The sequence below is a fragment of the Chlorocebus sabaeus genome, chromosome X (assembly GCF_047675955.1).
Source record: "Chlorocebus sabaeus isolate Y175 chromosome X, mChlSab1.0.hap1, whole genome shotgun sequence".
Lineage (NCBI taxonomy): Eukaryota > Metazoa > Chordata > Mammalia > Primates > Cercopithecidae > Chlorocebus > Chlorocebus sabaeus.
In genome coordinates this window covers 52,512,594-52,656,772 of record NC_132933.1, presented here as the reverse complement: position 1 = coordinate 52,656,772, position 144,179 = coordinate 52,512,594, and the positions used below count along the sequence as shown (strand labels likewise).

General features: G+C 41.1%; 4 protein-coding genes across 11 annotated transcripts; 2 read left to right on the top strand and 2 right to left on the bottom strand.

The window, feature by feature from the left end:
- The first annotated feature begins 2,423 nt into the window (after nt 1-2,423).
- TNMD (tenomodulin) lies at nt 2,424-18,090 on the top strand. The gene is made up of 7 exons (XM_007992236.3): nt 2,424-2,554; nt 2,719-2,850; nt 11,641-11,781; nt 12,008-12,109; nt 15,709-15,862; nt 17,225-17,391; nt 17,713-18,090. The coding sequence occupies exons 1-7, from the start codon at nt 2,507-2,509 to the stop codon at nt 17,920-17,922; spliced, it is 954 nt and encodes a 317-aa protein (XP_007990427.1). The 5' UTR covers nt 2,424-2,506; the 3' UTR covers nt 17,923-18,090.
- Nucleotides 18,091-43,064: 24,974 nt separating this feature from the next.
- On the bottom strand, nt 43,065-50,416 carry TSPAN6 (tetraspanin 6). 3 transcript variants are annotated; one of them, XM_007992246.3, is made up of 8 exons: nt 50,023-50,416; nt 48,965-49,153; nt 48,587-48,661; nt 47,314-47,412; nt 46,788-46,922; nt 45,868-45,951; nt 44,128-44,235; nt 43,065-43,357 (listed from the first exon to the last, which is right to left on the bottom strand). In XM_007992246.3, the coding sequence occupies exons 1-7, from the start codon at nt 50,107-50,109 to the stop codon at nt 44,167-44,169; spliced, it is 738 nt and encodes a 245-aa protein (XP_007990437.1). In that variant the 5' UTR covers nt 50,110-50,416; the 3' UTR covers nt 43,065-43,357; nt 44,128-44,166. The 3 variants fall into 3 exon arrangements, with proteins under 3 accessions (XP_007990437.1, XP_007990438.1, XP_037844867.1); XM_007992247.3 differs by having other exon boundaries at nt 50,208-50,412; XM_037988939.2 differs by lacking the exon at nt 50,023-50,416 and adding an exon at nt 49,604-49,928.
- A 5,761-nt stretch (nt 50,417-56,177) lies between these two features.
- SRPX2 (sushi repeat containing protein X-linked 2) lies at nt 56,178-85,311 on the top strand. Of its 3 annotated transcripts, XM_037988937.2 has the most exons (12): nt 56,181-57,553; nt 58,242-58,282; nt 59,233-59,444; nt 63,784-63,864; nt 75,136-75,327; nt 78,040-78,216; nt 78,520-78,646; nt 78,813-78,934; nt 80,036-80,215; nt 80,549-80,682; nt 82,526-82,647; nt 84,082-85,311. In XM_037988937.2, the coding sequence occupies exons 3-12, from the start codon at nt 59,363-59,365 to the stop codon at nt 84,260-84,262; spliced, it is 1,398 nt and encodes a 465-aa protein (XP_037844865.2). In that variant the 5' UTR covers nt 56,181-57,553; nt 58,242-58,282; nt 59,233-59,362; the 3' UTR covers nt 84,263-85,311. The 3 variants fall into 3 exon arrangements, with proteins under 3 accessions (XP_037844866.2, XP_037844865.2, XP_037844864.2); XM_037988938.2 differs by lacking the exon at nt 58,242-58,282 and having other exon boundaries at nt 56,178-57,553; nt 59,362-59,444; XM_037988936.2 differs by lacking the exon at nt 58,242-58,282.
- A 2,442-nt stretch (nt 85,312-87,753) lies between these two features.
- SYTL4 (synaptotagmin like 4) lies at nt 87,754-143,834 on the bottom strand. Of its 4 annotated transcripts, XM_007992237.3 has the most exons (19): nt 143,695-143,834; nt 143,103-143,196; nt 116,630-116,722; nt 115,267-115,446; nt 114,797-115,012; nt 114,559-114,668; nt 114,236-114,338; nt 104,793-104,894; nt 104,248-104,323; nt 103,756-103,846; nt 103,543-103,646; nt 101,969-102,064; nt 100,348-100,526; nt 99,959-100,061; nt 99,270-99,431; nt 94,481-94,589; nt 92,576-92,675; nt 91,642-91,850; nt 87,754-89,420 (listed from the first exon to the last, which is right to left on the bottom strand). In XM_007992237.3, exons 4-19 carry the CDS (start codon nt 115,374-115,376, stop codon nt 89,272-89,274), a joined length of 2,019 nt encoding a protein of 672 aa, XP_007990428.3. In that variant the 5' UTR covers nt 115,377-115,446; nt 116,630-116,722; nt 143,103-143,196; nt 143,695-143,834; the 3' UTR covers nt 87,754-89,271. The 4 variants fall into 4 exon arrangements, with proteins under 4 accessions (XP_007990428.3, XP_007990429.3, XP_007990430.3 ...); XM_007992238.3 differs by lacking the exon at nt 116,630-116,722; XM_007992239.3 differs by lacking the exon at nt 143,103-143,196.
- Nucleotides 143,835-144,179: the final 345 nt, after the last annotated feature.

Sequence of the window (144,179 nt, the reverse complement as noted above, 5' to 3'; positions counted from 1 at the left end):
CATGGGCAAATGTCCTACAGTGTGAAGAAGTAGGGCATGTTCATTAATAGGGTGTACAGTGTGAGGCAGGTGTCAGAGGCATAGAGTGAAGAACATCACTGAGGGGAACCATCTGACCCAATAAACATAAGTTCCTCCATGAAACTGCTCTTGTGGCTTTTCTTTTTTCTCTCTTTAAGCTTGACCAAAGAATTGTAGAACATATAGAATCGTGACATATTTCATAATTTATGTAATCAATTTAACGCACAATCATGTCTCCAACAATTAGAAAATTATTTTCCTTGAGACATTAGGATGTGGAGGTAGTCATATGTACATGCCCCATTTTCCTGCCCAGCTGCGACCTCCCAGTTGGCTCCATCGCTATAGAGAAAAATTGTCCAAAATCAAGGCTAGAGAGTTGGACAGAGTCCAGATCATTAAATGCCTACTATGTCACAATAAGTGGCTTGGATTTTATAGACAATGAATAGATACTAAAGGATTTTAAGCAAGGAAGAGATTATCCCAGATCTGAGTCTTAGAAAGATCATCTTGAAGACAATGTATGAGACACAAGGAAAACAGAATTCTATTGCAATAGTAAAAGTAACTGAGAACCCCAACTTAAACAGTGGTGATTGACAATGGAGAGAATAGGATTGCAGAGCTAATTCAGAGGCAGAATTAACTGGACTTAATAGTTGATTAGCCATGGGGATGAACAAGACAGGAAGAAATCAAGGATCATTTGGAGGTTTCTATTCTAGAGACTGATTATTGTGTCATTGAGTGAGAGAGGTAATATCAAAAAAAAAAAAAGAGTATGTTTGAAAGGAGAGATAATTAAGTCAGTTTGGGACATATGGAATTTGAGGTGTCTGTTGGGTATTGGAGATGTCTAGCAGGTTAGATGGACATATGGGTGTGGAGCTCCAAGAGAACAGCCTGGGTAAAAGGTATGGATGTGAGACTTGTCAGAAAGGATGACAAACTAAACTGGGGTGTTAGCAGTGAGCATAGGGAGGAAAGAACAGCTTTCAGGGACATAAAAATTTAGAATACATAGGATCTAGTGATTGATTGGAATAGATAGGATCTAGTGATTCATTGGATAAAGGGAATGTGACAAAGAGACAAAACCTCAGATTTTTGGTTTCAAAGACTGGGTGTGTGACAATTCCACTGTTATAAGCTGAGTTATGTCCCCTCAAAATTCATATGTTGATACCCTAGCCCCCAGTATTTCCATATTTGACTGTATTTGGCGATAGGGTTTTTAATGACGTAATTAAGGTTAAATGAGGTCATATGGATGGGCCCTTATCCAATGTAACTGATGTTCTTATAATAAAAGGAGATTAGGATACAGGCATACATAGAGGGAGAATGTCATGTGAATGTGGAGATGGTCATCTACAAGCCAAGGAGAGAGGCCTCAGAAGAAGCCAACCCTGATAACACCTTGATCTTGGACTTCTAGCCTCCAGAGCAGTAAGAATATAAATTTCTGCCATTTAAGCTACTCAATCTGTGGTATTTTGTTATGGCAGCCCTAGCAAACTAATATAGCCACCAACTAAGATAGGGAATATGAGGGGAAAAGTAGGTTAGGAGAAGGTGTTGAAAGAAGACTTTGATATAGAACATGTTGAGCTTGAGATTCCTGAGGTCTATCCAGGTGGAGATGTTCAAATTGCCTTGAAATTAAAAGATAGAACTGGGTTACAGGTACAGATGTGGAAATCATTGATATGTAGGTGATATTTTCAGCTGTAGGAATGAATGATATAATCTAAGAAGTCTGTGTAAAGTGAGAATGATCATCAAGAAAAGAACCATAAGGCATGTAAACATTAAAAAGCAGACTGAGGAAGAGGACTCAAGAAAGGAGAAAAATCAGAGACAGAATATGAAGAGAGAGAGCTCAGAATTAGTCTTTATTTTATCCTGTTTTCATTATAATTAGTTAAGTACATATTGATAGCAGCATTTAAAGAGCTTTAACTTAGTGAAGGAGGCAATATCTTTTCATTTCTGAATCTCAAACACCAAGCACAGTGCCTGACATTTAATATCCCTGCAATAAATATTTGCTGAATCAAATGGAATTGAAAATAGGACTTCGTTCCCTTCTTTGTTTTGTTTGCTTATTTCTGGAGTGTGCAGCATGTATTGCCACTGATATTTTAAGTTCATAGTGAAAAATCATTTCAATGTGTCCTAGGTTTGGTCCTCTTCCAACCCAACCCCCAGGACAATAGTTTTCATTATAACCTTCTGTCTTTGCCATTCTGGATGGAATTCGGTGCACAGAAGTTATATACATATATGGGTATATCTATGTAACAAATCGCAGCACAGGAGTCCCCTGGGCTCCCTCAGGCTCTGGTATGACATATTTGAGCCATATAAATTCAGCTTCTCCTCTGGCATCTGTTAGCCGACTCACTTGCAACTCCACCTCAGCAGTGGTCTCTCAGTCCTCTCAAAGCAGGGAAAGAGTACTGTGTGCTGAGAGACCATGGCAAAGAATCCTCCAGAGAATTGTGAAGACTGTCACATTCTAAATGTAAGTTGATTCATATTTTTTCCCTTTTGAGCAGAAGCATGGTTTCACAGATTTATCATATTGCAAAGTGAACATTAGAAAGTGGAATCAAAGGTGACTTTGAATTATGGCTTGCTTATTGAGGTTTATTATGTATTGTTTTATTCTCTTTGTTCTTTGGTTAGGCAGAAGCTTTTAAATCCAAGAAAATATGTAAATCACTTAAGATTTGTGGACTGGTGTTTGGTATCCTGGCCCTAACTCTAATTGTCCTGTTTTGGGGGAGCAAGCACTTCTGGCCGGAGGTACCCAAAAAAGTAAGTAAATACACATCATAATCTGATGCTTCTGTTCTGAGTTTGATTGAATTTAATTAGTAGGCATATAAATTACTCTGAAAATGAAAATCGTGAAGTCTCTTTTGTGTTTATTTTCTGGTGGTGTGAAAAACTGAATCAAGATTTTTCTCTCCTTCATTTGCCTAATTATTTTGGTAAGGGGAAAAAAACTTGTTTTCTGTATTTTGGTTAGTAATGATACAGTGTAGAATTACCCATTCTTCTATAATGCTTGTATTTGAGGAGTTAAGACTCCTCCTAGGAGCAAAGTTTTTACTTTAAGAAAAAAATACTTTCCATCTTTCTTTCAATTATCTGGGCAGAAACTGATGGAAAAGTAATTAGACCACCACATAAGGAGAAACCACCCAAAGTGGCAGCAAAGGATTTTCAGGGATTATGTTTCTGACTTAATGCATCTGCAGTGAGAACAGGCAGCAAGCTGCTTTTCAGGAGGAGCAATTCTCATACCTGACTTCACATTTATTTATGACTTAAAAAAAAAAAAAACAGAGCTTTTCAGCTCCTTGCCAGCTGCAATCATCACTGTCCCACGGAGATAGTAATGCCACAAGGTAGAAGCATGCGACCCCAAGTCATTAATCACAGATAACTCAGAAAGCTTCTGATACTGGGGTCATTTGGTGAAGCTTGGCTAGCCACTGTAGTTTGTATTTCTGTACCTTAGTGTTATTGTTACTCCTGGGCTCATATGCAATGGGCAAGTTTAGATATACAATACATAAATAAAACCATAGTCCCAAATAAAACCATAATCCCTTCATGTTCACAATTTCCATTTGAAAGATAATCAACAAATATACAAACTACAAGTTGTGAAGATAGTTTTCGGGCTTTGCCATGTTTTTCTGTTGGTGTGTGGATTGCTGCTGAAGTTATTGTTATTACTGTTGTTAATTTGTTGTCATAAGATGCTCATTTCTATTTGGTAACAGGTGTAGGGAGGAAAAAGCACAAATCCAGGAAAGAGGATGATACAAGAAAATGGGTTGGCATGGACCATTAGGAGCCAAAGGAGCAATAGGAGCAGAGAGAAAAAGATATGGGTCAGTGGGGAGAGAGAGGCAGAGGGGGAAAAGTAGAAAATAAGCTGGCTAAGTGTCTGAAAGAAAACAGAGATATAAGGCATAACCACCCTTGGGTTCTCCACCTCTGCTGTCATACCCACTTTCATTTAGTCCCAAAGGATATCTTATCAGGTTTACGTAGGAGGGAGAGCAAGCCAGCCTACTTTGTTTGCCTTTTTATTTATACCTTGTTCCAGAAAGGATTTCAGGCATCACCCAATGCCTATAGTTAGCCCTATCCCCTCCTCCTCCCCTTACTGCTCCTTGCTTCTGAACTACTTACCGTTCAAATGTCTTTCTAGAGAAGCCACCTGTGTTCAGGCCGGCAGGGTGGGTAAAGCCATAGAGATCAGGAAGAAAACAGCAAATTAATAAGAGTGCCAAAATGCATTCCAATACAATTCTGGTACCACTTAGCTAATTCCCAAGGTGATATGTCACCCCACAAGTTGAATCTTGGATCCTCTTGAAAATTATACACGAGTTAAAGGGCCATAAATCCTTTTGTTCTCCATAGCCACAATGTACTTAACTGGGCATGGTGGATAGCTAGTCCTTTTGAGCATCCTTAGAGGCTTGCCTAAATAAGGGGCCAGATGGCCTTTCTTGTTTTATTGTTGTCGTTGGTACTGCAAATGCTATTCCAAAAGAGTGTGTGTTTTTATAAACTTCTAGTGCTATTTGCCTCAGTGCAGCTATAAATGACTAGGTGGAGACCTTGCATTTATATTGCAAAGTGTCAAACTCACTAGCAGGTCCATGGTCTCCTCTGTTTCCCTATTATGTCACCTTTACATCTCATTCTAGTTCTGTTTTTAATGATTATAAGGAGCAATCCTATGATACCTCAAACCAAAAGTAAAACTTGGTCAGTGCATGCACAGAAGAGGTGGGATATGCTGCTGAATAAAGTTTATCAAAAATCAAACCTCTTTTGAAGTAATCCATTTTGGGATGTCACTTTCAGCAAAGAGACTCTCAGAAATGAACAAAGCTATTATGAAGTAATCCAGATAAAGACAGCAGGTGTCCCCTAGGGCAAGTTTCTCTACCATGAACAAATGTTGTTGGTTTTCTGTTCCAGTGGGCAGTTATGATTTATTGTCTTTGATATTTAAGTCCTGGCCTTCACAAGACCAGGTTTGGTTCATTGAAAACTAAGAAATCAGCTGGAAATGTGGATGTTTTACTTAGTCCACTACTACCTTCAAGTCCCAGACAAAGAGCTCAGGAGACCATCTCTGTTTCCAATGGCTGAGACTGTCAATAAGCCTGCCTTAGAGCAGACTTAAGAATTCTGGGAAGAGACTAGCAGTCAGGTTAGTCTTGGAAGAGCTGCACAGGAAAAGGATCCAGGTATCTTACACAAATTAAAGACTCTCTCCTTAATGGTATGGCCTAGCAAGAAACAAGAGTTAGCAGATTAAAATCCAGTCTCTTTGGGCTTTCCTTAACAAGTCTGTGAGACTTGTGGGGACTCTGTGGCCCTTGGTAGAGAGAGCTGTGTATGCAACTGTGCTTACTGGTGGCAGTGATTTGTTTGCTGTCCTGGGAATTCCTCCAAGCTCTTAGTGTTTGCTCTCCTAGCCTCCACCACGCCTCCGTTTTATTTTGCCTTTCAACATCTGTGTATAATAAACAGTATTTATTTAACATCCCACATCTGGTGTTGACATTTCCATGCCAGTAAGTCCTTCTCCTCACTCCCGCTTTGGTGTGTACAAAAGATCCAGATTCCTGTATCCAAATTGAGAAAAAGCCATGCTTGACCTCCTCCCCTCACACACCTCAGGTGTGTGTGCACACAGGTGTGCACACGCACAGACACACACACACACACACACCAGAGAGAGAAAGAAATCAAAATAAAGTGAAACAAGGATGACTAACTCTGGGTGAGCTGCTGCATTTTCTTACAGGTCCCAGGCCCCTGACCCACAGCCACATATAGGAGCCACCTGAGCTAAATGAAAGCCAGGTCCATCCAGCTCTCTATTCAGCTTTCTTAAATAAGCAGAAGAGACCTATTCAGTCCCAGCAATTTTGAGAAAGCATCGTAATGAGGCTTCCCTTCCAGGCAGTGATTGCCCTGGGATCACTGAAGCAGAATCGCCAAAGAAACATTCTTGCTTAAAGCCCCCTGTATTACACATTTTACTGGAAACAGTCAGAAGACAACTCCTCAGCTAATTAATCCAACATGAAGAAAACAAATCAGAAAAATCCTAGCCTTTAAACCAACAGTTTAGAAACATAGCACAGACCTTGTAGCCCATCCCTGCCAATCCTTTGTGGAGTGAGGCAGAAGAATCATACATTTAATAAATAAAAGATGGTCCTTATTGCCTTACATAGGAGCTGCCTGGTGACTTTAGGGTTGTTTGAAAGCCATCAGGACCACACAGCAATCAACAGATTTGTGAGGATGTTCCTTCAACTTCTACATATTACCAGAGCAATGAGGAGTGGTAGGGGTAAGCGGGCGTTTTTCTGCCCTACTGCCACACCTCATTTGCAGGTGATCATTAAAACAGTCTCCCACAGCGTTGTGAGCCCACTGTCATTCTAGGCTGAAAATCCTTTGCTCAGAAGAAGCACTTTCTTGATGAGTCTGATTGCAACTTTTTATGCGTGCCTATTTCTTGGCACGCACAATTGGGCATTAGCCCAATATTAACTTTTTTCACTCCTCTCTAGGCACACAAGGAAAACAACTTTCCTCCCCAGGTCCTCTGGGCTTTCCTACACCACAGTCTGGTGGGTGAAATGTGGGTCTAGAGAAATATTAATATACCCTCAAGGAAAAAGTTGAAGACGTAACTGGAATATTTTTTGACAGGGAGACTGAGCTTTACCAGATGGTGCCATGTTGGCATTCTTAAAAAAAAAAAAAAAAAAAAAAGACCTCCCTTCATTTTCCTCCTAATGCATTGTGAGACCCAGGGCCACCCTTGTACAACTCTCACTGGGTCAGCTCTTACTCTGGGCTACTCAAGGGCAGCTCCCAGCAATTATGTGGAGCCAGGCTGTGGCTGTGATGGCATGTTCTTCTTAGTCAGTCTCTTCATTCTCCTAAGGCAGCATTTGCTGAACAATTTATATGCACCAGGATGAAGAGCCTAGGCCTTCAAAGACAGCTGTTCTGGAGTGGTTGGGAGTGGAATTGGGGCTGTAGAGGAAGTAGCCTGGATGATCAACAGATAGTAGCAGTAGGAGTAGTCCAATGATCAACCTGACAGGTCGATCTGAGCAAATCTCGGCAGACTTTGCTAACTATCTAACGTTACAGATGAAAAGGAGTGAAGGATTAAAATAGGAACTGAGTCCCTAGAGACACTCAGTGACTTGCCCAAAATCACGCAGCTTGTAAGTGGTGGGGTTAAGGTTAGAACTAGAGGCTAGTCTGAAGATTCTTTCCACTATTCTTCAGCTGCATTTAAGAATCGGGGATGGGGATAATGGGTAGGGGAAAAACTTACTGGCCAGCTCAAGTCTGTAGATAAAAGAAGTAGCTTTTTCTTGTTGAAAAAGAATGTCTGTACTGCTTATGCCAATATTTTGCATATTGCCAAATGGTGATTGAAGATGTAGAACTCTAACTTCGCATAAGGAACAATCTGTCTGCTCTGTGTTGGTAAAGAAATACCCAGAGGCCCTTTAATTCCCCCAAGTTAGGTTAATAATAATATGGTACAGTGCATTCTCTTCCCTTCCTTCCAGCCTAACACCTGCTAGCCAGCTATTCTGAGCATATATTTCACCTTTGGAGAGTGTACCTCATAAACAGACAGTAAGGGATGAAGATGGAGTGAAGAGCAGTTAGATTAATCACAGGCTTCAAAAAACAAACCTAAGCCAAATACCCTCAAATCCCTGTCAGGACAGGCTAAGGCTTCTTGCCCCCAAAACAGATCCATCACACTGAGGTCTGAGATAGCTTTACTTTTTATAAAAAGCTTTCTTTTCTGATCTCAGGGACTGCCACAGAGGCAAGAAAACAGGGAAAACCGTGAAAGAGGGATGTTAGGGCTCATTTGCTGCCTGAATGGAGGATTTAACAGAACTGAAGACAGAATTCCTGGGCAGGAAAGAAAAATGGGTTGTGTCCTCTACATGTTTTGTCAGTGTGGTCTTCTTACACCTCTCACTGCCTGGACTTAATCACATATCTGTCTCATTTCACTTCTGATTCCTATTCCACTCCATTGGCTTCCTTGTTCCATTCCAATGTTCTGGTTCTTATAGCTAAGGCCAGCCTTATGTGTGGGTGGAGTAAGAGCCCATTTGAGTGGTGCTGGAAAGATGCCCTTGCCCCCAAATATCTCCCATTCCTCGTGCCACTGTGCCTATTAGATTGGTGCAAAAGTAATTGTGGTTTTTGCCATTGAAAGTAATGGCAAAGTAATAAAGTAATAAAATCGACCATTAGTACTTCATTCCTCTGAGTGAAGTATTGCACTCAAATTTTTAAACAGACAAACATTCATCACTAATATCTAAGTGTGAAATCATGGGTCAGATTGATTTCTTCTTTGTCATAAGGTACCTGAAGCACCACAAGATTCCTAGATGTCTAGACAGGAGACAAAGGGACAGACAGAGATGGGAAGAGAAGGGAGAAGGGCTATGAGGATATAGAATGAATATGAAAATAGAACAGAAAAGGAAAGCTAGAAGCACCAAAAATTAACTCTATTTGCCAGTGGGGCAGGGGTGTACTTCTCATCATATTCTGTCCTTGCCTTATCCTTCCTGGAATAAAGCTGAGTTGGAGGCAGCTGAGATGAGCTACTTGTAGCCCACTCACACCTCTCTTCAGGCCAGTCATCCTGTCTCTGTTTTAGCTTGCTCCTGGAGAGGACAAAGCCATTTATTCTTTCATCTCCAGAAAGACCTTCAACCCCTGAGCCAGGAAGCTTAGTAGAGAGCAAAGTACTTGTGATGCCAAAGGCATGAGCTCAGTCTTCATATGGGCCAGTGAAGCTTGCATAGCCATTACCCAAGCAATGTGCTCCACAGGGACCCAGGCGAGACAGTGTGTCTGGATTTGCTCATACCCATCTCCAAACAGTCCAAAGTGGGCCACCAGCATCATCTTCCTAGACGAAGAATGGTCTGTTCCAAAAGGACACCTTGATAGTGAAATTCTGTCTGGGTGAATATATAGCTTCCCACTCCTACCCCCTACCAAGAAGTCACACATAAACGAAGTCATTCTGTTCCCACTCTATTTAGTAACTTATCATTACTAACATAAAGTCAACATGTTGGTTAATGAGCACAATCAGAATGGACCCCTTCTCCCCTACCAAAAAAAAACTCTTTGCAGGAATGTTGAAAATAATCAAGATCTGCTGAGCTTGGCAGTTTCCAATAGTTTTCATCTAGCAAGGTGTCCAAGTAAAGTGCATTGCCAACAGTGCAGGAAAACTCATTCCACAGAAACACACTGAAATTCTAAATGTCACCAGTAGGTTCCATAGTCTTCTACCAGTGATTGAAAATACAGCCTGTATTTTTTCTTTCGCCCAGGTAGGCAGTGTTCCAGCATCCCCTAGTCTCTAACCTCATTTTTCCATACAATAATCCATCAGTGGTGCTACTGATGAAATAAACACCCCACCCCAGCCCCCAATGGCTAGTGGCATCAACATTTGTCTCAAAAATGGATAGTATTTCTAACAAAATTCCCCCGTTGGGAGAGCTGACAAGACTGGATCTGAAGTGTATGCCTCTCTCCTCTACTTAAGTCAGACAGACTGAGAGGTCAATTTGTTGCCATAGGTAGACGTTTCTCTTCTCAAGCTGGCTGCAGAGCTGGAACTAAGGACATATTTATTGCTAGAAGCAAATAACAAACCTAAAGGAATTTGCTAACTATCACAAACCAGGCCAGACTTCCTGAGTTAACTCTGCAGTTGCTGGAGAGTTCTAAGTATTATTTTTCTTTCACTTTTAAAATGGTTTTTTAAAAAGACCTTGCCAATACTCAAAATCTCTCTTTAGGAAGATAAGGATGTGCCATTGGTGGGGAAAATTTATTCAACAAATACTTAGGTTCCAACCATGTCCAAGGCACTGTAGAGCTACCAAGGGGTAAATGACATTGACTCTTGATTTTCTCTTCAGCAGCTACATTAGACTTGCCACCCTTGAAGTAATACTTGCTTCTACAAATGGTTCCAATTTGTTTTTCTCTAGTTGAGTTGGTGAATATTTGACCAGGTTAAACTAACATTCAATCAATGGCATCAGCAGACACTAAAAAACGACCCAACCTGGTGTAAGTTCTCTACAAGGCTGCCACTGGGAACCGTATCATTAGAAAGCAATGTGGGCTCTGAAGACTTGCTTTTTAAGGCTTTTAGTTTTCCAAATTTTTTTCATAAGGAAAAATGAATATGAAGAAACTTGATAAACAAAGGTCTCCTAATGACAGAGATAAGATAGACTTCCAAAAGGCATCATCAGGTCTGGCCTGGTTTGTGACAGATAACAAATTCCTTTATGCTTATTTGCTTCTACCTATAAATATGCCCTAAAATTATAAGATAAGGGCTTACTCCTAAACTGCAGTACCATATGGGACTGGTCCTCTTGGTCTTTAGAAATACAATTGCCTCTTTTAGAGCACAGGAGAAAATCTGGGGTTTTGTTTTAGCCACTCAAGAAAGACCTGATGAGCAGCCTTTCTTCTTGGGAGGCTCCACGTTACTTAATGCAGGACACTTGGCTCAGCTGGCTTAATTCCATATACACAAAAGAATCTGCAGAACTTGAAAACAACTGAATATGGCTTGGGAAACAGAACCCAGGAATAAACTGGGTGGGGTTGGTTGCCCTATAAAGAGAAGACTAAGGAAAGGTATAAATGTTTCCTGGAGTTTAAGGTGCAAAAGGAAGCAAACAGAGCAGGGTAGGACTAATATTGGCAAGGAGAAAGTCTTCAGATTCTAAAAGGATAGACTCAAGGCTGTTGTGGCAATATTAAAGCCCTGGATAGATAAGGAGACAAACAATACGTAACCATTTTAAGTGTATTCAAATCTCTTTCTCAGACCTAATGAATTTCATGGGCGAGGGAAGGGGCAGTGTGGGGGGATTGGGGGGCGTGATTACTTAGCACTTGGAAAGGGAAGTGGTAGCTTAAAGAAGCAGCATAGGTTTTAGGTGATCCCTCAGCTTAACACAAGGGGAAAATACTTTATAGGCTGGTTTGCAAACTATCATTTGCTATTTAGCCAAGGCTGCCAAGAAAACTGTTGGAATTCTTAGTAATTAGCTCAGCAGCTTGGCTTGAATTCAAAATACCAGCTCTGAAGTGATCTCCGTATCAGCTGCAGCACCAAAAAGCACCTCACTTTAGGGACACACTGAGTATCCTTTTTTTTTTTTTTTTTTTTTTTTTTTTTTTTTTTTTTTGAGATGGAGTCTTGCTCAGTCGTCCAGGCTGGAGTGCAGTGGCAAGATCTCGGCTCACTGCAAGCTACGCCTCCCGGGTTCATGCCATTCTCCTGCTTCAGCCTCCCGAGTAGCTGGGACTACAGGCGCCCGCCACCTCGCCCGGCTAGTTTTTTGTATTTTTTTAGTAGAGACGGGGTTTCACCGTGTTAGCCAGGATGATCTCCATCTCCTGACCCACACTGAATATCTTAGAGATTGTTTTCCTCTGTTCTCCCAGACCTATGACATGGAGCACACTTTCTACAGCAATGGAGAGAAGAAGAAGATTTACATGGAAATTGATCCTGTGACCAGAACTGAAATATTCAGAAGCGGAAATGGCACTGATGAAACATTGGAAGTACACGACTTTAAAAACGTAAGTTGGATGTTTTCCCCCTAAGGCTTTCCACTTAAAATATTAGAGCAGTTGAGTCAAGTTAAAAATAGCCTCCATCTAAAATTTGAATTCAAATGGAAACCTAGAAGAGGCTAGCATTCCATTATGAATTCAAATTTTGCTAGTCTGGTACCCCAACAGATCATGGAACTTACTAATAGTGGGTCTTTTGGGAAGCTTTATTGTTGTTTTGTCTGTTTCATAGGGATACACTGGCATCTACTTCGTGGGTCTTCAAAAATGTTTTATCAAAACTCAGATTAAAGTGATTCCTGAATTTTCTGAACCAGAAGAGGAAATAGACGAGGTATGTAAGAAGAATAATTGTGGTGGCAAAAGGCATCATTTATTGGATGCTACCTATGTGCCAAACATTGTACTAAATGCTTCACTTTTCTTTGATTCTCCGACAACCTTATAGATAGGTACTATTATTATCATCATTTTCAGATCAGGAAACTCGAACTCAGAGCCAAAAAGTGACTTGCTCAAGGTCACACAGCTAGTGAGTAGCAGACTGGGGTCTTGAACTTAGGCCTTTCAAAAAACTGAAGTGCATAATTTTAGGTGCAATGCTATACTTTTATACTAGGGCACCCATTAACATTGTGTTGATTTTCTTTGAAGCCAAAGATTTCTAGTAAGAGGGATGAGCCAGAGAAACAAAATCTTGCCTCAGATAAAGCATTTTTAAAAAAGAAAGTTCCAAAGCCACCTGGGGTTCTTGCCACTTTTGTCACACTTCAGTATTCACCTATTTTAAAGATTGTGGTTCATTCACCTTACCATTTTATGCTGGGCTGCTAATGGAATAATTCACTTTTTTTTTTTTTTTTTTTTTTGAGACGGAGTCTTGCTGTGTCACCCAGGCTGGAGTGCAGTGGCCGGATCTCAGCTCACTGCAAGCTCCGCCTCCCGGGTTTACGGCATTCTCCTGCCTCAGCCTCCGCAGTAGCTGGGACTACAGGCGCCCGCCACCTCGCGCGGCTAGTTTTTTGTATTTTTTTTTTTTAGTAGAGACGGGGTTTCACCGTGTGAGCTAGGATGGTCTCGATCTCCTGACCTCGTGATCTGCCCGTCTCGGCCTCCCAAAGTGCTGGGATTACAGGCTTGAGCCACGGCGCCCGGCCAATAATTCACATTTAACCTCACTAGGAAAGGCAAAAGCAAAGAAGGTGAACACTGAAATGTGATACAAACTCTCTAAAAACACCCTGCTAGGCCAAAGTAAGGCAACCTAGGGTGCTGGTGCAATCACTGAATGGCCCCTGAAAACCTAATGGGAGATGGATGTTATTGCCTATAATACAACTATCTGTAAGGTCCCTGAGGCTCTTTATTGTTTCCTGATATTTTGTCTATAATTACAGTATGGTTTTATTAGTGGGAGAAGGGGGACCTCGGTTAAGGTCATATTGTGACAACATATCCCCACTATAGCAAGAAAAAAACAAGCATTGGATTAGTTTACTGCTTAGCTGGCAAATCTAAAGTGGAATTATGGCAATGTCAGAGTGATCCTTCTTCTTTATTTATTTATTTATTTATTTATTTATTTATTTTTTGAGACGGAGTCTCACACTGTCACCCAGGCTGGAGTGCAGTGGGGCGATCTCAGCTCACAGCAAGCTCCGCCTCCTGGGTTCATGCCATTCTCCTGCCTCAGCCTCCCGAGTAGCTGGGACTACAGGCACCCGCCATTTTTTTTTTTTCTTTTCTTTTTTTGTATTTTACTAGAGACGGAGTTTCACCATAGCCAGGATAGTCTCAATCTCCTGACCTCGTGATCTGCCCACCTAGGCCTCCCAAAGGGCTGGGATTACAGGCGTGAGCCACCACGCCCGGCCATGGCAGAGTGATCTTTCTACAAACTATAAAAACCTCTTTCTTTCTTCTCTCTCTCCCTGTTCTTTTTCACTTTTCTCCCACCCAACTCCCTCCATCTTGATTCTCACTAACCCATTTCTTTTCCTTTATTTTTTCTTTATTTGGTGGTAGTGGGTGGGGAGGACTATTTTTCCTTCCCTTACCCAAGTCTTAGAGCTGTCATTGGCTCCCATTTTACTCTTTCATGCTACTGGTCTCCTCAGGGCCAGAGAAGTTACAGACCCTTGTTACTAGAATTTCCAAGAAAACAAAGAACGTTCTGCCAAAGATGATGCTCTGCTCCCAAGGTCTATGGTAGTGACAGAGTTTGGAGACTTTTTTTTTTTAAAGTAAGCATGAGTTAGATGCATCTGAGGAATAGATCAACGTTCAGGATATTAGGAATGACTACAGTAGGCAAAGGTAAGATAAAAGGAAAATCAATAGGATTAAAAAGCTACTATACACAATAACATATGCTAATTACATTCAGAAAATAATGTAAGCATTTGAGTAGGCCAGCCAGCAATAAGAACCTGCAGTGATATAATAGGATTTATTTTTCTGAAAGATTAAGGCAAAGGGGGCCGGGCACGGTGGCTCACACCTATAATCCCAGCACTTTGGGAGGCTGAAGAGGGGGATTACTTGAGGTCAGGAGTTCGAGACCACTCTGGTCAACATGGTGAAAACCCATCTCTACTAAAACAAAACAAAATTAGCCAGGCATGATGGCGCGTGCCTGTAATCCCAGCTACTGAAGAGGATGAGGTGGGAGGATCGCTTGAACCCGGGAGGTGGAGGTTTCAGTAAGCCGAGTTCGCGCCACTGCACTCCAGCCTGGGCGACAGAGCGAGACTCAGTGTCAAAAAATAAATAAACAAATAAAAAATAAAGGAAAAGGCTCATAATGTCTCATTTTGGCCCTAATTTAGTCTTCAGTTAATTTCACCAAATATTTTAAATAACACAAATATTCATTTCATGATAGTAAGAATATTGTACCTTCAAGTAAATCTTATTTTTTATATACACACCACAGATTTTTTTTTTTAATGAGACAAATTTGTGGTCCTGAATGACAAAACCCTCCTGTCTGTACTTCCCTCCACACTGTATCCATGGCATGTGTATTTTAAACATGCAGAGCAGGTATATAAATAGCCCTGATTTTGCTAACAAAGCTAGTCAGCATACCAACCTCATTTTATACAATTCCTTTCAATGCATCTCAAGGTCGTTACAGACTCAAGGACAAAGGTGCTAAGACTTTAGAATTGTAAATGATTCCGGGAGAAATTAGTAAGAACTAGGTATACAACACAATTACCTCAATAATAGAAACTGAAGAGAAAGTGGCGTCCTTCACAGTATACAAAAAGCTGCTTAAAGCAAAAACACTGTGAGATAAACTCTAAGCATCTACAATGAAAGGAATGCAATAGTAGGAAGGCCAATGAAGTCAAAAACTGGAGACCTCACTTTAAAACATAAAAAGACATCTTTTGTACGATAACTGGCTACCATCAACAGGCAAATTTTGTAAAACCCAAATATTAGATCCCATTGTTATTGAATTGATCTCACGAGTTTGGATTATAGGAGTTTTTTCAGCTTCAGATCAAATCCTGCTTGCCACCCAAGATGCAAGCCTAAATAAGGCAGGCTAACAAAATGTATTTATAAAAAAGAAAACAAATGTAAATCACTCAGGGTTCCAGAAGCTCAAGTTAAAACATACACAGACCCAGGACATGCTGAAAATAATGAAGTGCCTTTCTGACTTTGAGTGAAATGGTAACAGAGAAGGCTCCTAGTTTAGTAAGCAGCCTTCCTGTTAGACCCAGGAGGGAGGAAGGATCAGTTGTTAACTCCCCCAACACCCACTGAATGCAAGGCACAGAGCTAGTTCACCAGCAGCACTAGGATTAAAATTGTTACTCACACTCAAAATATGTTGTTTTCCAGCATCCCATAATGTCTCACTTGTTCTATTAATTTCTCTGCCAATCCCCACCCTAAGCTACTTTCTTCTTTCAGAATGAAGAAATTACCACAACTTTTTTTGAACAGTCAGTGATTTGGGTCCCAGCAGAAAAGCCTATTGAAAACCGAGATTTTCTTAAAAATTCCAAAATTCTGGAGATTTGTGACAACGTGACCATGTATTGGATCAATCCCACTCTAATATCAGGTATGACATCCTTACCCTCATCCTCCTCCTATTTTCTAAGACAGTAACAGGTTAACATTCCCAGCATTTAGAGGCTACGTTTCTAGGAAAACAAATGCTTGGTTTATACCTTCTTGGATGAGTCTATATATGCTGACTGCCAGTGAGGAGGGAATTTTTCACAGCCAAGTTATAAATCAGATAAATTAATGTTGACAGGCTTTTAAATATCCCAGCAAAGGTAACACCATCCTAATGTGACTAGTGATAGCAAAAAACTAATCTATCTTTCTTTGCACATCTATATTCATTGCAGTCGTTATACCAGACCGTTGCTCAAACCACTGTGGGTCCAACCCAAGAATAGAGGAGAGAAGGGCAAAAACAATACTCTGCTGTCAAGAAGGATTCCCTATGTCAAATGGTGGCATTTTCCTTAGAAAATAAGACAATCACTGCAATACAAATTTCTTTGTCGCTCTTTTAGGAATTACTATAAAAGTAGTTGAGGGCTAGACGTCCAGAGTAGAAGAGTCCAGCCCTCAACTTCCAGTCAGCCCATAGAAAAGATAAAGGCCCCCGGATGTCTTAGTCTGTTTAGCTAACATGCAATTTGGCCTCCCTCATTCTGCACAGCATAGATTACTCTATTACCCAAGAGAGGTTATTCTCACCAATGTAAGCATCTGTGGGTACTCTTTAGAGATATAAAAAAGGTGACTAAATGCAGTGTGGTATCCTGGACTGGATGCTGGAACAGAAAAAGAACATTAGTAAAAATACTAATGAAATCTGAATAAAGTCTGTAGTTTAGTTAACAACATTGCACCAATGCTAACTTCTGATTTTTTATCATTGTACCATGGTTATGTAAGATAACATTAGGAGAAACTGGGTGAAGAATATGTGAACTCTGTACTATTTCTGCAACTCTTCCATAATCTAAGATTACTTCTAAACAGAAAGTTTTTTTAAAAAATTTTAAGACAAGAAACATAAGGAAAGTGGGAGGACAGAGGATGTCAAATCAATTCAGGCAACCAAGAAATATTTATTGAGCATCTACCATGGGTAAAATCATCACTGTAGGAGATACAGAAGTCCCTTGTTCTCAGTTTTTAATTTAGTATGCTGGTAAGGCAAAGCAGTAAATGTTTGATGCCAAAGAAGCAAAGAAGTTTGTGTATGTAGAAATGATCAGGCTTGCTTTGGAAACTACTCTAAAATATCAACTGAAGGAGCTTGGAAAAGTGGTCCATGCCTAAATGATGCCAGTTTAAAGACACAATGAAAATCTCTATCCCCAGCTGCTCTTCCCCCAAGCACTTCTTTCAGGAACATTTGCAAAGCAGTTGCATCACAACTTTGCATTTATTATCTTAGTTTCCGAGTTACAAGACTTTGAGGAGGATGGAGAAGATTTTCACTTTCCTGCCAACGAAAAAAAAGGGATTGAACAAAATGAACAGTGGGTGGTCCCTCAAGTGAAGGTAGAGAAGACCCGTCACGCCAGACAAGCAAGTGAGGAAGAACTTCCAATAAATGACTATGTGAGTTATGTTTATGTAAACTCTTGATAGAGGAGAAAAAAAGAGCCCTCACAAAACTTACTACCCCTCAGATCACAATCGTTGGAAGGAGAATGATCATGGCTTTAACAAAAAAAAATGTTTAAGCAGCTTGAAATCTCCGGGAGGCTCATTCAAAATCAATCTCAATCTCTGTAGATATATCTCCATGATCAGGCTAAGGAGCTTAATTTCTCACAAGCCCCCAACTCATACAGTCTTCTAGTTCTCCCCTGCTTGGTGAGAACTCTTGCTAGTGAACCTTCCTCTCCCACCCCCAACACTGGCTTCTTCTTCTTTCAGACCGAAAATGGAATAGAATTTGATCCCATGCTGGATGAGAGAGGTTATTGTTGTATTTACTGCCGTCGAGGCAACCGCTACTGCCGCCGCGTCTGTGAACCTTTACTAGGTTACTACCCATATCCATACTGCTACCAAGGAGGACGGGTCATCTGTCGTGTCATCATGCCTTGTAACTGGTGGGTGGCCCGCATGCTGGGGAGGGTCTAATAGGAGGTTTGAGCTCAAATGCTTAAACTGCTGGCAACATATAATAAATGCATGCTATTCAATGAATTTCTGCCTATGAGGCATTTGGCTCCTGGTAGCCAGCTCTCCAGAATTACTTGTAGGTAATTCCTCTCTTCATGTTCTAATAAACTTCTACATTATCACCAACAGCCTGATTGCTGCTGAACACACTGGGTAAGTGTTTGCTGAGAATATTCCCAGCAGCTGAAATGGAGCAGACCTGTCAAACATAGATGACTATGCTGAGGCTCAGAAAACAATGCCCCAAAATGAAAGCGTCAGAAGCAAAAGTTTTCCTCTGACCTTCCCCTAACTGCCAGTCTCTCAGTCCCATTCTCCCCCGAGGATAGCCATAAAAACTAGAATCCCTCTTCCTCAAGGCGTGTCATAGAAATCAGAACCCCTTTTTTCCAAAGTCAGTCATTAAACCTAAAAATATCACTCTGATTTTTCCTCTGCTTTTCTGGGTAAAAGCTGGCCATAAGGAAATTATCTGACCTAGCTTGTTTGACTGTAGGTCATAAGACTCCCTTTCCAGAGAGGATCCAACAGGTTTGGAAGTAGAAAAGGGCAAAGCATAATGATACCTAAATATCATATTTTACTCTGCTGTATTGAGACAGTGGAAATAAGGGGCTGATGATAAAATGTCTCCATAACTGATGCATTAAAAACATATCCTTTTGTGCATAGCCCCAGTGTTTAATTATATGAAGGACATATTGTGAACTTGCTTAAGTATCAATTAAGCTGCTGGACAGGCAGTGTGTCACAGCGGGCTAACACTAAAATATTTCAAATGTGCAGACTCAGCAAAGGAGAAAGCTAAACTAGCAAAAAGGGTCTCAGGCTCTCCTCCTATAAACAGGAACTCAACTTAGGACAAATTCAACATTCCATAGCCTTCCCATCTGGCTCCTCTTTATATCAGTATTTGATTAGATACATTTCCAAGGCAATTGTCTAAAAAACAAGAACTCATAAATACCATTCGCAGAAACAGGCATCATAGGAAATTGTTGAGGTGAGGAATCAAATGAGATTTTCCCTCCCAAATCACAGGGAACTAGCACTATACCACTTTCTTAAAGAAAAGGTAAGGGCCTACTTCCCAATCACTCCATACTTTGCTTGGGAAAGGAAAAAGGGGAAAAGGGGAAAGAAAGAGGTTAAAGGGTAACGTTAACCTTGATGTCCCAGCCAGTTTCAGTTTCAAAATTCGTGCTCTACCAATCTGTCACCCCTTCTAGTTTCATTTGAAGGTAGCATACTTCATTGCTCAACTTCAAAGTTATTGTGTCATGAAAATGTCTGTCTGGAACTTTCTATCAGAAAAGTATTTTCAAATAAATTCTTCACCAAGATGCCTGTGGGCAGGAGTCATTTTCTCCCAGTTAATAGTTGAGGAAATCCATAGAAAATGGCTTTGCCCAAGGTTGAGTTGCGATTAGTCAGTCATTAATTGGTAATTAGCATATATGCCATACTTGGATTACCAATTTTCACAGAATGAGAGCACAATAAAATATATCTAACAATGCACATTACTGAAAATATTTTTAATTGATGATTTAGAAGACATCTGATTGTTTTAGAGTACTTCGATTATCATAACAAGCATTAATTTATAGTTGAAATAGAAAAACGTAAAAGATGTGAAATTACTTTGAGGTTATATGAACTTCATGATGTTTCTATCATTTTTTTAAATAAGACTACTCATTTTTAACATTGCTTTTTTAGATCAGCCAATAATTTTATTTATTTTTTCTATTTTTTATTTATTTTTCCATAGGTTATTGGAGTACAGGAGGTATTTGATTTTATGAGTAAGTTCTTTAGTGGTGATTTGTGAGATTTTGGTGCACCCATCACCCAAGCAGTATACACTGCACTCTATTTGTGGTCTTTTATCCCTCACTGCCCTCCTACCCCGACCCTTTCTCCCAAGTCGCCAAAGTCCATTATATCACTTTTTTTTTTTTTTTTTTTCTTGAGACGGAGTCTGGCTCTGTCGCCCAGGCTGGAGTGCGGTGGCACGATCTGGGCTCACTGCAAGCTCTGCCTCCCGGGTTCACGCCATTCTCCCACCTCAGCCTCCCTAGTAGCTGGGACTACAGGCGCCCGCCCTCGTGCCCGCCCTCACGCCCGGCTAATTTTTTGTATTTTTAGTAGAGACAGGGTTTCACTGTCTTAGCCAGGATGGTCTCGATCTCCTGACCTCAGGTGATCCACCCCCCTTGGTCTCCCGAAGTGCTGGGATTACAGGCATGAGCCACCGCGCCCAGCCCATTGTATCATTCTTGTGCCTTTGTGTCCTCATAGCTTAGCTCCCACATATCTGTGAGAACATGCAATATTTGGTTTTCCATTCTTGAGTTACTTCACTTAGAATAATAGTCTCTGGCAGGACGCGGTGGCTCAAGCCTGTAATCCCAGCACTTTGGGAGGCCAAGGTGGGCGGATCACGAGGTCAGGAGGTCGAGACCATCCTGGCTAACACAGTGAAACCCTGTCTCTACTAAAAATACAAAAAAAAAAAAAAAAAATTAGCCAGGCGTGGTGGCAGGCGCCTGTAGTCGCAGCTACTCGGGAGGCTGAGGCAGGAGAATGGTGTGAACCCGGGAGGTGGGGCTTGCAGTGAGCCAAGATCTTGCCACTGCACTCCAGCCTGGGCAGCAGAGCAAGACTCCATCTCAAAAAAAAAAAAAAAAAAAGAATAATAGTCTCCGAGCTCATCCATGTCACTGCAAATTCCGTTAATTCATTCCTTTATATATTCCTTTATATGACTGAGTAGTAGTCCATCATATATATGTGTGTGTGTACATATATGCATATATATGTGTATATATGTATATACATATATGTGTGTATATATGGATATATATGTATATGTGTGTATATATATCCGTGTATATATGTGTGTATACATATGTGTGTCTATATATGTGCATATATACATGCATATATATATATATATATATATATAAAAGTTTCTTTATCCACTGGTTGATTGATGGGCATTTGGGTTGGTTCCACGATTTTGCAATTGTGAAGTGTGCTGCTATAAATATGCGTGTGCAAGTATCTCTTTCGTATAATGACTTCTTTTCCTCTGGGTAGATACCCAGTAGTGGGATTGCTGGATCAAATGATAGTTCTACTTTTAGCTCTTTAAGGAATTTCCACACTGTTTTCCATAGTGGCTGTACTAGTTTACTTTCCCACCAGCAGTGTAGAAGTGTTCCCTGATCACCACATCCATGCCAACATGTACTGTTTTTTGATGTTTTGATTGCCACCATACTTGCAGGAGTAAGGTAGTATCGCATTGTGGTTTTGATTTGCATTTCCCTGTAGATCAGCCAATAATTTTAAATTCCTGAGACACTCAAATTTATGCAGTCTACAGTATACTATATATACCATGCTCTATAAGGGACATAAATGAAGTAGAAAATATACTCCCTATTTCCAAAGAAAGATGAGACACCCAAAATACATAAGCCCTAACGTAGGAACTTATACACAACTAACTACAGTTGTATATGCTGTGTGCATGTGCACACACACACACATACACTCTAAGAGGTATAGATGATTCCATATCACATTTTAGGACTCAGAGTTCCTACTCACATTCAGGAAGCATTTCTTGCTCAAATGAGATACCTCAACCTCCAAATAATTTCACAGTGGGAAATTGTGATCCTCTTAATGAGCCAGAATGAGTTCAAAAAAAAATACAAGGGCATGCTGAAAGAAGCATTCAATCCTGGGCACAGTAGCTCACGCCTGTAATCCCAGCACTTTGTGGGGCCAAAGCAGGGGGATCACAAGGTCAGGAGTTCGAGACCAGCCTGGCCAATACGGTGAAACCCTGTCTCTATTGAAAATATTAAAAAAAAAAAAAAAATTAGCCGGGAGTGGTGGTGCATGCCTGTAATCCCAGTTACTCAGGAGGCTGAGGCAGGAGAGTCGCTTGAACCTGGGAGGCGGAGGTTGCAGTGAGCCGAGATGGCACCACTGCATTCCAGCCTGGGCAACAGAGAAAAAAGAAGAAGAAGAGGAAGAAGAGGAAGAGGAAGAGGCATTTAAATTATCACATGCTTAGAAGGGGGGAGTTGCAGGGGGAGGGGAACAGCACAGCAAACAAACAAATCTAAACACACTCATCTGTCACTTCAATTTAGGTCCAGGCTAGGTTGGAAAGGAAAAAGTATAAATACCTCGCTCATCACAAATTTTTACCTTCATGTGAATCCTGTGTAGAGATTCCTTATTTGGTGCCTTAGACTTCTTCACATTCAACCCACTTAAGCTAGAGCTGCCTCTCTTCCTTACACCCTTCCCTAAGCCCAGCCTCTTCAAAGAGCAACATCAAAGTAACTCTGACCTCCCAAGCCAGAGACCTTGCAGTAATTATAATGTATCCCTGTCACCCACTCCAGCTCTTTTGTTGCCAAATGTTTTCTCTTCTAAACCTTCCCCACTGGATTATTTCTTAGATCATTTGTTACAACTTCCTCCCTGCTGAAGTTCCCAGGTTGGAGATGGAAAGTAAAGTAAAAATGCTTACACACAAAATTTGTTTTTCACTCATAGATTTCATTAATGCCATTTCCTTTCCTGAGAGTCTACAATAGCTACTTACTTACTACATTAAGGATCAGGCCTACCTCGCATTCAAAACATCCTGATTCAAACAACCCTAAACTACCACCTTGTCGCTCTTTTCTCCTCCTACTACCCTACCTACCACTCTTGCTTTTCTCAGGCATTTTAGTTTCATTCTCTGTTTGTCCAGTCATCCCATCTCCTTTACAGACTTGTCTCTCACTATTTGAAGAGATTTTTCAAATCCCGTTTTCCTCTTCCCCAAACATGGAATCTAAATTCTCTCTACTTCATTCTATGCCTGTATGAATTAATACTGTCGTTCCTTGGTATCTGTGGGGGATTGGCTCCAAGACCTCCATGGATACCAAAGTCCTTGAATGCTCAAGTCCCTGATATAATATGAAGTAGTATTTGTATATAACCTACACACATCCTTCCTTATACCTTGTCATCTCTAGATTACTATTTATAATACCTAACACAATGCAAATGCTATGCAAATAGTTGTTATATTGTATTGTTTTTTATTTGTATTATTTCTTACTGTTGTATTATTTTTTGCTGTGGTTTTTCCACATGCTTTTTATCCACGAATATGGAGAGCTGACTGTATACCATTCAATGCACATACTCCTTATATATGATTTTAATGTGTAAGTTCAAAAAGAAAAGGGCCCATATCCTCTCCCATTTTGCTCTGTCTAGAACCCGGCACCATATCTAAAGCCTATACGTGGCCTTTAGATGTTCTGCATGTGTGTTTTTAATTGAGTCCAATGAGAAAGAAGACGGGGAAGAAGATAGAAGAAAAAGAAGAGGCTGTAAAAGAGCACAGTTACAAAGCCCAGTCAGAATATTATTACAAAAAGTTGGCCTTGAGTTCTGTTCAAATTTAGGATATAAGTTCTCATTTTACTTAAATTCATTTTTTTATTCTTCATCTTTTGACACAGTTGAATTCCATAAGTGTAAGGAATTCCTCTAATCCCAGAATGATCAAAAGCATAGATGATTGCCCACAGCTCGATTATTTCCATTATATGAATGCAGACATTTGGCATTTTCATCTCAGTTTTCAATGATTCTATGCATAAAAAAGAAAAAATGCCAAAAAGCACATCTGCCATGAAATCACAAGAAATACCATATTACCTTTCAGATTCTTTGGGGATCTAAATTCCAATCAAGAAAAGTCAGGTGAGGCAAAGCCATTCATTGCTCCCACTCAGCATAAGGACACTATGCATTAGTGTGCTCAGCACCTTCCTGCACACCTAAAATGGCTCTTTGGCAGGACTAGGGGCAAGGGAAATCTATTTTGAGTCTTTATATATAAGGCTCACTGTCTGGCTGAGTCCAAAACTGTCACTTTGGCTCCTAGAGTCTAACGCTGAAAGCTTACTGAGATAAATATGGACCTTCTCATTCAGGCTGTCAGGAAATGCGTGGATCTATTTTATTTATACCCTTAAAAATGATTTCATTTTGGCTTTCCTTCTTTGAAGAAGTTTAATTCTGGGGCTTAATTTTGCTGACAGAATGCTGTTCCCTAACAAGAAAGAAAAGTAGTTCCGTATTAAAAACCAGGTATAAATGTATACACAAAAAATACTGTCCCTGGCATTCCAAAGTCCTGCTCCTAAGTCTCCTCTACTATCTCTAATCAATTTGCATGAAAGCTCCTTACCCAATGACTGCATTGATCACTTATTTAGACCAATATTCAGTTCTGGCATTTGTAACCCAGTGACTGGATAGTCACTTGTCTACTTACTGCTTTGAAATTTGTATTCCATTGTCTATCTTCTCTTCCATTCTCTTAACTTCACACTCAGGCCTATTGTCCTTGCTAAAAGGGGGTCAGAGAGAGGCAGAATGAACCAAAGGAAACAGAGTAAGCCACAATAAATTCCTCAAGCAAAACAAACTAACAACAACAAAAAACCCAGCCTCTCCATAGTCCTGAGATGATCTCTGCCTGACAGTGATATTAATATATTGTTTATATTTATCCTTCTCTGCTGATGCTATCATTTGCCATTCTGAATTTTCCACTGACAGCAGTATTTCTACTGGTCTTACGGAGATGTTGCTTTCTAAAACACAATTCAGGCTCACACCCATATCAGTCACCAGTGAGCCAAAAGCAAGACACCTGCCAAGGGCAAGGGATTTAGGGTACAGGCCCCAGCCATAGTTGAGCTGCTGAAGTAGAGAGTAAAAAAAGCAGCAGTGCGACTATTTAGAAATAAAACACAAGGATTTGAGCTTGTTTATTTTGCAAAGGATCCATGTTGCCTATCAACTCACAAATTCACTGTGTCCACTGAAATTTGTTCTTAAAGGTAAGGGTTGTCTCTACACAGCAATATTGCTCCAGCCTTGTGTATCTGGTGAGCCACCATGATGTAAATCTTCCATGTTTCCAATAATAGCTTTCGATGTTTGGGTTATGCTAAATCATATCATGCTGAAATCAGAATGGTTTGTGGTTGACCTTTTATATTTCCTGTTCCTCCAAACTACTTCTCTTTTTGAGAGTTTCTTGTTACCAGGGCATGTCAATATAGGGTAACTGGTAAACTAATATGATCAACAAGATATGAATAACCCAGAAACCTGCTAGAAACTGTGGCATGGCAGATAGAAAATAGGTTATCCTCTTTGTTGTATAGTCATTTACAAAATACTTGGCATGATAAAAACTGTGCTTTTTAAACAATTAAGAAAGTGTAAGACAGAATTATTTTCAGAAGGATTCAGGAGAACAAGAATTCTTCATATGCTCTCAGAGACCAAGAACTTCTGTCCCTCAAAAACCAACAGTGCTGGTTTTCTCAGAATCAGCCTATCAGTTATATCCACTCAGAGATCTGCAAAGCCCTGATTTCCCAAAGATATTTGTCTTACTGTTAAAATCAAGTTCAGCTGCATATGAAAGGAAATCCTAAAATGATGTAACTTAAACAAAGTAGAAGTAGATAGTCTAGGTTGTCCAGTCAACTGACCCATGTACCTATCTTTCTGTTCTTCTATCCTCAGTATGTAGTTTTCATCCTCAAGGTCGCCTCATGGTCAAGGATAACTCTAGTTCTAGCCATCATGTCTACATTCTAGATTGGCTTCAGAAAGAAGCTGGACACCACAAAAGCACACCCCTAACTTTTAGGGAGACTTCCACTTATACATCATAAGCCTGAACTTAGTCATATGGCCAAACATAGCTTCAAGGGGTACTGGTAGCATTCTTTGTTCTGGGTGCATTATCACTTCAAATGAAATCAAGATTCTGTCACTGAGGAAGAAGGCGAGAAGACATGCTGGAGGAGGTAACTGGCAATCTTGGCAACATCTAGTAACTTATCACAGGATCTAGGATCCCTACTATTAAAAAGTTATCCCTTTTGTATTAAGTTGCTGTCTCTCAAATTCTCCGTTAAATTTAAATATATTACTCCAAAAGTGATCAAACATTAATGAATTAAGGCCCATTCTCATATGATCAAAAACCAATCGATGAGGTGAACTTTTTCTCTGAAGAATGAGAGCATAAATAAAGAGAACTAAAAACCCTACTTGAAAAATAAATAAAGGATAGGTTAAAGGAAAGCATCTAGAGGACTCTGTAAAGTCAAGACACTACAGGTCAAAAGACTGAGGGTGGGGAGAGAGCCAAAACCAATTTTGCTTACATCACAATTTTGCTGCAAACAGACCCCACACTTATGGGTTGATATAATGGTATGGAATTGCTACAGTCAGCAGATAATACCCAAAGATAGTATAACACAAGGCAAACAATTCCATTTATTATCTTTTGCAAGATTTTTGTTTGTTTTTCATTTTTACCAACCAAGAGGGAAAAGTGGTACTAGGAGATGTAGGACTGGTTGGAAAAAGGAAAGAAAAAAATCTTTCTAATAACTATAGCTCTTGCTGTTGAATCAAAATAGAGCACCATTTTGAAGAAAAGTATGAGGACAGGATTTTCTTTTCAAAAATCCTCGTTAGTTTTTGGAGTAAGACCTTTATAAAATGAATATTATTCATCAAAAGGATTTTGATTTGACAGACTTAAATTGACTAGAGAAAGTTCAAGTTCTACATTATGGAGAATCAAAATGTCTCTAGCAGAGCAGAGTAAATTTCACGACACATCATACACAGAGCAGATGTGAGAACAAGTTCTATTTTACTGTCACCCAGGGAAATTTCCCTTTTCTTTCAAGTAGCCAATAATCCACACTTATTTTTCTAAATCTTGATTTTTTTTGCACCATCAGTGGATCCCATCAGTCATGGCAATGAATATGGCTTTAGAGATAATAAAAGGCTGTAACCAATTTATAGACCAATCCCAAGAGCATAAACTTTTATATTCAGAGAAACTACAATGACAATTTAGGCCACTAGAGAAAAAATAAAGAAAAAAAAATATTAGTTTGAAACTTGTTCACAGTTTTCAGGCCAAAGAACACAAACTGATTCCCTACAACACATTCATTCTGAGCACTCAGTAAATATTAACCAACATTCCCCAGTGTTTTGACCCAGTATTACATTTAGGCATCTTAAGAATGAAGCCCACTTTAAGTACTGAGAGATTGCTTCACAGAAATTTTATTTGTCTTGATATTCAATCAAATTATTTTTATGCTAAACCTTCTTTACCCAGTGTCTACATTTTATTAATCAACTGGTCCTTCACTTTAAGCTTATGAGAAGTTGTACAGAAAACACTGAGAAAAGTTTTCTTTCATTTGAGGGTGTTATTATCATGGTCGCAGATATTTTGACTTTGGGGACTTGAGGGAAGGTAAGGGAAAGCTAATCCATGTTTTAGCTTTCCCCAAAGCCTCCAAATTATTGCCCATCCAGTTTCCTTTTAGATGATAACTAAGCAGTCTGCTGGAGCTGAGAAAAAACACCTCAAACTGCAGAAAATTGAAATCTATGTTTTATCAGGCATGCAAGTATTTCCCTCCGGGTGTCTAATTCCACATTCCAAAGCACGTTGTTTTCAAAAATAGAGTAATTCAACGTCTCACAATTTTTCTTACACATTTCTGTACATTTCATACCCTATTCCAAAGTGTTCAATTGGAGTGCAGGTTACTCATGAAAGAAGTGCTCTATTTCATTTCATGGAGTGACATGTCCAGGAGACCATATTTTTCAGTTATAAAAGTTTTAGATGGGTTTCATTCTCTGTCATCTTTGAAAAATGAGTAATCCCACCCCAAGGGTCACATTCCTACCCCACACAGAAGTGGCCCTTGTCTCTAATTATCCAACCAGAAGGATAAGATTTCCATACTAAAGAGAAAAAAGATCATCACAGACTTCTTTGTTATACAAAGCTTAACATCAATAGACTGACTGTGCTCTCTACTGGTAAAATCAAGAGCTACAACCAGCATCAAAAATTTACTTTATGAAACCCTCGTGGAACTAGGAATTCAAAAATTGTTTACTGTGCCCAGAAATAGGATATCTTGCCAATTGAGTTCAAAAATTACATGAAAAGATTATTCTTTAGCCTGAGAGTAGAGGCAAGTGTAGTCAGAGCAGCTCCAGGATCAAGGTGAATACAGATTCATATACTAGTACCATTTGATATCATTGTCAATGTGTTATTAGTTGCTTAATGTGTTCTGACCAAACACAATGGTCCAGTGGTTCTCAAACTTTAGTCTGTATCAGAAGCTCCTGGGTTGCCTGTGAAAAATACACAGATTTAGATCTGAGGTACAGAAATTCTGATTCTGCAGCTTTGGGATGAAGTTCTGGAATTTGCATGTTATAAATTCTTCCCTCCCCTGATGATTCCGGTGCAAGTGGCCCAAGGAATACATTTTGAGTAACATTGATAAATTTTGCAAAACACCCTTGTCAGATGTGTTTGAACCACAGGAACTCCATCTGGAATAGGGACTGTGTAAAATAAGGCTAAGACTTGCTGGGTGGCATTCCCGATAAGTTAAGGCATTCTTAGTCACAGGATGACAGAGGTGGTCGGCACAAGATACAGGTCTTGAAGACCTTGCTGATAAAACACGTTGCAGTAAAGAAGCCGGCCAAAACCCACCAACACCAAGATGGCGACAAGAGTGAACTCTGGTGTTCCTCACTGCTACACTCCCACCAGTGCCGTGACAGTTTAGGAATGTCATGGCAACGTCAGGAAATTACCCCATATGGCCTAAAAGGGGAGGCATGAATAATCCACCTCTTGTTTAGCACATAATCATGAAATAACCATAAAAATGGGCTACCAGCAGCCCTTGAGGCTACTCTGCCTATGGAGTAGCCATTCTTTATTCCTTTACTTTCTTAAACTTGCTTTCACTTTATGAATTTGTTACAGGAAACGGTCCGGATCCAGACCCCAAGAGAAGATTATTGGATCTTGTGCAAGAAAGAATCCAGGGCGAGTCTGTAGTGCAAAGTGAAAGCAAGTTGATTAAGAAAGTAAAGGAATAAAAGAATGGCTACTCCATGGAGAGAGCAGCCCCAAGGGTGGCTGGTTGCCCATTTTTATGGTTATTTCTTGATGATATGTTAAACAAGGGGTGGATTATTCATGCCTCCCCTTATTAGACCATATAGAATAAATTCCTGACGTTGCCACGGCATTCGTAAACTGTCGTGGTGCTGGTGGTAGCATCGCAGTAAGGACGACCAGAAGTCATTCTCGTCGCCATTTTGGTTTTGGTGGGTTTTGGTCAGCACCTTTACTGCAACCTGTTTTATCAACAAGGTCTTTATGACCTGTATTTTCTGTTGACCTCCTATCTCATCCTGTGACTTAGAATGCTTTAACCGCCTGGGAATGCAAGCCCAGTAGGTTTCAGCCTCATTTTACCCAGTTCCTATTCAAGATGGAGTTGCTCTGGTTCACACGCCTCTGACAGATTCATCTCAAATTATTTATTGTGCGAGATCCAAGAACTCTCTTGGGGTCTAGATCAGGAACGCCCCCTTCCAGTAACACCCTAATAGTGTGGTCAGAATAATTACAAACTAGTATGTCAGCAACACCATCTTCAGAACTATGATCTCTCTGGTGGGACTGGAGGAAAGCCTTTGGTTTCCTTGCTTTCATAGGTGCCAGCTCTCTGCCTCCACCTGTCTTACTGACTCCTGTTTGGTGTTTAAGCAAAGGAAAGTATTTTTAATTAATAGTGATAATAAAAGCTAACACTTACTGAATGCTTACTATTTGCCCAGTACTAACTGCTTTTCTTATGTTAATTTAATCCTCATAGCACTCTTATGAATGAGGTAGAACTATTATTATTCCTATTTTACAAATACAGAAACAGAGACATTGACCAAGATTATACACCCTGTTAGGTGGCAGAGCCAGGATATGAAGGCAAGCAGGTCTGCTCCAGAGCTCACGTACCTAGCCATTCTCTATACTAACTATATACATTTCAAAGGGAAAATACGAGCCTTCTTTTCTTTGTGATTATATTTTGACTCTACCCACTAAGGCACAAAATTATTGAGTAGAAAAAAGGTTTTGGCCGGGCGCGGTGGCTCAAGCCTGTAATCCCTGCACTTTGGGAGGCCGAAACGGGCGGATCACGAGGTCAGGAGATCGAGACCATCCTGGCTAACATGGTGAAACCCCGTCTCTACTAAAAAAAAAATACAAAAACTAGCCGGGCGCGGTGGCGGGCGCCTGTAGTCCTGGCTACTCAGGAGGCTGAGGCAGGAGAATGGTGTAAACCTGGGAGGCGGAGCTTGCAGTGAGCCGAGATCGTGCCACTGCACTCCAGCCTGGGCGACAGAGCGAGACTCCGTCTCAAAAAAAAAAAAAAAAAAAAAAAAAGAAAAAAGGTTTTAAAATGTAGTCCTTTATCAGTGGCTTACTTGATCAAGTTCAGTTTCCCTGAATAGTGTGTGATCACAGCAATATCCACCTATGTCAGAGGCGTTTAAACCAGAATAACTCCATCTTGAATAGGGGATGGGTAAAATAAGACTGAGGCCTACAGGGCTGCATTCTCAGGAGGTTAGGTAGTCTTTGTCACAAGATGAGATAGGAGGTCGGCAGGACTGGTATCCTGCTGATAAAACAGGATGCAGTGAAGAAGCCAGCCAAAACCCAGCAAAACTAAGATGGCAACAAAAGTGACCTCTCGTTGTCCTCATTGCTCATTATACATTAATTATAATGCATTAGCATGCTAAGAGACATTTCCAGCAGCACCATGACCATTTACAAATGCCATGGCAACGTTCAGAAGTTACTCTATATAGTCTAAAAAGGGGAGGACTCAGTTCAGGAAATTGTTTGCCCTTTCCCTGGACAACTCATGAATAATCCACCCCTTGTTTAGCATATAATCAAGAAATAATAGTAAGTATAGTCAGTCAAGCAGTTCATGCTACTGCTCTGTTTATGGAGTAGCCATTCTTTTGTTTCTTTACTTCTCTAATAAACTTGCTTTCACTTTACTCTGTGGACTCGCCCCAAATTCTTTCTTGTGTAAGCTCCAAAAACCCTCTCTTGGGGTCTCGATCAGGACCCCTTTCTGGTAACAGCTACAATGCTTTTGCAATGCTTTTTGTGTTCCCTACAAATTCATTGCCTCACTTAGATTTAGAAACTGACACATTAAGCAACTTTTCTGAAATCACCAAGGAGTTGATGGCAGCAATGAAAGAGCCCAGGGAATTTCACTTCAAAATATGTCACCCTGGTATGTTGATTATTTTAAATTAAAGGCCCTTGAAGGTCAGTAGATGCTGGAAGAAGTTTTATTCCTTCATCTGAATTAAGACAGGACCTGCAAAAAAGAACACAATTGCCTTCCATTTCTTCCCTGAAATTTCATTATCTATCCCAGAAAAGAAGACTGAGGAATACAGCCACACCTGGACAGACTTTTTCACAAAATGTCTGTTTCTCAGGCTCATTCAAACTCCCAAGAGTCATTTACAAGTTAATTTCTGTCTCCCAGGCTCATTCATTCTCCCTAATAATTATTTACTACCCCTCAAAAGAATTGCCTATGTTCCCTATCTCCTCCTCCCTTATGAAGAAGGGTATATACACCTCTGGGCCTCATAGGTTATTGGGTAATCACGTTTTGGTGATTTCCCCACCCTCTCGTGCATGTTAAAGAAATTCTACATGCCCTTTTCTCCCATTAATCTGTCTTTTATCAGTTCATTTTCTGTGACCCTTCAGATGGCTTTCCCTCTTCAACCCTACAGCAGTGTAGTAAGACCTCTACTCATCCTCCATGTTGGCCCTCCCCACCCAATCCTTGCATGCTCACCACTCAATCCCTTTACATACTGGCTTAAGTAGCATAATATCCATAGCCTAGGAATGGCCATATATGAAAGATACAAAAGAACAAGCTGTGTATTAAGCAAACTTGTCCTGGCTTTTGGAAACCATGCTAGTGCCCAAAAGACAAACAATGTAATTGAAGACGTCAGCATAGACAAAAGAGGTGTTCTCTTTACGGTTGTCATAATAAATCTCTCTCTGAACTTTACTTGGCATTTAGGTATATTAGACCTTCAAGTGCAGACCTTTAATTTCTTCCCTGTCTTTTTAAACCTCACATTAAATATCACTATTTTCTTCTCTATACCTCCCTCATAAAATACTTTTAAAGCAACTTGGACACAATAGTATCCTTCTCCTGCCCTCTACAAACAATTCATGAGCCCAAAGCATGTGCAGTTCTTTCTAGTTGCAACTATGAAAGAAAAAGGTTAGCAGTAGCTAGCTAAAATGTTTGTGAGCAACTGTAAGTTCCAGCCAGGGTTTATCAATGCCCCAGAACAATTTGCAAGAGGGGGCTGCATTTATATCCTGAGTCATCATGCCAAATTCCAAGATGTAGAACTTCATCCTTCCATCAATTGCCATGAGTCTTGAGAGTGTGAAATTACCCAAATTCACAAAACAATGGTAATAAAAGGGATTGATTGATAGCTTTATCCCCAGACTGGTTTTTACAAACCACTGGACAAAAACCATGTTGGTAACAGGGTATGCTCTGTGATGGTCCCCACATCTAAAACCATTTTTTTTCTCTCCTCTTGCTGTAGCAAAGCCTCAATTCAAAGCAGTTTTCAAACCATGTGTAAGGTAAATAGATATCCTTATCCTAAGGTAAATAAGTGAATTAATGGAATAAGGCACTATTTTATGAACTATTGAGTTAGCAAAAATCAAGATTTTCAGTGTTGGTAAATGTATGTGAAGAAAGACACTTTGATATAGCAGTAAGAAGAGTGTAATTAGTGTAGCTATCTTGAGGGCAATTTGGCAATATCAGTCAAAATTAGAACTGCATGTACTCTTTGACCAGCTGTTCTTCAATTGGGAATGTAATCTAAATATATATACTTTCAATATATAAAACAATATAATTCAAAGGGTATTCACTGCATTGATTCTCATATGAAAAAAATTGGAAAAAACCTAAACTGCATTGATTATGGTAGAAAAACAATCTCATGATAGGGCATGGTTAAATAAATTATGTTGTTTCCCTACTCTGGAACACTACAGAAGCTCTGCATGACCTGGTGTTTAAAAAAATGTAAGAGGCATTTTAAAATGAGGAAAAAGCAAGGCAAGGAACAGCTGGTATAATAAAATAATAGCTAACCAGGTGAGACTTCTGGAATGGCAGAGTAAGGATCTCTGTAAATCCACTCCTCTATAAAATCAATGAAAATACTGGCAAAATTATAAAAATCAATTTTTTTTTTTTTTTTTTTTTTTTTTACAAATCTGGAAATTAACCAAAGGTCTAAAGCAATCTGAGGAGCATTTAGTCAAGAAAAACCACGGCACCTATGTAAGAAAATTTTACATTTTTAACTTAGCCTACTCCCATGTTTCTCTCCCCAGCTCCACAGTTCCCTTGAAAGCCTGAGGAGCTGTAAAAACAAAACAAACAAAAAAACCAAAAACAAAAAAAAGCAACAGCTTTACAGCCACTAGAGGGGGCAGACTGGGTTTGGAGCTCCTCAAAAAACTATCCCACAGCATTGCTACTGTTTGACTTGTCTCATATCTCTCTGGGAAAGCCCCATTTATACAGTGTTTTCATATGTGACCTGACTCTGAGCTTGCTCAACAAGAAAAGCCCTATCTTTAGTGCATTTATCAAAAGTGATCAGCTGCAATTGTTTAACATCACAACTGCCTGAGGTGATTATACCAGTTTGGGCAAGCCAGGGCCTGTCCAAAAACTTAAAAGAAAGATCTAAGGAATGCAGTGTTTGTAGTGGACTTTAAAGAGCTTGAGACCGGCCTGGCCAACATGGCGAAACCCCGTCTCTACTGAAAATACAAAAATTAGCCAGGTGTGCTGGCGCATGCCTGTAATCCCAGCTACTTAGGAGGCTGAGGCAGGAAAATCGTTTGAACCCAGGAGGCAGAGGTTGCAGTGAGTCAAGATCATGCCACTGCACTCCAGCCTGGCTGACAGGGCAAAATTCCATCTCAAAAAAAAAAAAAAAAAAAAAAAAAAAAGTGTTTAAAAGATACAAACAGAAATTATGGAGTTGCAAAGTACAGTAATTGCAATGAAAGATTCACTAAAATTGTTCAATAGTAGATTTGAGCTGGCAGAAAAAAAGAATCAGAGAACTCAAACATAGGTTAATTTAGGTAAGTCAGTCTGAGTAATAGAAAGCAAAAAGGTTCAGAGACCTGTAGTATACCATCAAGCATACCAATAGACATACAATGTAAGTCCCAGAAGGAGAAGAGGGAGATGTAAACAAATAGAAAGAATATTTGAAGAAATAATAGCCAAAAATTTCCCCAATTTTATGAAAAACTTTGCTCTACACAGCTAAAAGTGCAACAAACTTCAAGTAGGGTCAACACAAGGATATCTACACCCAGTCACATCATAGTCAAACTGTTGAAAGACAAAGACTCTTTAAAGCAGCAAGAGAAAAGCAATTCGTCACATATAAGGGACTCTCAATGAGATTAACAGTGGACTTCTCATCAAAAAGGACAGAATGCCTTCTTGCCTGCATGGAGGACAGAATGCATTGGGATGGCACCCTCAAAGTGCTGAAAGGAAAAAATTGTCAACTAAAAATTCTGTATTTGGCAAAACTATCCTTCAAAACTGATCTACAAGTGGTTAATAAGCACATGACAAGATGCTCAACATCAGTCATTAGGAAAATGCAAATTAAAACCACTATTAATACCATTTTGCACCTGGCAGAATGAGAATGAAAAGTAAAACAAACAACAACAAATGAACAAATGTTAGTGAGATTGTGCAAGAATGCAAACTCTCATGAAATGCTGATAGGACCGTAAAATGGTACAGCCACTTTGAAAGCAGTTTGACAGTTCCTCAAAATGTTAAACATATAACTTCCATACAACCTGGCAATTTCATTCCTAGATATCTATCCAAGAAAAATTAACACATGTGACTACACAAAGACTTGCATGGAAATGTTCACAGGAGCATTGTTCGTAGTAGTCATACACCAGAAACAATCTAAACGTCTATCAACTGGCAAATGGACAAAGTGTGGCATAATAGAATACTACTCAGCATAAAAATCACAGACTACTAACACATGCTGTGTCATGGATGAACCTCACAAACATTTTGTGAAGTGAAAGAATCCAGGCAAAAGAAACCACATATTGTATGATTCCATTTACATGAAATTTCTGTAAAAGACAAATATTTGGAAATGGAAAGTAGACTAATGCTTGCCTAGGGTTGGGGGTGGGAACAGAGATTAACTGTAAATGAGCAGGAGGGATCCTTATTAGGAGAGTGAAAATGTTGTAAAACTCATTTATGATTGTACCACTCAGTAATGTTACTAAAAATCATTGAATTGCACACTTAAAAGGGGTTAATTCGGCTGGACGCAGTGGCTCATACCTGTAATCCCTGCACTTTGAGAGACCCAAGGCGGGCAGATCCCTTGAACCCAGGAGTTCGAGACCAGCCTGTGCAACATGGCGAAACCCTGTGTCTACAAAAAATACAACATATTAGCCGGCCATGGTGGCGCGTGCCTGTAGTCCCAGCTACTGGAGGGGTGAGGTGGGAGGATCACCTGAGCCTTGGAGGTCGAGGCTGCAGCGAGCCGTGATCACGCCACTGCACTCCAGCCTGGGTGACAGAGTAAGACTCTGTCTCAAAAAAAAGCGCTGAATTTTATGATACGCAAAATGTATCTCAATAAAGACCCTTTAAATATTAGACTGACACTTATATAACACTGTCTTAAGTGTCTGGCATATAAGCAACTCATTTAATCCTTATAACAGCCCTATGAAGCAAGTAATATTATTTATCTTTTCATAAATGAGGAAACTGAGGCACAGATAGATTAGGTGACTTGCCAAAGAGCTCACAACCAGTAATTGGTATAGATGGAACTCAAACCTAGTCAGTCTGGCTCTAGAGTCTGCGATCTTAACCATGGCTTCCATTTGTGGGAAGAAAAAAACTGTACAAATACACATGTATATGGCAATGTGTGGAAGGAATCATAAGGCACTTTAATCAGTGATCCTCTCTGGGAAGTGGGAATAATGAGGGTGGGCAGCAAAACAAGACTTTCACTTATTACTTTATACTTCTTTGAACTCTGAAATTTTTATACATTTTTCTAATAATTCATGTACTCATTTTGTAGATAAGAAACTTCTGTTTTTAAATCAAAACATTGGTTATCTTTGATTTGTTACATTATACACTTTTAATTTCCCTGAACATTTTTACAATTTCCATGTTCTTTGGGATATGTGTGTCTTCGGGCCAAGTTCTCTAATAATTACCATGACATGTTTTCTGCTACATTTTGTCTAAGACAGTGTCAGAGTCCCAAGATGGGGCTGAGGCCAAGAAGGGTCGGGTAGGAGGCTAAGGAAAACTTCATGAAAGAAGGGCCTGTATTGCTTGCTCTGCTTGGGCAAGACTGTGATTGGGCTGGATTCAAGGCTGTCCTGAACTGTAGTGTGCAGCTCTGAACTCCCTGGATTCCCTGGCGCACTCTAAGGTGGGGCTAGCTGCTTCAGAAATTGCTTCTGTTCTGTAGGGGACTAGATTATCTGCATGCATGTGCACATGTGCGAATAAACCCATTTAATGAAAGCGGGAGTTTGGACTTGTACCTAAAGGGTAGGAGTGATTCTGCCCCCATGTGTGAGTGTGTAGCACAGGTGTTTTCGTTCTTGTTTGTTTCACTTAATATTTAAAGATACTCAAATGGGAATATGTTATGAAAGCAACTAAGTGTTGTGGAGTATCTTTCCTAACATAGGAAATATTAGTTTATAAACTTTAGGAAGCATTAGACTGTCAAGATGCTTAAAAGAAAATGGAAAGAGTTGATGTTTAGACTGCTATTAACTCTTTGTAATCATTCCCTTGGTTCGATAATGTTGTGGAGCTGAGGAGTAATAACAAGGTTGGTTGGTTTGTTTTTAATATGTAATTATTGTACACTAACACCCTACAAAGGGCATATTGTGAGAGAATAGGATATTCTTTCACGAAGGTTTTCTCTTTAAAGATTTCACATTCAATAAAGACTGATTAAAAGATATTTGGAGAGGTCGGGCGCAGTGGTTCATGCCTGTAATACCAGCACTTTGAGAGGCTGAGGTGGTCAGGAGTTCAAGACCAGCCTGATCAACATGGCAAGACCCCCGTCTCTACTAAAAATACAAAAAATTAGCTGGGCGTGGTGGAGGGCGCCTGTAATCCCAGCTACTTGGGAGGCTGAGGCAGGAGACTTGCTTGAACCTGGGAGGCGGAGGTTGCAGTGAGCCGAGATTTTGCCACTGCACTCCAGCCTGGACAACAGATTGAGACTCTGCCTTAATAATTTTTTTTTTAAAAAATGATATTTAGAGAAAATAATCTTTTTGTTTCTTCCTTCCATTCTCTGGCTATGGGCCAGTGTCACACAATCCCCTTTGCTATTAAGATGCACCAAAATCCAATAAAAGAAGCATAGGCTTCAGAGTCAGATTTCAGTTAAAATTCCAGATCTGCCACTCAATAGCTACGTGACTTTGGGCAAGTTATTTAACCTAATCCTCAACTTTTTTGTTTTTAGGGAAAATGAGGATAGCACTGCCTCCCCACACAAGGTAGTCTACTGAAGCAATTAGTAAATGCTCAATACACATTAGTTATCTTATTTCCCCACTATAGGAGAAGAAACTGAAGAGGGGGCTGGGCGCGGTGGCTCACACACGTAATCTCAGCACTTTGGGAGGCCGAGGCGGGCGGATCACCTGAGGTCAGGAGTTCAAGATCAGCCTGGCCAACGTGGCGAAACCCCGTCACTACTAGAAATACAAAAATTAGCTGGGCGTGGTGGCGGGAGCCTGTAATCCCAGCTACTCAGGAGGCTGAGGCAGGGATAATTGCTTGAACCTGGGAGGTGGAGGTTGCAGTGAGCCAATACTGCACCAGTGCACTCCAGCCTGGGTGATGGAGAGAGACTCTGTCACACACTCTCTCTCTCTCTCTCACACACACACACACACACACACACACAGGAGAAAAAGGGTCTTTTCAAATGGCCTACCTTCTCTTATATGCCACTTTCTTTTTGTTGTTGTTGTTGTTGTTGTTGTTTTTAGACTGTGTTTTGCTCTTGTTGCCCAGGCTAGAGTGCACTGGCACGATCTCAGCTCACTGCAACCTCCTCCTCCTGGGTTCAAGTGATTCTCCTGCCTTAGCCTCTCAAGTAACTGGGACTACAGGCACACACTATCACACCCCACTTATTTTGTATTTTTAGTAGAGACAGAGTTTCTCCATGTTGGTCAGGCTGGTCTCAAACTCCTGACCTCAGGTGATCCGCCTGCCTTGGCCTCCCAAAGTGCTGGGATTACAGGCCCTTATCTGCCACTTTCCTGCTGAGGAAGTGCATGGCCTTTCTGGACAGGAAAATGTGTGCAGAATCTCTTACGCTGTACCCTAGGTTGCCCTGTGTACATAATGTTGCCCTGTGTACATACTTTACCTTTCTAGTCATGATTCTGAGTAGTTGTGTACCCTCCTATATACGCTGTATATAGCCATTGCTGAATTGTCTATATCCAGGCAAGTGCCATGTCAGTTTGATTTGCTTTGTGGATGTTGCTAATAGGTTTGTGTTTTCCCGGAAAAAAAAAGTGGTAAGAAACTTCGACTGGAAGAAACAAGAGCCTTACCAACTCACCACTTCACTTTTTTTTAATGAAAATTTTGAGGATATGGTAATGAGAACACCATCAGATGAAGCATGACAATCCCAAAGAACTGATGTGCACTTGATAAATACTTGTGGTTAGAACAGGTGACCCATTTTCCCCAGTTTCCATAAGCCATGTCATCCCTGGTGAAAGAGCCAGGTAGGTCAATGTCAAATAAGTACTTACTGTTCATGTGTTAGATGTTTACAGGAGGAATATTTAAAAAATTTAAAGAGTTTGGAATGCTACTAAACTTTTAGGTATTGGAGAGGGGTAGGAATATAAGCAAGCTGCTATGACCAACACATAACTAAAGTGCATGTCCCAAGAATAAGAGGTTAGGCCTGATGATCATGTACATTTACTTCCTCAAGGTAAGGTCAGCATAATCTAAGAGCAAAAAGCTATATATAAGCCCTTGGGGTCAGCCACACTTGAAAAGGAGGAGGAAATTCAAACAACAAAGTAAACTAGAAAGAGCAGTAAAAGGGAAGAAAATCAGGATGTTACACAGTCAAAACAAAAAAAAGAAAAATATTTTTAGTGGTACCACATGCAACAAAGACTTCAAGAAAGAGAAGCAGCAAAAAGCGATTTGACCAGGAGGAAGTTAGCAGTGGTTTCTGAGGTTAAGTGGTTTCTGACTGGGCAGGTGGTTTCTATTATATAAATGGTGGCTTACATAGAATGAGATGTTGAGATCATCTTATTTCACACAGAACATTAAAGGGCCATTATAATTAGACTCACTCATTCATTCATTTATTCCATTAGCATTTACTGTGCTCTTACAAGTGCCTGATGCTACTAAGCTCCATGGGGTCAGGGTACCTAATAGAAAAACCATAATTAAATCATAATGGCTTCTCTCTCACAAGCAATCTGGGTGAAGTTTTAAAGCAATTACTTAAAAATGAAAGTCTTATTTCCCTATAGCTGTTTCAGTTTATATATTCATTTCTGACACATTAGCCTTTTGTTTTCCTTTTTAAATTAGTAAAGTTTGGTTTGCCACATCATAAAGTGTCAACCTAGAAAAGTAGCAAACTTAAAAAAAAAATCAAATCTCAAAGTATCTTATATATGCTGTGAGGAAAAGCAGAAACGGCATTAATATCTTAGGTTAATTTTTTTTTCTGCAAACACAAAAACCCTCACAGAATAATTCAAAGGAACCAAAGTTTACTGTTTCACGAGAAAATGCATATATGCTTTGTGTCTCTTTTTATTTATTATATATTTTTTTGAGACGGAGTCTTGCTCTGTCGCCAGGCTGGAGTGCCCATCTAGTGATCCCTCCCATCTAGTGATTCCCCTTTCTAACCAGCTACTCTAATTAGCAAACTATTAAAGACACGCGATCTCTGCTCACTGCAAACTCCGCCTCCCAGGTTCACGCCATCCTCCTGCCTCAGCCTCCCGAGTAGCTGGGACTACAGGCACCCGCCACCATGTCTGGCTAATTTTTTGTACTTTTAGTAGAGACGGCGTTTCACCGTATTAACCAGGATGGTCTCGATCTCCTGACCTCGTGATCCACCCACCTTGGCCTCCCAAAGTGCTGGGATTACAGGCGTGAGCCACCGCACCCGGCCCTGTATCTCATATTTTAACAGGTTTGCTTGGGTGCATCACCAACTTGGATTCTGACAGGAGGCTGAAAACATCAAGTCCCAGAGATTCTTTTGTGAGCTCTGAGGAAAACCAGAAATGGTATTTATACCTTGTATTAGGTATTTATTTCCACAAAAGTTTGATGCTTACAACATAAACCCAACAACCCACTGAAATCTACCAAGCTTTTCACACTTTCAGAAGATATTCCTAGAGATCTCTGCTTCTCAAAATGTCACCTTGCAGTGAGGAACCTGGTGCCTGGAAATAAGGCAACCCACATCAATTTTGGGACATCAAAAATGAATTATTTTAAACATGGATACAAAATGAAGTAAAATGTAAAATTCTCCAGATTTCTATAAAATAAAACTCAAAAGCTCAAAACCCCCAGCCTGTGCCACTAAGGGAAACTCACCCCCTCTGCCATTAGGATTGTCACCATGGAAACGAGCAGACCTACGGCCTCCAGTGGAAACTGGATCTCTCTCTCCCATCTAGTGATCCCTCTTTCTAACCGGCTAGTCTAATTAGCAAACTATTAAAGACACATGAACTTTCCTTTGTACCTGTTATCATCAGGTGAAATGTTTCCTCATTACTTTCAGAATTAAGTATACAATTCAGCACGCATATGCACATATCAGCTGTGAGTGAGTTTTCTAACTGGCTATCCAAAATAAAACCATCTTAAAAATAAACCAATCCACCTGAAGAGTGATGTGTGGTGTTTTCCCTCTTTCTACATTCTATATTTTAATTTTCTATAATTTTTCCTTTTTAATAATGAGGGAAAACCTTTTTTTTTTTTTTTTTTTTTTTGAGATGGAGGTTCACTCGTCGCCCAGGCTGGAGTGCAGCGACACGATCTCGGCTCACTGTAACCTCTGCCTCCCAGATTCAAGTGACTCTACTGCCTCAGTCTCCCAAGTAGCTGGGATTACAGGTGCTCACCACCACACCCAGCTAATTTTTGCATTTTTAGTAGAGATGGTGCTTTACCATGTTGGCCAGGCTGGTCTAGAACTCCTGACCTCAGGTGATCCACCCACCTCAGCCTCTCCAAATGCTAGGATTACAGATGTGAGCCACCATGCCAGCTGAGGGAAAACTTTTTTTAAAAAATTCTAAATATAACTTTAAAACGTTCTTCAAAACCACTGCAGTGAAAAATAAGTATTTGAAAATTGCTGATAATCCTTTAAATATTTGCTTCTTTAATCTCAGTAGCCAAAAATCTGATTTGCTGTACTTGAGTCACTATTTTTCAACTTAATTTTCTTATCACCTTATCTTACGTCAAAGGCCACACGTCAAATGTTCTAATGGAGAATATCCTTTTTCTGCAATAACTCCAAGCATTTTAAAACCCATACTCAAAATTCATGATTATTTAACTAGTAGTTTTTGCCCAGGTTTTTTTTTTTAACTGTAACTAACTCCCCCTTACCATCAATTCAAGGACTGTGGCTATCAGACTAGATAGGTTCTACTAATGGATGTATAAAAAGACTCAAAACCAAAGAAATAATTCCCTGACTTCAACTCAAATTTTAGTAATTATTATTTTCCTTATTTCCTTATTATCCTGAAGATACAGGTTACATCCCTCCCTATACAACTTTTTAAGGCAAACTATACAATCAAAAAAGTCTGATCTCTAGGAGAACACTAATCATATGGTATTTTATAACATGGAATATAATTTTTTCACAGGGAACAGTTAATATTTGCACTTTAAGATTTTTTGTTTACATTAAGTTCTGGGATACATGTGCAGAATGTGCAGGTTTGTTACATAGCTATACATGTGCCATGGTGGTTTGCTGTACCTATGGGAACAGATTTTTTAAACAAGAACATTAATTTTTTTAATACAGAGTTAAGGCCTCAGGCTTATATTTCACATCTAAAAACAGTACTCTGAGTAGAAATGTAGGGCTTAGCGTTCTCAGTGGAAAACAACAACCATCCCAGCAGATTTTCTACAAGTTAATTTAAACACGATCTTTTTAGAGGAAAACAGTATTTATTGTATAAAAGAGTTATACTTATTAATCAAAGGCACAAACGAAAACTAAGACTTAAAATTGACCATAATATTAACAAGTCATATCAACCTGGTACCAGCTAAATTTAATGAAGATAAGTTCCACTGAAATCCTAAGGAAAATACAATAATTCCGACACCATTTAATAATTAGAAACTTTCAAACAAGAGGGAAACTATGAACATCATAATAAATGCCTCAATTTGGAGGCAAAGAAATGTAAGTTGTGTGCTGAAACCTGATGTATCACAGAACATCAGTAGTCCCTTACTAGTATCACCATCTGGCACCTTGATGAGGGATGCCATCTATTGACTGACTGAAATTAAATCACACAATGTGACTCTCTGCCTGTCATCAGAACAGAGAGTAATAAAACATTTTAACTTCTTGGTGCGAATTATACAATCGAACCAGATAACCTTGACTGGGAAGGAGCCAGTTCAGAGAGGTCAATTTTCTATCACACTACATCAATAGCAAAGTCAGAGGAATCAATTTTCCATCTTGTAACACTACATCAAAATAGCAAATTCACAGTGCCTTCCAAAGACCCCCCACTAAGAAAAATAACAGTCAAGAGGAACACAGGATTACTTCATTTACAATTTACTAGCTCTTCCAGTGTTTCAAAGGGATACAGGGTTTCAACGATCTAACATGAATGGGACAGAAGGTGGACTTAGAACATAGCAAACACACATCTTGATTGAATCAGCCTATTGCGAGCACAAATCTTGATTGAATCAGCCTATTGGTGTAGTTTTCGGTCTACATACATCTTGATTGAATCAACCTACTGGTGTAGTTTTTTGATCTATCAGTAAGTAGTGTCGTCAGTTCTCCAACCAGGCAATTTCTAATTCACGGGGGGAACCTAAATGTCCTAAAATTAAACAAAAACAGTTAATGTACTTGTTACCCAAATTTCAACATCCGTATTTGCTTACATACATTCTAATCTATTCCTGCTAATGAAGGCCTTCCTATGTGCTCCTAGTCAGTGGCTCAAGTAAAATGCAAAGTGTGCCCTAAGGATCAATTCAGTCAACAACAGTTCTCATAGTATTTTACCACTCAAATACTAATGCCATTGAAACACACGTCTTCCCAAAATCTGGTTCCTTACTAGACCAGATGAGCTTACGGCTTGAACGATAGCCCACCAAAAACATCTTTTTACCAAGAAAGCCACAATCTCAACGACTGATGGACTGTGGTAAATGAAAACTATGAAAAGGACTAGGGAAAACGTCAATATTGGTGATGAGCAGAGTGCACCTGCCAGGGAACCTCACAAGTAAGGTTATTATTGGGATTCTTTGCTTCTCTTCTCTCTAGGTTGAAACATGTTAGAAAAGGGACCACTTATGATCTCTAGGCTGACATGTATATGTAAATATATAAACCCACACGGGGACTCTTCTGTTGCATAAAAACAGAGAGCATGCATAGATAAGCTGTAGCTAAGTCATTACTTTCTGACCATGCCCTGTGTATAGAGACCTAACCTGCCTACACAGGGCTTACATAGCACCAGCTAGGTTTAAATATACTACTAGACAAGACGTTCTTGGCAAACTCAGTCCATGCATCATATACACAGGCTAGAATAAATATCAACACTGACAGAGCTGAGGACCAAAACGAACCCACCTTAAAGGTAGAGAGGAATAGGCCCGCAGATACATTGGGTTACACTATCTCATACTGGTTATTTGTTATGGCACGAGAGAGGCAGTAGGCGAGAAAGATTCCAATCAGCTAGAAATAAAATAGGAACAAAATTAAATACATACACAAAACAGCTTGAAGACCTCAAACTATATTCCCCTCTCACTTGTAATTCGCCTATAAATTTTCTTCCTTGAGTTTTTCTAGAGTTATGTTTAATACTCTGCAGCATCTAGATCACATTCAAAGAATGTAAGTGAAGTTTTATTGCCACTATGACCCAGAATTTCACAACTCTCACCAAAGGAAAATCCAGCAAACTGTCACTCAAGGAAGATTCAGTGACAAGTTTTGGAGAAACTTTTCTTACTCTCATTTCCCAGAAAAAAACAAAGACATGGTTTTCAGTAAGTATCTTAACAAGTGAAATCTCCATCAACGAGGGCAGAGATTTTCCTGGAAAGATCCAGAGCAGTATTACAGTAATGAAAACGTTCTAGAATCCCTGTACTGTCTGATATAGTAGGCAGCAGCCACATGGTTACTAAGTATTTCAAATCTCCAGTAAACTGAGGTTTTAATTTTATTTAATAATTTATAACAACTCAAAGGTGGCTAGTGGCTACTGCATTAGCATAGATTTAGATATAGCTTTGCTTGTTACTTTAAAAATATATCAAGACTAAACTTGAATTAGTCTTATTTCTAGTGTTTAATCTAAAAAAGAAAATCGTTCAGAGCCATAAAACAAACTTCATGCTACAGTGAGAAACACAACTTGAGAAACATAATTTGATCTACAACGTGGAATCAACCCAAAACAACTGGTGCATAATGAATATGGGGGTAGCATCATCTAAATTTTAATAGGTTGGAACTTGTATGCAACTCATCAGGCAGTTGCAGCCCAGGAAAGACCCTGATAACGTTTCAGAATCTTGACTGACCGCAGAGAGAACCAAGGTTCCTATCTAATGTTTTGTTTCATGAACTATGGTACTGGAAAGTTGCCATAACTAAGAGGGCACTGAGTCTTTCCACAGTTAACTGCTTTCAAAAGATATGTACTGCTGCCAGTTAATTCTAAATCTTACATTTTTTCTTCTTTTTTTTTTTTTTTATTATACTTTAAGTTCTGGGTTACATGTGCAGAACGTGCAGGTTTGTTACATAGGTATACACGTGCCATGGTGGTTTGCTGTACCTATTAACCCGTCATCTACATCAGGTATTTCTCCTAAATAAAGTATTTTTATACTGTGACCAGTAATTGAGAGCTTTGTGAAAATGCAACTTCCCTAAAAATGTCCTCACTATCCAGGCCCCTGAAGCAAAAACTTTAAGCCTTAAAAGTGAAAATCTTGCTGCATGCAGTAGCTCACACCTGTAATCCCAGCACTTTGGGAGGCCGAGGTGGGCGGATCACTTGAGGTCAGGTGTTCGAGATCAGCCTGGCCAACATGGTGAAACCCCATCTCTACTGAAAATACAAAAAAATTAGCCAGGCATGGTGGCACACACCTGTAATTCTAGCTACTCGGGAGGCTGAGGTGGGAGGATTGCTTGAACCCAAGAAGTAGAGGTTGCAGGGAGCTGAGATGGCACCACTGCATTCCAGACTGGGCAACAGAGCACGACGCCAACTCAAAAAAAAGTGAAAAAATTTCTAGCTTACACCTACAAGAGGGATGAAATATTTCCTAAGTAACTACAAAGACTTACTTGGAAGCAAGCAACTCCAAAGGAAATTCCTGCAACGACTCCCATTTCTGACTCTATAATGGTCATCACCTTTATAAAACAACCCTAATGGGAGGAAAAAAACAAAGATTAAATACAGTACAAGCAGCCTGTGCTTTTCTTTATGGTAATAAATACTTTGACCATATACCTCTGCAGGAAGATATATTTAGGGTAATAAATACTTTGATCATATACCTCTGCAGAAAGATGTATGTATCAGAGCCTTTGATTTTCATTTTATTGAAATCTACTCTCTTCCGTATGTTCTCAACAGAACAAATAATTATTCCCAACTATTTCCACCTTTTGGATTATATATTTAAAAGTGTTACTTCACTTGAACCCAGGAGTTCAAGGCTCCAGTGAACTATGATCACACCACTGCACTTCAGACTGGGTGACAGAGAGAAACACTGTCTTTAGAAAAAGTACTAAACAATAAACAAACAAAAAAGTGTTACTTGCTAGCTGTCTGAACTCAAGTCTTACCTGCCTTATTTCAGCTTATATTTAAAAATTAAAAACTGGCCGGGTGCAGTGGTTCACGCCTGTAATCCCAGCACTTTGGGAGGCTAAGTCGGGCAGATCACAAGGTCAGAAAATCGAGACCACCCTGGCTAACACGGTGAAACCCCGTCTCTACTAAAAAATACAAACAATTAGCCAGGCGTGGTGGTGGGCGCCTGTAGTCCCAGCTACTCAGGAGGCTGAGGCAGGAGAACGGGGTGAACCCTGGAGGCAGAGCTTGCAGTGAGCCAAGATCGCGCCACTGCACTCCAGCCTGGGCGACAGAGAGAGACTCCGTCTCAAAAAAAAAAAAAAATTAAAAACTGGGTCAATTTTGCGTTCAGTTAAGTCCTCAAATATTGTCAAATAGAAAGTTTTAAAAGGCACCTTACTTCATTGTTTACTTTGTCTGCATCTCTCTGTGGAGTACAATCTTCACGTTTACAGCAACTCTTAGGAAATCCTTTTTCTGAGTAATAATTAGTATCTGTCCAATCTCTATAATCGGTGACACCACAACAATGTAACTGAAAAACCCAACAAAAGCATTTACAGTTCGTATTACAACTTTGTAGTCAAACATTTAACCTAATATCCTCTATTGCAATTTGTGCTCAAAACATTTACTAATCTCAATGATCTCTCTCCTGAATTGATTCAAGAGATGAGCACTGGGTCCTTGATTAGCACCATGCATGACAGTTTTGTATTGGCTTTACTTTCCTGCTATAGTTGGTACTAACAGTACCCGGACTATGATGTAAGCAGGGACAGAAGAGAACAGGTGCACATGTAAGGAAAATGAAACACGTCGCACTTCTTTCCCCTACAAGTGGATAGCATCTAGTAGCCAGATTCTACTCTTTTCTCTGAGGCAGCAGGGAATGTGTTCCCCTCTAGGTGGTGGTTACCACTTACCGTACTTTGGATCTTGTCTACTGCATGGCTTCTATAATCTCCTGTAGAGTTATACTGCTTCAAAGCCTTCTCATAATTATTCTTAAAGCTGTTCTTAATCTATAGCAAAGAAACACAATGTCAGTAAGAAAATCCTCTAGAAAGTTCTTTTGGTTTCAGGTCAAGTAAGTTCTTGAATCTGACCAATGGTCATATCTTTGACAGCAGCAACATGTATGGTAATTAACTTCCATGGTACAATCCTGTCCTCTAAGGGATATAGGTTAGCTGAGGGGACTACTAAGCAAAACATTAAAATATATGATGAGAACCACTACAAGTTCAAAGTGCTGTGGGAATATGTATTTATCTGAGTGGCCATGCAGTACTGCTGTATTCTGCACCCTGCTAATCTTTTTCCACTTTAAACTGAGTACAAATTCGATGCCTATGGAATTTGTAAGCTACAAAACCTTACTTTGGGAGACTGTGCTACCACTTTATAAGAACTCTCATTGATGAGCCTTTGCTACTCACCGAATGATATTTGAACTACCCCAAGTTTACCTGATTTCTAATTCAATATTAAACTTTTTTTTTTTTTTTTTTTTTTTTTTTTTGAGATGGAGTCTCACTCTGTCGCCCAGGCTGGTGTGCAGTGGCGCGATCTCAGCTCACTGCAAGCTCCGCCTCCTGGGTTCACGCCATTCTCCTGCCTCAGCCTCCCGAGTAGCTGGGACTACAGGCACCCACTACCATGCCCGGCTAATTTTTTTTTTTTTTTTTTTTTTTTGTATTTTTAGTAGAGACAGGGTTTCACCATGTTAGCCAGCATGGTCTCGATCTCCTGACCTCGTGATCCGCCCGCCTTGGCCTCCCAAAGTGCTGGGATTACAGGCGTGAGCCACCGCACCTGGCCCAATATTAAACTTTTGATGATTTGCATTAAGTATATCTAATCTTTTCAAAATGCAAAGCATAAGAAGGTTATCAATTTTGTGCTTTGAATATTTTCCTATCAGTAAAGTTATAAATTGTACTATCTCTGTTTTAATAGGTACTTACACACAGAAAAATGACAGGAAATACAAGTAATTTTCTTCTGGTGACTATCAGTCTTTACAATTTTCTAAATTTTCTTTTAAATTAGAAGTGAACCAGAATGTTTACAAGAAGGCCATTACTGTCAGCTACAGGTTTAAATACAGAGGTCTGACTCTTTTACTTAAATAAATCCATTTTTATCTTTTAGAGGATAAATTTAACATGCTAAGCTTCCCTAATTCAGGCTTACCTCATGTCTGAAAACAAATCCTACGATGGCAGCGACCAGTTCGACCAAAAAAATGAGAGTCAGAAACATTGCATACTGCAGGATAAGAAAGAAAGTCCAAGTCAGCATAAATAAGATATAGCACAGCTGCAAAGGGACTCAAAGAAAAAAATAATGGTCGTCTTCTCAATTGGTTCATCATGTTTTCATTGAAAAGGGCAGGGAAAACAACATGTCTATTTTGAAAGTGGAAACTGGCAGCTGAACTGTTACTTGACAAGTTTTCATAAGGAACAGGAAAAATTGTAAAGGGCCATGGCCAGTTCCAAGAAAGGAATCCTATAACATACAAAACTTTTCTAAAACCAAGAATCAATTCTAATGAAAACAAGGACTCACCAGTTTTAGCATCCATGCAGAAGCTCGGCAGGTAGCAAAACAACCAAAGGTGCCCAAAAGAATAATGACGGTACCAGTACCAACGAGCACGAAGGGGACATTGGTGGCCTTCTCATTTAAAAGAGAAAAGTAATTCTCCAGGCTCACCTTGCCCCAAATGCCAACTGCAAGAAGGATAACGCCAGTGATCTATGTGGGAATTCAGAGAATACAAACAGTTACGCACTGTGTACAGCAGCATCTTCAAAACACAACGCATGAGGTATTTAAAGCACAATAGGTGTGATATGCTGGGATATGGCAGATAAGGGGGAAGAGTAGAAGGGATTAGGAGCGGAGCTGCACACAAGAGTAGGCCGTGGACAAGGCATCTTATCAAAATTCTTAAAATTCATCTTTTTGTGTGTAAACACTAGCCCAGGGCATATTTTACCCTAGGGATCAAAACTTCCTTAATTGTCTTACTCCAACCTTAGGAAGAAAACCTTGAAGGTGAAAAAAAAAAAAAAAGTGATTTTATGAATTCCAGAAACTTCCCCCGTCCTCTCCAGTTAGGGATGAGCACAGAGTACAAAGGAATGGTACACAAAAGCAAGCCCAAGGATGGACTGGCGGGAGTGGAGGCATACCCATACTTACCTGCGAAACACTCCTCTCTTATGAAGCAGTGAAAAGAAAGACACTATTATGCAAGTGAGCCCTCAATGGGGCCGGGCAAGCCTTGCTTGCCTCTGCAAATGTCCAGGGTCACCGTCTGCTTGCTCTGGGGGCTTAACGCCCACCTCGCCTCCCGTATCGAACTCGAACGCTGGTACGCCTGGGTCCCAGCTCAGCCTGTCGGCTACCTTCGTCCCGCACTCCGACCCCAGCGCCGGCGAGATGCCTGAGCTCTCTGCTCGAGGCCCAATCACTGGTCGTCAGCGTCAGGGTCCCAGGCGCGATGGCCGCCCAAACCCCACCCCATCCCCGACCTGAGCTCCCGCCGCTCAGGGTCACACCCCCCCACACACCTAAAAGCCCGGGATCCCCTGCCAGCCCCAGGCGCCTTCGTCTCTCACCCAGAAAATAAAAGTGTAGATTAGTAGGACGCTCTTGAAACAAGTAATGACTGGTTTAGTCTGCAGTCTCCGAGATGGGGACGCCATGACTAGCCCGAGACCCTGCACCACCGCACCGGGAGATCGGAACACAGAGAGCGAGACGCGGAGTCCCCGAGTCTCCCCGGAAACTGCCGAAAACTTACGAGCGTCCACAACTGAGAAGGGCCGGAAACACTGTACAATTTTCTAGAGGGTAAAGTACGGGAGGCTGTCCGGAAAGTGGCAACAATTTCCAAGCGCCCCCTGCCGAAGGTTACCGAAAACTATATACAAAGGTTCTAGTGTCGGAAATTTCGTAGGTCTTCTAGTGGAGCTTTCTTCATTTTTTTTTTCTATCCTAAGGAATCTTTCCCGTCCCCCCCACCCCTCCCCTCTCTTTATAACTTCACCATATTGTTTATATCACCAGCAGAGCCCGCAGCGCTCTGAGATTGGGCCTCCCTGGCCCCTGGTGCCCTAGAGAGAAGAAAAAGAATGAAGAGGTTAAAAGTGACCTAGGAAAATACATGGGAAAATACCCACAAGAAATATATTTGCAAAAAGAAAGCGGATTGCAAAGCAATACATACAGTCACGTGTGCTTAGACAAAAACTGAAAGGAACAGTGAAATTTACCTCTGGTGGAATTAGGCTGATTTTTTTCTCACTTGTGTGCTTTTCGGTTTGTGAACATTGTTTTATGGGGTAGGAAGGGGAAATATGAATGAATTGAGGAAAATAATCACCACTTGTTGAAAGAATTTCTAAGCTAGGTATTAAAGATAATAATGACTTTTAGAATTTCCCTGTAGGACTTTGCAAAACCCCAGTATTCCTTTCCTCTTTTATCCCCTAAGTAATTGGAAAGTTGAAGGAAAGTATTTTTACATAATAGTGAAATGTAAGTCCAGCTATTCGCTGCAAACTTTTAAAAAGAGAGTGCTATGGAAATTTCATCCCTGGTGAGTGTGACCTCCTCTTAAATGTTAAAACAGAAAGGCACTGTATATTCCAGCCACCTGTTTTTTCCCATCAAAACTCAGCTGATTACAGAGAGGTTAAAACCTAATGTTATGTATTGTGAACATATCGGTTTATGTTGTTACAGCACAGGAGGTGTGTTAAGGTCTGATTTCTCAACAAAAACGTCAGCTCTTTGAGGGCAAAGACTGAGTGTTAAGTGAGTATGTGTTCTCTAGAGGAATGGGGTTAGAAGGCTATATCAGTTCCCTATGCAATCTAACCCTTCATCATTGACACCAGCTTAATATCACAAGTGGCTATTTACTTTATTGCCATTGCAAAAAGACCTGTATTTGTGGAGGAGAGATGAATACTCAGACTTTTCTGCTTGAAACGTTGCTCTGAACATACATCTCAGGACCAGAACACGGGAAAGTTCCATTGACTTGGTCACACAGAGCTTCCCTGTGCTTCGAATATTGACCTAGGACCAGATCCTATAACATCTTGCCAGACGTCTGAGGTGCAAGGCAGCAACTATTGGAAAATTAATTATTGCACTGCCAGCCTTTATACTAAAATTTTTTACTAAAATTTGAAAGGCGTAATACACAAATACATGGAGAATGGATAAATGTACATCTACATACACCTTCAAACACTTTGAGGTAAAGTCGTTAGGAAATAGCAGATATTCAACATGGTGGAGGGGGGGTGTCTAAGTACATGCAAAGATTTCTCCCTAGGCTAAATGACCCCAACTGAGGGGTTCTTATACTAAAAACAAGGATCAAGGGAAGTCTTGATAACTTCTTGTCATCTTAAAGAGAAGTTTCTCTGAAATTTAGATTTGTACTATGTACTGGAAGGGATTTACAATGTGAGCCCAAGAGCAAAGAAATATATCTGTAGCTGAAGAAAAAACAAAATAGCAAAGCAAAAGCCACATCTTATTTCCAAGAATGTGTTGACTTTCCTCCTCTCCCTTCCTCTACTACTCACAACGCTGCTTTGTTTGAATAACACTCGGTGCCAAACTAAACTAAATGCTGACCTGGAAATTCATATTCCTATGGCCACAACACCTTGCACCATTGCCTCCTACTCTGCTACACCCACTTCCATCTCCCCACGCCCACCATGGCACCAAACCCAGAAATTCAATTTAGTTCAAACCTAGGCCTGGGTCTGGGTACAAACCCAGACCAAAGGGGCATCTAATCCCATTTAAGGCAATTTAAGAAGTATTTCCCTAGGCCATTAGATAAATGTATTCTTTAAAGTATTAATAATGACTGTGATAATGAGCATTGACTACATACCAACCACTATCGCTAAGAGCTTGATACACGTTACCTCATATGCACGCATCACAAAAACCCTATTATGAGGTTGACACACCTAGCACCTTCATTTTACAGATGAAGAAACAGACTGAAAGAGGCTAGGTAAGCTGCCTAGGACTAAACCTGGGTAACTTCTGTGTCTTTCATCAGAAATGGGGCCCACTTTGTGATGAAACATAGCTGCTGTTGTATACACAGCTGCCTCCTCTCAGAGTAACCTGAGTAAAGACTGCTGTTGCACAGACATTAACCACAAAAAAGGGCTCCTCGGAACCTCTGAAGCTTAAGAACCTCAATGATTGCCCCAATTCTGCCTTGCACTTGGGGTTTTTTGGTTGAGTTTGGCTTTTGCCTTCACTCCAATAGCCCAGTCACCTAGGAAGTAACCCTACCTGCCCCAGAGTGATAAGGCAGAGAGTTCAGTACTTTTTCTTGTTCAACCTCTTAATTTCTCCCTCTTTCTGAGCACAGAAACACAATTTGATGTCAACCACGTAGGAAAAAAAGGAAAATACTTTAAGTATTGTTACTGCTTGTTTTACATTGAACATTTAGTACTCTCCCTTCCCAATTAACTTCCTGTAACCTTCAAGATTAGGTGTAAATGTTTTTCATTGCTAGACATCAGGCAAGCGAAATGACATAAACAAGGGCTCACTGTTAGGTCAGACCTCCCTTGTGCCACCTCCAACCTCCCTCCATCCCTACCAAGCCCCTCATCCCAATACAATCTCTACTGATTTCCTACTGCTTTTCCAATGTGAATTTTCTGCTCTGTACCAGGTAAGTACGATCAACCCCCCAATAAACAAGTCCTATTTCCTAGTCCCTGCCCACCCTCTACTTCACTCACACTTTCTGCTTCTACTGAATATCCAGCTCAGTCCCAACTCAGTAAAAAGCCCCTCCTCCCTCACCTCTTTCTCTAACACCATAACTGTCTAAACTACACACTCACTCCCATTAACTCAGCCCTTTAGTCAATTACTGCAATATCTGCTTTGCATTTCTACTTACCTATTCTACATCCTACCGTCTAGATGTTCAGAAACTACTGAAGAGCTAGTGTGGCAGGGCCCCTGTGTCCCCTTTTATACTGTCCTCAGTACCCTAGGACATAATGCCCTATTGATGAGTTCATTTTCTGCTCGGCCAATCCCTGTTGAGCTGATTGCTCACTGAGGTCATAACTGGTCTCTGGGAGTAACCACACAGTAATTACTCAGGATTGATTGTTAAAATTAAATGTCTAAGCCATCCCAGTATCACACTATCATAAAACAAAAAAAAACTAAATTGAGTACCTAGATAATGTCTTGGGACATTCCTACTGTCTCTCTTAGGAACCACTAAAAAAAAAAAAAAAAAAAAAAAAAAAAATCAGCTGTATCGCTGAGAATACATCTTATCTCTTATTCACATAATAACTTTACCATTTTAATTTTCTAATCTGTTTTCTAGCATCCCTTCAATTACCTTTGGCTAAGTGACTATCATAGAATTTAAAGGCACATCCTACTTATTTTCTTAATGTCTCACATTTTGTATTACAGCCATCAGATACCTCATTATTTAAACAGCTAATTCATATGTCAGTTTTAAAAATCCGTTGCGTTAATGGAATATCTCTTTATTTCTATTGTCTCTTGTGTATTCCTATTCTCCTTCTCTGAAATTCTATTCTTTGTCTATTTTTATTCCTTTTTTTCCCCATCCACTCCTTTCAGATGCTCTGTGAAACCTTTCCTCCCTTTCCATCCCTGATCTTGCCTTCTTCAAAAAAGCTCAAAATATACAGTTTGGGACACACAGACATGATAAATACTTTTAAATAGTATTAAAATTCACAATTCTATGCCCATTTTCTAAGAAAGTTGTTTCTAGTCTAGCCCGGTTGAGCTTTCCTGAGATCTCAACTAGGGAAGTCAGTTTCCATATCTAATATTTCGTAAAACAATACCTTATTTACTGCTGAGGGGCTTCATATTAAAAGTCTTAAAGTTGAAAATGGTACTGAACTTTAAGAAACTTAAGAAATTGACTATGCCTGGATGCTGTCAGTCTCCTTATCTACCTTTGTCTTATCTTCCCAACCAAACCATAGGGAGAGGTGTTTTATTTCACTTTATAGCCTTGCAGTGTCTAACATTGTGTTTTACACACTGAGTACATGCTGCAGAAACATTGGGGTTATTATAATTAACCTCACTTGTTTTGGGTGAGCTCTTTACATTATTAATCCCAATGCTTCACAAGAATGCTGTCCCTCTCCTCTGACATATCCCCTTACTTTGATCTCCCTATGATTTCCATATTCTCCCCCTTCACTTTCTTCTTTAACCTCTTTCTGGAACCCCTCTGTCCCACTCCTTCCAGCTTTCAGTGGGATTGAGGCCTTACGCAGCATCTTCACCCCGGCATGTGCTAGGTTTTGTGTTGGATGGCTGGGGATATGAAGAAGACTAGGATAAGGTTCTTGCCCTCTAAGCACTCATAGTCTAGTAGGAGTCAGAGATAAGTAAAGAACAATGTCAGTAAGTGTGAAAAGTCCTAAAATGGAGATATGTACAAAGTGCTGTGAGAGAAAAGGAAGGCAAAGTTAACCAACTTGGGCTGGGATGGGCTGGGGGAAGCTTCTCAGCAGCAAGGGTGGGTAGAGCTCCAATAAGCCAAGAAAGGAGGGAAGGGACTATAAAGCAGAGTGAACACGTCTGTGCAGAGGCTCTGGGGTGCGAAAGGAAGAACAAGAAGCTCAAGGAAGAGCATGAGGCAGAGTGTGTCCAGAATTAGGAGGCATGGGATGTGCTTAATACTAGGCTAAGGACATAGGTGGGGTTTGCTTGTGAAGAGCATGGTATGCAATGCTAAGGAACTCAGACTGTACGCTATGCCAAGAGGGAGCCAGTAAAGGGGCGTTTGAGAAAGAAAAACTCTGGTAGAATGTATTACTTTACTTGTTCTCTCTCTCTCTCTCTCTCTCTCTCACACACACACACACACACACACACACACTGAAACACACAGACACACACATTTAATATATTCACTATTTTCTCACATATAAGTTTAAAATAACCTCCTATATCAGATTTTTTTGGCCCTACCCTATTTATTCAACTTTGTTTTCTGTCTCTCCCTGAAACCTCTTAGCAGTTGGCCCCTCCCTCCTCTGACTTAACAGTGAGTTCTTGTTGATGGCATTTCCTTTGCCTGAGACTAGACCAAGGCCCACCTCTTCTCAGATGCCCCCCTCCTCTGACCTCCTCCTAGCGTCCTTAAAGTCTGTAACGCAGCTTTTGGTAGTTTATTACCATAGGGAGTTGTATTGTTTTATAATTGATTGTGTCCCTCTTCTCTCCCCTACTAAACATAAACTCCGGGAGCTGGAGAGTAAGCTCCATAAGATCAAGAATCACACATTACTTGCTCACCACTGTATCTTCACTGCTTAGCTTATAGTAGATGACCAATAAGGATTCCCTAAACACACGCAATTGTAATTAAGAACATGCTTGTTTGATGTCTGTCTCCTCTGTTCCATGAGGGCAGGGATTTTTGTCTGTTTTGTTCACTGATGTTTCTCAAATACCTGGAACCATGTGTGGCACATAATAGATGCTCAACAAGTATTTGTTGAATTAATTATGAATTACAATGCCTGGGATTTTGTCTGTCTTGTTCACCACTACATCCACCACTCTTGACGTGGTAGATACTTGATAAATTTATGGAATGAATAAGGCCATGACGATCACGTCTTTTTTTTTTTTTTCTTCTGAGATGGAGTCTCACTCCCTCACCCAGGCTGGAGTGCAGTGGCGTGATCTCAGCTCACTGCAACCTCTGCCTCCCAGGTTCAAGCAATTCTCCTGCCTCAGCCTCCTGAGTAGCTAGGATTACAGGCACCACCACACCTGGCTAATTTTTTTTTTGTATTTAGTAGAGATGGGGTTTCACCATGTTGGCCAGGCTAATCTTGAACTCCTGACCTCGTGATCTGCCCTCCTTAGCCTCCCAAAGTGCTGGGATTACAGGCGTGAGCCGCCGCGCCCACCCACATCTTCTTTACATAGGTATTACTCTGTTAAGCACATGGTAGATACTCAATACATATTTGTCACAGGTGGATTGGAAATGAAGCAGGCTCAGGCTTGCTTTTGAACTTTGTATTCTCATAAGTACAATTCTTCCCATTATGACTGAGAAGGGGTTACCAATTTGCTTGCATACACAGGAGAAACACCCTTTCTACAGCAGCTTAAAATTCTTCCTTCTATAACCACTGATTTTCCAAGAGATGGAAACGTCAACTGTGAGGGGAGGGAGATTGTAAGTAGCTGGTCTGTGCTATGGCAGAACAGTCTCATTATCAGATACTAAAATGAAAAAATCTTGCTGAGTGAAATGTAACCCTCCATCAGAGACCACTGGGATGCAGCTAGATTTGCTCAAACAGCCTCCCACTAAAGCCTCTCCAGGCATGCTTTTCTTCCATTCTTAGTAAGGGAAATCAGTCTTGATTCTTCAGGCAACTACATGTTCTTTTTGTAAACAATATAATCTTAACAGAAACTGAAGTCCAGAGAAGTTAGGTCACTGGCATGAAGGTTTCAAAGTGTATCTGACCTGATACCATATAGATTGCAAGATAATTCAGAGTTGGGAGCCTAAGGAATTACAGGAGAAATCTTAGGGAATGTCAAAATCAGCTACAGTCTTCCCCTCTCTTTGGTGTTTGTGTTTGTGAAATTCCTTTTCATTCAATTCTTATGTCATGCTGAGTCATAAAAAGAAGTGTTCTTCAGTGCAACACATCTCTGGAGGCCGCTTAAGCCAGCCTCTGTGTTAGTCATCACTATACTCACAGGCTTGGAGCCAGTGCCATTCACACTTCCCCCTCTTCTGCAGCAGACAGACTGAGTTCCTCTAATCCCTGTGTTCCTTCTCCCCCATCTTTCTAAAACCTTTCTCTGAGAGAGGAATAACTATAGCTTCGGGGATAATATAGCTTTAAGGAAACTTTTGGCAGATGCGGACGTCGTAACATCTGGGCAGTGTTAACAGAATCCCGGAGGTCGGGACAGACCAGGAGCCACTCGTTCTAGGAATGTTGAAGTAGAAGGTTTTTTCCAATTGATGAGAGGAGCAGAGAGGAAGGAGAAAGAGGAGAGAGAAAAAGGGCACAAAATACCATAAAACAGGTAAGATCTGCAACTAATCCCTCCACACTCCACTACCCCAATGCACAATTGTGAAGGGGATAAGGAGATCCAGGACTTGGGCAACATGGCTGGGGGTGGAGGTCGGGGGAGAAGTTATTTTATGAAGCTGGATCATATGCTGCTTTTCATTTATGCTGTGACCTGACTGTTAACACATGCTCCCAGCAACTTCTTGGCCCACAGCAGAGGGATGGGATGGTTGACTCTAGTGAGTCAAGTATTAAGCCTGAGATTGGGGAGAAGCTGGACACGTAAGAGGTCACAGGTTCAGAGTATTGGGTCTGAAAAAGGAATGCCTCTGCTCCAGAACAAAGGCACTAGATGGAGGCTAGATGTGGGAGAGGGGTCGGTGATTAGTTATCTAACTGTTCGTTTTCCCAGATCTCTCTTTAATCTCCTCTTTCTCCTTTTGTTGCCTCTTTCTGTGTTTATCCATCTCCTTCCTTCAGCTCTGTCAGATTTTCTTTCCTTCCATCCCACATCTTTCTACTTCCCTTGCCTCCTTCGTTTACTCTTTTTCTCCATCCTGCCTCCCTGTCACTTTCTAGACAAAGTCTGAAACCAAGTAGCAATGAATTAGAAAATAAATTTTTCCCTTTCTTGGGCTTTGCATGTCCCTTAGGAACTCTGGACAGAATCTACCACCTTTTTGTTTCTCTATTTCTAGGACTGACTCCTCCCCTGAGCATGGCATTTCATTGAAAGCATGTGAGTGAATGGGTGCCTGCTGAAATGCCCAGTGGCCAATTTATACCAATGGGCAGCAAATTTTAATACTGTCATTTACAAAGTGTTTGCCTACTGGGAACCACAAAACTCTCATCCCATTAGGGTGAGGACAGGGCAGGAAGTGAGAGGGCAATTGGAGCTTGTTCACCCTCTCCTCATGTACCTCAGCAGGTCCTCCTCTACCTCGCTGACTTCCTGCTGGCCCAGCAAGGTAAAACTAGAGGGTTAGGCTGGACTTGAAAGCCAGAAGCCACTACCAAACCACTAAGCCTTAAAACCCAAAGCTAAGAACAGAGCCAGAGTATAGTTACTGCCTGGGAGACTAAAGAAGGGAAACATTCAGTCCTGTCCAATACAAAATTGGTAATAATATTGTCTAATATATAAATTACTTCCCTATATGACAGGCAATAATCAATTCATGAGGTAGAGAGTATTATTATTCCGATTTTACAGATGAGGAAACCGAGGCTCAGAGAAGTTAAAAAATTTGTCCAAGACCCCATAGCTAATAGGTGACAGAATTGGATTCACATCCAGACCTGTGTAACGTCAGTGTTCAAATTCTTAGACCACATATGCTAACACTTTCCCAGATTAGTGGCTAGGAAATGTTAGTTGAATGAATGAAACCTAATGGTAGCGTTTAGGTCACCAGGTTCCCTACTGGTCCCATGTAATTTTATGTTGGTCTTTTCCTAGTCTCAGTACTTCAGTGTCCCTCTCTATAACTTGGACCATGGAGCATTTGCATCTGATCCCACCAGGGTCAGTTGAAGATTGGTTGTTTTACGTCCTCCTCCTCCTGGGAGGAAAAGGGACCACAAATAACAAACAGAGTCTTGTTATTCTATAACATGAAAGATTCTTATGAGGGAGATAATATAAAAAGCATTCATTAATTATAAAATCTCTCTTCTTCCTCACAGATCCCATATTTCTGCTTTCCCACTTTTGGAAGTTAATTGATGGCTGACTTCTGAAAGTCACTTTCCTTTACCCTGGTACTTCAGGCCATACATACATCTTTTCTTGTCTCCATAATCCTCCCTTTCAAGGATGACCAGTCAACTAACTCAAAGAGGAGCTCTCTCTCTGCTGTTCTTCCTGACTCCAGCAGTGACACCAACATGGTATGCAGGTAAGTTCTAGGAGCTGTTGTCTGTTATTTCCAGGAAGGATAAGTCCTAGACCAAGACTTGGAGAAGAAAGAGTTAGACTACAAAAAGAGACACTTATTTTCTATACAGAGAAGTATTAAAGGACAATAAAGATGGTTAAACATTGCAACAGACTACCAAAGGAGGCTTTTAAGGCAGTCTAACAAGAGCTATTTGAAATAGGCCACACTAGTACAAACATGAGAAAGTTGGACATCACCTTTGAGGCCATTGTCTCACCTGCTTGTGTACTTAGCTTCCTGAAAACCATTTTCTAATATGAAATCCTTTATGAGTCAAATCTTTATTAATATTAATCCTTTTATGAGTCAAATACCCTTGTCAAGACCACAAAAATGGACTTAGACCACAAATCTCATTTGGGAAAAATAAGGGAGCAGGCAATCTATTCAAGGGAAACAAGAATCCATCAGACTTCTTCCCTCCCTCCCTCCCTCCTTGACCTTATTTATAAAATGAGATTTTTATAGCCCTTTTATGCCAAAGCTGTTAGTGGTAATATAGATCACATCCTTTTAATCAGGAATTTCCCAGTTTCTTTTCATTTGTTCTTTACTTCAGAAGGGATGGAGTTTTCTGGATTCCTGAACATTTCATTCTTCACCCAGAGAGCCAGAGAACAAACTCAGTGAGAAGAGGGAAAGGGGAGAGGGAAGGGATGAGGGCAGGATAATGAAGTGGCATACAGAGGTTTTATATGGGGCCCAGCTGGCATTCCAAGTGCTAAGAATATTCTGTGGCCTGCAGTGTCTGCCCTCACAGGGGCCAGTAGGGAGGAGTGGGGGAAGGAGACAGGCCCAACCAATGGGGTTAGGAAAATATCCAGAGATGAGTAAATAACAAACTGCTCCCATCACAGCCACAGTCATTGCAGCTAAAATTTTCCACATGCCCTTAGCTCCTGGTGGAGGCCTTTGGCAGTAGCTCTGTTTGTCTGGAACAGCTGCATCAAGTTTTCAAACAAATATGCAAACTTCTTCCCCTTTTTGGCTTAACCTGGCTTTGTAGGGGGTGAAGCACAAGGACTGACATTGAGATGAAAAAATTCAAGTCAAGCCCTTGGCAGAGCATATCCTGTTTGGGGTTAAAGGTGCCCCAAGTCTCCAGGAGATAAATATGTGACTGTCCTCCCCAACCTCCCCTAGCTTCAGTTCATTTACAGAGACCAAAATCCAGCCAAAGACCACAGGACTAAAGCAGTGGAGATTACATAGCTCGAAGCCCAATTCTGAACACCTGTATGAAACCTCATGGCATGCAAAGGTCTTTACCTTTCCCAAAACAGAAGCCTGAGCTGTTGGAGTGGTGAGCACAGAGCAGTTTTTTAAAAGTTAGATTCAGTTGAGGTTCTCAAAGGGCTATTTGAAAAGGTGGAACTCCCCACTTCCACATGAATCACGAGTCACCACTCCTGAGGAGCTCAGATTGGTGAGGCCTCCGCCAGCCCTGCAATCCCACTCATTCTTCCCTCTTCTATCCTTAGGAGACCGCATGATGAGAGACATTTCCCCTACACTGCTAGCTCAGCTGTTGGGCTTGCCTTCATGCATTTGTTCATTCATTCCTTCAACAAATATTTATTGAGCACTCTTTATGCATCCAGGACTGTTTTGTTTACTTCTACAGCCTTGTCTTCAAATGAGCATAGCACAGAAAAGCAGCCAAATGTGGATTCAGGGCTAATCAGAAAAAGGGTCCAGGAATAATCAGCAGTGGTTGGGAAAAGTTAAGAATATAAATAAAGCAAAGAATGGGTTAAAAGTGTGTGCTGGCGTATCTGTGCAGCCCAGAAAGTCAGACTGTATTTGTCATCATAAACCAAGGATTAATATGAATCTTGAAATAGTCTTTTAACTATCAATTACATGTCTAACTATACTTTTGTGAAGGGCAGTGTTTAGAGGGCCTGACTGTACTATGGAGGTTGGAGGAGCCCAGTAACAGACCACACAGTAACCAAGCACTGATTGATCTAAAGGAACTGAGGAATGCTCCCCAAGTCCTTCCCCCAGGGCTAAAGAGGGACAAGCAGACAGAATAATGTAGGGAGTGTTCCCCTTTAATTTCATTCTTATACCCATCTAAGAATTCCACCATTTGCAAGAAAGAAAAAAATACTCAAAGATAGGCAAAGAGGGGAAATGGGAAAGTGGAAAGGTGTAAAGTGGCAAGGTGGTCTGAACTTTCTCCACACAAAGCGTACTTCCGCACCCTGATGGAGACTGTAATTATCTTATTGAGTCTTCCCCCACAGTTTTCCTACATCCCCTGTAAATCTGGAATGATGTAAAATGGTTGGTGGCCTTCGATCCCACACACACAGTAAAAAAGCTGGATTGCAAAAGAGATTTTGGACTTTTACCCCAGTTGGACATTGTCAAAAGCGCTCCCCAATCACCATCTTCAGTGGAGTGTCTGAGTTTGGTATCTAGGGGGTCAAGCAGACCTGGGCTGGAATGCCCACTCTGCTACTTAATAACTGGGAGACCTTGGACAACCCCCTTGGTTCCTCAAGCCCGTTTCTTCGGCTTTATATTGGAGCACATTAGTAATACCTACCCTGCTGACATGATATGGTGACATAATGAGCTAACATATGTCATGTGCTTAACACAGAATGTGAGCTGAGAGATGTTAGCAGCCATTGTCATAGTTGTTCTTGTTGTTGTTACCATTATCAAGCCACAGGGCTTTGACACTCCTGTGTTCTCTTCTGGTAAACAGTCCTTTGCTCCCTGCTGAGCATTTCTTCAAAAGCTGGACTCTGTAACCGGAGCAGGGAGACCTAATACTTTAGGGAATCACACACATCTGGCCTCCTGTTTACAAGACCTATAAGGCTTTGAGGCTAATACCGAACTGAAACCGCTGACGAGAATTCCATGACCTCCCCTCCTCCCCCGCGCCCACCAATGAAACCTCCCGTTACGGGAGAAAAGAGAGCAGGGGAGATGAGGCCTGAGAAGAAATAAACAGAAGCCAGAAGAACTGAAATGGGAAAACAGAAAAAAAGAAAGAGGGGAAAAAGAAAAAATGAACTCTTTCCTTTGGAATGAGGGCAAACCAACGAGGACATGATTTCATAAGGCAAACTTTCAATTGATTCATTCCCTTGTTCACTAAATTGGACTGGTTTCCCAATACCTCACCTCCCCCACCCCTAGTCTGGGCTTGTGGGGAATGGAGGAGCTTCATCATCTCGCCCTCTGCTCCGCCCTTTAGTGCAGGGGGCCCTGTGCCTCTTCCCAAGAGGAGGAGGCGAGCTTGTGGCCTGAGTGTTTACACAGGCCAAAGGGCTCCAGCACTAAAACCCAGCCCTGTCCTGGAAGCACACCCTCTCCTGGAAATACGGAATTGTCTCTTGACTCCAACACAGCTGGCTACGCTATTCTTGTGCGTGCGTTAGGGCTCAGGGAGGCTGGAAGGAAGGCTTCCGGAAACTTTGCTCCGGAAAGGACCAAGTTGTTTTCCAATTAGTTCGTATTCATGACCGATTTCCTGCCGTCTGGTGGAACACACTGTTTAGTCTCCCAGACAGCCGCAGACCTGCCTCCACTAGGGACTGGGCCACTTAACTGGATGGAGATAGATTAGGAATGTTCCCTAGCTCAGCAGCTCCCTGTTAAAGTTCCTTGTGATTAGAGAAACAGAAAATTTATCCGAAGGACTCTGCCTTCTCTGTTCTCCAAACCAGGGCAAAGTGCTCACAAAACTGCTTTCATTTCCTCTTGCCTTTTAAGTCACCCCTCTCGGCCTTGGCACGCCACCCCCAGCAATGGTAATCCAATGACAAAAAGGCCCGTGCCCTGTGGGCTAGTGGAAACCTGAGTAACTGTTTCTCTTTGAGGACTGTGAGCAGGACTGTCACTAGGGGGAAGACACAGGTTCTGTTTTTTTCCTCCTATCTGGGACCACAGTCCATTCTCAGAGCTTAGTCCCCAGTGTCTTACCAAGACTCATGTGTTGCTTCAAGGAAATGGGTCATTTATAGTCCAGATTGACAGGATTGATGTATGGTCAGGTTCAATTTTTTTCTTTTAGATGGAGTCTTCTAGTGCTCGCAGTAACTGGCCCCACAACCATGAGCCTGCCCTCTATGCAACTGAGGTGCTGAGATTCACCCACAATAGTTCTGCTGCCTTACAACACAGGATTTCCCCCACTAAATATCCACCTGGCTCCCCACCCATGGAATGCCATGTCCTAAGGAAGTGACAAAGTTGGATGAGAGGGGGAAGGTTGGGAAGGACTTGAGTGAGAAATCAAGACACCATCTTGATATTGTCTTCCTTATTCTAGGTTCTGGCTACTATCCAGATGAGAGCTACAATGAAGTATATGCAGAGGAGGTCCCACGGGCTCCTGCCCTGGACTACCGAGGTAATCTACCCTGCTTCTCAAGCCCAGAAAAGCTCTTTTCTGGCCTCAGACCTAGGCCCTTCCCTGAAGCATCCCCATCAGGCTTGGCTCACATGTGCCCAAACTGCAGCACAGGGAATCAGGGGCTGTGATTTCTCGTCATGAACTTGGGTTACTGACTTACTGTGTGACCTCACCTCTCCAGCCTGAAGGTTCTCCATATATTATTAATCATTAAGTATCGACTAGTTACTCAATGCCTAATCCTGTACAAGGTAAGCCTGTGGGTGATACAAGGTCTCAGATAGGGTTTTGTCCCCATCATGTACCTGACATTCTGTTGGGGGTGATGGGGGGGTATAAAATTAGCACATGTAGGGCAAGTAAGTGTGAAGCTATGTGATAGCAGTAAATGCAATAGGTTTGAAGATAAAGAAGTCAGGAAAGGGGTCATGAAAGATGACATTTAGGCTAAGCTTAGAATGATAGGTGGGATTTTGAGAACTAGAAAGGGGAGGGGAGAGCACCCAGAAAAGCAGATGGCTAAAAATGTGGAAGTAAGAACAAACCTGGTAGAGGAGGGAGCTAAGAAGAAACCGGCCTGATTGGAGGAGATGGAAGGTGGAGGGAGTAGTATCAAAGAAAGTTAAATATAGGTCAGCTGCAGTGGCTCATGCCTGTAAACCCAGCACTTTGGGAGGCCGAGACAGGTGGATCACTTGAGTTCAGGAGCTCGAGACCAGCCTGGTCAATATGGTGAAACCTCATCTCTAACAAAACTACAAAAAATTAGCCAGGCATGGTGGCACGTGCCTATAATCCCAGCTACTCGGGTGGCTGAGGCGGGAGAATTGCTTGAACCTGGGAGGTGGAGGTTGCAGTGAGCCGAGAGCTGAGATGGCACCACTGCTCTCCAGCCTGGGTGACAAAGCAAGGCTCTGTCTAAAAATAAATAAATAAATAAATAAATAAATAAATAAATAAATAAATAAATAAAAATTTAAATACAAAGAGTGAGACCAAATTAGGAAAGGCTCCATGATCTAGGGACAATACTAATGAGAGGCAGGAAAACTGTCTGTGATGAATGCTGCACAGTAAGTAATTCCTGCATTAAAAGGGAAGTTAGGCCAGGTGGTATCTGATATCCCTTCTATTTCTGATTCTTTGTTTCTTTGCTTTGCAAGCCAGGCAGAAGAGTTTAGCTGTTGTACTAGGATCTATAGGGAGTCCATCACATGTTTTTGCACAGGGGCATGACACAATAAATTGTCATTTTAGAACATTAACCTGATTATTCTATGCAGAAATAGGGGTTCAGTGGTTAGGCCTGAGTCAGGGAGACTCTCCAGGAACCAGCTACAGTAATGTTGGCTAGAGATGACTGAGGGTGGTGGCAAAGAAATGGAAGGTACAGATGAACCCCATAAATGTTTCAAAGAAAGAGACGACAAGACTTAGTACAGACTTGATGTACCAAGAGGCTAAGAAACAAACTGATGTCTGAAAGCACTCAGTCTGTACACCTGGAAGAATTGTAGGACCCCTCTCAGAAAGACAATGTTAAAAAAGAAAACTGGTTTGGTAAAGATCCCCTACAGGCAGCTGAAAGCGAAGATGAAGTTGTATGAGTCATCAGCTTAGATAGATGGGTTGTCTGAGGGAGCAGAAGGCCAGGGTCAGAGCTTTAGAAGACATATGTAGACATGAGTAGGAGAAGAGGAACCAGCAAGGGGAAAAAAAGAGAATTAGTGGTCAGTCATGTAGGAAGATATTTGGGCAGTACATGTCGTATTACAGAAGCCACAGGAGAAGAGAGTTTTAAGGAAAGGAAGGGGTAAGAGATAAATTGTGTCAAATATTGCAAAGAAATCTAAATGAGGGTAGAGAAAATATTTTATTTGGCAAGAAGGAGGTAAACCTTTAAGAAAAACAGTTTCAACTGAGAAATTATCAGAGCTTTGAGCTCCTCTGAGCTCCTTTGTAGCTACCTTCTACTCATGTTCTTCTCACTGCCAAATGGTCCACACCCACTCCCTCTCTCTCTCAGCACCCACTAACTCCTAAACTCTCTACAGTCTGTTTCTCACCCACTCACAAATCTACAACCTGAAATGACATCTCTTGAAGAAAAAAGTTTTCTCCCATGAGAGAACCAATTTCCATGACCCTTTCTTGAGCTTGTCTCTCAGTCTCTCTAGCAGCAGCGAACACCTTCCTGTCTTCTTAATCCCCCTTCCTTGGGCTCCATGGCATTTCACAATTCTGGTCAGAGCTGAAACTGGGAAAGGAGATGGACTCTCTGGTGGTGACAATAGAGAGAATGAAACTGGGATCTGAACTTGGGTCAACCCTGACCTGTCTCCTGAGCTGATGGACTACATCTCCAACTGCTGCTACACACTTCCATTTGGAGATGTCTAAAACAAAAATATTCCCTCTCTCCTGAAAAAGGTTCTACCTACTGACCTTCCTACTTCTGATAACACTACCATCATTCTCTTAGTTACTTGGACTTCAGAATACCTCAATGTCACCTCTAATAGGTCCTGTCACCTTTAACAGCTCCCTTTTCCTCATCACTTCCTGCCAGTCAGTCACGAAGACCTGTCATTTCTTTATTAATCCAGGGGAATAAAACTTTGACCTCACACATGGATAATACAGTTGCCTCTAACTGGATTATCTGACTCATGTTTCCCCCTCCCCCAAACCTAGTGACCCACAATGATCATTTTAAATCAGAATCTGGCCTCGGCCTAGCTTCCCAGACTGACAACTTCCTACCTGTTCTCCCCACACAAAATCTGCACTTCGGTCAGGCTGTGTTCAGTACTGTGTTCCCAACTGCTTTAGCCCACACTGAGCTTTCCCTTGCCCACTTATTCGTTCATTGAATATTTATTGATACTTACTAGGTACCTCTTCTGAAATAAATGTTTACTGTCTAGACACACTTATTTGGCCTTCATTATGCACTGCCTCTTTGGTTTACTTTTCATTACCCTCAAGAAAATAGTTCTGTATTTAACTGTATTTAACTATATTTCTGTATTTAACTGTATTTGTGTATTTAACTGTTTTTAACTGTATTTAACTGTTTTTAACTGTATTTAACTGTTTTAACTGTATTCCTGTATTTAACTGTTTTTAACTGTACTTGTGTATTTAACTGTTTTTAACTGTATTCCTGTATTTAACTGTTTTTAACTGTACTTGTGTATTTAACTGTTTTTAACTGTATTTAACTATATTTAAGGAGTCATGTGTGTTACTCTCACAGAGCCATGGTAAAAAGTAGATGCTGACCACTAGCATCCTGGGAGCAGAAGCCAGATTATGGGAGACTATAGTTTGGAGAGGTGGCTAGTAAAAAGCAACAGATGCAGAAGGTACTTTCACAGAGTCTGCAGCCCTATTATTAACATTAACCTTCTTCATTGGTTCTTCTTAAATGAGCATAAAGCCCTTTGGAGAAATATAAGCTGCATAAGGGCCTTTGGTTTGGAGGTCTAGTGTCTCAAAGCTCCTTTTAGGACTTAGTCTTGGCATAAAATGAATTGAGTGAAGTTAGCAATGATGAGGGGGAGGGAGTGTCCAGGAAAAGTAAAACCTGAGGCCCCAGCCTCCCATGTAAAGTCTTTGTGACCTTATAATCAATAGCTCTGCAACTGTAGTGCTAAAGAACTTTCCATAATTTGGAGATGGTGTCTCCAGATGGCAGTCGTGTGTCTCAGTCACGTGCTCAAAATGAATGCTGGGAACCACAGCATGTTGCTGCTTCAGGAAAGATGGGACACTGGCTCAAACCCAGACACTGACTTAGGGAAAAACATTCACAGGGTTAAATATTTTACACATGAAATTTCGTTTGGTTCTCACAACCAGCCCTATGGTATGGTTTATTATCCCCCATTTTACCAACCAGGAAACTAAGCTCAGGGAAGTTTTAGATTCAGAGAGTCACAGAGAATTTAAACTCAGATCTGTCTGACGCTAGAGCCATGCTTAATCCATCTCTTTCATCAAAAATATAACTCATTGTTCTAGAAAAGAAGACTGGAAAAAAAAAAAACAGAACAACCAGATCATTATTTCAAAGCAAATTGGCATGTCATTTGCTATCATCTTCACTCATCCTGCACTTTCTGTCATTCCCTTATCCTGACTCCTAGCTTGGAGTCAGCTGGGCTGTTGCTTTCCTTGCAGCTTGCCTCATCTGTGAGCAAGCTAGTCACACTGCCTGGGTTATCTGAAGATAATAGAAGATAACAGAGAAGGCCCTTTCAACACTGTTGTCAACACTTTATTTTCTGCATACACCTTAAAAAGAGATAGACAGATGAATAGCTACAGAAAGCAGAGACAATGGGCCTGAGTTCAAATCTCAGCTTCTCCCCCTTCCAGCTCTTGGACTCTGGACAAACACCTATTATGTGCCAGTCACTGCTATGTATTTTACAAATGTTATTTCATTTAAATAAATTGCACACTTACTATGTAGTGATATGGAAAGATCTCTAAATACAACTGTTAAGTTTACCAAACAAGCAATGGAGGGAAGAGTGGACATAATATGCTACCCTATGTATTAAAAAGGAAGGAAAAATAAGAAGCTATACCAACATTTGCTTTATTTGCACAAAGAAACTATTAAAAGTAGTTCTTTGGGAGGGGACTAAGTCAGGGTGGGCATGGGAGCAGGGGTTGGGGGAAGACATTGTACTTTGTAACTTTTTATACTTTTGAGGTTTTGAGTGATGTGGATATATTATCTATTCAACAAGGTCAGTGTTTACTTCAAAGTAGTAGCCTATTTTATATCTGCAGTGGCAGACACTGCGGTTACATAGGACATGGGGTTTGGAGCAGACAAAGCTTGGGTTCACATTTCAGCTCTACCCACTACTTGCTTAGGGATCCTGGGCAATTTACTTCCTCATCTGCGAAAGAGGGAAAGACACCTACATACCTTACAGGGCTGTTGGGAGAACTGTATGAGATGATATATGTGAAAAGGAAAACATGTAGCATGGTGCCTAGAACACAGGAGATACACAATAAAGACTTACACATTTCCCACCAGACAATTTTGCCATACAATATTTTTGGGTTTTTTTAGGTGGGGCAGGGGAGTTTTTTTTTTTTTTAAGACAAAGTTTTGGTCTTGTTGCCCAGGCTGGAGTGCGATGGCGTGATCTTGGCTCACTTCAACCTCTGCCTCCCAGATTCTAGCAATTCTCCTGCCTCAGCCTCCCAAGTAGCTGCTGGGATTACAGGCACACACTACCACACGCAGCTAATTTTGTATTTTTACTAGACAGGGTTTCACCATGTTGGCCAGGCTAGTCTCGAACTCCTGACCTCAGGTGATCCGCCTGCTTCGGCCTCCCAAAGTGCTGGGATTACAGGGATGAGCCACCACGCCCAGCCTGCAATACAGTATTTAACTACATTCTTTTTTCTTTTATCGATACGTAATACTTAACATATTTATGGGGCACATATTGAGTGTCATGTGCATAGACTGTAGAGTAATCAAGTCAGGGTATTTGCGGTATCCATCACCTTCAGTATTTACTATTTTTATGTGTTGGTATCAAGTCCTCTCTTCTACTTAATTTGAAATATACAAAACGTTGTTGCTAAGTACAGTCACCCTATTCTGCTATCAAACGTTAGAATTTATTTCTTCTAACTGTAGATTTGTATCCACAACAAACCTCTCTTCATCCCCCCTGCCACCTAGTTACCCCTCCCATTCTCTGGTATCTATCATTCTATTCTCTATGTCCACGAGATTAACTTTTTTAGCACCTACAATTAAGTGAGAACATGCAGTATTTGTCTTTCTGTGCCTGGCTTATTTTGCTTAACATAATGACTTCCAGTTCCATCCATGTTGCTGCAAATGACAGGATTTCATTCTTTATTATGGCCAAATACTATTCTATTATGTATATGTAACACATTTTCTTTATCCATTAGTCCACTGATGGATACTTAGGTTGATTCCATATCTTTGCTATTGTGAATAGTGCTGTGATAAACACATGAATGCAGATCCCTTTGATATATTGATTTCTTTTCCTTTAAATAGGTACCCAGTAGTGGGACTGCTGAATCATATGGTAGTGCTAGTTCCCTCCCTTCCTTCTCTCTCTCTTTCTCTCTTTCTTTCTTTCTTTCGATGGAGTCTCACTCTTGTTGCCTAGGCTGGAGTGCAGTGGTGTGATCTTGGCTCACTGCAACCTCTGCCTCCCGGGTTCAAGTGATTCTCCTGCCTCAGCCTCCTCAGTAGCTGGGATTACAGGCACCCGCCACCATGCCCAGCTAATTTCTGTATTTTTAGTAGAAACAGAGTTTCACCATGTTGGCCAGGCTGGTCTCGAACTCCTGACCTCAGGTGATCCACCTGCCTTGGCCTCCCAAAGTGCTGGGATTACAGGTGTGAGCCACCACGCCTGGCTAGTTTTCATTTTTTAAGAAATTTCCATACTCTTTTCCTTAGTAATTATATTAATTTACATTCTCATCAACAATGTATGGTTCCCTTTTCTCTGCATCCTGGCCAGCATCTGTTATTTATGTCTTTTTTTTTTTTTTTTAAGACAGAGTCTCACTCTGTCCCCCAGGATGGAGTGCAATGGCATGATCTTGGCTCACTGCAACCTCCACCTCCTGAGTTCAAGCAATTCTTCTGCCTCAGCCTCCCGAGTTGCTGGGATTACATGTGCCCACCACCATGCCCAGCTAATTCTTTGATTTTTAGTAGAGACGGGATTTCACCATGTTGGCCAGGCTGGTCTCAAACTCCTGACCTCAAGTGATCCACCTGCATAGGCCTCCCAAAGTCCTGGGATTACAGGCATGAGCCACTGCACCTGGACTTTTTAATAATAGCCATTTTAACTGGGGTGAGATGATATCTCATTGTGTGATTTTGATTTGCATCTCCCTGATGATTAGTGATGTTGAGCATTTTTTCATATATCTGTTGGCCATTTGTGTGTCCTCTTTTGAGAAATATCTACTCGTGTCATTTGCCCAATTTTTTTAGTGGAATTATTTGTTTTTCTACTGTTGAGTTGTTCGAGTTCCTTGTATATACTGGACATTATTAGTCCCCTGATGGATAAGTAGTTTGCAAATATTTTCTCCCACTCAAGAGGTTGTCTCTTCACTCGGTTGTTTGTTGTTGTTGTTTTGCTGTGCAGGAGCCTTTTAGTTTAATATAGTCCTCTTGGTCTATTTTTGTTTTTGTTTCCTGTGCTTTTGAGGTCTTAACCATAAAATTGTTGCCTAGACCAATATCCTGAGGAGTTTTCCCTATGTTTTCTTCTAGTAATTTTGTATTTCTGGGTCTTACATTTAAGTTTTTACTCCATCTTGAGTAAATTTTTGGATATGAGAGATGGGGGTCCAATTTCATTATTCTGTAAAAGGTTATCTAGTTTTCTAAGCAGCATTTATTGAAGAGAATGTCCTTTCCCCAGTGTATGTTCTTGATGGCCTTGTCAAAGATCAGTTGGCTATAAATAAATGAATTTATTTCTGGGTTTCCTATTCTGTTCCATTGATCTATATATCTATTTTTATACCAAAACCGTGTTGTTTTGGTTAGTATAGCCTTACAATATATTTTGACGTCAGGTAATGTGATGCCTCTAGCTTTTTTTTTTTTTTTTTTGCTCAGGATTGCTTTGGCTATTCTGGCTCTCTTTTAGTTCCATATGAATTTTAGGATTGCTTTTTCTATTTCTGTGAAAAATGATGTTGGTATTTTGATAGAAATTGCATTGAATCTGTAAATTGCTTTGAGCAATATGGTCATTTTAACAATATTAATTCTTCTGATCCATGAACACGGGATATCTATTTTTTGTGTCCTCTTTAATTTCTTTCATCAATGTTTTATAATTTTCAGTGTATAGGTTTTCACTTCTTTGGTTAAGTTTATTTCTAGATTTCTTTGTAGCTATTGTAAATGGAATTGCCTTCTTGATTTCTTTTAACCACATCCTCGATCAGCTTCCCATGGGCATTCTTTGGGTACAGTTGCTCAGCCACTTATGAAATTTTAACCGTATTGTCACCTCTCCTGTATTTCATCTCATCCACATCAATGACATGAAAAGCATTGTCACATGCCTCACTTACTTCCACATAGTGTATCCACTATTTCCCCTGCTCTACCAGTCTGGTGACCCTGCCGAAACAGGAAATTAGGTCAATCTGGAATTACTTGTTCCAGAGGGTTCCTGGAGATCACTACTTCTCTGTGTAACGCATACGCCTTACGTTTAAATATTCTAGAACACTATGCTATCAGTGCTGTCAGTGTTACTAGGCTATAGCTCCCAGAGACTTCTTCCTTTTTTGAAAACTGAGATTGTGTTTGCTCCTCTCCAACCTTTCAACGTTTTTGTCTTTATGCCAGGATTTTTTTCTGGGTCAGAAAATTTGAACTTATTTACAATAGTTGGGGCCTCTTCTACTGTCTCGGTATTTAGCCTGACCTTTATATTTCCCTTTACTGTTCTTACCTATTCTACCCATTCCAATCTGATGTGTATTTTCCTTGACAGACTGTGGGAGAGATATAGAATGGGAGTGATTGTTGAGGTCCCAGCCTGCCAAGTAAGATCTTTGTGATATGTGTTGTGGCCTTATAATCAACAGCTCTGCAACTGTAGTGCTTAAAAGACTTTCTGTAATTTGGAGATGGTGTCTCCAGATGGCAGCCATGTGTCACTGCCATAGGCTCAAAAGTAATGCTGGTAGCCCCAAGAGTAGTGTTTACTGAAGAAAAGATTTCTCACTGTCATCTGTCTTCATTCTCCAGTTGCACTCAGAAAGAGGCTCTAGCCTTTCTTTGTTCCTTTGGTGTCTCATCTACTATTTTTTTCAAAGCTCCCCCCTTTTATTTGTCCCTTAGGATGTGGGAACTGAATGTCCCTTAGGATGTGGGAACTGAATCAACTCATATGGAGCTTTAGCCTTCCCAACCCTAGGCTAACAGACCCATGCCATGCTATGTGTGTGCATCCTTGGGCAGGTGGCTCTCTGCTTGTTTATATGTGCCCCTTTAAACTCTGAACCCACTAAAGAGTCAGTTATTTTGTATAGCCTGTGAGGCATCTTTATGATGCCTTTATGATTTAACAGCCCTATAACCTTTTGTGCTCAGTACTGAACTGGGATTGGACTTTCATTCCAAAGATGCCTTCTTTGATGTCACATTCCCTTCCTCTCTCTAGTTTACATTTTTGTATTATCCTTTAAATTTTTATGTTAAACATACATACAGAAAAACTCATTCTTTTTGGTGTACAGTTCTGTGAGTTTTGACAAATGCATAGGGTCACATAACTCCCACCACAGTATGAGACAGTTCCATCACTTCAAACTCTTGCCCAGTGCTTCCCCTCTGATGTTATTCCCTACCTCTACCCCTAATCTCTGGCAAACACTGATCTGTACTCTGTCACTGTATTTTTGCCTATGTCCCTATATTTTTGTTATATAAATGGAATTCTACAGTATGTAGTTTTTTGAGTCTGGCTTCTTTCACTTCCCAAAATACATTTGAGATTGATTGATGTTGTTGCATCATGTATCAGCACTTCATTCTTTTGTATGAATACACCACAGTTAGTTCAGCCATTCCCCCGTAGAAAGACATTTGAGGCCGGGCGCGGTGGCTCATGCCTGTGATCCCAGCACTTTGGGAGGCCAAGGCGGGCAGATTAAGAAGTCAAGAGATCAAGACCATTCTAGCCAACAAGGTGAATCCCCATCTCTACTAAAAATACAAAAATTAAATACAAAAATTAGCTGGGCGTGGTGGCGCATGCCTGTAGTCCCAGCTACTGGGGAGGCTGAGGCAGGAGAATCAAGCTTGAACCCGGGAGGCAGAGGTTGCCGTGAGCCGAGATTGCACCACTGCAGGCGACAGAGGGAGACTCTGTCTTGAAAAAAAAAAAAAAAAAAAAAACATTTGAGATTTGAGTTGTTTTCAGCTTTTGGCAATTATGAATAGAGCTACTTTTAACTCTCATGTACAGCATTTTGTGTGGACACAGGTTTTTATTTCACTGGCATAAATACCTTTAAGTGGGATTGCAGAGTCATATGGTAAGTGTACCTCTCTTTGTAAGAAGGTATCGTGTTACCTTTATAAGAAATAGCCAAAATATTTTCCAAAGTGGCTGTATTTCTGCATTTCCACCAGACACGTATGAGAATTCCAGTTTCTCTCCATCTTCACAAACACTTGGTATTACCAGTTTTTTTTTTTGTTTTAAGGATACCCTCCCTGATGGATATATAGGTAGTATTTCATTATGATTTTAATTTGCATTTCCCAAATGATTAATGATGCTGAACATCTTTTTATGTGCTTATTTGCCATCGGTATATCCTCTTCAGTGCCATGTGTGTTTATATCTTTTGTCCATATTCTAACTGGACTGTTTGCTTTTTCAATGTTTTGAGAGTTCTTTCTATATTTTAAATACTAGTCCCTTTTTATGGCTTTGTCTTTTCACAGAGCAATTTTTAATTTTGACAAGGTCCAATTTATTAATTCATTAATTTATTAAAATCTAATTTTTCTGGCCGGGCACAGTGGCTCACGCCTGTAATCCCAGCACTTTGGGAGGCCGAGGCGGGCAGATCACGAGGTCAGGAGATCGAGACCATCCTGGCTAACACGGTGAAACTCCATCGCTACTAAAATACAAAAAATTAGCCGGGCATGGTGGCGGGCGCCTATAGTCCCAGATGCTCGGGAGGCTGAGGCAGGAGAATGGAGTGAACGCGGGAGGTGGAGCTTGCAGTGAGCCGAGATTGCACCACTGCACTCCAGCCTGGGCGAGAGCGAGACTCCATCTCAAAAAAAAAAAAAAAAAAAAATTTAATTTTTCTTTTATTATTTGTGCTGTTGGTATCATACCTAAGACCACTTTGCTTAGCCCTAAATCCCGGTGACTTTCTCCTGTTTTTTCAAGTCCATGATCCCGTTTGAGTTAATTTTTGTATAAGGTGTGAGACTTAGGTTGAGGTGGGGTTTTTTTTTGCATATGGAAGTACAAGTGCTCCAGCACCATTTGTTTGAAGGCTTTCTTCCACTGAATTGTTTTTGCACTTTTGTCAAAAATAATTTCAACACACCTGTGTGGGTTTACTTCTGGGCTATTTTTTTTCATTGACCTATTTGTCTGTCTTTTCACCAACACCACACTGTCTTGATTACTGTACTTCTAGCTTGTCTTTCTTCTATTGCTACAGTCCCCCGATGGTGTTATACATTAAATATCCAGGATGGAGAAGCCACATGCTACTCACCGAGGGGAGGAAATTATCACAGCAGCCTGGGCACACGTTGTGAGCTCTCCTGTGACCGGGGCTTTCGACTGATTGGAAGAAGGTCGGTGCAATGCCTGCCAAGCCGTCGCTGGTCTGGAACTGCCTACTGCAGGCGTAAGTTGTGTGTGTGCATATGCTGATGCATGTATTCGAGAGAAGCCAGCCAGCCAGCTGCTGAGGGTATATGCCTGGAGGTGTTACTAATATACCCTTCTCTCAAGTGCAAATTGAGAATATTCCACAAGCCCCCCAGCAGGGCCTTTCCCCATCCTAACATTCGAGTTCAGTTTCTCTGGGTTACTGTCCAAGCAATATGAGCATTTAAGGAGCAACCATCTCTTCTGACTCGGGGAGCCCAGGAGTGCACAGCCAGAGCGAAGGCTTGGGCCTGCGGTCTGATGTGGACCTAGATCTTCTTCTGGAGCTCCTAAGGACGTGTGGTCTTAGACTCTTTTCCACTTGTGGTCAACTGCCGTACTTCCTGGCCTATAGCTGTAGCAGACCTTAGCAGTGAAGCTATGAAACATCTGCTATTCTTCATTTTCTTCTGAAAGTCAGAAGAAAAATCCCTAAGTCTAGAATGTGAAAATGCTGATATATACACATTCCAAATCATTTCCCCCTTCAGCTTTCAAATCTCTACCTCTTACTCAAGTTCCACAGCCTTTCAGCAGCTGAGCTTTTCCTGTCCATATGTCCATGGCAGAACACCATTTGTAGGACACCCATGTATGCACAGCCCTGTATTGGTCACTTCTTGTATTACTCAATTCTTCAAATACTCCCAGGCTGCTTATAGATGAATGGCATAGAAACACAAATGTGTGCACATGAATGTCATGTAACTGGACGCAGAAGTGCTGAGCATTCATATAGAAATGGGGCTAGTCAGAGAAGATGCTGTAGAGGAGAAGAGAAGCTTGATAGCTAGAAAGCAGGCAGTCACCACACCCCTCTCAGTGACTGGAATTAAATTGTTTCAGGACTTAGATCCCATCATTTTCAACAGGAATTTGAATCGGTCTGATACAATTGAAAAATACAGAGCTGTAAAGTACAAGTGAACATAAAATCAATTAAAAGAATGGTGGCTGTGCGCGGTGGCTCACGCCTGTAGTCCCAGCACTTTGGGAGGCCGAGGTGGGCGGATCACGAGGTCAGGAGATGGAGACCATCCTGGCTAACACAGTGAAACCCTGTCTCTACTAAAAATACAAAAAAATTGGCCGGGCATAGTGGCAAGCGCCTGTGGTCCCGGCTACTCGGGAGGCTGAGGCAGGAGAATGGCGTGAACCCGGGAGGCGGAGCTTGCAGCGAGCCGAGATCGCGCCACTGCACTCCAGCCTGGGCGGCAGAGCGAGACTCCATCTTAAAAAAAAAAAAAAAAAAGAATGGTGACATACATCTTTCCAGGTGCCTACAATGAGTCAATTACTACATTTGAGCATTGAATCTGGCTTTGACTTTCCTCATAAGAGACAAAAGGGCAAATGCTTTGGATCTATCATATTTCCTGTCATATGATACTAAGCAAACACATTCATCTGAAGAGACAAATCTTTTGTCTTCGCCCTGATTTCAAGAAGGTCATTTTTGCATAGGTCTTTACAAAGGGACACTGGAAAACAGAAAATGCAATAATCTTTAAGTCTGGTTTGCCAAGAAACATAATGAATATAGCTTATACAGATCTTTATTCAAAGCTTCAACAATTGAACTTAGTCAGGATTAGAAGTTAGACAACCTAAAGGAATATATGGCCTCCTCCTCTCAAGTATCAGGTATCTCCAACAAGACTTTAGCAAGCATAGGCTCACAATTAATCCATGGTGACAGGCTCCACCTCTGCCACATGTGGTGTCCAAGGCACATGGATTCCTCTTTTACCAAATACCACACCTGGCCCTCCAGGCAGTGCTCTGACTTGTATTCTTGCCCAGACAGTCAGCCCAAGTTGGCATGTAAGTGAGCCTCAGCTGAGCAGTGCCTAAGGGAGCCCCCAAATTATATGAGTATGCCTGGAGGAGAAAAGCAGCTTTGAACGTGCTCAAGGGCATCTAGCATTTGAGGAATAAGAAACAAAAATTCACAGTTGCTAAGGCCCTAAATGAGCCCAGAGGATATATGCATTGTCTCTTTTAATTTATACAACAATCCTATGAGGTATCCGCATTTCACTGAAGAAAACACTGAGACTCAAAGAGATGAGGCAACTTCTTAAAGTTACAGAGCTAGTAAGAAGTGGAACTGGGATGCAAACTCAGGTCTGATTTTTGTTTTTACTCTTGATAAGTTGTTTTACTTCCCCCTCTAAAACAGATTATATTTGTTTAGAGAAGTTTTAAGTTCACAGCAAAACTGAATGAAAGATATAGATATTTCCCATCCATCCCCTGCACCCACACATGTACAGCCTCCCCTGTTGTCAACATCTCCCACCAGACTGTTACACTTTTTACAGTTGAATGAGCATACATTAATATATCATTGTCACCTGAATTCCATAGTTTACATTAAGGCCCACTCTTGTTGCATATTCTATGGATTTTGGCAATATACAATGTTAGGTCTGATTTTGAAGTCTATATGCTTGGACAAGTAATTTACTTTTTTGACACCCCTCTGCCCAAGGGTGCTGCTATACTTTACAAAAATACAAAGACAATTAGGGGAAAAGGCAGTTAGGCACAAAAATGTAAGGGCAGTTCAGGTAGGGTTTTTGTATTTTCTGCTCTCTCTGATACATTTCTCCCTGTGCTAGATGCTCAGACATCACCTCCACATAGTTGCACAAGCCACTGAGCTTGCCACTTGGTTTTCTCTTAGAGATGAGATGCCACGCACTGCCATTCATCACTAGTGGCACTTACACCTGCACAAATGGAGTGCTTCTTGACTCTCGCTGTGACTATAGCTGTTCCAGTGGCTACCACCTGGAAGGTGATCGCAGCCGAATCTGCATGGAAGATGGGAGATGGAGTGGAGGCGAGCCTGTATGTGTAGGTAAATGCTGGTTGCTTCCAGTTGTCCTGGTGCAAAGAGCCACCTCAGCATTATATCGACAAGAGATGTGGAATTCTCACCACAGAAGGCATTCCTCTTAGCTGTGAGGGTAGCACCCTGGGTATTTGCTGAACAAAATGATCTTCTCCCCTGGAGTTGGGCTTCCTTCCCCAGTTTCCTTGAGCACCTTGAACTTTTTACCTACCCAGTGTGTGGTGTGTGGTGTGTGGCACTGCTTCAGTGGATTCCCTCCAGGGAAAGCAGGGGGCCCACGAGTCAGCACTTGATTTTTCACCTTGGCAGACATAGATCCCCCCAAGATCCGCTGTCCCCACTCACGTGAGAAGATGGCAGAGCCAGAGAAATTGACTGCTCGAGTATACTGGGACCCGCCATTGGTGAAAGATTCTGCTGATGGTACCATCACCAGGTGAGCCTGAATAATGGATGCCGCTTATGCCTTCCCTCGGCTTCTCTCAGTCATTCAGGCTGGTCATACTGAAACTGCACAGGCTAAGGTGACAGTGGGGATGTGCCTCAGACTTCAATTCTAAGGGTTTCTTTCCTCAGTGTTTCTTTCACCCTGTCCCATGCAGGGTGACACTTCGGGGCCCTGAGCCTGGCTCTCAATTTCCTGAAGGGGAGCACGTGATTCGTTACACTGCCTATGACCGAGCCTACAACCGGGCCAGCTGCAAGTTCATTGTGAAAGTACAAGGTCTGAAAGAATTCTTTAGTTTCCATATTGTTCATTAATCCTGTTCTACCCTGACCCACCCCATGTCTCTCCTCTCTATGCCTGGAAGAGACACACCTCATTTATACTGGGGAGGGAGAAAAACAAGTTCACCAAACAGGCTTATTTAGGAAGCCAACATTACTTGTGCATACACATGTTTCTGACACCTTGACTCTCCAACAAGACTCTCATCAACAAGACTCTCGTTATCCTAAATCCAGATAAAATTCACAAGGATATTCTTTATCTGTTTCTTTTCTTAGACTTCAAAATGATCACATGTAATCTGCCTTCATTCTATCATTCACCTCTGCTAAAATTGGTGGTGTTGGCTGCCTGATTCTTCCTCTTTGCTTTGTGTTGTATTGTTCTGTTTTGCTTTTCTCATTATAAAGATAATTCATGCTTATTGTTAAACATTTGATAAATAAGGAAATATATAAAGGGGGAAAATGTATTACCCCATCATCCAGAGGCAACTGCTATTAGCTTTTTGGTATTTTCCTTCCAGTCTTTTTTCTATACGTACTTTAAAAAATATATAGTTGAGATTATACTGTATATCCAATCATAAATCATCCTTTTCACTTTTCATTAACAAAGTAATTGTCTCATGTTACTTTAAAATTCTTCAGAAATATTTTTAATGACAGCATAATATTCTACTCTAAGAATATATCATAATTTGCCAAACCCTTCTCCAACCAATGAACATTTAAGATTCCTCCAACTTATTTCTGCTATTAAGAGGAATTCCGCAAGGTAGTCATTTTTACACAGCATGTCCATAAAGTCTGGAAACAGATAATATTTTCTTTTAAAGATTGTCAGTCTTTTGATGACAACATGTATATTCATTCACCTGTGTTTCCAGACTTCACAAACCTTCGTCTGCATTTCAGATTTAATTCCTTAAGAAAGGAAAATTCCAGCTCCATCCCCAGCCACTGGAAATATAGAAAAGCCATTTTTCTGATCATCCTAAGTCTTCTGGTCTAGAAAGCCCAGCATGGGCACCCTCTTAGCCTTTCCTTCTTATAAGGAACACCATAACTTCTAACTTGAGCTCCTCCCTGACAGTGAGACGCTGCCCAACTCTGAAACCTCCGCAGCACGGCTACCTCACCTGCACCTCAGCAGGGGACAACTATGGTGCCACCTGTGAATACCACTGTGATGGCGGTTATGATCGCCAGGGGACACCCTCCCGGGTCTGTCAATCCAGCCGCCAGTGGTCAGGTTCACCACCAATCTGTACTCGTGAGTGAAACAGGGGCAAGTGGATGTGGTGATCTGGGGAACTTTGGAGGATCTTCCTCATGGCACAGGGGTCCAATAACAATGTATATGATGTGGGAATGGGGGGTTCTGGGATGTGTCTAATTTAAAGACTAACATTCCCCCATAGACTACTCCTACCCCAAGAAGAAGGGTTTAAAATCTCCAAGTGTTCCTTTAGGATTTCCCCCAAGGGACAGGAGAAACAGCCAGAGAGAGGTAACCTGAAAGACTGGAACACCTCAAGATGTTAGGTTACCTAAGCTGGGATGGAGGAGAAGCCGTACTCTGACTGGTCACCTGCTTCTGCCCTAGCTATGAAGATTAACGTCAATGTCAACTCAGCTGCTGGTCTCCTGGATCAATTCTATGAGAAACAGCGACTCCTCATCATCTCAGCTCCTGATCCCTCCAACCGATATTATAAAATGCAGATCTCTATGCTACAGGTAAGGCCCACTCCCCTAATGAGGGCTTATCTCCTGTAAATTACCCCTTACCTTTTCCAAATCAGAGATGTTCTCCGCAGCACAAACCTTACCTACTTCCTGAAACTTTTTGTGGATAGCATTTGATCAGTCTTACCATAGACATATTTAGCACATTTTTGAAACTGCTTTTACTGAAAAGGCAATAAAGTCACTGGAGTGGTGGCTGTGACTTGCAGGGAGCTGGGTGAAAGATGGGAAGGGAGTGTGGCAAAGCACTCTGAAGAGACTTGCAAGACAGCTATGATCAAATGTTAATGTTGGGAATTAACTATGTTTATGTTTTCAAGGAATAAGAGCACTAACGAACACTTATGCAGTAAGTGCTACGTAGGTATCCAGTACTGATCTATGGGTTTTATATATATTCATCCAATTCTCACAACAACCCTTTGGAGGTAGATACTATTGTTATCCCCATTAAATAGGTGAGGAAACTGATGCATAGAGATTAAGTCACTTGCCCAAGGTCACTAGCTAGTAAATGGTGGAGCTGGGATTGAACACAGGGAGTCTGGCTGCAGAATCTGTGCTCTTAGCCACTACCAGTAGCAGAAAAGAAGGAAAAGCGTTCTGATATCTCAAAGTAAAATGAGAGAGTTGCATGACAGTTTTTAACATAAGAGATACCTAGCCAAAGCCACTGGTAGGGAGAGGTCGATAGAACAGAATAAATATGACTATGGGGACTTACAAAAGAACAGGCTAGGTTACTGAAGATAATTCAGGGTATGCTGACAAGACTAACAGAAGCAGCTCTGGGGAGCTGCAAGGGGCTGGATACTCATGTGGGATACAAAGCTATTAGGAGGTTTCTAAAGGTTGAATCTTAGAAGTTGCCAAGTGAATATTCCGGGGCCCAGGATGGAAGTAGTTTTACAAAAAAAAAAAAAAAAAAAAAAAAAAAAAAAAAAAAAAAAGCTGGAGGGTCTAGACCAAAAAGGCCTTATTCATCCAGAGACCCAAAACGGATGACAAAGGCAACAGTTCAGTTGGAAGCAAGGGAGTAAGAACAAGAAAAGGAACCTGTCAGCAAGCATAGTGACCCTGAGGGTGAGGACTAGAAGGGAAGCCCAAAGATGAAACAGAGGTGGGGTGCCGGGGAGTATTCAAGGTCTCTTTAAACCTCACCCTGGTAACTGGCTAGTAGGTAATCCTGCAAGACAAGGCAGGACGGAGATCCGGGGTAGGACTGCAAGCTGCGCTGCCCAGTGCGAGGAAGGTAACAAGGGGTAATGAAAAGAGCACTGGGCACAGTTTTGGAGAAATCCTGGAGACTGAGCGAAGGCCCTGGCCAGGTAGCCTATTGGTAAAGAGCACATGCTTGGGCAGGGGACATCAGTCCTCAGTTTGAATCTTGGCTCAGCATGTTATTGTCACCACCTGGCTTGTGAGGGGTGTTGTGAGGATTAGATTACATCTACAAAGCATTAGGTTTGTGTATTCAATAAACAACAGCCATTATCATATCACATTGGCTATTCATTAAGAACTTAAGCAATTTAAAACTTATGCAAAGTTAAACAATGATTATGTTCCTACAATTTAGTCATTGAATTTCTCTTCTCTACCCCACTTTGTGTAACTGGTTTCAGTAGAATGAAGGAAGCACTGTTGGGGCAAGTCCTTCAGGAATGACACAGGGAACAGGTTGTTGTAGACCCCACAGCGTGATTATGTGATCACTGGGGGAGAAGGGGCTCCTTTCCCACACTGCTTCATGTGGTCCCAGGAGGAATCAGCCAAGTAGCCTTAGGTTTGAACGCACAGCCCTGTTGTGTAAAATGTTCTCTCTCCCTCCCAGCAATCCACCTGTGGACTGGATTTGCGGCATGTGACCATCATTGAACTGGTGGGACAGCCACCTCAGGAGGTGGGGCGCATCCGGGAGCAACAGCTGTCAGCCAACATCATCGAGGAGCTCAGGTCCAGGCTGGGAGGCTGCCAAGCGCGGTGTGGGGGAGGGTGGCTGGGGCCGGGGGAGAAACCCTAGGCAGGACACTGGCAAAAGCGGACTACTGGGGAACCATCAGACACTACTCTCTCGGGGCACTTCTTGTGTTTGAACTCTTATGGACGCATTAGTTAAGACCAGAGAGTTCTTTACTTTGGCAGAACATCAGAATCAAATGAGGGCTTAAAATACAGATGACCAGGCCCACCCTACACCACCTTAGGAATGTGCTTTTACAAAGGCACCTGAGGGGACTCTGAAGCACAGCCAGGGCTGAGACAGTAAACCCAAACTTGACTCAAATAAGCCCCGGCTCTTGTTTTCTGGCCTCATCTCTTTGCCTTCAGTCTCCAAAGGAGCAGAAGGCATCTTTTTTTTTTTTTTTTTTTTTTTTGAGATGGAGTTTTGCTCTTATCGCCTAGGCTGGAATGCAATGGCACGATTTCAGCTCACTGCAACTTCCACCTCCCAGGTTCAAGCAATTCTCCTGCCTCAGCCTCCCGAGTAGCTGGGATTACAGGTGTGCGCCACCATGCCCAGCTAATTTTTGTATTTTTAGTAGAGACAGGTTTCCCCATATTGGCCGGGCTGGTCTCAGACTCCTGACCTCAGGTGTTCTGCCCACCTCGGCCTCCCAAACTGCTGGGATTACAGACATGAGCCGCCATGCCCGTCACAAAAGGCATCTTTAAGCACTGAAATCTGAATCATATCTATCAACTCCAGGGGAAGAGAACATTAGAGGTGACAGGTAATGGAAGAAGTGGGTCTTTCTCATTATCCAGTATCACCCTTCTAATACCTTCACATATATTCAGGGCCAAGAAAGCCATTACTGCTATGTTTTAGAGCAGTGCCTCTAAACAATAGAGAAACTATACCTGCCTCTAGAGCGCAGTCTCAGTGGGGACAGAAAGATTCAGTCCCAATTAGAGAAGAGACTAGAAAACACTCAGAGAGAGACTGCAGACTTGCAGCTACCGATGGAAGAGTTAACCAGAAGGTATTTGTCAACCTAAGGACTGCCATGTATGATATGCATACACAGCACAGTCTCTGCAGCGGGTGGCCCCTGGAGTCACCCTGTGCAGCCTGCACAGCAATATGTGATAGCCCTGCTTAAAAGGGCCTACAATGAAAGCACTGCCTGTTAATAACAAAGCTGTTGCAGCTGAGGTGAGGAAGGGACTGCTTAGCAGAACTAGATGCATAGAGGCAGCAAGAGTAGAGTCTGAACACAGAAAAACAAAGAGACCTGAGACAGGAAGTAGAGGGGATAGGGACCAGGGATGAGGTGGGGAAGGAATTAGTCCATGAGTGGAGGTGCAAAAAGTCAGAGGGTAGTAGAGCCTGGGGGGATAGGTGCCCAGACAAGGTCTCATACCTCCCTGGGCTGCTCTCTCTAGGCAATTTCAGCGCCTCACTCGCTCCTACTTCAATATGGTGTTGATTGACAAGCAGGGCATCGACCGAGACCGCTACATGGAACCTGTCACCCCCGAGGAAATCTTCACATTCATTGATGACTACCTACTGAGCAATCAGGAGTTGACCCAGCGCCGGGAGCAAAGGGACATATGCGAGTGAACTTGAGCCAGGGCATGGTTGAAGTCAACGGAAAAGCTCCTCTAGTTAGCTGAAACTGAGACCTAATAAAAGGAGGAAATGGTTTCCCACAGTTCTAGGGACAGGACTCTGAGGTGGGTGAGTTTGCCAAATCCTACAACATTTCCAGGCATCCTTTTAGGGCTGTTTAATAGTTTCCCTAGAAGCTAGGTAGGGACTGAGGACAGGCCTTGGGCAGTGGGTTGGGGGTAGAAGTTCTTCCTTTCCTAACCCGGGCCCCTGCCCAGCTCTCCAAAGTCTTTCAGAAAAGTAAATCCTAAATTCACTCATGAACTGGCTGTTTTAACTGGTTCCTCTACCCTGAGGTGACAGCAGAGGGCAGCATGAGCACAACAGAAACCAGCTTACACTTTAAGCAAGTGTAGCTGGATTTTCCTTATAGGATGAGGTAGCAGGGTACAAAACTTTTTTTTTTTTCGAGACGGAGTCTCGCTCTGTCGCCCAGGCTGGAGTGCAGTGGCGCGATCTCGGCTCATTGCAAGCTCCGTCTCCTGGGTTCATGCCATTCTCCTGCCTCAATCTCCCAAGTAGCTGGGACTACAGGCGCCCGCCACCATGCCTGGCTAATTTTTTGTATTTTTAGTAGAGACGGGGTTTCACCGTGTTAGCCAGGATGGTCTCGATCTCCTGACCTCATGATCTGCCCACCTCGGCCTCCCAAAGTGCTGGGATTACAGGCATGAGCCACCGTGCCCGGCCCAAAACACTCTTGAACTTGTTTGTCATTTCCCCTTCTAGGGCATTGGGCAGCAAATGTTATCTGAACCATTACTTCACTGTTAGGAAAACCCTGCAGTGGGAGAGAGCTTGGGAAGATGTATCCAATCAGAGCAGAATGCTGTCTGGGGCCCTCCAGCTGGCTCACGGAAAAGGACCCCTTCTTCCTGAGGCCTCCCATTTCTGTAGCAGAAGGCAAACAATTCTCTCCCTTCTTCAGAGGAATTTTCAGCTTGTTACTTAGGAAACTTCAAAACCACCACTGCAGGTTGCAGGGAAAGAAAAGCAAAACAGACTCGGCCTCATGTATTCACTTCTTCAGATACTCATCCCCTTTTGAGAGATGAGCACAGAGCAGGTGGGAGCTATAGCAGCACAAAAATCAAGCCTTACCAGGCCTAAAATTTGAGGTGGAGCCACACACAGATCCCTGCTCTGACTGCAGTCCCTCTCAATGGTGTGCCAGTGTCTGAAAGAAAAGTGTTCTCTCCCTTGCTGCTGAGAAGCTTCTTTCATACAGTCATGAAACCCAGAGTCATAGCTAAGACTCAGCAGCCTCTCTCCTTCAGCTTTACTCAGGGGGTCATCAGTGGATGACTTCATGGGAGAAGGAAGCAGGCTGGATGGGGAGGCAGAGCTCATCATGCTCGAGCACTATGTGCCAGGTGCTGTTCTAAACACTCTACTGATTGACTCTGAAGTCTTCACAAGAACCCTATGAGGTAGGTACTGTTATTAACCCCATTTTACAGATGAGGAAATTGAAGTTGAGTGAGATTAGGCAATTTGCCTAAGATCAGACAGCTAGTAAGTGGCAGAGTCAGGATTTCAACACCAGCAGCCTGGCTCTAGAGGCATAATGTTCTTAGACATTACGCCATCCTGACGCTACTTCTTTTCCTACTTTCCATTTAAAGACAACTGAAAGCTGTAAGCAAGGAGAAAGTTTCCATGTTCTATAATCCTACCCAGACACAAGGCTCAGAGTGGGCTCAGGAGGAAAGAGGGAAATGAAAGGCTCTCAACCTGAGAAAATTCAGTCTTGAAAGCAGAGTGATGGGACATAAATCATGAGCCCAGAACAAATGGGGGGAGCAGTGAGTCAGAGAGAAGCTCCTTCCACTGGGGTTTTAGTGGAAATCTCATTCTTTAAATGCAAAATAAAAAATTAGGGAGTTGCTGGGTAGAATGGAACATGGAGGAAATGTTCAAAGTTGGAGCAAAATGGTCCCTTCTCCCTCTTCCCTCCAGGGAAATATGGGAACTGTGAGAGGCAGCAGGCAAGTTTTGGGCAGAAGGCAGATACAATGAGTTCATGTGGGAAATCTCTGGTCAGACTAGGTCTGTGGTTCTAAAGGCAAAGACTGCACCTTGGGTGAGATGAATGCCCTTCCTTGTGTTTATCGCTAATACTTCAAGTGGCAAGCCAGGACATGCTAGCAGGTCAAAGGCCCAAACAGAGCAGGCCCACTATCTGCGAAACAGAGCTCCACCTGGACCTGACTCAAGGAACATTTATATGCAACTGAGGAGCTTTTGTTTAATTTCATTTTGAATAGTCAAGGCAAGTCAATCTTGCTTTCTTTATGTCAAGTTTTACAGTAACCTCCTTTGTAGTCCTTTGAAGATGAGGATTTGAGAAATCCTAACTTCTAAAGTAGGGCAGAGACAGCAGCAGAATAAGGCCCACAGCCAGACCCAAAGGGGCTACCCCGACCCCTGTATATATTGTACCTCTCTCTCTACCCACCTCTCCCTCACTTCTCCCCCATGCCCCACTCTCTCTTATCCTGCCTGTCCCTCTCCCCTACTTCTCTGTCTGTCTCTTGCTCACATACACACACACTCACTCACAAGCAGTACAGTCACTAAGTTGACTAGGTAATATCCAAAGCATTCTGATTGTCCTACTTTTTGTAAATGGAACTTATTTAATATATTTTAGAAGAGATGAGTCATCTCTTCCTTTGACTCTTCACCCATAACACACATATCATTCTCACAGGAGGCTGCATGGTACAGTAGTCAGACTTTGGTTCAAAGCCCAACTCTGTCACGTGACAGTGGACTTGAGTTTCCTCATCTGTAAAAAGGGAAGATTTTCTACTTCATAAAGTGGTTGGAGAAATTAAAGAAATAGTATATGAAGCCTTGTACATAAGCAGCATTTGACATATATTAATGCCCTTTTGCACAAGAGGTCAAGAATTGCTTGGGTTCTACCTAGAAATCAACAGCCTTATTTCTGAGCTGGGTTACTTGGCACCTGTGTTATTTCTCTCTCAAAACTACATAATGGTAGGAGGAGTAAAAGAAAAAGTCCCCGCCTCCCAGAGAAATTGAAGGATCCAGAAAGAAGTGCTTATAGCAGGGAATGTCTTCCCTCACCTCCTGTATGAACATCTCTCTCCTTCCTCCAGTATAGGAGGGTCTACAAAGCTAAAGGAAGGATTCCTTTGTTACGAGATAGAAAAGTGGTGCCACTTTTAGGATGATTTCTCAGTTCTCTCCTTAGATACTAAATACAAAGGACAAGGGATCAAGCTCAGCAAAGGTATCAGGCATTTAAGGTATCAGGCAGCAATGCGCGAAAAGGCAAATTTTCTTCAATCAGCACAGGATGGTTAGGGAAGAGCATTTATCACTTTGGTTCTTATCCTTTAAGCCATGGGAAAAGCAACAGTGAGTTAGGACATCAGAGACAAAAGCATTTATAGAACTAACAAACGCAAACATTTGACAAGTGAGAAAGCTTTATTAAAGCACACGTACATGTCGGGGGGTGGGAAACAAAAGAGCAAGTTACAGCCTGGGATCCCAAGTTATGCCTTCCATTACAATTGCAATCCACACCAAATCAATCTTTGAAAACATTCCTCCAATCGGTTCATACATACAATAGAAACCATTGTAGCTGCCCTTAATCCAGTGTCCTTATAGGAAATCAGTTAGCAGCTGACTCTGTTGAAAGGGATTTCCTCTCTGCTATACACTCCTTCCACACACAACTTTGGCTAGAAACGCTTATAAGAACAGAAAGGTCAGTTTGGATCAGTGAGTACCAGAAGATGAAACTTAGCTCACTAGACCCTTCTTTGAAAAGCCTCAACACACTACACCCATGTAATATGTAGGTCAAATTTAGGAAACAATAGCAAAAACAGGAACTGAAAGCTCATCAAGCAGGAAGTCAGAACCACAGGGAGACTCTGTCTACATTCCCTTAGAGCCCTTAACAGTCCCCAGCCTGGAGAAACACTGGGCCAGTTGAGATAACACTTGGTTCTTCTGACTGACACAGTGGTATGTAGACCATGCTATTTGATAGCACACCCTAGACACAAACACTAAGACAGATGTGGTACATGAGGATGAATATATCTCATCTTTCATTCGAGAAATGAGGAGCTCTCTCTCCAATGACTGCAATATCAGTTTAAAATACAGAAAATTCAGCATGGGCTGTGAGACACTTTACCCTCAGTCACTCCAGTCCTCTGAGATCAGCTAGAAGCTCTCACTGGGCATGCTCATGACTTTTAGTCAAAATACATTATCTAATTAAAGTGCTTTTCTAAAGCAGCTCCATTATAAGAGTCCCCCAAAGGTCTAGTAAAGATGTCTAGAACTGGAAAAAGCTTGGGAATTCTGTTGGCATTTCAAAGAAAAGCATTAGACCAAAGCAAGGTGGAAACTCCTTAAAAACTAGAACAGTTAAATTTAAAAGCCAAGTTCCAGAAGTTTATCAAGGTAGAAAATAAGTTAAAAGCATAAACTGGAGAGGAGAAACAGGAAGGAACTACTCACCTCTCCCCCACATTCCTCTGTCTTTAGTAACCCAACCCTGCTTCCCAGAGCCTTAAAACCCAGACTGGTACTAATGCCAAAGGTAGCCAGGGTTTCCTAGGGAAGTAGGAACAATGATAGCAAGACAGAAGATAAAAGCTTGTTTTAAAAGATGTTTTTAAGTTAAGTAAACCTTATAAAGACATAAGAAAAAATGGACTCTGAAAATATACTAGATTATACACAGAAGCATTTTGAAGAGATGCTTATTCTTGAGACTGCTTTAAAAAGGAGAACAAGTCTGCATCACTCTAGCCAGCATAATGAGATTTGCAGAAAATACATGTTTGTACACACACACACACACATCTATACACATACATTAAATTATAAATCTTTGCTCTTGGTTTCTTCACTTCCTCTGCCTGGCCCTTGCCAGGGCTGGACCTGCAGAAGAGGACAGGGACTCATAAACCCAGCTTCTGCTTGGCCATTGAGGAACGGAGCTGCAGAGTCCCTTCTGCCCAAGACCCTGGGTACTGTCGCATCTTCTGCCACAGGCTCACTTCTTCCCCAGTCGAGTCCATCCAGTCCACCACTTCCCCATTACTGTTCCCTGAGGAGAAACACCAGAGGAGGCTAAAGAGGGGCCCCACTCTCAGCCCACCAGGGAAGATGGGTTGTACAGCAAGAGTAGCCACCCCATAATAGACAGTTTCCTGTGAAGATGGGCTGATGGGCACAGCAGTCTGGGAAGTGCTCCCTCACCTGTACTCCTGAGACTCTTGTCAAGAGACTCTGGGTTGATGAAATCAGACTCCAAATGGCACGCAGTTACTAGAAACTTTGTATTCTGAGGCTGTTACAGAGTTCTAGCGCCTGACACCTCATGCCAGAGCTATTGCCAAATGTACTTAAACTTTTTCTTTTATTATTATTATTATTCTGAGACAGAGTCTCGCTCTGTCACCAGGCTGGAGTGCAGTGGTGTGACCTTGGCTCACTGCAACCTCCGCCTCCTGGGTTCAAGCGATTCTACTGCCTCAGCCTCCAGAGTAGCTGGGACTACAGGCCTGCACCACCACGCCCAGCTAATTTTTTTGTATTTTTAGTAGAGACAGGGTTTCACCATGTTGGCCAGGATGGTCTCAGTCTCTTGACCTCATGATCCGCCCGCCTCAGCCTCCCAAAGTGCTGGGATTACAGGCGCGAGCCACCGCGCCCGGCCAACTTTTTTCTTTTAAAGCTAAACACCTTTCCTCTAGCTGCAGACTCCAGGTCAGAAGTGAGGATCGTATGTGGCCCCATTCCTATTGTATATTCCTCTTGTATATTCACCCATTAATTCAGCAAACATTTATTGAGTGCCTACTGTGTGCCAGGTACTCTTCTAGGCTCTAGAGACACTAGTAAACAAAGCAGAAAACGTCCCTGTCCTCAGGCAACTTTCATTGGAATAGAGAAGACAGAAAACATACAAGTAAATAAGAGTATTTCAGATAGTGAGATTAACATTATGATGCAAATAAACAGGGTGATGTGTAGTGCCTGATTCAGGACCTACTGTGCAGATGGAGTGGTCTGAGGACTCTCTGAGAAAGTGACATTTGAACCAAGACCTGAAGAATGAGAAGGAACCAGACTTTCCATTCAGAGAAAACAATAATTGCAAAGGTTCTGAAGTGGGAATGAGCTTGGTATATTTGGAGACCAGAAAGTTATGTGGTTGAAGCATAGTGAGCAAGGGGAAGAGTGATATGAGACGGATCAGAAAGGAATAGAGGGCACAGGTTACACAGGGACCTGCAGGCATGGTAAGAACTTTGGATTGTTTTCTAAGCACAACAGAAAGCCACTGAGGGGTTTTAACAGGGGACTGACATGAATTGACTTACATGTGTAAAAACATCAGTCTATATGCTTCATGTTAAATGTTCTGTGTGATTATTAATATGTAAGTATATTAATATACAAGTACAGAGACTGGACAGAGGGCAAAGAAGAGGATCCAAGACTAAGCTCTACCAAGCACCAACGTTTAGAGTTTGGGTATAGAATGCAACAACTACAAAGAAAACTGAGAAGGGGTAAGCAGTAACTTAGAAGGGAATCAGAATGCAGTGTCAATAGAAGTTCAGTGTTTCAAGTGAAGAGGAGTGATCTACTATGTTAAATAGTGCTGAAAATTCTAGTGAGATGAGAACACCACTTTGGCAAGAGCAACTGCTCAGCAGAGTGATGGGACAAAAGCAGATCACAGTGAAGGAGAGCTGAAGGAGAGGTGAGAAGTGGAGACAATTCTTTCTAAGAAACTAGAAGGGGAACATGTGATCAAGGGAAGGTTTATTTTTGTTTCATAAGATTGGAAATACCAGAGCATATCTGTATTTACCACTGGTAGGTAGGGAGGATGAAACTGAGAGATGAAGATTATAGAAGTGAGGTCATTGAGAAGGGTGGGGGGAAGTGGCCCAGAGCACTTGGAGAGAGCTTGGCTTTTGCTAGCAAGGACCCTTGTTTCATTATTAACAGGAGGGAAGATGGAATGTATAGGTACATACATATAGGCAGGTTTGTAGATTTTTTTGGTGGGAAGATTATGGAGTTCCTGGCAATCAGGGTTACATTTATCTGTGCATATATCAGTGTATGAGCTCAGCCTTCCCCTAGTCCTGGCACATAGTAGGCACTCAATAAGTATTGGCTGAATGTTAACTGAAAGGAAAGAAGACAACTGTCATCACAGAGGAGCTTTGTGTTGGGGGGGCGGGGGTGGTAATAGGAGTCAAACAGACAAGAAGCCTTCAAACAAGTGAGGATGAGGGAGGGGATCTCACCAGTGCCAACACCCAGCCTGACCCCTCCCAGGAAGTCATTGCTGGCCAGGGGCTCCCGGTCCCACACAGTCAGTTCCAGGCACATATGTTGTAGATCTTCCAGCCTCACACCATTGTAGACAAATGTATGGTTGTAGTGAGGATTCAGAGTCTTCTTCATCACAGGAGTTTTACGTTTACTGGCCTTGTTCCTCATGGGAAGGAGGTATCTGGTAGAGGGTGGGGAGTAATCAACAGCCTACTCAAAGCTGGCAGTTCTCTCTCTAAATTCCCCTTTCCCCTACCACAGGTCTAGCCCAGGAAGATGAACCCACATCCAGATCCTAGTACACACGCCCCTCCTTGAATCTGCTGAAGCAGAGTTCCCACTATCTCTACTAGATCATTCACCTGATTCAATTCCTTTAACCTAGACAGAAAATGAATGTAATAGTATTAGTGAGGCTATTCTGTGCTCCACTGAAAATGGGTTTTAAATATTTGGCTCTGTTTCTACTAGAGAATTTATCTCTTTAAATAAAACCAACAGTAATATCTATAAGCTTAGCCAAACATGATTTCTAGATAAATTAAGTCAAATCTGTCATTTGGGGAAAGCTTAAAAATTGTGGGAAACAAAGCCCTGAGCTCCCAAATCTAGACAGTCAGAAGGCACAGGTTTTTACCCAGAATTAATTAAGAGCATAAGTCAGACAAAAGTCAGAACCTGTCTACAACCCTCTTATTTGGAATATCAAGTCTACAGCCCAGTCCAAACTGGGCTCAGAGCAGTGCAAAGGTGGAGGTTTTGTCATTACCTAATTTCAGGAACAAATTTTGTTGCCGGGAGTGGTAAGACACACTGGATAATATCCACAGAGAAAGTTAAATTGGGTTCTTCTCTTAGCTCTCTTGTTCTGAAACTGGTTAGTTTGGGGCTGGTCTAGGGACTCACCCCTTGACAAAGCTGTCTGAAGTCCCTCCTGCTTTGGCAGCCGTCAAGTTCTTGGCTTCTTTGATCCACACCTGGAGCTCTCCCCCTTCCCCACCTTTACCTGCAAGGGATGTCAGCCATAGCAAGTGAGCCCCTTACACTTCTAGGTTTATCTTGAGCTTTGTTTATGCAGCACTTTCTTTCCTTGCTCCTAAAGGCAGCGAGCTCCATAACAGAACCATGCCTGTCCTGTTTCCTCAGTGCCTAGCACAGTGCCTGCCAGTAAGCAATAGGCGCTGTATTAATAACAACCACAATATCAATAAATGCCTATTGAAAACTGGCTATGTGCCAGATACCATGTTAAGCATTTAATTCTCAAAACAACTCTAGGAGAGTCACACTATTTTGGGCCTCATTTTGCACATGAGAAAACTGAGGTTTAGAGACATCAAGTTGCCTGATATTTGTTCAATTATTTAAAAAAGAGGGAACTCCGTTTGAGTTCTTGATTCCACCCCTACTTCACAGGACACACCAGGCATCATCAATTTCAATCCCCACCTCCCAATTGAAATATCTCTTTCTCCACTAGTCCCTACCCCTCAGTCTAAATATATACTAATCTCATCTCTTTGAAAAAGTACTTCTAAAAGAAAAGCTCCCTTTAACCTTATCTCTTCTTCAAGCTATTATCCATGTCTCTACTTTCTTTCATCATCAATTATCCTGAGGGAAAAAAAGTCCACACTTACCACCTCTACTTCTTTGCCCATTCACTCACCCTAGTTTCTAGTGAAATCTGGTTTCTGCTTTCACTGATCCACTGAAAATGCAATCTAATGCCAATTGGCCATGTCTTCTCAGACCTCATCTGGTCTGACCTCCCTGTAGTATTTCAATACTGTTGATAACCCCCGTCCCTTCTTCTTGAAGCTCTCTCCTGATAACCTTTTACTTCACTGGTTCTTCTTTCTCTCTTCATGCTTCAAAATGTTGCTGATCTCTCTGGTTCTATACTTGCCTCTCTTCTCTAGTCATTCTACATACCCTCATTGGGGATATCATTGATTCCCCCAAACCTTCTAGATGTGACTCTGCCAAAGGTGTATTTTTTCAAAGAACTTAGGCGACACATTGCCAGTGGATCAAGTGAAACTCTTTAAGTTCAAGGCCCTCTTCAGTCAGGCTCCCACCTCATGTCCAATTCCAGCCCCACACCCACATCTAGTGTACCAAAACTCCAGTCCCACTAAAATAAGGGACACACTCACAACCCCACATTTACCATGCCTTTTTAAAACCTTTGCTCATGTTATCCCCTCTTCTAAAAATGCTCTTCTCTCCTCATCCTGCTCCTTTTCTGTCTGGTAAAGTTTTAAGATCCAGTTTTAATGTTACTTCTTCAAAACTCTCCCAAATGTAACCAGACATAATTGACGACTCCTATATCTGTGTCCTTTTAGCACATGACAGTATTTCTTGCCAAAACTTAAGCTCTTCAAGGGAAAGCAAGAATGTTTTACTCATCTACACAACCATAGTCACTAACCCAGTGGCTGGCATGTTGAATTATTCTTCCCCAGCTTTCAACTTCCTGTCCTTCATACTTTACCACCTCTCCCAGCCACCCTTCTCAGCCCCAAAGTTTCTGTTCTCTTCTGCCCTCTTAGTAGCTTGCCACAGCTGGACCAAGACCAAGTCCATTTAATAGCCTAAAAAAAGAAAAGAATGCCAACCCTAAGGCATTCTCTTCTGGTTGGAAAAACGCAGAGAGGCTTCCTTAGTAAAGGAACCTCCCTAGCAGATCCAGGGAGCACCCCAATCTGGTCTCTTCAACAGGGCTAGCCAGTAGCAAGCACTGGCCTTGCACAGATCCTGTGCAGAAGACTGAGAGCTAAATCCAGGACCCCAAAGAAAACTCACTCTTTTTCCGGTCACCTCCAACAGGGGGTTTGGAGGCTGGGATGTATTTCAATGAAACCACCAACTCGCCTTTGTGTGATGGCAAGCCAGTCGGGGACTCAGCACTGATCTGAAACACAGGGAAACCCAACAGGTCAAGCTGGGTCTCTCAGGAATTGCTGGGACTTCTCCCTGAGAAAATTCTAAAATTACCCCCCAAGAACAGCATCAGGGCAAAAGAGGATCCTTCTTCATATGAATATAATCCAGGGTCCCTAGGCCATGGCAGCCACAGGTTTCTATGGCAGTTTCTTTATAAGGAAACAGGGCAGAACCAACAAAGAGTCTTCTGCAATACCCACTATTATGCCACTTTGGGGGTATAGTTACTCTATTCCAAATACTCTCAAAGATCTTCAAGCAAGGTTGCCATACAAACTCACGAAGCACTGACAGCATAACGGAGAATCTTGCTACCAGCGTTGTTAGTAATAGCCAAAAAGTGGAAACGACCTAAATGTCAATCAATATAGAAAGAGTTAAATGAATAATTGTAGTGTCCTTGTATGGCATATGGCACGCAATCATCAAAAAAGAATGCAGTGAATCTGTACATGCTGACATGGAAAGATATTCAAGACATAGGGTCAAGTCAACAAAGCAAGATGCAGAAAAATGTTCCACTTATATTAAAATATATTCATATTTGTATATGTGACTATAAATGTATGTAAATAACGATTACCATTATCACTTATGTTAGCCCTTACTATGTGCTAGGCACTGTTATAAGTACTTTGGGTGTATCATTTTGTTTTATGACTGTCTCTATGAGATAGGTACTATTATCCCCATTTTACAAGTGATGGAAGAGAGGAACAGAGAAGCTAAGTAACTCGCCCAAGGTCACACAGTTAGTAATCAGCAGAGCCAAGATTCAAATTCAGACAGACTGGTTCCAGAGTCCATGCTTTTAAACACTATACCACACTGCATAGAAAAACCCAGGATGCGAACAAACTTATCAATGTTTCCTCTAGGGAGGGAACAGAATAGGGAAACGAAAGACGATGTTCCCCTTTTTACTCAAATAAACATTTAGTGTCTTTTTAATGTGAATAGTTCATATCATTTGTATGGTATTTCAAATACTTTGTATTTTTAAAAAGAGGGCTTGTTGGGGGGAAAAGAAGAGAGAAAGAGGGCTTTCAGCCAGGGGAAGTGGCTCACATTTGTAATCCCAGCACTTTGGGAGGCTGAGGTGGGCAAATGCTTGAGTCCAGGAGTTCGAGACCAGCCTGGGCAACATACCAAAACCCCGTCTCTACAAATGTAAACACAAAAATCAGCTGACGGGGTGGTGTGGGCCTATAATCCCAGCTACTTGGGAGGCTGAGGCATGAGAATCACTTGAACCCGGGAGGCAGAAGTTGCAGTGAGCCAAGATCGTGCCACCGCACTCCAGCCTGGGTGACAGAGCCAGACCCTGTCCCTCCCCCCAAAAAAAGAAAAAAGGAGGGCTTGCAAGGAGTTGAAGGATAGGTGAAACTCTGTTACACGAATTTGAATATGCCACAATTATAAATTTTGCATTTATGTAAATTACCTTTGATCAATGTCTGTCTCTACCACTAGAGTCGAAGTGCCAAGAGACAGGAATTAAGCCTATTTTTGTTCATCCTAGTATGCCCAACACTTAGCAAAGTATCTGGCACATAGTAGGTGCTCCACAAATATTTACTGAATGAATGTAAGAGTGAACGAATGAATTTCTGGGATGAGCAGCAAGTGGCCTATTGTCTTTGGCTTTGATTGGCAGAACTAGTTCACTCTACTGGATCTCTCTGCATGACTTTGTTCCTTATGCTTTAGTATCCAGAGCATGAGCTGATGCAGACTAAAGGTGCCCTTTCACCTGCTTGTTTTGTTTTTGTTTTTGTTTTTGTTCTTGTTTTTGTTTGAGACAGGGTTTCACTCCCACAGCCCAGGCAGGTTGGAATGCAATGGTGCAATCTCAGCTAACTGCAATCTCTGCCTCCCAAGCCCAAGTGATTCTCCAGGGTCAGCCTCCCAAGTAGCTGGGACTACAGGCGCACACCACCACACCCAGCTAATTTTTGTAGAGGCGGAGTTTTGCCATGTTGCCCAGGCTGGTCCAAAACTCCTGAGCTCAAGTGATCTGCCTACCTCAGCCTCCCAAAGTGCTGGGATTACAAGCAGGAGCCACCGCACTTGGCCTTGCCTGTGTTAATTGGGGTTCCTCTAACCTAGGTCCTCACCAATGCTAGGAAGGCATAATCCCCACAGGTTTGGATCAACATACCACATACCCAGGACACACAGTTTAATATATGTGAGAGAGACAAAAGAATCAGGAGGTAGATGCAGGCAAGGGAAAACTGAATACGAGCAAATGGATTGCTAGGGAAAAAACAAAAACAAAACCAGAATCAACAAATGTAGAAGTTAAAATCGATATATAATATGGGAGTGGTCTTTCTGTTGTTTATAAAATGTCTACACAATTTATTCATTTCTAGAAAATTCATTTTTTAGAAAAGTTCTGTGAGTTTCAGTGGATTCTTAAAAATTGGAGTTTAGCATTAGCTAGAAACTGGCATATTTGCTTTAGTAGCACATTTTTATTCTGGCTCCAAATATTTGCAAAGAGCAAATACCTCCATGTTAATGTGATTTCTTCTCTTTATATAAAACAGTTTCATCGGCAGTAGTTCATGATGATTTACAGTGACATTTCCAATATAATTATATTGACTGTAGAGAATGACTTGGGTGCCAAATGGTTAAGAAATTCTAAATTTGTAATAATATGTTATAGTTTGGTAATAATTTCTTTCCTGTCTTTTTACTGATGTATCATATTTGTATGTATTTATGGGGTACATGTGATATTTTGTTACATCCATCATTTTGAACATTTATCATCATTTCTTTGCATTGGAAACATTTCAAGTCTTCTAGTTATTTTGAAATACACATATTTTTGTTGACTATAGTCATCCTACTGTGCTACTGAACGAATTCCTGTTTTTATTAGTATTTAAAGGGACAAATTTAATGTTATCACTATTTTTTTTTTTTTTGCAAGGGCAACAGCTATCAAAATATTGGATGTATATTTCCTTTCTCTCAGCAATTCCACCAACAGGAATTTCTCTGACAGTTACATTCACAAAAGAAGACCAAGATATATTACAGCATAGTCTTAAGAGTGAAAAAGAATTCAAACAACTTAAATGCCTATTAGTCGGGGAATGGTAAATAAATTATAATACAGGCACATGAAAAAACACTATGCAGCAGCAATTAAAATGAGATAGATCTGTATGTGATGGCACAAAAGGATGCCCATGATATATTGTTAAATGAAAAAACAAAGATGTGTACAATGAGGTGCATGTGAGCCCACTTGTGTAAAAAAAGAAAAAAATATACATGTAAATACACGGATGCATATCTGTGCTGCTTAATACAAAATTTCTTTTTCTTTTTTCTTTCTTTTTTTTTTGAGATGGAGTTTCACTCTGTTGCCCAGACTGGAGTGCAAAGGCGCAATCTTGGATCACTGCAACCTCCGCCTCCTGGGTTCAAGCGATTCTCCTGCCTCAGCCTCCCAAGTAGCTGGGATTACAGGCTTGCGCCACCACGCGCAGCTAATTTTTTTGTATATAGTAGAGACGGGGTTTCACCATGTTGGTCAGGCTGGTCTCGAACTCCTGACCTCAGGTGTTCCGCCTGCCTCCACCTCCCAATGTGCTGGGATTACAGGCGTGAGCCACCACACCCAGCCATAAAAAATTTATAGAAGGATACACAAGTAGCATTAACACTGGTTATTTCTAAGGAATGGAACCTACTTTCCTTTTAATATACTTTATGTTGTTTTAATTTTGAACCATGTATACATAAGTCCTTTTTTGCTTAATTTTCTTAATATGGTAAAAAGTTCAAATGCTTAAAAAGGGGATATAGAGAAAACTAAATATTCCTTCTACCTCAGTCTCCATTCCTAGAGGCAGCCACTATAACTAGTTTCTCATCTAACTTCCCAAAGATAGTCTATGGACCATGTAAAACCATCCCACATTTAAAACGCTAGTGTAAAAAAAATTAAAGATGAACTTTGTCATGTCATTGTATAGTTCTGATAATCAAGAAGCTGCTGAATAAGTCCTCTGTTTTAGCAGTTTCTTCTTAGCCAGATGATTTCCCTACATTATTTTATAAGTTAAGGGACTCATCTAGTTGGCCAGTGACAGAACCAGGATTCCAATACAGGTCTACACTCAGATCCCAGGCATGATTATGCCATACTGCTACACTCTGGCCCGAGGTGCCATCTCCAAAGTAATATTTCCCTGGCCTCTGTAATCAAGAGCATAGCAATTGGAGCTCCATGAATTGCTTTACTTCCCATTTGGAAGTAAAGCGGTGGCTTGGCAAAAGGATACAGATTAGGATATACACAGAAGGTTAGCTTGGAGAAGAGGTGCGAGTTAGGATGTTAGGATACACCCAGATTCTGGAAGGTTAGGAGACAAAGCTTGGTACACATATGAAAATTTTTTCAAAGCAACACCATGGCTTCATACTTTGCCTGGTTTACACAGAACTCACACTTGATATACAAATGCCTCTGAAATTGCTGTCAAACTCAGAAACAGCAGCAGGGGGCACTAGAACTCCAGAGAAGACTACATTCAAAGACGCTACCAACATAGACCAGCAGAGGCTACTGCAGACAATTCTACCTCAGATCCAAACTGCAGGAGTTGTTAAAGCAGACTACCTTTCCATGTAAAGGGAGGCAATGATCCAGTTTCTTATCAAGCTTCCAGGAATCCATCTGGATCTCTGCCTCTCCAAGGAAAGTGTTTCTGCCAAAACGGCCATGATGCCAAACTGAGAACTGCAGGGTCCTCTGGGTCAGGAGAGATTCTGGGATCTCATACTGTGAAGGGAAAGTAGAAGCCCAAGATGATTAGTTTAGGGTAATTCTTCAGACAAGATTATTCCAAAACCTGAGCAACCATTCCTGAAGTCACTAGTCCTGAATACCAAATTACTTTATATTCCCTAAGCACTTTGAGTTTCCTGACTCAAAGCCTCAACTTAACCCATTTTATAAAAACCTACCATATTCCATAGAAGGACCTGGAAAATTAATTTTTTCTTGAGTGGATGAGATAACACTGGATCGTCCCAAAAGAACTGCCAAGGAGACTCCTTATCTCAAATGTCTTTTTAAAATGAGATTTGTGGTCATGTGAATCTCCAACTTCACAACAATCCAGGAAAGGCAGATCGCCTTTGTTCTCTTCACTGGGAGTTCAGGATGTGAACAGATACCCGATGTATCCTCAGACACAGATATGGCCCACTGAAATCCGTGTCACCTGGCCATGTTGCAGAGGAATAGCTACAGCTTAGGGCACAAGACAGAACAAGTTCTCCTACCCTTGGGGTCTAGATACTTACCCTGAGGGTCTCATCATATAGTGGATTAATGGTATCCCGCTTGATGCTGGTTTTTCTTTTTCCTTGGCGGGACTTGTCAGGCAGAAGGTAAGTCTTCACATATCTAGAAATCAAAGAGAGTACTGAGTAATTTGCTGGCCTTTCTCAAGCCTGCTTTTCACTTTCCTGCTCTCCATATAAATATGCCATGGTGACATGTGATGACAAAAAAGTCACCTCAAGCCCTCTTAGACATGCCATTCTTGCTTCTTCCCCAATCCTGGTTCTTTTCCTACATCACACCTCCCTGCTCCCCCAGAAACAGATAAGCTCTGTTCAAGAGTGCCCAGACAGATGCCGGGGTCTGGTCTCTGGTCTCAGAGCATCAGTCAGGTTCCAGAAGCACTCACGGGTTAGAGCGCTTCTTGGCTTCATCAGCATAGGCCAGCTGATGGCACTCCTTCACATGGACAACCAGACTCTGGGTTTGCTGCTCATACTTCAGGGAAAAGGCAATCCTGCCAGTCACAAAGATGTTCCCGAAATCACCAGCTTCACTGTAGATGCTCATCATGCTGCCGATTGTACTCTGAAGATAAAGCACCCACGAACATCTGGGGAAGGCACACTCCCCCGCCCACATCACTCACATCTTCCCTCATGATAAAGCCACAGTCACTCAACAGAAGTTTCAGAAGCCCCTGCAATAAGCCAGTGCTGCTGACATTCCTTGACCCAGAGGGTAAGAGAGAACTACCAGCACTAACAACTGTTCAGGTGAATAAATCAGCTCATGGCTCACCTACCTCTTAGCTTCTCTTCCTCTCCTCTTTTTACAAATTTTAGTGTTCATTTTCATCTGCCCCAGGAGGTGGGCAGGGAGCAGAGGCAAGGCGCAGGTAAGTCCATTTGGGGAATGCGTTATATACACTAAAACACCAGCTAGAAGGGGGCTAGTCACTAACTAAAACAAGGTGCCTTAATTATCTGTGGATTTCTCTTATCCACCTTATGTCTATCAGGGCCTATAGAGAAAAGAGATTTGGCCAGAATTGGAAGTGAGTGGGAGGGAGGAAACCCCACCAGAAGTGAAAAGGCACCTTCCTCTCTGGTAGTAATCGGTCATGTGAGCTGACATTCTCTTCCCATGTGTGAGTGTGTGAACAAATTCTGTTCACCCTTGTTCCTATTTCCCTAAATATCAATCTTCATGCTTATGACAGAACCAGGCCCTGATTCTTAAATGTTCCTTTAACTTCATTATCCTGACTGGTATTACTACTTGTTAACCATACCCTGATGTCGATTAACCCTGCCAGAGCCCCTTTCATGACAGTCACTTTCCTCTAATGTTGAGAATTTGGAATGGGCTATGATGAAGAAATCTGATCTTGCTCACTTCATAGCCTGGGTACCCCTTCAGAGGATAAGTTAAGGTTATTGTTCACAAAGCTGTGATGAAAAATGTCCCAAGCTGGCCGGGCGCGGTGGCTCAAGCCTGTAATCCCAGCACTTTGGGAGGCCGAGACGGGTGGATCACGAGGTCACAAGATCAAGACCATCCTGGCTAACACGGTGAAACCCCGTCTCTACTAAAAAATACAAAAAACTAGCCAGGCGAGGTGGCGGGCGCCTGTAGTCCCAGCTACTGAGGAGGCTGAGGCAGGAGAATGGCGTGAACCCGGGAGGCGGAGCTTGCAGTGAGCTGAGATCCGGCCACTGTACTCCAGCCTGGGCGACAGAGCGAGACTCCGTCTCAAAAAAAAAAAAAAAAAAAAAAAAAAAAAAGGAAAAATGTCCCAAGCCTTAATTATCCAATGTAATAATCTCCAGGTGGGGACTCAGGAAGTCACCTAGATGTACGCTAAGCACCTATAGTCTAAACTGAGGATAGGAACAAACAAATGATCTTACTTACCTGAAAAGAGTGACTAGGATGGTTTCCCCAGGTTCCGAGTCTGCTCTAGGGAGGTGCTTCTTTTCTTCCTAGTACCCCAACATGCCTGTAACCACAGATCTAATAGAACTTACCATGGAGGAACCACTTTGCATGCTGCTTCTGGCTAGCTTCTGGCGATGTAACTTCACTAGGTGGTCAATGTCTTCTTCTTCTTCCTCCTCCTCTTCCTGGAACAATAAATGTAGATTCAGAGTTAATAAAAGAAAGACTTTTCTTTAGCTTCAAAGAATAGTATCTTTCCTTTAAAGCTCTGAGTTGTCGTGTGTATGCATATGCACATACACTTCTTTTCCTTTATTTATTTATTTATTTTTTTCTTTTTTGAGACGGAGTCCCACTCTTGTTGCCCAGGCTGGAGTACAATGGCACAATCTCAGTTCACTGTAACCTCTGCCTCCTGGGTTCAAGCAATTCTCCCCGCCTCAGTCTCCAGAGTAGCTGGGATTACAGGCACCCGCCACCACGACCGGCTAATTTTTGTATTTTTAGTAGAAACAGGGTTTCTCCATGTTGGCCAGGCTGGTCTCGAACTCCTGACCTCAGGTGATCCACCTGCCTTGGCCTCCCAAAGTGCTGACATCACTGTGTGAGCCACCGTGCCCGGCCTCATATCCTTCTTTTTACATGTCTTCCCATTTCAGGGTTCTCAGCTCTATTCCAACCATCCTTCTCATATCTCAAAAGAATAAGATAAGAATATTTAATGTTTTTCATAGAAGCTATAACTCTTTTCCATTTGACTTTCCCCAACCCTCTTTACATTTTAATCAAAAGAAGTATTTATTTGAGCCCCAGCCATATATCCAGCAATTTATTAGAAAAGAAAAGAGATGGCCAGGTGTGGTGGCTCATGCCTGTAATTCTAGCACTTTGACAGGCAGAGGCGGGCAGATCACTTGAGCCCAGGAGTTCGAGACCAGGCTGGGAAATATAGTGAGACCCCCATCTCTCAATAAAAAAAAAAAAAAAAAAAAAAGTAGACGGGTATGATGGTTCAGGCCTATAGTCCCAGCTACTCAGGGGGCTGAGGTGGGAGGATAGCTTGAGCTCAGGAGTTTAAGGTGGCACTGAGCTATAATTGTGCTACTACACTCCAGTCTGGGCAACAGAGTGAGATGCTCTCTCTTAAAAAAAAAAAAAAAAATTGGGAGGCCGAGGCAGGTGGATCACTTGAGGTCAGGAGTTTGCGACCAGCCTGAGTCGCCTGGCCAACATGGTGAAACCCCATCTCTACTAAAAATATAAAAAATTACCCGGGCATGGTGGCACACACCTGTAATCCCAGCTACTCAGGAGGCTGAGACAGGAGAATTGCTTGAACCCAGAAGGCAGAAGTTGCAGTGAGCCAAAATCGTGCCATTGCACTCCAGCCTGAGAAACAAGAGCGAAACTCCATCTCAAAAAAAAAAAAAAAAGAAAGAAAGAAAGAAAAAGAAAACAGAAAAAAAAAGAGATAGCAAAGACGGTCCTTTCCTTTAAGCAAATCAGGAGGAACCAGATTTACTTTAGAAACTTGGGAGTATCAAGTTTCATGTTGCCTTTTCCTAAATAATTAAATAGGTTGATTGAGAATATCAGGTACTAAAGCCAACTCTAGATAAGTAAAATTTCATGTAGTGACCAAGTAAAATATAAGGGCACCTACCATATCCACATTGAGGCCTGGGACAGATTTGCTTCTGTCTCCCAAGGAGCCACTTTCATGTCCCACATCTTCTGGGCGAAGATCTATCACAGATTTAGTGTACTCTGAGGGGAAGACCAAAAAAGCCAAATCGAAGAGACTTATTCATACCAAGAGTCCATCAAGGGTACTCAGAACTTCAGTCCCAAAAGACCAGTAAGGGAAACCAGTTACCTGAAGGCCTGAGGATTTTTCTGGTGTTCTTCTTAAATATCATCTCACTCTCATCCACAAATACCACATTTTGACCTCCAGGCTGAGTTTCCTAGGAAGGTACAAGGGCAAGAAAATGGAAAAGGACAGATGGATAGGAAGAAGGAGTGAGTAAGGAATGACAGTCTTAAGAAGAATAAGGCTCAGATTTTCGCTAAACTATGACAAACTTAAAGGAAAGATTAAATGCCTATAAATAGTACAAAACCTATTTTCTCACACATTTCAACCAAAACTTTAGAAAATGCTCCCAAATGAATCTGAACTGAAATTTGTTTAGTTGAAATTCCTGATTTAAATTCTGCCTAAGAGAATGGAGGGAGGGAGGGAGGGAAGAAAGAGGAAGAGAAGAGTGAGGGGGAGGGAGGGAGGGAAAGATGGAGGGAGACAGGGAGGTGAAGGAGGAAGGGAAGGAAGGGAGGAAGGAAGGTGGCTCAATAACCTGAAACTTACCTTTTCTACTTGAGATTTGGGAGCAGACATCTTCTTCCATTCTGGAAAGAGGCCAGATTTATCCAGAGAGTCTCTCCTGCAGGTAGATTCAGAAGTTATAACTAAGTCACCTCCTACCCTTCCCCTTCTACCCAGGAATCAAAGCTCTATGGAAGGAGAGCCAGTGGCTTGGGTCATCGTAATAACCAAATTCAGAAGATACACTTCGCATGTGATTTACCTGGGAGGAATGCAGAAGATCAGAGAGGCAACTTTGCACAAACACAAACACCCATACCCTCATTCTTAAGGGACAGCAGCATCAGTTGCTACTGGGCTAAGAAGAATACTCCAAGGTACTGGGGGAACTGACTAGGGATGCCAATATGTTCCAAGAAGCTGTGCTCAGAGCCAAATAGGTAGACGTGCTACTTAAAAGACTTCTTGTGAGGACACAGAAAATACTTCGTTCAACTTCCTGAGGACAGAAGTCAGGAACACTGATGATGCAGAACAAAATCACAACTTGGGTTTAGAGGAGATGAGGGAAATGGGGGGAACCCCACCTGGAGGTGCTATCCGAGTCAGCTGTGAAGCTATCCAGACTCTCACTCTCAGCTTCCAATGCACTCTTTCCACTTTTCAGCTTTGGCACTTCAAATAGCACACTAGAATAAAAACCAAGAGCCACTATTGAAAGGAAGCAGGTTCTCCTGCCTCTAGTCAGGCCTCTTTCCAATCCATTCACAATCGTAGCCTGAGTGATCTTTCTAAAATAAATATGAGTATACTTTAAACATATAATAAATAAATTCATTAAGAAATAGGGTCTCACAATGTTGCCCAGGCTGGAGTACTGTGGCTATTCACAGGTACCATCATAGTGCACAACAGTCTCTAACTCCTAGGCTCAAGCAATCCTGTTGCCTCAGCTTTCTGAGTAGCTGGGAGTACAGGCATGTACCATGGTGCCTAGCTGGGTATACTTTTTTGTTTTTTGTTTTTTTTTTTAGACAGAGTCTCACTGTGTCTCCCAGGCTGGAGTACAGTGGCACGATCTCGGTTCACTGCAAGCTCTGCCTCCTGGGTTCACGCCATTCTCCTGCTTCAGCCTCCAGAGTAGCTGGGACTACAGGTGCCCACCCCCAATGTCCGGCTAATTTTTTTGTATTTTTAGTAGAGACACGGTTTCACCATGTTAGCCAGGTTGGTCTCGATCTCCTGACCTCGTGATCCGCCCGCCTTGGCCTCCCAAAGTACTGGGATTACAGGCATGAGCCACCGCACCCAGCCCTGAGTATACTTTTAAAACTCTTCAGTGGTTCCCCATTGCTGTTGGGATTTAGCTGAAACTCCTTAGCATGGCAAAAAAAATCCTCATGATTTGGCCCCTGCTCACCCTCTCCAGCCTCACCTTTCACCCCCTACTCCTCCTCAAGCTTTATATTTTAGAAAGACAAAGTTATTTTGTTTCTCTGAATATCCTGAAGCTCTCCATCTTCCCTCTTTTATCTGTCTAAGATATTCTTTTCACAATGGCCACTTTTCTTCACCTGGCTCAATCTACTCCTTCTTCAGGTCTCTCCTTATATGTCAATTCCTCCAGATCTCTCTGGCCACGCCACCATCCTAAGTCTGGATTAGTAACCTTTCTCTGCGCTCCCATAGCATCCTAATTTCTTAGTAACAGTCACCACATATGTAACTATTTATGTATTTTAAACAAACGATTTAATTGGTTCAATAATTTAAACAAATTAATGTCTTTCTCCTCCATTCGACAAAGTTCCATAAGATCAGTGACCACCTATCTCATTTACTGATGTGTTCCCAGTGCCTTGAAAAGACACTAGCAGAGAGTACGCACTCAAGAATTTTTATTGACTGAATTACTGAATAAATGCCCTCAGTGGGACTGAGATATATCCATAAATAAGCAGTATGTCTAGAAGACAGTATTCAGGTGACCAGAATTCTTTTTTTTAGCTTAATCGCCTTAATGATGGATGACTCTGGGCATTCAAAACACCAGTTCACATCTTTCAAAGGAAGGACACTGTTCCTGGGCCCCTTACCTCAAAGAATTAGTGAGAGCAGCTGGAAAAAGGAAAAAAAAAAAATCCATTCTTCCTCAAATATCTCAAATAACTTCCCTTGGCTCCCAGGACACCACATTCTCCTGGTTTCCTCCTCCAACCTCACTGGCTGCTGCTTCTCAGCCTCCTTTGCTAGTCCTGCCTCCTCCCATAGACCTCTAATATTTAGATTATGTCCAAACTTCTTCCTCGGGCTGCTCCTCCTCTCTATCTAGAATTATTCCTAAATGATCTCATCTAGTCTCATGGCTTTAAATATCCTCAATAAACTAATAACTCAAATATATGTATTTTTACTTATTTTTTATGTTTTTTGAGATGGAATCTCTGTCACCCAGGCTGAAGCACAGTGGCACGATCTCGGCTCACTACAACCTCTACCTCCTGGGTTCAAGCGATCTCCTGCCTCAGCCTCTTGAGTAACTGGGATTACAGGCTTGTGCCACCATGCCTGGCTAATTTTTGTATTTTTAGTAGAGACAGGGTTTCACCATGTTGGCCAGGCTGATCTTGAACTCCTGACCTCAGGTGATCCATCTGCCTCAGCCTCCCAAAGTGCTGGGATTACAGGCGTAAGCCATCATGTCCGGTCTCAAATTTATCTCTTACTCAAACTCCAGACTTGTTTTCCCAATGGCCTACTCAATGTCTCCACGTGGATGTCTCAAACACAGCGAGCCCAAAACCAAAGTCCTAATCTTCCCCCCAAAACTGCTCTTTGCTCTGTCTCATCAAACGGCAATTCCCTTCTTTCATCTCTCAAGTCAAAAATGCTAAAAATCATCCGTTACTCCTCTTTTTCTCACAATACAAATCAAATCTTTCAGCAAATCCTCTTCAATGTATACCTAGACTCTGATCTGTTCTCACTGCTCCACTGCCATTACTCTGGTCCAAACCACCGTCATCTAGCTCTTGGATGGCTGCAGTAGCCTCCTAACTAATCTTGCTTCTTCCCTTGGCTTTGGCTTTCCCTCAACAGCCAAAATGAGCTTTTCAGACATAAAACTATCATATGACCCAGCAATTCCACTCCTGGATACCTACCCAACAGAACTGAACAATATATGTCCACACAAAAATGTTACATGAATGTTCATAGCAGCATTATTCCTAATAGCCAAAAGGTGAAAACACCCTAAATGTCCATCAATGCATGACTAGACAAACAAAATGTGGTACATTCATATAATGGATTATTCATCAATAAAAGACAATGAAATTCTGATACATGCTGCAACATGGATGAACTTTGAAATCATTATGCTAATTGAAAGAAGCCAAACACAAAAGGCCACATATTGCATTACTGCATTTATATGAAATGTCTAGATTAGGCAAATCCATCAAGACAGAAAGCAGATTAGGGGCTGGGGTAAATGGAGGTGACTACTTAATGGCTATCGGGTTTCTATTTGGGATGGTGAAAATGTTCTGAAATTAGATCATGGTGATGGTTGCACAACATTCTGAAAGTACTAACAATCACAGAACTTTATACTTTAAAATTGGTAAAATGATTTTATGTTATGTAAATTTTACCTCCATTTTTTAAAAGAAGACAAAATAAGGCTGTGTCCCTCAGAGCCATCCTTCTTACTTGGAGTAAAAGACAGAATGCTTACAAGTGCCACCAAAGTCTTAACATGATCTGCTGCTCACCCCATCACTGTCCTCATCTCCTTCCTCAGCCTCTCTTGCTCACTCAGTTTCAGATTACTCAAAAGTGCCAAACAAAAACTCATCCTAGGATCTTTATACCTCCTTCTTTGCCTATCTACATGCTCTTCCCCCAGATACCCTAAGGGTTTGCTCCCTCATTTGTTTCATATCTTTGCTCAAATGTTACCTTGTTAAGACTTGCCCTGGCTATCCTAAAGAAAACAGTATATGTACACACATTCATTCCTGGCACTCCCTATACCTTTGGTCTACTTCATTTTCTCCACAGCACTTGTCAGCATCTGAAATACCATACATTTACTTGACTATCTGTTTATCTCCCACCCCAGAAATCTAAGCCCCACAAACAAGGGGCCTTGTATTCACCAGTGTATCTCAGGGTCTAAAACAATGCCTGACACATAGTAGGCATCCATAGATATTTGTCAAACAAACAAACAAATAGATGCACAAAGAATGAAGTAACCAAAATATATAATGTCTTAGCCAGTAATGAATAAACTCTCCAAGTTGGCACATGATGTTTGAAATAGTTCTGTGAAAACAGACAGCAGGGTTGAAATCCTAGGACTTGCAAGAGGTGAAATGTCGGTCATTCCTTGAAAGATGTATTAGCTGTATAGTACAAGACATAGCAGGGGGGCTTGATTTCACTTTTTACTTTAGAATTGTCCTTTTTCCCCTTTTGCCCCCAACCCCACCCCCACCAAAAAAACCCAAGCAGAACCATTCCTCCAGCGAGGTACTTTTAACGATGGCCCATGGAGAGTGTTTTTTGCTTGTATTTTTTTCCAAAAGATTAATACATACCAATCCGAGCTAATACAAACAACCCAAGGGCAAAAAAGCAATTATTTGACATCTGTGCAGTAAAAAATAGACTAAGAGATGGGAGCCCTGGGCTCTAACTATCTGTATGATCTCAGGTAAATCACTTATCCTGCTTTCTTTTCTGCAAAAATAAAGTGGTTGAATTAAATTATCTCTGAGGCTCCATAATTTCATGGGAAAGATCATTTATGGTCACTTAATCTGTTTTCATGTTTAGGATAAATAAGAGTCTTCTGGGTCCAATGAGACAAGAGATCACAGACAACCAGAAGCAGTAGGTTTCAGAAATTACATTCTGACTGATGATGTCAGATGTGTTAATCAGGTTCAGCAAATAAAAGCCATTCTTATCCCTAACTCACAAAGAAAAAAGGGGGCCTCATCACCTGGAACAGATGAGTCACCCACCCAAGGCTGTGCAGATAAAAATCACAGTCCATATATACAATGAAACATCATACAGATGTCAAAAGAATGAAACAGATCCTTGGTGCTGACACAGAAAGATGTTCATGTTATATCTTTTTACAATTCTTTTCTTTTACACTTTAAGTAATAACTGACAAAAATAAGCTGCACATGTTCAAGTGTGCAACGTGACATTTTGACAAATGTAGATATCTGCGAAACTACCACCAGAATTAAGTTAATGAACATATCTATCACTCCCAAAGGTTTCCTCCTGCCCCTTTCTAATCCCTCCCACCCTTCCTGTAAGTGTTGATCTGCTTTCTGTCACTGCTTTCTAGTTTGTATTTTCTAGATTTTTATACAAACAGAACCATATACAGTATGTACTCTTTACTGCTTGGCTTCTTTCACTCAGCATGATTGTTTTGAGATTCATTCATGTTGTTGCATGTATCAATAGTTCATTTTTTCCACTGCTGAGTAGTATTCCATCATATAAACAAATCGGTTATCCATTCACCTCCTGATGGCCATTTGGGTTATTTCCAGGGTTGGGCTATTACAAACAAAGCTGCCATAAACATTCACGTAGAAGTCTTTGTACAAACATACATTTTCCCTTCTCTTGAGTAAATACCCAGGAATGAAATGACTTCATCACAAGGTAGGTGCACAACAAACTTTTTAAAATACTGCTAACTGCTTTTCAAATTAGCTATGCCATTGTACATTCCCACCAGCAGTGTACAAGAATTCTAGTTGTTTATAATAGCAAGGAGGAAATGTAGAAAAGAAAATTTTTTTTTAAATCCAGTTGTTTTACATCCTCACCAACAATTGGCATGGTTAGTCTTTTTAATTTTAGTCATTCTAGTGGGTATGTAGTAGTATCTTATTGTGATTTTTGGTTCAAATTTATTTAATGATTAAAGGTGTTGAGCATCTTTTCATGTGCTTATCTGACATCTCTATATTGTCTTTGGTGAAATGTCTGTTCAAATATTTTGTGCATTTTCTATGGGATTGTCTGTATTATTGAGTTTTTAAAGTTCTTTTTCTTTCACTTTTTTTCACTTAACATGTATATAGGATCATCCTTTTTTAAAAAATAAGAAATTAAAAACTTAGGAACCCAACCCATATATGTATATTTAGACAGTTTGGTAGTCCGTATGCCAAAACTATTCACAACTATTAACGACAATTATCTGAGGAAGAAGCAGTGAGGTTACTGGAGGACTTACTTTATACATTTCTATACTGTTTTTCAACAATCATATGAAACATGATAAAGTCATTTCCCTTTGGGTGAGTGAAAGTTTGTGAAAAAAACACACACACCATACAAAAGCTAAAAATTCACCGCCACAATCAAATGAGTCAAAAATAAAGCCTCAAGTCACAGATTTCAAAAAGTCATGCCTATGAAAACAGAAGATTTAATTCAGCAAAGCTCCTTAAGTAATCCCTTCCAATGTAGCAATTTGCAGATTAAGTGAGTGAGTAGTCAAGAAAAACAGAAGTCTTCAAGATTTATAGCCCCAGGTACCACTGTAGAACCCCAACAGAGACAGACAAGACTGCTGCAAAATGTCATCTCCCAGGGCACTGGTATGAGCTAAGGGATTAACCCAGATCTGGGACAGGTAAGCACTGAACCAGGACATTTAAGAGAATTTCAAGAGACCAAAACTCAGGACCCCAAGTTGCCTTCTGCACCCACCCCTTCAGGTTACAAGGAAGGAAATATAAAAAGCAATATTCAGTCCTTAAACTAAAGTACAGCTGGGAATGGAGAAAAGATAAATTGTTTCAAGTTGAGGTGAGCAGAAGAATTCACATACACTGTATCAGAGGAAACAAAAGATACAGAGAAAACTTCTCATATTAAAGTTGAGTGAAATGAAGTAAAATAGTCTGGCAGATATATAAATAGCCATGGGGTGGAGAGAAATGAAAATAATTTGCAAGATGGATGAAGAACCGAAGAACCGTGTCTGGAGAAGAATTAACCCTAGTAAAACAAGTAGGTTTCATGTGAGTGCTTTACACTACAGGGGAACTAATAATATAAATTCAATAAAGTGCAAGAATTCAAATACAAGATGATAAAACAAAATAAGACAAAGAAGATTAGAGCAAAGAACAAATCGAAACCTAAATAATTTACTCAAATAAATTAGAAGCAGCAAAAAGTAAGGAAGGGAAGGGAAAAGGGGCATGGGAAGGGAAATAAACTGAAAACCAAATTAATAGCATGGAGGAATGGGTTGGGCTAATCACAGTTAGCTGCTTTCACCATTTTTCCGATTACATTCACTAATAAAAGAAAATGACAAAAATAGAGGATAAGAAAATCCAGTATCTCTGAGGTGGAGAACTTAACTAATAAAACGGAAAAAAAAAGAGTTCAGAGATATGATACAGAAAAATTTTCCAGCAATGAAGAAAGAACTCATCAAGGGTATATCACATATAGGGGAAAATGATACAGAATGATCACCATTGAGTTATAATCTTGTTAAATTACTAAACTTCAAGAAAAAGAAAAGAAAATTTTCAGGCAAGTCTAATCTCTCTCTCTCTCTCTCTCTCTCTCTCTCTCTCTCTCTCTCTCTCATCCATAAGAAAGAAAAACAAGAGTCAAGGTGTCCTCAGACTTCTTCACAGTTACATTCAATGGAAGAAGACAATGGAACAATGTCTACAACATTCTGAGGGAAAGAAAATGTGGCTCAAGAATATAATATCCAGCCAAGATACCACTCAAGTATAAAGGCACCTGGCAGACATTCTTAACATGTAAGAATACAATAAATATAGCACCTGCAAGCTCTTCTTGAAGGAACTCCTCAAAGATGAAATCCAGAAAACCAAGAAATAAATCAGAAATAGAGAAGCTGTGGTATAAGGCCTGGTTGTAAGCATACAATCCTTTTAAGTATAAAACTAAAAGGAAACAAACAGATAAAACAAACAGATGATTTATGGTTATATAAGAGAATGTAAATATTATAAACCCTGACAAACGAAAAATAATTTGAGTAACAAATAGTGGCGACAGAAGAAAATAACTGGAGGGAAGTGTAAGAAAGCTAACTGCTTCCTCTTTCACAGTAAAGCATCCACTGATAATGTTAAATATTGAAACAGGTAGATATTTTAAATGACCACTAACTCCAAAGTATCTATCTTAGAAAAATGAAAACAGGCCAGGCATGGTGGCTCACACCTGTAATCCCAACATTTTGGGATACCAAGGCGGGTGGATCACTTGAAGTCAGGAATTCGAGACCAGCCTGGCCAACATGGTGAAACCCCGTCTCTACTAAAAATATGAAAATTAGCTGGGCTTGGTGGTACGTGCCTGTAATCCCAGCTACTTGAGAGGCTGAGGCAGGAGAACTGCTTGAACCCAGGAGGTGAAAGTTGCAGTGAGCCAAGATGGTGCCACTGCACTCCAGCCTGGGCGACACGAGCAAAACTCCGTCTCAAAAAAAAAAAAAGAAAAGAAAAGAAAAGAAAACATACATCCACACAAAACCTTTAATGAAAGTTCATAGCAGTATTACTTTTTTTTTTTTTTTTGAGATAGAGTCTCACTCTATTGCCAGGCTAGAGTGCAATGGCGCGATCTCGGCTCACTACAACCTCTGCCTCCCGGGTTCAAGCAATTCCCCTGCCTCAGCCTCCCAAGTAGCTGGGACTACAAGCGCGCACCACCACATCTGGCTTTTTTTTTTTTTTTTTTTTTTTTTGTATTTTAGTAGAGATGGGGTTTCAACATGTTGGCCGGGATGGTCTTGATCTCCTGATCTCGTGATCCACCCACCTCGGCCTCCCAAAGTGATGGGATTACAGGCGTGAGCCACCGCACCCGGCCCAGCGTTACTCTTAATAACCAAAAAGTAGAAACAATCCAAATTTTCTTCAACAGATGAACAGATAAAATGTGATAAATACATATCATGGGTATTATTTGACTATAAAAAGGAATGAAGTTCTCATACATGCTATGACATGGATGAACCTTGAAAACGTTAATGTTAAGTGAAAGAGGCCAGTCAAAAAGGACCATATACTGTATGATTCCACTGACATGAAATACCCAGGATAGGCAAATATATAGAGACAGAAAGTAGACCAGTGATTGCTTAAGGATTGGAGAGGGTAATAGCTAAAAGGGTAAAGGTTTTTTTTTTTTTTTTGAGGTGATGAAAATTTTCTAAAATTGATTCAGGGGATGGTTGCACAACTCAGTGAATAGACTAAAAACGATTGCATTGTATACAAAAAACGGGCAAATTGTATAGTATGTGAATTATATCTCAATAAGGCTGTTACCAAAAAAAATCCACTAAAAAAGTGGCCAACTGCTCAATGGCTTTCATAGTATTTTTTCTTAAGCTTAGAGGAATGTTAACAACTAATATCTTTTACTTTAAAAAAACATTTGTCTGAAGATGAGCTATTCTTTCATTTTATTTTGGTGTTTTATTCTGTTAAATTCAAGTAAAATTAAACAGGATGATTTTAATTTATTATACTATGATCCAATATTAAAAGGATTTTTCAGTTTTTCCATCCAGTCAACCCGTTATGTATATACATAGAAGATACATGAAATAATTTCCACATAATGTGAAAACTGGGGTAGTAGGAATGTGGGTGATTTGTTGCTTAATAATGAGTATGCGTTATTTTTATTTGTCTTCAAATTGTTCTTCTAAAGAACAAACTATTCAACTTGAGAAAGCTGACTGCAAACTATAAAAAATAAAGAACTAAGTGAATATACCAAAATGTTAATGTCTACATATGAGCAGTGGGATTAGGAATGATTTTTTCCCTCCTTTACTATTTTCTGTACTTCTCAAGTTTTCCTATAATAAACATCTATTATTTTATAAACAGAAGAAGTAAAAAGAATAGTAAAAGAATTAAAGGGATATTGTAAGCATTTCTTTAAACAATTACTTGATTCTTACCTGGGCTCCCTCTGCCGCTCCTGAATGATCTTTCTTCCTGGCCAGATGTCACCCATCTGTGTCTGATGAAGGAGGGACTGTCCCACTGTCTCTCTTTTACTCACTTCAAGACAAACAAAAGTATGCCAGGGTGGTGGTTATGAGTAGGAAAAAAAGGAAACAACCCTCATAGCAAATCCCCTGAAGTACACCATGCTTGCAGAAGGGATGACAATACAATCTTTGATTCTCCACAAACTGGCTGAGCCCATGGATTTAAGATGCCACCAGTCAGAATACACTAGGATTCCATACCAAGAACCATCTCTAGACAGGTCCAGTACCTGCAGGTTTGTGGCGCAGGGACATCCTGATTAGCTCACTACCTGTGCGGTAAGCAAAACGATTCACTTTCTGGTCATAAAACCAGTCCCCAGTTGCTTTCTTCAACTCTCTGGGAAGAAATAAAAGAAAACGATAGATGGATAAAGAATGGTTCTTGTCTAATAAAGGCTAAGGAAAGAAATTCTCACCACAACCAGGGCCTCATCTCCTCTCTATTCAGCCATAGGTGACACTCACATTTCCTTGGCGCACACCTTGCACCTCCAGGTACCACTGCTTTCCTGTATGCGGCAGTCCCGACACACCAGGTGATTACAACCCCGACAAGTATTGGTTTTGGGACTCAAACGGCCCAGGCTCTCCTGGCACCGGGCACAGGTCCGATCACTGTAGTGTTGGCTGCCCCTCTTGGCCCCTTTCCTTTTTATCTCCAGTAACTCATTCTTTAGTCGCCTGCCAAGACCCAAAAAAGAAGCATAAGTGGATTCAGGATATGCATAGATTGGATGGAGAGGGGTTGAAAGGTAAACAGAGTAAGACTATTTGGTTCTGTGGAAGCAACAAACTCAGAGCCCAACGTGACCCAATATGTAGTGGTAAACATCACATATACAAATTCCTATGAAAGTCAGGTGGGAGACATAAGGAAAAGCCCAGACATCATTGGTCAAAGGCCTGGGACCCTATGCGTTTTGGGGAACTCTTACTTAATCCTTTTCTCATCTGCTTTCCGGACCTCCTCATCTCTCTGTAGAACACTGAGAATCAAATCCTTTTCTTCCTCAGACAGAAAAGAAAGGTCCAGTAACTCCGACATGATTTATTCAACGTTTTCTTCTACTCTTCTTTCTTCAAAACAACCAGACAAGGAGAGCTACCAGAGTTGCCTGAAATGACAAAAGAACTAATTTCACACAGATGATTTACTCAAGAATAGGCCCACATCCCTAAACCCTTTCAATAGGTTACTTTCCCCTTGAGCCAAGCTAAAGAGACAAAGTAGAAGTATCTGACCTATTTACTCTTCCTACTCCCATCCGAATCATGCCCTGAAAATGAAGAGTCCTGGATTTTTCAGAAAGAAAAAGTTATTCATGACTCTGGGAAAAGGACTAGTTATTCAGTATATGCATCTTAGTCTGGAAAGAACATAGAACAGCTGAGTCAATCTCCCCCTCCACCAAGTGAGTCCTCAATCATTCAATTTTTAATACTTTAAATGTTCTCAAATCTCAAGCCTATTAACCCAAATAACCAGGCAACTGGTCTCTGCAGTGAAGGAGAAAAGCACACGAAGGCTCCTGCCAGTTTTGGCCCAGTTCTCTATTCCTGACCAGCTTCCATTCTCCCAGGAGTCAGTCAGCTTTCTGCTATGCTTCAAAACTTCCACCACCTACTCTATCTCTCAAAGTTCTTATCATACTAGTACTCTAGCACTACCTCCAGGATATCTTTCCCAAATTCATGAATACTTGTTGAGCACTACTCTGACAGGCATTCTGTAAAGTGCTGGGGATACAAAGATGAGTAAGGCACAATTTCTACCCTTACGAAAATCACAGAGTAGCAGGGGAGACAGACACACATAAATACAGTACAACGCTTTAAGTGCTATCAGAGGGATTATAAATTAAGTGCTGTGAGAACTTAGGAAAGAAAGTAACTCATTCTATCTTACATAGAGAGAGGAAAGACAGCAGCATACATGGGAAATTTTACAGAAGAGGTGGATTTTGCCTTATCAGAGGACAAATTTCCTGGTAGGAAAGAATGGTAGGAAAGATAGTTTAGGCCCAGATTATATAACTCTTTTTTTTTATTATTATTATACTTTAAGTTCTAGGGTACATGTGCACAACGTGCAGGTTTGTTACATATGTATACATGTGCCATGTTGGTGTGCTGCATCCATTAACTCGTCATTTATATTAGGTATATCTCCTAATACTATCCCTCCCCACTACCCCCTCCCCACAATAGGACCCAGTGTGTGATGCTCCCCTTCCTGTATAACTCTTAAAAACTTTTAAGAAAATTTTAAGAATTTTGGCTCAGCATGGAGGCTCTCACCTGTAATCCCAGCACTTCGGAAGGCTGAGGCAGGAGGATCACTTGAGCCCAGGAGTTCAAGATCAGCCTAGGCAACACAGGGAGACTCAGTCTCTACAAAAAGAAAAATCAAAACTCAGCTGGGTGTGAAAGTTCACACCTGCATTCCCAGCTACTCGAGAGGCTGAAGTGGGAGGATTGTTTGAGCCGGTGAGGTTGAGATTACAGTGAGCCAAGATCACACCATCACGTGTGGCCCACTCTAGCCTGGGCAACAGAGCAAGATCCTGTCTGGAAGAAATTTTTTTTAATCTTAAAACTTACTGCATAGACAATAGAAATCTATCAAACATCTCTGATGTTGCTTTTTGATTCTGGGAAATCACATGATGAAATTCATTTTACAAAGACATATTATAGCCATATTGCTCTAGCTATAATATGAAAGACCGATTTAGAGGACAAATCAGAGGACAATTTGGTAGTACATACATTTAAAATAAGTATACTACTTAACCAAGCAATATGACTTCTAAGAATCTACCCAATAGAAATATTCATACAAATGCACAAGCAAGATTATATGCACAAGACTATTACTGCAACATTATTTTAAAGAACAGAAACAGTTATTTAACAGAGGAATCATTAAACAAAACAATACGTCCACATAATGGAACATTATGTTGCTATTAAAAATGTAGTAGATACACACATATTGACATAAAAATATGGCCATGAGTGAAAAAGTAGTTGTAGGACAATAAAAAAAGATCTTGTATAAAGAATTTATCTAAATATTTGTATATGCAAAGAGAAAGGTCTAGAAAAAAATCTGCTATCATTGGTTTCCCTTGGTGAGTAGAATTGGGAAGGGGTAACTTTCACTTTTTACTTTATATAGTTCTAATTTGTTTTTATACATATCTTCCATTTATATCTCAAAAAAGAAAACAATGCAAATGAGGCAGAGATATTATTACAATACTCCAGCAAAAAACAACCTAGATTTACTAACTGTGAATCTAAATAATTAGACCAGTCATTTTATTTTTCATTTCATTTTATTTTTCATTTTTAGAGACAGAGTTTCACTATGTTGCCCAGCCTGGACTCAAATTCCTGGGCTCAAGTGATCCTCCTGCCTCAGCCTCCCAAGTAGCTGGAACTAGAGGCAGAGCCACCATGCCCAGCAGAAGTCATTTTATTTCTGACCCTTTCGTTTCTCATCTACAAAACGACCCACCTCAAACGTTGTTTAAAAAATTAAATAATGTGTATTAAAGGGCCAATCACAATGTTTGGAGTACAATGATAAAGGCCTTAGCCAGGCAGCAAGAAAAAACAGAATAGGTTTGAGAAGTAGAATTGACAGAATAGGGAGACTGACTGAGCAGAGAGGATGAAGAAGGTGAAGTCAAAGATGCCTAGTTCACATGTCTGGATTAAACAACTGACTGGCTAGTGACAGCCCTCATAGCGACAGGAGATAGAATGAAAGAAACAGGTTTGGAAGTAAGGCAAAAGGTTTTGTTTTAACCCTATTAAGTTAGTGTTGCATACTTGATATCCAAGTAACTGGGCCCAGGAAATAGTTGGAGACACAGGGCTGGACCTCAGGAAGAAAAACTGTATCTGAAAATATACATTTGGTAGTCATGGGAGTCAAAGAGCCCAAGGTAGACAGAGAGTGAAAAAGGAAATGAGAATCACACTTACCTTCTCTCCTCTCCTTTGAAACTACACAACAGGCCCCTTTCACTTTTTTATTATTATTATTATTTTTACTAATTCCCTACAAGACAGTGGAGAAAATAAACAACACGGCAAAGCTATACAGGTTCCTGCAATATTTCCTCAACTTGTATATTTCCTGGTCTTTATCGAACTATAAGATGTTAAGCCTCTTTCACATACCCTTTCTTAGTCTTGAGGAAGTCTTCTTAGTTCTTATCACCAAGGAGAATATATACCCTCCGTGAAAACAAGGACTTTTTCAATCTTCTCCTCTGTATCTGCCCTAGCACTTAATGCAATATCTGGTATGTAATTTTGCATATGCTGCCAATATTGCGATCACTGTCATTGTCACCCCCAACAGTATCCTTTATTGAGAATCGACTATATGCCAAACAAGTACCTTACATATATTAACTAATTTAATCCTTGTCACAACACCAACAGTGAGTGACTATTATTACCCCATTGTATAGATGAGGATTCAGAAGAGGTTAGGCCAACTTGCCCAAGAATAAAGAGCAAGTAAGTGAAATTGCAGGGATTCAAGCCCAGAAAATCTGACACTAGAGTTGGTGCTCTACAGGCTCAGTCTAGGCAGAATTATAACCAAAGCAACTATAAAATACTAAACAGACAAATCAAAAGCATTGTGGAAATGAATTCCCATATGTGTGATTATGGCTGAAACACTGTGCGAAAAAATCAGTGGCTCCTGGATAAAAGAGGTATTATCAGTTACCCGTCAGCTAAAAAGCAAGGATAGCATAGGCACACTAGAAATGAGAACCATAGCAGATTAAAAAACTGGTGCCTGTGGAGAGGCAGCAGAATACTGTGATGAGAAAGGCATGTTGGCATAATAATGAGATCAAGTAATATCAAAATCCAGGGAAGTAAGAAGATCCTTGAAGATAGTATCTTAAGAAAATGAACTACCAACATTGTACATCTTCCCTTTCTTTTTCATTATGGACCTGACCAACCAGAACTGCCCCCTCTAAAATCTTAAATTCAAGAATTCCCACTTTCCAACCACAGCTCACTCTCGCTGTATCTGTTCTTCAACCTTATCAAGACCACAGTCTCTTGAGCTCCACGTTGTCTCTTGGTCCACTTGCCTTCTGCTGATCTATCTTCCCTCCATACCCATCCTGGATTCCAGATGGCTCAACATTTGAACCACTCTCACCAGTACCTTCCATATCCATATACTTCATCCCTCTGCCACAACTGCCCATGAAAATCCCAAACCTGTGCTAATGCTCTAGCCTGCCTTGTCTGCTCCCATACCCAGGTTCTACATAATTCCTGGTCTACAACCTCAGCTGAACCCTCACTGTCACCCATAAATCCTGTTACTTATGCCTGTTCAATTCCTTTACCTAGTCTCTTTGGGTTCTATTTAAGCCTTCATTCATCTCACACTCCCACTTCCCTTCCCTCAAGTCCCATCAGACATGCTTGTCTTATACTTGTAAAAAGATTTTTGTAAGACCATCAGCCATGGACTCTATCAGCTCCCTGCCTCCTCTTCCCCATCACTTGCCAATCTGACTCCTTTCAGAAAAGCCATATCCCACCCCAAGCCCCACCTTCCACCATAGGTTGCTGTTGTTTCCAACACTAACCCTGTTAACAGCCAGCTTGTTTGCAATGGGATCTTGCAGAATCAGTAACAAGAAGAAGAAAACAAATTAAGAACAAAAATTAAAAGGCAAGAAGACAAAGGTAAGTGCAGAAAAAATTGAGACAAAGAGAAAACAAAAGGTAAAATGGTAAAAACAAGTTCAAGTATATCAATGAATATGAAACTCACATATGAGCAAAATTCACCCTTTGAAATACAGGGATTAACAGACTGGATAAAAGGAAAAAATCCAGTTATGTGCCATTTATGAGAGACACATCTAAAACATAAATTGAAGGGAAAATTGAAAGTAAAAAGATGGGAAAAGATAAACCAGATGCTAGCCAAAAGAAAGCTGAGGTAGTTACATTAATATCTAAAAGTAAAAAAGATAATAAAAGCATTATAAAGGATAGATAAGATCACTACATAGAATAAACATGTATCCACTAATAAAACATCACTAAATATACAAAGGAACAAGAGAGAGAAATCGAAAAATCGACCATCAAAATGAGAGGTTAACATATACCTCTTTGTTGTTGCAATTATGAATGGTACGAACAGATACAAACTAGTAAATATATAGACAAGTTGAACAACAAAATGAGCTTGATTTAATGGAAATATGAAAAATTTATATATCCAACTGAAGAATTACATTATTTTCAAGCACATATAGAATATTTACCCCCAAAACTGACCATGTACTAGGCTGTAATGCAAGTCTCCATAATTTAAAAAAATTCCTTCCCATACAGACCAGTCTCTGACTTCGAGGAAATTAAATAAGAAATCAATTTAAAATATGATAATTTCTTATCATGATACCTTTTGAAAATTTAAAAAGACACTTCTAAATAACCCACATGTCAAAGAAGAGATCATAATGGTACTAAATCTATCCTTAACATCTTAGAGAAAAAACCTGCCTCCTACCTCACTACCATCACTACTCCCCACAGTATGGCATCTAATGTTCTCTAGAAATTCAAAAAGGAAAATATGAAAGAAAAATACAGCTTTCATATGCAATAAACCAAGCAATATATTTTTATGGTAAATAGTACATCATATTTTGAAAACTAGAACTCAGGAAAATAATGGAGGCACAAATACAGTTATAATAAGAAAATCAGACAGATGTGAAGTTTGAAAAGCTATGACTATTCAGATACTCCCAGTTTGTGGCTACTAGGGTTTAATAGAGAAACCAAAGCCCAAGAAAACTTAAGACCCTTCATTACGTTCAGTCCCAGGTATATCATCAAAAAGGCAAGATGATCTGTTGAGAAGATCACGGCTCAGGTAACATGAGTGTCAGAATCTGAGCTCAGATGGACAACTTGTTCTGTGTTAGTCCTGAGGTGTCAAGATTCAGATGAAGTATCTTAATATAGCATCCTTGTGGGACCCATGCCCATAAAAAGATATTTTAGAAAAGGTGGTTTGTATCATTCTCAGCAAACTAACACAAGAACAGAAAACCAAACACCGCATGTTCTCTCATAAGTGGGAGTTGAACAATGAGAACACATGGACACAGGGAGGGGAACGTCACACACCGGGGCCTGTCGGGGGGTGGAGGGCTAGGGGAGGGATAGCATTAGGAGAAATACCTAATGTAGATGATGGGTTGATGGGTGCAGCAAACCACCATGGCACGTGTATACCTGTGTAACAAACCTGCACATTCTGGTATCCCAGAACTTAAAGTATAATAAAAAATGTTACAAAAAAGTAAAGATGGCTTACTTAGCAATTATACCTATTTATTGCTAAAAAAAAAAAAAAAAAAAACAAAGGAAAAACTAAATCTACCATAAAATGGGAAGTTAGAAGTTACCATATCTCTCTCAATTACTGATAGTACAACAGATGAAAAATGAGTAAATATATAGACAAGTTGAACAACACAATAAGCTTGATCTAAGGGACATATGTAGAATTCCATATCCAATTGGATATATCCAGTCTATATCCTAATCCTAATGATTGAGAAATAATAACAATGAATGAAAATAAACACTAACATAACTGGTTTTCAAGAAGGGGATGGGCGAGCTATCTCAAATTATTTCAAATTCTGAAAACCAATTTTAAAAATGAAAAACTAGGCAAAACCTGACAGGAAGCATAGAATCATGAAAATAGTGGTGAAAGACAGACTTGGGTTCAAATCCTAGCTCTCATATAGCTTAGCTATATGACCTTGGGCACGATACTAGAATATTAAAAAGATGACTAAAAATACAGAATTCCTCGTAAGAATAGTACTCAGATTAAAAATAATAATTGGTGTTCCCAAAATGAAAACTGATGTGAATTAGGAAAACACCAAGTAATGTCCCTGCCCTGAACAGCAAATACAACAGATTTTGCTGTGTTGCATGCAGGCCACACATAAATGTGAAGATGGTAATATATTGTACTTATGCTCAAACTAGAAACGTCTACCAGATGTAACCTCTTTGAAGGTAGGTACTATATCTGGATATCATAGCCCCAGGAGCTTGGCACAGTATGTGACACACAGTATGAGTTCAACAAAAGTTTAGTGAATGTCTTTATCCAGAAATCTATTTGTGTTTACATGTTTAAACTTAAACCCATGGAAATTGAAGAGCTGTAATAGAGCTGAGAGAAAAATGTTTTTGTTTTCCTGAGGCAGTGTGTGAGCTGTGGTTAAAAGCTTGGACTCTGGGCCGGGTGGGTGGCTCACACCTGCAATCCCAGCATTTTGGGAGGCTAAGGCAGGTGGATCACTTGAGGCCAGGAGTTCGAGAACAGCCTGGCCAACATGGTGAAACCCTGTCTCTACAAAAAACCAAAAACAACAACAACAACAACAACAACAATTAGCCGGGCGTGGTGGCTGGCGCCTGTAGTCCCAGATACTCAGGACACTGAGGCAGAGAATGGCTTGAACCTGGGAGGCGGAAGTTGCAGTGAGCCAAGATGGTGCAACTGCACTCCAGCCTGGGCGACAGAGTGAGACTCCGTGTCAATAAAACAAACAACAAAAAAGTTTGGACTCGAGTCAGACTGCCTGAACTAGAATCCCAACTTCCCCATTTACTAGCTGTGTGACTTTGGGTAAGTTACTAAACCTCTCAGTACCTCAATTTCCTCACTTGTAAAATGAAGATAAAAATTGTACCTACCCTTTGGGGCTTGTTGTTATAAAGATTAAATGCGTTTTTAAAATATGTAAAGTGCTTAAAGTAAGGAGAACACAAAGAATGCTAAGTGTTACCTATTTTTGTCAGTTTGTATATGTCCATTTGTGCTTTCAGACTTAAACTAGGTCTTAGAAAATGACATTTATTTTCTTTTAAAGCATGCAGATGAATTGTGAGTTAAACTGTCTAGACATCAGTTAAAGTTTCAGGCTATTGTTTTTGTTATTTAAATTTTTTTATTTCAATAGCTTTTGGGGTACAAGTAGTCTGGGTTACATGGATGAATTTATAGTGATTAATTTCAATGCACTCATCAGAGGTCACTGTTTTTGAAGTGAGGAACCATGCTCACAGTCTTATAGATGACAGAAAATTTTCTTAAATATTGACCCATGCTCAAGGGCCAAAAGGCTGAACTGGTATTAAATTATTCCTCTAAAGTTATAAGTAATAATTATATGATGGTTTTGCAAATACCTTCTAATGGATTATCATATCCTGCCAAAGTGATATAACAACAGTATTTTGCTGTTTAGGCTAAAGACAATGGACAATTTTATACCTCACTGAACACGAAAAAGTGACCCAGAGTCTTTCAAAATATATTTGTTTAACCAAGAAGCCTGAATTAAACTGCTCTTGTTAAAATGATACTGTTTTACACAGAAATTGATTAATGAGTTTTATACTGATGTGAGATTTACACTGCTGCATGCCAGATTCTGTATACTTTTGAACATGGGTATTTAGAACTGATTTAGCTATGTCAAGAAATGTGATGGTGTCTACACTTTTTTCAAAAGAGAATTTAAATTGGGCTACAAGTTATAATTGGTCATAATTGAGGATTATAAAATGTCAAGGTGGAATGAACTTCTACCCTGCCTGAAACAATAACAACAACAACAAAGGCACCAAACACATGAAACAATGGTTTTCAAATCGCTGAACATCAGGCAATCAAGGACTATGATTTCTGAGACGGGAAACAAATAAGGTGAGCCCTTTGATTTTCCCAGCTTACTGTCTTAAGGGACTTTCCAGATAATGGTACAGAAAGGAAGAACCCAGGTAGAGCCTAGTAAACTCCCTGAGTTCTGGAGACAGAGCTGAGAGTCTGGGAAAAAAACAGGTAGCCGGAGTTCATAGGACAGAGGACCTGAGAGAGCTCCACAGAAAGAGAAAGATCTTCAGAGGCCTGCAGAAGATTTCACTCAAGTATTTAGCAAAGGAGTGATTAGCCCATGATATGCCTGTGAGGAAATTACTCTGGGCCAGGGAAAGAACTACCTGAAAGGATTCGAAAGAACAATGCCTGTCATTCACACAGCGCTAAGAATAGTGCCTGTTTCCGCCAGCCAAATTGGAAAACCTCATGATTCACAGGACACGAGCTGAAGGACTCAGAAGGGTCTTGCCTCAGTGGTGGGAAACAGCCCAGATTATGCACTGCTCTGGTCCTGCCTAACAAATATAAACAGCAAAACCTTAAAGGGTCACTCTGTATCTAAGTAATTTAAGTGCATGCCAGAGCTCAAGTATATTTATAGTAATACAAAAATATGCAGTACTCAACAAGGTCAAAGTCATAATATTTGGTACCCAGTAAAAAAACTCACAGGCATGCACAAAAGCAAGAAAATATGATCCATAATAATGAGAAAAATCAATCAAAAAGACCAAGAACTGACACAAATGCTAGAATTAGTAAACAAAGTCATTAAAGCAGTTATTATAACTACATTCTATATGTTCAAAAAGTTAGGTAGGGGACATGGGAGATGTAAAAAGACTCAAATCAAACCTACGGATAAAAGGTACAATGTCTGAGATGAAAAATACACTAGTTGGGATTAACAGCAAATTGGACATTACAGTAGAAAAGAGTTAAGAACTTGAAGACATAGCAATAGAAATTATTCAAAATGGAACGCAGAAAGAAAAAAATTGAAAAAAAAGAAAAAAGAATTAATGAGCTGTAGGACATCAAGCTACCTTCTATACATGTCATTGATGTCACCAAAAATAATGGCCCAAATTTGGTGAACACTATAAACTCACGGATCCAAGAAGCTCTATGAACATTAAGCACCAGAAACATAAAGAAAAATACACCATGTGGCACACCAAAAATTGCTTAAAACCAGAAATAATGGGAAAATCTTAAAAGAAGCTAGAGTGGTGGGGTGGGGTGGGGTTGGGGTCTTGGGGAAGGACACATTATATATATACAGATGAACAAAGATCATGATAACAGCAAATTTATCATTGGAAACAATGCAGTGTAAAGACAGAACGACCTCTCTAAAATACCAAAAGAAAAAAAAAAAAAAAGATCGACCTAGATAGAATTCTACACGCAGCAAGATATCATTCAAAAACAGAGGTGAAATAAAGACTTTTTCAGACATGCAAAAGTTGAAAGAATTAATCACCAACAGACCTGCACTATAAAAAGTGTTAAAGGAAGTCCTTGAGGCAGAAAGAAAATGGTACTGCACAGAAATATAGGTCTACAAAAAGAAATACAGAGCACATGCAATGGTAACAATGTAAGTAAAAATACTTTTTTCTTATTATTTAAATCTCTTTTAAAATATAATCGACAGTTTAAAGGAAAAATAACGATATATTGTGAAGTTCAAAACATATGGTAGAACAAAGCTGAAACAACCTGATTTCAAGAGACACTATAAATCCACAGTAATCAAATCACTGTGGTATTGGGCATGAAGACACACAAATAAATAAAAGGAACAGAATAGAGAGTATGGAAATAAGCCCTTATGTTTACAGTCACTTGATTTTTTTAATAAAGGTTAAGGGAAGTTTAGTGGAGAAATGATAGTCTTTTCAACAAGTAGTGCCAGAAAAACTAGATATCCATATGAAAAAAAAAGCAAGCATTTCTGACATGACACGTAAAAGCGTGATCCAGAACTTGATAAATTAGGCTTTGTCAAAATTTAAAACCTCTGCTTTGTAAGAACTTTATTAGAAAATAAAAAGATAAGCCATATACTGGAAGAAAATATTTGCAACTAGTATATCTGATAAGGACTTATATCCAGAATATATAAAGAACTCTCAGAACTCTACAATTTCTTTAATAACACACATTTTAAAAATAGACAAAAGATAAGAATAAACATATCACCAAAGAAGATATACAAATAGCAAATAAACACATGAAAACATGCTCAACATCATTAATCATTAGGGAAATGCAAACTAAAACCACAGTGAGATATCACTACACACTTATTAGAATGACCAAAATTTCAAATACACCAAATGTTAGCAGGCATTTGAAGCAACTGGAACTCTCATACACTACAATGGGAATGTGAAATGGTATAGCCGTATCGGAAAACAGCTTAGTAGTTTCTTAAAAAGTTAAACATATATCTCCCATATGACCCATGCTTTCCACTTTTGGTATTTATCCAAGAAAAGCAAAAGCATATGTAGGCCGGACACGGTGGCTCACACCTGTAATCCAAGCACTTTGGGAGGCCAAGTTGGGCAGATCGCTTGAGGTCAGGAATTTCAAACCAGTCGATCAACAGATCAACATGGTGAAACCCCATCTGTACTAAAACTACAAAAAATTAGCCAGATGTGGCGGCAGGCGCCTGTAATCCCAGCTACCTGAGAGGCTGAGGCAGGAGAATAGCTTGAACCCAGGAGGTGGTAGTTGTAGTGAGCCAAGATTGTGCCACTGCACTCCAGCCTTGGCAACAAGAGCGAAACTCCATCTCAAAAGAAAAAAAAACAAAAATTAGCTAGGTGTGGTGGTGGGCGCCTGTAATCCCAGCTACTTGGGAGGCTGAGGCAGGAGAATCACTTGAACCTGGGAGGTGGAGGTTGCAGTGAGCTGAAATCACGCCACTGCACTCCAGCCTGGGCAACAGAGCGAGACTCCGCCTCAAAAGGGGGGCGGGGAAGCAAGCACATGCCCACACAGATTTGCATGAAAATGTTAACAGCATTATTGGTAATAGCCCAAATCTGGAAACAACCCAAATGCCCACTAAGAGGTAAGTGAATAAACAAATTGTAGTATACCCATGCAATGGAATACTATTCAGCAACAGAGAAGAATGAACTACTGATACACACAGCAACATGAATGAATCTCAAAATGATTATACTGACTGAAATAAGTCAGGCAAAAAAAAACACTGTATGATTGCATTTACATAAAACTCTAGAAAATGCATAGTGACAGAAAACAAAATCAGTGGTTTTAGGAGTTGACGGGGTGAGGAGGGTAACAGTACAGAGGGACAAGAAAGAAGGATTACAACATGGCACAAGGAAATTTCTGGAGGTGACAGATGTTCAATATCTTGATTCTGGTGATAGTTTCATGGATGTACACAGATACCAAAATTTGTCAAATTGTATACTTTATATATAATTTGTCTATTGTAGTTCAATAAAATGTTTTTAAATATTTTAGTATTAAATGTAACTAAAGTTTCTTCTTGTAATCATGTTTTCCAATCCCAGAATGCCTACAAGACACTAGGAGCCTTTAAATTAATTGAAACACTAAAATATTTTATGTCAAGGTTTTTTTAATAGAGAATAAACAATACAGAGTAGGTTTGAAATATTTCCCTTACTATACAGTTTTGTTATCTGAAAGATGTTTCACCTTTTAACTTTTCAATTTGTTAAAAATGTAAAAGACAGCAGGTTCAGGAACAGCAATAAAATGTTTGCATAATTGGTGCCTGGAACTGTAATATGAGTATGATTATTTAGTAAGTGCATCCAAACAATATACTTTATTTTAAAATGTATATACTTTGTGAGGCATCAGTCTTTAAAATCAAGTATAAAAATAAAGAGAAGTTACAATCAGATGTTCAAGCAGCTGTATCATAAACCAAAATTTTGTTTAAATGAAGCACACTTCATGTCATTGGTCTCATCAAAATGAGAGCAAAGGTTATTGCACCATTAATAAATATTAGAATTAATTTTTAAAAGTTCATTTAATCTCTCATCCTTTATTTCTATTTTTGTGCTTTTTCTTTGAGACAGAGTCTCACTCTGTCACCCAGGCTGGAGTGCAGTGGCACAGTCATAGTTCAGCATAGCCTTGACCTCCTGGACTCAAGCAATTCTCCCACCTCAGCCTCCCCAGTAGCTGGGATCGCAGGCACAAGTCACCACACCTGGCTAATTTGTTTTTATTTTTTGTAGAGATGGGGTTTCACCATGTTGCCCAGGCTGCCTTGGCCTCCCAAAGTGCTGGGATTACTAGCGTGAGACACCACACCTGGCCTGTGCATGCTTTATAATATGTGACCAATACAGTGGTAAATAATGTAGTTTACAAATACTTATTTTAGGAGTGATAAAAATTTGGGGTGATAAAGGTGAGTAATCAAAAAAGCTGGGAAGTCCCTTACTTAAAGGCTGGTTTAGGGAAACTATTCCACAAATTGCCATATATTTTCATGATTCTGCTTGTATAGAGATATGATGTATGTTAATTAGGAAAGAATAAATCATTCTGATGATTGTAATGCAGTTGTTCTTATGCAAGTAGTACAGCATAATGAATAAGAATTTTTGCTGTCATAAGACACATTCAAAAGTGGACTCTAGGCTAGGTGAGGTGGCTCGTGCCTGTAATCCTAGCAATTTGTGAAGCCAAGGTGAGAGGATCTCTTGAGCCCAGGAGTTTGAGACCAGCCTGGGCAACATGATGAAACCCCATCTCTACACACACACACACACACACACATTAGCCAGGTGTGGTGGTGTGCGCCTGTAATCCCAGCTACTTGGAAGGCTGAGGTGGGAGGATCACCTGAGCCTGGGAGGTCAAGGCTGCAGTGAGCCGAGATCGGGCCACTGCACTCCAGCCTGGGTGACAGAGTAAGACCCTTTCTCAATCTCTCTCTCAAAAAAAAAAAAAAAAAAGTGGACTCTATTAACTAATTGTGACAAAGGCAATGACAGTATATAAAGCAGATCAAGCTAAAGTACTGTCAAAACTAATACCCATTATTTGTGTGGGTTTCCAGAACATGGGTGAAGCATAGCCCTAAAAGGTAGCAAAATCCAGTACCCATGGGCGGGGGACTAGTTATTTGATAATCTAAAGGTAAAAGAGTTGATTTGGCCAGGAACGGTGGCTCATGCTTGTAATCCCAGCACTTTGGGAGGCCAAGGCAGGTGGATCACCTGAGGTTGGGAGTTCGAGACCAGCCTGACCAACATAGAGAAACCCTGTCCCTACAAAAAATACAAAATTACCTGGGCATGGTGGCGCATGCCTGTAATCCCAGTTACTCGGGAGGTTGACACAGGAGAATAGCTTGAACCCAAGAAGCAGAGGTTGTGGTGAGCCGAGATCATGCCACTGCACTCCAGCCTGGGCAACAAGAGCAAAACTCCCTCTCCAAAAAAAAAAACAGTTGATTTTAGAGCACGGAAAAATGAGACCAAATCCAGAGTATATGGCAGTCTGCAAAACTTAAAAAAAAAAAGAAAAACACTCAAGTAGAAAAGAAAGGTTCCACGGATGCAGGGCTTCCTAAAATTCCTTTGTCTGCATCCAGCCACCCATGCACAAAAATGCCAATGGATAACATCTTACTGGTAACATTTGCATGAGCATACAACATTGCTTGCAGTCAATAAAATATTTGCTTTGGGATATTGTGTTGGTTATTTTATCAACTGCCCCTTTCAATTTTAGGGTGATGTCTCTCCCAGAAAACTATAAATATGTTTATTAAAATATATCTGTCTTAGATACCTATTCCAGGCTACTCACACAAATTCAAAGAAGATTCAAATTATAAAGCTGCTAAGTCTGGCTTCTTCGAAGTTTCAAAGTTCCCTTTGGATTCAGAACCCAGCTCGCATCTCCCCAAATCCTTTCTGGCTCTTGGGTTAAATAATGTAAATTACCTGGCCCCAAAGACTTTTCTGCAAGAGCTCCCTCTGCTGTCCTGGCAATTATCTTTGAATGTGTGCATGGTTTCAGGCCTTCCAAATCCTACTTCTTTCCCTGTCCTAGAGCTCTGTATTCTGCACTGTTACAGAATGCTAATTAGTCAGGAGGGCCAACTATGTGCTAAGTGATACACTAGCTGGCTAAGAAGAAAAGAACAGAGCGTAGTCCATGCCCACAGAGTTCACAGTTTAGTAGCAGAGACACCTAAATAATCCCTAAAAAAAAAAAAAACACAGTAACCAAAGAAATATATGCATGATATATTATAAGAATACCAAGGGAGGGCACGTAATTCAGGTTGGGGAAAGGGAACTAGAAAGAGAATATCCAGCAGTAGCATATGAACTGATTGTAAATTAATGTGTTTCAGCTGGATAAGCAGGAGAAAGAGGGCTTTCCAGGCAAAGTGCGTAGCATTTACAAAAGCATGGAGAAAGAGGGCTTTCTAGGCAAAGTGCGTAGCATTTACAAAAGCATGGAGGCATAAAGCAATGTGGTATAAGCAAGTAGTACAATGATGCTGTTTGGTTTAAATTGTAAGGGAGGCCGAGCGCGGTGGCTCACGCCTGTAATCCCAGCACTTTGGGAGGCCGAGGCGGGCGGATCACGAGGTCAGGAGATAGAGACCATCCTGGCTAACATGGTGAAACCCCGTCTCTACTAAAAATACAAAAAATTAGCCGAGCGTGGTGGTGCGCGCCTGTAGTCCCAGCTACTTGGAGGCTGGGACAGGAGAATGATGCGAACCGGGGAGGCGGAGTTTGCAGTGAGCCGAGATTGCACCACTGCACTCCAGCCTAGGCCACAAAGCGAGACTCCCTCTCAAAAAAAAAAAAAAAAAAAAAAATTGTAAGGGAGAATGCGGAAGAGCTAGGTGGGGAATCACATCACGTGTGGCTGGCAGGTGCTCCATATGCTATGCTCAAAAACATGGCTAATTAGCCTTTGACAACAGAAATCATTGAAGAGTTTTAGGTAAGGCAAGGACTTGTTAGGGCACACTAATTTTGCAGAATATGGATTTGAGGAGGCTGTGGCATAAATCCAGGGGAAAAATAACAAGAGCCAAGAGTAGATGGCAGTGGCACTAGAGATGGAAAGGAGCATATTAAAGACATAACACAGAGAGAAAATCTGCAGGACCTGTGAATGTTCTGTAACACAAGTACGGCCTCTTCTACTAGGACTTGGAGTTCTGATGTGCTAGATTTCTAATTAAGGACAGTATAGCACAGAATTGTGCTTAAAAGCACTGGATCTGAGCTGCCTGGGTTTAAATCGCAGCTTTGCTTTTTCCCTGAGTTAACTTTGGACAAGTTATTTAACCTCCGTGAGTCTGTTTCCCCATTTGTAAAAATGAGGATTAATAATAAGAGCTCCTGCCTATGGCTGTGAGGATTCAAGCATGCATCATGAGTAAAAGGAATAGCATAGTGCCTGGCCTAGAGTAAGCACCCAATATTGGTAGCTGTTTAGTTTTAATTACTATTAACCATATGCTTTGGAAAATATATGAGCATATGGCAGTTTTGACATCTTTCTATGAAATTTGAGAAATCTAATCAGTATTCTTGCCTAGATGGAAGGTCACTGTACCTCTCTGCATGGAGGAAGGCGGACAAGCATAAATATGAAGCAAATGTTAGTAATTAGATATGATCAGTTTAAAGGATATTTATTTATATACTGTTCCAGACAAGATTTAAAGTGACTTACAAAGATGAATAAAACATCAAAAAATAGCATAAATTTTAAAATAGGATAAAAAAGAAGAAAAATAGGAGTGGAGATAAACTGGTAGAGTCAGTATCAAGGCTCTAAAACCAAAGGGCAACTAAGGCTTCCTAGGAGTCAGCTGGGGTCCAGACCCCCACCTGTCCATCCATGGGGCACATCTATGCCTCACATAAAATCCCCTAGGGCCTGCTGAGTCCATTCTCAAATGCTGTATGGAAGCAAAGCTGTATTTTTCCCTAACAATGAGAAATTTACAATCAGTTCTTAATTTTACAAAACTCTGATTTTGCACTAAGGTTGTGGCTCCCTACAATCCTTTTCAAAATAGATTCTACAAAAGTAGAGTTTGCAGGTGCTGAGGCATTTTGTGCTTTTCACTTTTTTTTTTTTTTTTTTTTTTTTTTTTTGGGAGATGGAGTCTCACTCTGTTGCCCAGGCTGGAGTTAGGTGGTGACATCTCAGCTCACCTCAACCTCCGCCTCCTGGATTCAAGGGATTCTCCTGCCTCAGCCCCCCCAGTGGCTGGGATTACAGACGTATGCCATCACACCTGGCTAATTTTTGTATTTTTAGTAGAGACGCGGTTTCACCATGTTGGCCAGGCTGGTCTCAAAAGCCTGACCTTGTGATCTGCTCACCTCGGCCTCCCAACATGCTGGGATTACAGGTGTCAGCCATCTCATCTGGCTGGTTTTCACTCCTTTTACGATATCCACCAACTGATGAAGATGATGACAATAATAGTTAACACTTCTATAATGTATTATTTACGATGCACTTTTCTAAGCACTTTAGTCCTCACAATCACACTATGAGGTAGGTACTAAATTATTATGTCTACTTTACAAATGAGGAAAGTGAGGCACAGATTGAGCAAATAACCTGCTCAAGGTCACATGCCCTGTGACAGTCTGGTTTTTGGACGCAGGCCATCTGGTTCCACAGTCCAAGCTCTTAACCGCTATACTATATTATACTGTCTCTTCATATTCTGGCAATATCGCTCTATATAGTGATTTTTGGAAAAGGGGACATCAACCTCAGGAACTTGAGGTGGGGTTTCTAAAAGTCTTCAGCTAATAACAAACATAATGTTTGACAGGCCCTGAGTCTGGCTTACTTTCCCAGACCCCTGACCTCGTCCTGCAATATGTGAAACAGGCCAGAGCAACTCTAGCTCAAAGCAACATTATACACAAGAAAATAACTCATTCCCCTCATCCTGGACATCCCTCCTAAAAGATGGCAGGTGCATAATGGTGGGGCAGGGGGTGGGAGTGGGCAGCAGGGTGGAAGAAGGCAGTGGTAGTAACTAAAATATCTCTTTTGTTAGCTCTTAGAATCATATGTGGGGACAATTTCCTCCAGATGGAATTCACATAGCTACCTTTCAATGCCAACAAATTCTGTTCATAAATGGTTTGTAGAAATTCCCACTTAAAATAATATATAACACTCTAAAACAAGTCCCAGAAGGAAGTCATATATCTTAATACTATATATTCACTTCTCCTGCAGAATGGTTGTTTTGGATATGTGGAAATGTGGTCTTTCATGATTTCACACATTTTTTCCCTTGCTCCTCAGGAACTTTAGAAGATGCCTTAAACCCACCACCAATCCTAGATGGCAGATTTCCATAAATGTGGTACACAGAAGTAAATCTAAAATATTATAAAAACAAGACCATGTGTCCAAACACCCTACTTGGCAACAGGGAAAATACATATATTAAAGCAAATCCCATTTAGCTTTCTGGCTTTCAAAATCTACATTTGAAGCTTCCTCTAACATGAGCCAGACACAAGAGCCTCATAAGGTTGACGGATGTAGGATGGCCAGTGTACCCTCTTCTCTGACAAAGTCCCCTTCCTTGACACCCCATTTTTTAGATTTTTTTAAAAATCTAAAATCCCCAACTAAAAGAATGGACTGTTTTAAAATCTAGGTCATTTATATGTATAAAACATTTTTAAGTCCAGTGAGAGCTGACACATTGTTATTTTTCAATAAGCCTCATCACCTCCCACGCAGAACACTATTATCTTTCCTTAGTCAACAAGCTTTGATAATGCAGCGCCCCCACAGGGAAGACCCTCTTCTCCTGCCAGGATCACAGATGGTGGGGATTTCTACACTGAACTCTAGCTGGCATCTGATTATTTCTTGCAGACCATGTCACCTAAAAATTACCCACACAGTCCCCTTAAATGTGAAATCATCATGGTTCATGACTAATCCAACACATGCTCACACATAACTGTGATTTCATGCATTAGGTTTCTTTTTAATTTTAGGGATGCTGTGATCTGGCTATGGCCACAGAAACCTTAAAACAATAAAAAATAACCTGTAGTTGAATTTAAATTGAACTGCATATGTGGCAGGTAATTTTAAAGTGTTACTTGAGGCCTATAAGATGCCAAATAAATGCTAATTTCTTTCAAATAAAATATTAATAAATATATACACGAACATATGTACATTAAAAGGTAGGTATAAATTGGAGAATAATATAAAAATAAATGTAAAATATTAACTTATTACAAGCCCTCTTTCCCTCCTAAACTGCTTAACCATAATTACTTTACACATTACATCAAATCCCTAGAGCAAGATTAGTACATGCATTATCAACATCTGGTCTACAGCTAGAAGCAATATCCTAATATTTTAAAGAAATAAAGTATAAAAAATTAAAACCAATAAAATGTTCAAATTAGATTTGTATATATTTATTTTCAATATTGACATAGTAAGTAAAAACACCTTAAAAAGTTGTAAGGGAACAAGAGGTATGAGTTTTCATAATTCAGTTAGTATAACTTGAGATAAAGCAAGATATTCAAAATGCCTAGATGGACCTTCTTAGCCCTATATATGTGAATATTTGATCCTAATATTATCATTAGTTACAAATAGAGCTACACATACCGGAATCAGCACATCAATAAGGATGTTCTTTTAGTTTATAAAAATAATCTTCCCCACTAGATTGTAAGCTGTATGAGAGAAGGGACTTTGTTTTGTTCATCTCTGTACCTTTGGTGCCTAGAGCACTGCCTGGATCATAATATGCACAAAATAAATATTTGTTGAATGAATGAGCTGGCATCAAGAATACCATATATCATATTCAGCCACACCCAAGAGCTTATCATCTAGGACTCTTCTACCTTTGATATAATGGATTCAACACCCCCTCTCTGACCACAACCTGCTGTGCTTCTAGCCTATTCAGTCGATGAGCCCCCCAACTAGCCCCATTCCTATTCTCAGATTTCTTGGGTGGGGGCAGTCTTCCATAGACCCTTCTGCTTTCACCTTGTCAGCTCCTTCCCATCTTTACTTCCCTTCCTAGACAATTTAAATTTTATTGTTTCTTTCTCCTTTTTTTTTTTCCTGAGACTTCTCTGTCACCCTGGCTGGAGTGCAGTGGTGTGATCTCAGCTCACTACAACCACTGCCTCCTGGGTTCAAGCGATTCTCCTGCCTCAGCCTCCCAAGTAGCTGGGATTACAGGTGTGTGCCACCACGCCTGGTTAATTTTTGTATTTTTAGTAGAGATGGGGTTTCACCATGTTGGCCAGGCTGGTCTCGAACTCCTGACCTCAGGTGATCCACCCGCCTCAGCCTCCCAAAGTGCTGGGATTACTGGTGTGAGCCACCACACTCAGCCAATTCTATTGTTTCAACTGCACTCTTGTCAATATCCTCAATAATGCATAATTTCACTGCAAATATCTGATTTTAAAAAACTATAGCTCTTCTAAGCCCAACTGTTATACTTTATGCATGTACAAGGACTCCTGAGATCTACTGGAGGAAAAAAAAAATCACACTCTGGTAGATTATTATCCATATGAATTATTGGTCACCAAGCTCACCCTAACCCTGCCTGGCACTGCAACTATGCTTCCCTAGGCTGCTCTCCTGTTCTCCACAATGACTATTTCAAACCTTCTTCAAACACCACAAATATCCAACTGAAACCTTGTCCCATCTTAACCCCTGCTCTAAGAGGTTGGCCTTAACTATTATATCATAGAGAAATAGAAATACCATCAGATAAGTTCTTGCTGCCAAATCTATGAACCTACTTTCATCTATGCCTATTGAGCATAATCCTCTCTCTCAATCTGGATCCCCTCCCATCTGGCATAAGGACTCTGCCCTCCAAGGATTTTGCTCTATTAATTATTCCCTCCTTCCCACCAGCCTTTAAAGAAACTCAAGTCCCTCCTAAATAAATAACGGGTCCTTGATCTCAACTCCTTGCTTGCTCCTACCCTTTTTCTGCTCTTCAAAGCCAGACAGAGTTCTCTAAGGAATTGTACATAATCACTGCCTCCACTTCCTCATTTCCCCAGTCATTTCTCAACCCACCATAGTTTAGCTTTCTGCCTCACAGTTCTCTGAAATTGCTCTAAGGTTACCAAGAACTTCCTAAATCCAACAGATAGTTCTTGGTCTTCCTAGATTTCTCTGGATCTTTAGTACCACTGACCATATTTTTAACACAGCCATTTCATTTTGAGAAACTTATTCTACTGATATTCAAGTAAATTCACAAATATATATTGTGAGGATGCTCAATATTTGAAACAGCAAAAAAAAAAAAAAAATTAAAGAACATAAACATCCACCAATAGGAAACTGACTAGTTATGGTACACACATATTAGGGAATATTGTGCCTTTGTTAAAAAGAAGGAGGTACTGTAGTTCTATTTATACTGACACTGAAAGCATATTAGGTTAAAAAATTGCAAATCATATATATTATGATTCCATTTTTATTTGTTTACATTTTAGACAGATTAGATCATGGATGAATGGAAAAATGTCTAGAAAGAAATACAATCTTAACATTGTTAGCTCTGTAGAGTGGGACAAGCAGGAACAGAAGATTTATATGTTATCTTTTATTGGGTCAAGTAATAAAAATGTAGTCCCATCCCTAAGCACAGCAACACTTCAAGGTAAGAAAAAAATTTCACAGGAGATCAAAAGGGAATGGCCGTAGAGACTAGGGGAAAATATTTTAAGGTCACCAGGGCTAAGAGAGAAAGGAGAGAAGTGTATCTAATGGTTTCAAACATGGAATGAGAGATCTATTAAAAACAAGAAGAGGTAAGTATCCAATAGACAGAGAGCGTGAACAGATAATTCTTAAAGGGGAAAAATCAGATGTCCAATAGATATCAAAAAGAAAAAGTTTCACTCTTACTGGCAATAAAGATTTTTGTATGTTTGCTTATTGATTCAGCAAAATTTTAGAAAGACAATTTTCAGTTTTTAAAAAGGATTTAAGAGATATTCTCATATTTTGCTGGCAAATGTAAATTAGGAAGACCTGTTAAAAAGCAATGTGACAATTTGATTTCCAAAAAAACTGAACTTCACAGAACTTATCACAATTGTAATTTAAAAACTATGTGATACAATATTTAATACACACTTTCCCTGCCGAAATAAGTTCCAGGAGAAAAATGGCCATTGTCTGTCTTCTTCTCAGCCATACCTCAAGCATCTAGCTGGGTTGATGGATGGATAGATGGATAAATCTACATTGTAGGATCCTGGCTGTAGGCTCTCAGTTGGTACAATGTAAATCCTCAGTAAATCAACACAGAGCATGGCACATCGTAGGCCCTCAGTAAATCAAATCATGCTTTCTGATGAGTTTAAAGATACTGGTACTAATGGTATTGTGATGCCTGAATTGATAGAGCTACAAACAAGAAGCAGTGTAGATGCCATGGAAATTTTCTACTTCTTAAAAATTATTCAAGTTCAAGTTAGGTTTAGATACTCACAGATATGAATATGAAAGCCACAGTGGTCCATCATTTCAACTATTCTTCTGCCAGGGCCATCCAATCTCCAGCCCTCTCCCTATTTCTGTCACAGCCACCCAAAAAAAATCCCTCATACTAGATTGTCCACACTGTGTTCCTGGTCTGATGAGTGCTGCCGGAGAGAATGGATACAGGGTTCTGCGACTTCGGGCGGAGACAAATTCAAGTTACCCAAGCCATTTTAAATTTTTTTTCCAGTTTTATGGAGGTATGCTTGACAAAAATTGTACATATTTATGGTATACAGCATGATATTTTGAAATACATATACATAACCTGGATGATATGCCGCTAAAGAACTCCTTTTTTCATCTCTCTCAAATGTTATTCCAACCCTTCACCGTTCTTCCCCTCTTTACTCTCTGGTCAACCTTCCACTCTCTTGTTGGGGGCGCAGGAGCTCTCTCAAAATCCTGCCCCTCTACAGCTCCTTCCTTCTCCATAGTTTTTACCAAGAGGATTAGTGAATCCTCTTGTCTCAATGGAAGAGCCACCACTCTTTCTCTAAGGCTAGCCTTTTCCCCGCTTTCACTCTGGCACTCCCACCCTCTGACTTTCTCAGGGACCTTGCATCATCAAGCTGTATGCCATCTGCACATAAATGGGCTCATCTATCTCTTATATTTAAAGTAAAACAAAATTAAATAAAACAGCCTTTTTATCCCCTGTGCCTTACTGTCTGTAAGGAACACTCTCTCCTTCCCATCATAGCCAAGCTTCTTCAATGTATATACTACATTTTTTTAATAATATAAATTTATGGGGTATACATGCAATTTTGTTACATATGCAGTGGTTAAGTCAGCGATTTCAGGGTATCTATAACCTGAATAACATACATTGGACCCATTAAGAAATTTCTCATCATCTACCCTTCTCCCACCACTCACCCTTCTGAGTCTCCACTGTCTATCACCCCACTCTCCATGTCCATGTGTATCTACCACATTTTTTATCAGTCCTTCTCAGTCCTCACTGCCCAACCCTCTACAATCTGCCTTCTCTCCTGCTGTACTGATGTTGTCATTGGCCTCCTAATTGCCAAATCTAATGAACATGTTTTTTAAATGTTTTATAGTGGGTTTTATCTGATTACAAGAGGGGTACACATCATGAACAAAGTTATGACATATGACAGACTAGAGAGAAAAAAACTTGCACTATATAACAGGCAGTGGGTAAATATAACTAATAAATATAGTGTTCTTACAAACAAATCAAATATATAACCGAAAAGATAAATGTGCAAAGGATATAAAGGAGCAAGTCTTGGAAAAATACAAATAGTTAACACAAATGAAAAGATGCTCAGCCGCACTAGTGATCAGAGAAATGCCAAGTTAAATCAGTTAGATACTATTTTTCACCTATCAGATTGGAAAATATTAAAAGTGTCATCCATCCTCAGCAAGGGCAGGAGGAAAACCACTCGCAATAGTGAAAGGGTAAACCCTCTTGGATGTCACTCTGGTGATGCCTACTTAAATTGTTTAATGTATATATCCTTTGACCTAACAATTCTATTAGAAAGCTACCCCACAAAAATACTTGCGTATATATATCCTTGAGCATTATGCAAGGATGTTTGTGGCAGACTTGTGGTGGCTTGGGCTAAGGTGATAGGCAGAGGAGATGGAGACGTGTGGCAGAATACATGACACAGTCTGAAGATCAGGTCAGCAGGACTCCCTCATGAATTAAATTGGGTGCAGGGCAGTGAGAGAAAAAGAAGAATCAAGGGTGATCTTAGGTTCTTGGTTTGAGCAACTGAATGGATGATGGTGACATTTTACTGAGACAGGGAGTGCTGAGGGAAGAGGGTGGGAATATAAGGGCAATCAGGAGTGCCGTTCTGGCCACGTTACATTTGAGAGGTCTATCTGATAGACAAGGAGAGATGTCGAATAGGTCATTGGATATATGAGGCTGCAGCTTAGAAGAAAGGCCTGGGTCACAAACATAAATTTGGGAGTGACGAGTAGCTAGACAGATGTTCTTCAAAGCCATGCGGCTTGGAAGAGAGCCTCTGTGAAGATTTTAAATGGAGAAAAGTCCAGGGACTGAAACCTGGGTCACTGCAATGTTCAAAGGCAGGGGAGACAAATTTAGTAGAAAAAGAAGCTGGTCAGTTTTTTGTACAAATTTGAGTTTCAAATAAGTTAACATATATTAAATGATGAGAATCACATATTTACCACCTTATGAAGGGCCCAACTCTTTCCAAGTCTGTCTTCTAAGACATTCTGGCCTCTTCCTTTCTGAACATTTCAAAACACTTTTAAACAGAATAGCACTTTTTTCTTTTATGTTACACAGTGGTTTCTTCATACTGCACAATCGTCCTGGTAGAAAACTAGTTAAATACAACACAAACAGCACTCAGCTATGGCTTTTCCATAAAGTTCCATAATCCAATAACCACCTCATACCTAAAAGGCTATGGGTAGCTTGAAACCAGAAGCCTAATTTGTGCCATCCGTTATTCTTTTGAGCTGTTCACTTCCCCATTGCACAGTAACTTTCTCCAGGCTCTTACTGATCTTGCAAAAAGACTGAAAGGCCTCAAGACATCTGACAATCCACACCCCTTCCTCCCAGTGTGGCCCCGTTCCTACCAACAAGAAGCACAACATTTTTACATTTCCACTTTTAAACTTTAGAGATTTCCATCCAGAGACCCATACTTTTAAAAAATAAGAGAGAGAGGCCAGGCGTGGTGGCTCATGCCTGTAATCCGAGCACTTCGGGAGGCCGAGGCGGGCGGATCACGAGGTCAGGAGATCAAGACCATCCTGGCTAACACGGTGAAACCCTGTCTCTACTAAAAATACAAAAAAATTAGCCGGGCGTGGTGGCGAGCGCCTGTAGTCCCAGCTACTCAGGAGGCTGAGGCAAGAGAATGGCATGAACCCGGGAGGCAGAGCTTGCAGTGAGCCGAGATCACGCCACTGTACCCCCCCCAGCCTGGGCGACAGAGCGAGACTCCGTCTCAAAAAAAAAAAAAACCAAAAGTAAGAGAGAGGAAGTACTTCCAACTAGGTCAAAGTTGGCATCAGTAATGCAGTCTCAAAGCAAAAATCAGCAGAAGTAAAGCTGAATTTTGGGCCTGGGGCAAACTTACACCTGTAGGGTGACAAACTGGGTAGGCTTAGTGTCAGGTCCAGGAGTGCCTAACTCCAAGACTGCCAAATTCCTAGAATGGTAATGCCATTCATTCATTAACAAATATTAGTATGCATCTATGATGTACCAAGGACTGTTCTGGGTCCAAGAGTCTACCGGTGAATACAACAGACAGCAATCCCTGCCCACAGGGTGTTTATGTTATGGTGGGTGAGGGAGTGGCAGGGCAGACAATAAGCAAGAAAAATGTAATCAGGTAGAGAAAGGGCATATGGAACGTTCAGAGAAGGGATTACATGTTTAAATAGAGTGATCAGGGCAAACTCGTAGCCGTGGTATTTCAAGCGCCTCAGGAAGGTGTCTTCTGTACTCTCAACCCCACCATCACTACACCTCAGCACCTTGAAGGAATGGCATGGTACATCCGGTTACTGGCACAAATATTTGCCAATATCTTATATTTAAGACAAAGGGAGCTCCAAGATCCAGACCTTGCCCTTAGAGAACTTACAGCCTTCCAGGTGGAAAAACAACTAAGCAGTGTTAAGGGCTGTACTGAGGTATAAACAAAGTGCTTTAGGACACAGGATAACTGGCAATTCTGCTTGGGGGAAGAAGTATGTGTTCAGTAAGGCCGTTCCAAAGAAGGTGACTTTAGAACTCAATCTTGAGGGATGGATAGGAATTAATGTCAGGGGAATGGGCATGGGGGAGGAAAGTTAGCTTTTTAGGAAGAAAAAAAGGAACAGTTTGAGCAAGGTCCCAGAGATGGGAATAGGGAGGACATTTTCTTCCTATCCCTGCCTGTGGTACTCCATCCATCCCATGACAAAACTAGCACACAATCACCCTCAAGCTCTCTGGTATGGCTGTCAGGAAATCCCTATCACTTATTTCTCCCCTAGCCAGCAGGAGAGGAAGAAGTTGAGTCAGGTGCACATCCCTGGAATCCACAGTTACCCTCCTCTAACTTCAAGACAATTACCACAGAGCTGAGAACCCGGGAGATTTCATTCATCTAGGTACACTCAGGGATGTGTACTTATAGTGGTAATGTGGCAACTGGCCCATGTCAGAAATGAAGTGGGTAAGACATCAGTAAGGTAAGTAGTCCATAGTCTCGGCAGTGAATCTAAGGGGGAATCAAGGAGCAAAACATATACTTGGAAGGAAATTTTTTAATCACTTAGTCCTCATTCATGAGCTATTCAGTGCTTCCAACATCCAAGACAATAGAGGTGGTGTGACAGGATAGGAACACAAGCTCTGCCTCCAAGATTGTGAGGGCAAGGCACTTACCCTCTAAGTCTCTTTTTCATCATAATATGGTTATAACTGTAGCACCTATTGTATAGAGTTACTGTGAGGATTGCATTTTTATGTAAAGAACTTATCACAGTGTCTGGCTCAATGGAGCCTAACAACCAGAGCCTAACAAGCTCAGAGAGCCGGAATGTTACATATACTCACAGATCAGTTACCCCAGAACAGGCCTCCGAGCTCCATTTCACTGCTCTGACCAAGAGTGAGACACCTGAAATCGTGTTAGCAGAAATGTTCATCCCCTGCCCAAAAAGAGCCTCACAAGCCAAGTTGGTGGTGCTTTTCTACTAGGGTGCTAAAAACCAAACAACCAAAAATGCGGAAAACTTCATCAAGGCCACATCTCTGCATTGAACATTGTTCCCACAGCGACAAAAGTCTTAAGTCATTAATACCGCAATATTAATAGATTTATGAGAGGTGGGGGTGGGGAGCTTAAAGAGCAGAAAAGAAGCCAGTTAAATATAGGAGGTCCAGGATGTACAGAAGACTCATTTTTTGCCACAAATATACAAGGTCTAGGGTCAACCCTGCCAAGAGCAGTACTCTGGAATTTTACGTCCTCTAGTCCTGAAGAAGAAGGGTACTGGGGGAAGAAGAGCTTGGTTAATTAGAAACTCACCACTTTTCAAGCCACCAGAATTCTAACCAAATGATTTCACCACCCCAAATCCCATCTCAATGTTAAGGGTTGGAGGAACACCTTTTTCTGCCCCATTACAAACCATCACAGGAGACAGAAGCATTCTGTGCCCCTTCTGAGATCTCGGGGACCCTCCTCCAGTACCAGGTCTCTCACAGCCTGCTTGAAGAGCGGCAAGATAAACAGCTCCACAGCACATAGCCAGGTTCCAAGCCCCAAGCGCAGAGGGAGCCCACTGAGGCAGGACTCCAGCCAACCAGCCTCCAGCCTTTACCTGTGGCTGACTGGCCAACGCCAGAGAAGCCGACGCCGCGATGTCGGAGGTCCGAAGAGAGTGCGGGTTAGCGACCCCGCTCGACGGCCAAGCGCTGCGAGAGAAACCCACGAAAAGGTGACTACAAGCCTTGGAGGGCGCAGTTCCCGCTAGGAGCTCGGCCCCGCCCCCGCCCCCAGGGCCAGCTCTCGGGAGGGGCACCAGCTCGGGCTGGCGGGAAAAGCCCGGGCACTCCGCGCAAGGGGAGCCGGAGAGGAGAGGGGAGGCGGCTCCCAGAGGGGCACAGCCCGCATTAGTGCTACGTGGGTCAGGGAAGGGGCCAGAAGAAGCCCTGGAGAAAGAAAAGTGGCCGGGAGGGACCGCCCAAGCAGACGGGAGTCCAAGCCTGGGGGGTGCGGTCGGGAGAGGCGGACGGGGAGAGGGAAGACGAGGTCAGCTAGGGAGAAGGAAAAACTAGGGGAGCAGAGAGCAGGTAGGGAAGACGCACGACCCCGAGATGGGGGTGGGGGCGCTTCAGCAGCGAAAAGGAGCTGGGGGTCCAGAAGGAGCCCCCGACCGAGGGCGAGGGGGCGGCCGCTGGCTGCTGACCTACCTGTCACCTGCAACAGGTGCCTCCAGAGAGCTAGACGTCCCAGTGCCGGTTTCGAGGGAGGGTCTCCGGCTCCGGGAAGATCGCCACCCAGCTCCGGCGGCCGGCCCTTCTCACCCTCCCGGGAGGCGGAAAAAGCTGCAACTTTCCCTGGAGCTGGGAGGAGCTGGGAGGAGCTGGACTCTTAAAGGGGCCGCACAGCGCCCCGGGCTCCTTAGTAGGGGGCCGCTCAGCCCGAAACGGAGCTCTGGGACCCAAAGCCTTGAGACACAAGAGGAATGAATGTCCTTCCAGGTTAGGAGTGGGAGCCTGGGGACCGAGGATAGGGGTCTAACACTAGACGTGCCTCCTCACCCCCTTACTTCCATCTGTTGGTCGCTCCCTTAGATGGTGAAATCACCTGCCCCTTTCGTTCTGCTGAGTCAAAAGTTGTCAAATTGTCTCACACTTCTAAGGAGATAAAAGAGTATGAACTATCTAATTTGAGT

Coding starts and splice junctions, on each gene's coding strand:
- TNMD (XM_007992236.3), top strand. CDS start 2,507: ATGGCAAAGAATCCTCCAGAGAATTGTGAAGACTGTCACATTCTAAAT. Junction 2,851..11,640: donor GGCCGGAGGTACCCAAAAAA/GTAAGTAAATAC, acceptor CTGTTCTCCCAG/ACCTATGACATGGAGCACAC. Junction 17,392..17,712: donor AACTTCCAATAAATGACTAT/GTGAGTTATGTT, acceptor TTCTTCTTTCAG/ACCGAAAATGGAATAGAATT.
- TSPAN6 (XM_007992246.3), bottom strand. CDS start 50,109: ATGGCGTCCCCATCTCGGAGACTGCAGACTAAACCAGTCATTACTTGT. Junction 46,923..47,313: donor TAGACAAGATCCAAAGTACG/GTAAGTGGTAAC, acceptor TGGGTTTTTCAG/TTACATTGTTGTGGTGTCAC. Junction 45,952..46,787: donor CAGACAAAGTAAACAATGAA/GTAAGGTGCCTT, acceptor TCCTCCCATTAG/GGTTGTTTTATAAAGGTGAT.
- SRPX2 (XM_037988938.2), top strand. CDS start 59,363: ATGACCAGTCAACTAACTCAAAGAGGAGCTCTCTCTCTGCTGTTCTTC. Junction 59,445..63,783: donor GACACCAACATGGTATGCAG/GTAAGTTCTAGG, acceptor TCCTTATTCTAG/GTTCTGGCTACTATCCAGAT. Junction 78,935..80,035: donor GTTCATTGTGAAAGTACAAG/GTCTGAAAGAAT, acceptor CCTCCCTGACAG/TGAGACGCTGCCCAACTCTG.
- SYTL4 (XM_007992237.3), bottom strand. CDS start 115,376: ATGTCGGAGTTACTGGACCTTTCTTTTCTGTCTGAGGAAGAAAAGGAT. Junction 103,647..103,755: donor AAAAATCCTCAGGCCTTCAG/GTAACTGGTTTC, acceptor TCTTCCCCTCAG/AGTACACTAAATCTGTGATA. Junction 94,590..99,269: donor GCCTCCCTTTACATGGAAAG/GTAGTCTGCTTT, acceptor CCTGTGTTTCAG/ATCAGTGCTGAGTCCCCGAC.